At 34.4% G+C, this 144,179-nt stretch overlaps 8 protein-coding genes across 14 annotated transcripts in view; 5 read left to right on the forward strand and 3 right to left on the reverse strand.

Moving 5' to 3' along the window:
* The first annotated feature begins 3,130 nt into the window (after window positions 1-3,130).
* Window positions 3,131-29,977, forward strand: LOC128218536 (putative aminopeptidase-2). Of its 2 annotated transcripts, none has more exons than XM_052926221.1 (42): window positions 3,131-3,370; window positions 4,475-4,606; window positions 7,071-7,429; window positions 7,773-7,987; window positions 8,532-8,687; window positions 9,024-9,262; window positions 9,855-10,009; window positions 11,892-12,005; window positions 12,451-12,585; window positions 12,792-12,857; window positions 13,242-13,307; window positions 13,614-13,792; window positions 14,067-14,161; window positions 14,769-14,899; window positions 15,146-15,201; window positions 15,506-15,653; window positions 16,300-16,376; window positions 16,627-16,737; window positions 17,382-17,549; window positions 17,839-17,979; window positions 18,117-18,198; window positions 18,544-18,937; window positions 19,245-19,407; window positions 19,767-19,922; window positions 20,295-20,412; window positions 20,754-20,874; window positions 20,998-21,152; window positions 21,367-21,480; window positions 21,627-21,761; window positions 22,262-22,327; window positions 23,154-23,219; window positions 23,414-23,595; window positions 23,762-23,859; window positions 24,108-24,235; window positions 24,558-24,613; window positions 25,165-25,312; window positions 25,619-25,695; window positions 25,882-25,992; window positions 26,226-26,393; window positions 27,205-27,345; window positions 28,380-28,461; window positions 29,103-29,977. In XM_052926221.1, the coding sequence occupies exons 1-42, from the start codon at window positions 3,271-3,273 to the stop codon at window positions 29,247-29,249; spliced, it is 5,751 nt and encodes a 1,916-aa protein (XP_052782181.1). In that variant the 5' UTR covers window positions 3,131-3,270; the 3' UTR covers window positions 29,250-29,977. The 2 variants fall into 2 exon arrangements, with proteins under 2 accessions (XP_052782181.1, XP_052782182.1); XM_052926222.1 differs by lacking the exon at window positions 9,855-10,009 and adding an exon at window positions 10,735-10,889.
* A 1,482-nt stretch (window positions 29,978-31,459) lies between these two features.
* LOC128218039 (uncharacterized) lies at window positions 31,460-33,888 on the forward strand. Its single transcript, XM_052925553.1, has 3 exons — window positions 31,460-31,575; window positions 32,510-32,614; window positions 33,204-33,888. The coding sequence occupies exons 1-3, from the start codon at window positions 31,516-31,518 to the stop codon at window positions 33,372-33,374; spliced, it is 336 nt and encodes a 111-aa protein (XP_052781513.1). The 5' UTR covers window positions 31,460-31,515; the 3' UTR covers window positions 33,375-33,888.
* A 2,954-nt stretch (window positions 33,889-36,842) lies between these two features.
* LOC128216449 (glutathione S-transferase 3-like) lies at window positions 36,843-41,664 on the forward strand. The gene is made up of 5 exons (XM_052923018.1): window positions 36,843-37,089; window positions 38,431-38,535; window positions 39,240-39,358; window positions 40,294-40,398; window positions 40,988-41,664. Exons 1-5 carry the CDS (start codon window positions 36,954-36,956, stop codon window positions 41,156-41,158), a joined length of 636 nt encoding a protein of 211 aa, XP_052778978.1. The 5' UTR covers window positions 36,843-36,953; the 3' UTR covers window positions 41,159-41,664.
* Window positions 41,665-48,505: 6,841 nt separating this feature from the next.
* On the reverse strand, window positions 48,506-51,464 carry LOC128216808 (spore cortex-lytic enzyme-like). The gene is made up of 3 exons (XM_052923474.1): window positions 51,323-51,464; window positions 50,057-50,192; window positions 48,506-48,847 (listed from the first exon to the last, which is right to left on the reverse strand). Exons 1-3 carry the CDS (start codon window positions 51,430-51,432, stop codon window positions 48,512-48,514), a joined length of 582 nt encoding a protein of 193 aa, XP_052779434.1. The 5' UTR covers window positions 51,433-51,464; the 3' UTR covers window positions 48,506-48,511.
* A 10,156-nt stretch (window positions 51,465-61,620) lies between these two features.
* On the reverse strand, window positions 61,621-72,729 carry LOC128218454 (chymotrypsin-like protease CTRL-1). The gene is made up of 7 exons (XM_052926129.1): window positions 72,554-72,729; window positions 68,003-68,134; window positions 67,502-67,760; window positions 66,293-66,395; window positions 65,895-66,108; window positions 64,893-65,032; window positions 61,621-63,098 (listed from the first exon to the last, which is right to left on the reverse strand). Exons 1-7 carry the CDS (start codon window positions 72,612-72,614, stop codon window positions 62,934-62,936), a joined length of 1,074 nt encoding a protein of 357 aa, XP_052782089.1. The 5' UTR covers window positions 72,615-72,729; the 3' UTR covers window positions 61,621-62,933.
* Window positions 72,730-78,046: 5,317 nt separating this feature from the next.
* On the forward strand, window positions 78,047-89,078 carry LOC128218170 (nuclear transcription factor Y subunit beta-like). 4 transcript variants are annotated; one of them, XM_052925743.1, is made up of 9 exons: window positions 78,047-78,098; window positions 79,265-79,354; window positions 80,296-80,372; window positions 80,755-80,832; window positions 82,314-82,381; window positions 83,190-83,319; window positions 85,791-85,869; window positions 86,285-86,358; window positions 86,864-89,078. In XM_052925743.1, the coding sequence occupies exons 1-9, from the start codon at window positions 78,083-78,085 to the stop codon at window positions 86,900-86,902; spliced, it is 651 nt and encodes a 216-aa protein (XP_052781703.1). In that variant the 5' UTR covers window positions 78,047-78,082; the 3' UTR covers window positions 86,903-89,078. The 4 variants fall into 4 exon arrangements, with proteins under 4 accessions (XP_052781703.1, XP_052781704.1, XP_052781705.1 ...); XM_052925744.1 differs by having other exon boundaries at window positions 80,755-80,820; XM_052925745.1 differs by having other exon boundaries at window positions 78,062-78,165.
* A 905-nt stretch (window positions 89,079-89,983) lies between these two features.
* Window positions 89,984-105,986, forward strand: LOC128218400 (growth hormone-regulated TBC protein 1-A-like). Its single transcript, XM_052926067.1, has 10 exons — window positions 89,984-90,085; window positions 92,042-92,196; window positions 92,799-92,845; window positions 93,264-93,375; window positions 94,078-94,205; window positions 95,421-95,529; window positions 97,308-97,371; window positions 98,195-98,303; window positions 99,437-99,622; window positions 101,280-105,986. The coding sequence occupies exons 1-10, from the start codon at window positions 90,063-90,065 to the stop codon at window positions 101,355-101,357; spliced, it is 1,011 nt and encodes a 336-aa protein (XP_052782027.1). The 5' UTR covers window positions 89,984-90,062; the 3' UTR covers window positions 101,358-105,986.
* A 25,973-nt stretch (window positions 105,987-131,959) lies between these two features.
* The window catches only part of LOC128218004 (uncharacterized), a 21,012-nt gene continuing 8,792 nt past the window's right edge, over window positions 131,960-144,179 (reverse strand). Inside the window, exons 5-12 of one of the 3 annotated variants that reach the window (XR_008258300.1) lie at window positions 143,899-144,040; window positions 143,009-143,121; window positions 142,076-142,178; window positions 139,813-139,917; window positions 138,394-138,539; window positions 136,110-136,250; window positions 134,844-135,030; window positions 131,960-133,127 (exon numbers count right to left, since the gene is read on the reverse strand). Coding sequence is in view for 2 of the 3 variants with exons in the window: in XM_052925495.1 (XP_052781455.1) it covers window positions 134,911-135,030; window positions 136,110-136,250; window positions 138,394-138,539; window positions 139,813-139,917; window positions 142,076-142,178; window positions 143,009-143,121; window positions 143,899-144,040 (870 nt within the window). In the remaining variant the exon portion in view is untranslated. Of the gene's footprint in view, window positions 133,128-133,521; window positions 135,031-136,109; window positions 136,251-138,393; window positions 138,540-139,812; window positions 139,918-142,075; window positions 142,179-143,008; window positions 143,122-143,898; window positions 144,041-144,179 lie in introns of those variants that run through there. The other 2 variants (XM_052925495.1, XM_052925496.1) reach the window with 2 other exon arrangements.

The raw sequence follows: 144,179 nt of genomic DNA on the forward strand, positions 1-144,179 counted from the left end.
GCGCATACACTGCAAGCGGGGAACCAAACAGCAAGCGTTCGCCGCAAACACCATTACCGAACGTAAGGCTGCAACACCTAAGATATTGTGTAAGTAGCCTCAGCTAGACGTCCTCTACCAGGCTCGGCCAAATCACATCCTTGTTATAAGGATTGAGTCCGCTACGGTGTTATTTGTTTATATTTAAATGATATTAAGGCAGAACAGTTTTTTGTTTAAAAACCTGATAACACTATCTGAGCTTTTACATTAATGTGGACCTGTGCGCACATGGATGTGTGCAACTACTGAAAAGTAAAGAATAAAAAATTGATACTGTAGTTTGCAAATGAACTTAGCAAAGCGAACGCGTCATTAATTAAATAAAATCACGTTCATAATGTCAGCAGTCAACGAAAAACAGTAAATTTCTACAACCGCAAAAACGGTTTCGAACAATAGTTTTTGGGCACTTCAAAGAGTGTCGTTTTTGCATTACCTTGTTTTCTTTGTGAGCATTATTTAAAGCTACGAGTGAATTCACCGATTGGAATGAAACCAAGTCAAACTGGGAGGGCCATTTACATAAGTTTGCCAAAATTGCTTTCCTATCCTTTATAAATTTGTGTACCTCTTGTTCATATGTGAATTTACCAAAATAATTATGTTTAAACTAAGTCAAACTGTGCATGAATGGATTCATTGCGCGGGTATGTGTCCGCCTCTTTAGTAGTTGATATAACTGAACAAAAGTAGTTAGTCCAGGGGAAACGTCAAAGTATTTGCCAAATCGCTGATGACCGCATGTCGGATTCTTCTGATGAGGGATGTCAATTGAAAGGCTAATAAAAGCATTCTATTTGAAATTCACTTGTCGAATTTGTCCGGACTCCGAGCCACGATCATTCAATGCATCAAAGACTGAAATGATCATTTGCAAATAGTAGTAATAGTACTAGTTCGCTAGGCTAACTCCGCCCATTTTTAATCATTACGGTTTTAATTCATGTCATCTTATTATAACATGAGGTTATAAGATAATCGTACGTCTAAAAATTGAAATAACAAGTGGTGCTTTTCAATTCAATTCAATACAACTGCGATGTTTGTCTTGACCTTTTAATTAAGCTCTATTAGATAGGTCCTATGTATGTGTTTTATACTGGGCTGTTTCGATTTTGATTGCATAACTGGAAAGCAGTAAAGTCCAGACTTCAGTTTAAACATATATAATTCAATATGCATATGAAATAGTGTATGTCATACTTCTATACATATGATATATTGACAGAAGCACAGTCATTAATTTTCTACCCTGAGGGCTACAATCGGGCAGGTTGTGAAATAACGCGTACGTGTATGTGAGAATCACCGCTGAGTTTAAGGATCGTTTAATACATCAATCGTAAGACGTGTACATGTAGGTTCGCTTATTTTACATGTATCACATTCATGTAAGTATCGTACATGTTATTTTCATCGTATACAGTGTACACCAATCGAAACACGTCGGCCATTTTTCAACGAAAACAACCACGGGTGTATATAGACTGTTTTCAATTCAGACTTCCTTACATTTAACTACGCTGATTTTGATTTGTCCGAAATATAATGACATTAGGAAAAAATACATAACTAAATTTTACTATGCAAGACCAAGCATGTTTAAATTCATTCAATTATTAAACTCGGAAAATGCTGCATGTCTACGAAAACTAGCTTTGTATTGCAAACATGCTTTTAAGCTACGACATACTGCGTTGAATAATAATGCTTAACTTTTAACATGTTGAAATCATTGTTAGTTCATATATGTATATATGTATAATGCACTCTCGCATTTATCAACTATTGCCATGCCATGTGTTATGTTATTGTAACAACGATGAACTGTATATGTTCAAGTTAACAATAAATATTCTGTTCTGTTCTGTTCTGTTCTGTTCTGCTGAAAGTAGATCGCGTAGTAATTTCAATTTACCAGTTTAACCTAAAAACTTTATTCTAAGGAACCTTAATTATTTATGCAATTATACACTAAACTGTGAATCAATTCAAACTTGGTAAAACAATACAATTAATCATTATTAATATTATTATTATTATTACTATCATTATAATAATTATTATTAATTCTTATTATTACAAACTACTTTTACTTATGCACTAGTCAATTGTAACCACGTCCCCCCAGGTCCGGGGGTATACCGGGGATAGCCGGGGGAAAGGGCCGTGTTTTTACTTTCCAGGTGGCCCCGCAGGGCCGGGTGACCGCGGTGGTTTTGTCTTAGCGCCAAATTAAGCGGAAGAAAGAAAAAGAAGTCCATGTGTTCACGTTTCATAACAAGTAGAGGCCTAAGACCATAGCTATATTTACTATATGTTTCATTTACCTACGTAAAATTATAAATGCAATCTTGATGAAAACATATACTTTCTGATTTGAACCCCCACCCCTAATCCACCATGTTTACCGGCCATTAAACAACCACTTGCACTAGTTCAAACTTCACGGTAAACTGTTAACGTAATTTGATTTTATTCTTCCACATTTCACGAAATTTATATTGGAATTCATTAAAACTTCATTATTTTCTATTTTTCTAGACCCTCTCAACTAGTTAATATTACTTGCAGCATTAATATCAGTCAGAAATGTCCAGAAAATATGTACAAAACATGTGCAGTACTTTGTGTGTAGTAACATCCGGATCTTGAGCAGACTTTGATAGCTAGTGTTTTACAACCTGTATAACCCTCTACGTGATGCACACTGTCTGATTGTCCTTCATTATCAGTATTGTCTGTACATATATCAAGTGTATATTTTAATATGTTTAAGTTTTGAGAAGGTTTAAATATTTGCAAATATACCTTTGCTTTGCGTATATTTAATCTAATATACTCTTTGATTTAAATATTTAAAATCTAAATATTCTGTTGGCATTGTAATAAAGAGTGCAATTTAATGTTTACATACTTATTTAAACGTACATTATTAAATTTGAGCACTACCATACGAAATCTGTTATTCTAGCACTTTCCTTAAATTAATAAACAGATATACTATGGATAAGCCAATGTACTTCATACAATAAGTTGATAAGGTGTTGGCTGGCTATTTCATTACACTGTAACCTACCTTGAAGACTCCATTTCATTAATGTCGGCACTGATAGCGGCGCTTTTGGAGTATCTTTAATAAGCGGATATCTATTCATTCCTATCGGCAGTAGCAACTCAAGCATAACTTCTCAGTCACCAGTAGCAGCAGGTGGTGACTTTCGTGACATGTCAAAGTACAAGTTCTCTGACGCTGTCAACGGAGAAGGAACATCTGGTGCGATGGGTAGCGGTAAAGGTGACGGATGCTACGTTAAAACGGCAACGGGTACGTTGAATTATATGAAGTTTCACATATGTTTATCCGTTCTTATAAAAATGTCGTATTATCAAAGTTAAACAATTATTTATTATGGGAAGCGGTAAAGGTGACGGATGCTACATTAAAACGGCAACGGGTACGTTGAATTATATGATTAGTTTATGTTTGTTCCGTTCTTATGGAAGATGTCTACGTATTATCAAAGTTAAACAATCATTAAAATCTTGCAAATCACATCAAAATTGTTTTAAAGGCGCACCATTTATTTTGATACAAAAAATCATTACCATTTTGTTAAAACATTTTGGAGTGTTTTTTGTAAATTTTCTGAGGAATGTAGCCACGTAGATATTGTAAAAAATAATATGTGCTTATATTGTCTATCTGTACACGAATGATGTGATTTTGGCTTTGTTTTTATCATTAAAACAAAATGGATTAAACATGATAATGCATTAAAATCATATATATTGCACCAACCTATATTGTGCGCCTTTAACGTATCGTGTTAAATGCAAAAACGTAGCAAAAACAGAGAAGCAAAGTCAAACTTTTATCTCTCATGATTTCAGTCGAAAGATTGAGATCATGTTTGCCATGCATTTTGAGAGCACTTTGAACTTTAATAATAAAAAAGATAACAAGACCTCTAATGTATTGATATATATGTATATGTAGTATCAATGATGGTTATAGAGGCACTCTTACTAGTATATGATTTACCATAATTAAAACAATTGTTAAATATACCAAAAAGGATGAATAAATGTCAAAAACAATGGTTCTTATGAAGGATGCCGAGTTTAATTTGAATGAAAGGTGCAAAAAACGCAGTATTTCTACCTGATGAGACTATAGTAGATCACAGTAAATCTTTTAACATTCAGCAATCATTTGATATCTTTTGCGTTTTCAGCCATTAAATTCATGGTTTCAATCTTGTTTTCATGTTTGTTATATATCTGTATGTATTGATTTTGAAAAATAGTGTCACTTTATACAACACAAAACCTTTTTGATATTCGTCAAAAGAAAAGATAAAATAGGACAGGAAACTGCAGTGTTACCTTTTGGTTGCAACATCGTATACCTTTTTTATTACTATTGCAGGTTTCCTAATCGGGTTTTTTGCAATTACGATAGCCGTTGGAGTCGGGTTAATCGTGCACTTTGCTGAAAATCGCAAAATCGAGTGCGTCTTTCCAGATCAAACTTCTGTCAATGGTGGATCGAATGCTCAAGGTAATGGTTTTGAAATACTTCTCAAAAACACTGAATGCATATGCGTATTCATGAAGCAACTAAAGTTATTTTTTAATTAAGTGGAAAATTGCATTCTTTAGGTTGAGAAAAACGCACAATGTTTTGTACACAAATGATATATGCAAATAAGCAAGAAAATAGTATACGTTATAAATGCAGTATAAAAACATTTCATGAAAAACATAGCTTTTCTTGTAAACATAGGTGAAACAATCTTCACTGAGTTGAAATTTCTCACTAAGATGCTTTGTGAATACAGCTCAGTGTTATTGTGCACATTGTCACTAGTAATATCTATGATCATTAATAGCTCATATTGTTTACAAATTGCCTTCAATAAGCTATCAGCATACTCTTAAAAAACGGAAAATGAATAAATAATACAATACTGTGTGTACATGTTTTTTTTTAAGTTTAAGTAACAGACGTACGTTACGATTCGAAAACAAATGCTAGTTTTTCTAATTATAACTAAAACGTTTGTAAAGGACTCAATTCCCGTATTTCATTTCAAAATTTAGTTCATTTACATGTTAAAGTAAACAGACATAAACCATCAATATTAAAATCTGCTGTCAGCCGGTGGCACAAGGCTTGCTATGTACAGCCCTAGATTTCGTGAGGCGCATGAAGTAAATGCCTTTACAACCAAGGCCCTCTTCAACTTATCACAGCAAAAACTCTTCCTCGTTCTAAAATTACTTAACTTCAATGGAACCCATCTTTCAAATCGGCCCCTTAAGCAAATACTATCTACAGCCGTCATTTGAGGACATTTCTGCACTTTAATGGGGTATCTTGCTTATAAGAGACACAACTCTAAGTAAGCGAACATGGACTAGCGCCGCCTTTATTCAATATCACTTAAAACCTTTTCAAATCATCGCACGAGATAAGATATCAAGCGGGTCATTGTCTTCGTCCTAAATACGTTCTTTCATCGTTTATCACTAGATTTAGTTGTCTTAAAGCTTCCATTCGAATTGTGAAGTATTATTATAATATACTAAAGCTTTGATTAGCAGGTTCATACACCACTGTATTCTCACCAGATAGGACAAGCGATAGGAAGCATTTCACCAATTTTGGCCGAATATACCACTTTCTGTAAACAGACTACATGTAAACCTTTTTTTTTCAAATATTGTCTGACTAAACAATTTTGTAAATTTGATCAAAATGTTTAATTGATCTATGTTGGTTTTGTAATTGCGTTTGAACCTCATAATCTTTTATTCAAATATACACTACGAAGTTTGTTTGCCCCCAAAAAGCACAGACGAGTATCTAGGCAGGAAAACGTGCACAGAACCTTGTTATTATGCATTTATACGATCTAGGATCTGTCAAGGTTCATTCATTAATTGATAACAAAAATGACAAACTCACCAAGAAATAATGGAATTGTACACGCATATTGCGTTACACAAATTATTAAATGTGTAAGGATTTGAGATGCTCTAAAGAATGATATCCAATCAGATGATTGGACTTTAATAAATGCAAGTGTCTATTGCAGTTAAACATAGAAGATGAAATACAATTTTTCATTAAATCCGCATGCCTTTGCTAAAATATTTAAGTTGGGTCAACATATTAGTCGGTTAGAATAAAGATATATTTTTACTGAATACAATCAGATGAAGAACACTTCTATTTAAGTTCTGATTTAATTAAATAACAACTAATTGCATTCAAACAAGAATCACAGTGCAAACTATAACTATAATACTTTACCATACACACTATTTGACACAAACATTGAAAAAGAAAACATGCAAAGGGGTTGGGCCACGAGTTTTACCAACATTAGTTACGGCCTCTCCCTAGATAAAAGATTCGATGTCTAATCGATGTGTATTCCTGGTGATCCTATCTTATTCTGGTATAATTTAAAAGTGTTTTATATAAAGATGATGACTATGTAAATAGTTAACGGCTTAAACAAATCGAAAACATGTTGTTATGACCTTGACTCATTAAAACATCGGTCATTCCACTTTGAATTTCAGTGGAAATAAAGAACAAAAAATACAAACTGCAAAATCTTTGTCTGTAATATACTCGTATTTAAGGTTGATTGTTTTACATCGTGGTAGGGATCAGTCAACGAAGGCTTGCCTTTATCTTTTAGCAAACGGCTGTCTAAAACATTGAGCTTAAACAATTTTATAATCTAAAAAGGAAAATATTAGTTCACAACTTCGCTTTGACATATTTCACCGCTAGTTGAAGTCTTTGAGATATCTAAAAGCACAGCTTAATAGGTTCTAGATGACATTGACTTTGTTGTACATACCAATTCTGCCAATGAAAGCAAGACTATTAATTTCTTACTCTGAAAATATGATGCGTTTCCAAAGCATCTCTCACAGAATGTATTTCTGTTTACTGCTGACGTGGACCGATAATAATGTAGGTTTGAAATATTTTATTGTTAAAGCTGTCCAATGCCCGGAGCCTCCAACACCAACGCCATGCCCGGTTTGTGCTGACAAGATATGTCCGACCTGCCCTGCACAGAATCCTCTGACCAGCAGAGCGTGTCCACCATGTCCAACACAACCAACATCAGGTCCTCTGCCCACGGCAACGACCCGGACACCTCCACCCGTTACTGCAAAGCCAACAAGAAGCGTTAGACTGCCAACAGATCTTATTCCATTGCATTACGACCTTGCTCTCAAGCCGAATATGTATGATCCCGATCCAACTAAATTTACATTTGATGGGACCGTGTCCATTAACCTGCATTGTAACCAACAAACAAATAAAGTTATACTTCATAGCAACATGATAAATGTAAGTTTTGCTATATTTGTATTTATTTGTGGCGTTGTTCTTTACATTGTGTGTTCGCTCGTCTAGTGTCTTAGCCTTGTGCCTTAAAGTCGGGTGTTTATTTTTTGGGTTCTGATCTGGTCACATGGTTTCTACTGTATTATTAATGTGCTATATAACATCACCACAGACCCAATAATAATAAACGCACAAACACAACGGTGTATATTCCATATTCATGTAAAATATGTATATACTGTATTTACTATGTAAGCAAATCAGGTGATTCTATATAAACTTCTTAACAAAAGTTTGACCTTTGTCACGTGATGCAACTATATCGCAACAAACACTTCTATTTCAGATCACAAGTATACCCCAATTCACTGGACCACAAGGCTCCACTCTTCGATATTCAATATGGGAAGAAGACAAAGACCTCCAACAACTGGTCATCCACCTAAATGGCTATACAGTCAAGGGCCAAAACTACACATTAAGACTTCAGTTTACTGGTCCTTTAACAGATGACCTCATGGGATTCTATCTGAGTAGCTACAAGGATGGCAACGAAACAGTGTAAGTTGGGACACATTATATGCATCTTGTATAACTCTTGTTTCGATGGCAATATAGATCAATCATAACTAATAGCATTTCTTGGACTCGGGGCGGGGGAGGGGTCTGTAGTTTTATTTTTATACCTAAGGCTAATACGATTGCTAGAATCATCAATAGTCAATCAAGTCTTGCATAACCAAGCGTTTTTTTAATAATACTATGAAAAATACAAGGACGAACGTAGTAGTCAAAACATCCTCTATAAAATTTATGTGAAAAACACCCTTAGGGGGCATTCAGGGGCGAAAGGGCTGAAACGACACTTAACGAGATACACAAACGTACCGACTTCACAAACAGACAAGTCCTATTGCTCCAATACGTCGGATATTTTGCTTGTAATTAAAACTCTTTTCAGTCGAATCTTCATTTCAATTGATGTGTTGTTTTAATTAGCTAGAATGTTTCAAAGCACATATTATGATTAATTATTGAGGTAAGTTAACTATCCTATTGTGGTTTGAATAACCATGAACATTGTTGATTCTTTGTATTGTTGTAGGTACGTAGCCACTACCCAGATGGAGCCTACTGACGCCCGCAAAGCGTTTCCGTGTTTTGACGAGCCTGCTATGAAAGCAACTTTTAAAGTTACATTGACAAGAAAGAATACAATGATGTCGTTGTCAAATATGCCACTCGAAAGGAGCGTTCATAAGTAAGCTTTCCACGAATTACTCTATACAATGAAAACTACAGTGACAAACCCAGTAGTCAATCATGTAATCAAGAATGTCAATATTGTTCTTCCAAATATAAAGCAAATGCTTTATTATTACGAATGATCTAAATGGTTTAAATCATTGGTACTGTATGGTTTTCGGTCACATGGGTCTCCGACTTCTTGTAAATTAATGTTTTGTCTGTATTCCGGGTGTCTGTCTGTGAATAATTGACGTCTTCAAATCAAATTAGATTAACTGAAAATAGTACAAGACAATTGGGTAAAAAATACTATTATGATTGTGTTATAACATTGTCTCTCTTTTTTCAGAGCAGATAATATGGTAGACGATATATATCAAACCTCTTTGCAAATGTCAACATACCTGCTTGCATTTGTTGTTGGTCAGTTCAAGAACACACAAGGAACGACATCTAATGGTCTTATATATGGAGCCTGGGCTCGACCACAATCTGTGGAGCAAACTAAAGTTGCACTGGATGTAGGCACTCAGACTATTGTCAACTATGAGAACTATTTTGATATTGCATTTCCGCTTCCAAAGCAAGGTACGGTTTACAACTTCAACTTATCACTGTTTAAATGTATGCACATGTAATGTAGACCATAAGGATTACAAATAATCGCCCAAATTATTAATTGATAGAGTTTACTAATGCATGTAGTTATATATATCACGCCTCCAAAACGAATAGAACAACGCCATCTGCCCAGGACTGGTCAAACGGTGATCCTAAATCTTCCCATCTTGAGTCACTATTCTTTATATCATACCAAACTTTCCGATTCCGATGAATAAATGAAACATTTCAAAGATAGTGTTGGCGTCTTGATCAATCAAAACGGATTTTCGACGTGATATATATAACAGGGCTTGTAGGTGCACGATATGGAGTATACAGGTCGCAGGAAATCATATCGGGTCGGAGCTTCACTCTCATCCGTTATGGTTTCATTACCCCCGTATATCCAAAATTAGGTCACCTTTTAACCACGTTAGTTATAAAATTGGTATGTTCATGTGTTATGAAATATTATAATATAAAATTATATACATCTTCTAAAAACCCGTTGAGTTTACCTAAAGAAGTTGATGGAATTGAATATGTGTTATATGTAGGATAATTGATTTTCGTTCAGATATGATTGCTATTCCTGATTTTGGCCTTGGAGCCATGGAAAACTGGGGATTAATAACATACCGAGAGACCGCCATGTTGTACAATTCTGTCGTATCGTCCGAAGCCAACAAGCAAAGGGTCACCACCGTTATCACCCATGAGCTTGCACATCAGGTTGATACATATATTAGGTGTCGGTACTGCTAGATATAGGCGGAATTACCTATTGTTTTCATGTATTTCCTTCAAAAGTTTACCTTTCTTTATTTACAACTGCGACCAATGCTAAAGCTTGCCCTTTGTGTGCACTAACTATCTTTCACATAAATTTGACGGATACATATGGTGCTACTAGTGCAAGTAGGAAACTAGTTTAAATGACACCGAATGCTTTCTTTAAAACTGGCACATCAGGTGGACTCATATTGCAGATGTTAACTGTGCTTATACAAGCATCTATGAGGATATTTTATATATAAAAATAAGTATATATGTATACTTACCTTTAAAAATATATTCAGGTAACCTGATATAAATGTATTGGAACCCGCTGGTATATCACCTCTCGTATGCAAGACCATAGCCAAGACGTGTTTTATCTATTGAATAGATGTTTAGCTGAGTGAAACCAAGAATACATTTATATACATGCTTGCTAAATGTGCTATAGCATAGATCATGAGCTAGGTTGTTATGTACTTGCTTTTATGTTAGAGCACTTGTCCAACGCTTCAGGATGATTAAAACTAGATTTTGAATGTACAATAGGCTAGTCTCACAACATGGCGATCTCTCATTTCAACTTTTGTCATATGTTTAATGGCTTTGACAGCAATTGTTTGAACGAAAATAACATAAGTGTCTATATGAATTTAAGATTATATTTGTAATTTAATTAGACATGATAGCGATTCCGGACTTTGCTGCTGGAGCGATGGAAAACTGGGGTCTGATAACGTACAGAGAAACCGCCATGTTATTTAACCCTGACATCTCTTCTGAAGCCAACAGACAGTGGGTTACAACTGTTATCACACACGAACTTGGTCACCAGGTTTACTATCTGTTATCACAATTCACACTTGAATGAAAAACAATATTAGGTATAAATGTATATTTACCCAGATATATGGGGTATTATCATTTTTCGAGTGACATTCTCATGAAGAACATTATTGCAAAGAATCATGTTTGTTGTTGTTGTTGCTGTTGTTTAAATCGTTGAGCATATTACGCATTATATTACATTAATCGCTTGTAAAAAGTTTCTTGCAAAATATTGCTCAAAAATGTAAGTATATGCCATAAATGCTTTAAATGTCTCAGGTGTTTAATGCACAGGCAATATGGCGGTCTCCTAAACGTTTTTCGATACGGTTAACTACACTCTAAAACCTTTGGCATTATAATTTATGACTTAAGAGATGATCTGCTCATTTGAATAAAGACCGGAACCAAATGTTCAATAATCATTGTTTTATTGAATCATATAGACATGATTGCTTTGACCGATTTCTGCCCGGGGGCTATGGAAAACTGGGGACTGATCACGTACAGGGAGGCCGTCATGTTGTACCACGATTATGTGGCGTCTGAGTTTGACCTTCAAGAAATTGTTACTGTTATAACACATGAGCTAGCGCACCAGGTTACACTTCCAAATAAACAGTAAAAATCGTTTTCAAACAAATGCACGATAATAAAAGATTCTGCCAACATGAACGGCGATATATATCTTCTCAATTGTCCCAACCAAGCAGAAGAGGCGAGAAACAACGAATTGTCTTTTTTGACAGCATTGCCTATTTTTCTACATACAAATAGTTAATAAACGATTTAAATTTGTATAAAATTCAAATAATATCAATTAGTTGATAATAACGCATATATGTGTCCCGCTTTGTTTTGTGTAAATACTGTTTATACATGTACATAAGAATGATTTGGATCCAGAAAAAAAAAGAAATATTACAAGATCCTCTGATAAAAAAGTTATATTAACAAATGTGAACCTATTTCATGTACGTATGTACATGTACTTCTTATATTTATTCAGTGGTTTGGGGACCTGGTTACCATGGATTGGTGGGACGATATTTGGTTGAACGAGGGATTTGCAACGTTTGTCGAGTACATGGGAGCTGACATGATACACCCAGACTGGCAAATGGTAAGGTTTGATCTTATTGAGCTCTGTGTTTCATTAAGTGTTCTTTAGACCTCGATCCCTGATCCTTGTGCCTTTATAAAAGGTCTTCTGACAAATGTTGGACTGCATGACTCGTCCATATAGTTGTCTCATATGTACCCGTTCAGCAAATTGTTTCTGACATTGTGATTATTAGGCTCTAATGATGCAAAAATTAACTTCTAAAAGCGTTGAATACTCCTTTTGTCTAATTTTCCACACAAAAGCCATGTTGTATGGCAAAGAAGTCAACTGTTTGGCACGGACAACTTATTACTTGATTTGGAAATTATAATATAAATAAAATATTTCAATATAATTATTTTACATAACTGTAGGCATGAGACCTATTTGCAGTAGAATACATATTGTTTAAAAGTTAGACTTACAGTTTAGATATTTGTTGTTGTTGTTTCTACATATTTAGTGGGAGCAGTTCATCTATGATGAATTACATTTGGCTCTGGAGCTAGATTCGCTCGTTTCCTCTCATCCTATATACGTGCCTGTAAACGATCCTGTGGAGATACATGAGATATTTGACACCATCTCCTATTCAAAGGTGCGTTCTTTTGAATAGCGAATAGCTTTCCTCAAGTTAATATTTCTTTCACATTTATAACTAACCTGCTCTTTTTTTGGTTAAGTTATTGCTGTCTTTCCCCTTTGCTTTGTAACTAGAAGAAAATAAAAACGTATAACGCTTTGAAGTCGGATTTTATATTATCTTGCATAGTTTTACCATCATGTTGGCATTACTTTTTCCAGGGAGGATCAGTCATTAGGATGATGCGATACATCCTTGGTGAGGAGACATTCAGACAAGGACTTACGGTACCGAAAATTCTTTATTTTGTAGCTTCAGTTCAGTATATGATTCATAACGTCACCTTTAATTGATCATTTTAATTATACAGTCGACCAGTTGGCTCGATGTCCTTGGGAAACTTCGAGCCTCGCGAATATCGAGCCAAGCGGAAATGCTTACATAGAGTAAAATTAATCGGTCCAATACATCGAGTTCGAGCCAATCAGAAATCGAGCGCAGCGATATCGAGCCAACGGGATTCGATTGTATGAAGTATGCCAATGGCCACCCTAAAGCTTGTACGACTCATCTTTTGTCTTATTCCGATTGTTACCTTGTCCTCAACTCTATAGATACTGTTGATATTAACATTTGCATTGAGCTAATAAGTATACCTTATTTGTTTACAGAAGTACCTGAATAGTCACAAATACGCAAACGCAAATCACGATGACCTATGGGAAGCCTTGCATGAAGTAAGCTCAAAGTTTGTCTTTAATTTACCCTACTAAAATATTCAGGGTCGTTTGAACATTACCGAGCAGTTTCAGCTTGATTTTGATTGTTTATTGACAGCAATTAAATAACAATGAACAAGCAGGGTTTGATTTTTGATATTTTAGTTGTGCTTCAACGCATTCCTCTTCTTGAAAATAATGGAGGATTACACATGCCATCGTTTTACATTCATTTATACTCGAAAACACAATTTGGTGAAACACGTCATATATAAACTAAACTCATCTCAAATTAAAGTTTGTTTTTAATTATTTACTTCACAGCAATCCAGGATAGATGGTAAAGTCACAGATGTTAAAGGTATAATGGACACATGGACACTCCAAATGAACTACCCAGTAGTAATGGTGACGACCAATGGCAGTCAGCTTAGATTCCAGCAGTCGAGATTTCTAAAGAATTCGGCGGCAAATGACACTGGAAAATATCCATCACCGTTTAAGTAAGTGGTATAAATGTGTCAGGTACACAAACCTAATTATAACATTAGCCTGCTTTCAAGTGCATTTAAAACAACTATTTACGAGCTATTCAATAGATCAACAATGAATGTGATACACGGAATGTGTTTTAGCTGTTGGCATCATTTTGAGGTATTACATGGAGGAGAATAGAAATGCAACGCGAACTAGTGTACCAGATTGATTTGTTGTGACGTTAAGATTTGTTGACACGCTATGACCCTGACAAACATACATCTGTTTTCTGTATCATAGCTACCGATGGAGGATTCCTATAACTTACACGACAAGCAAAGCACCAACCTTTGCCGAAAACATTTCCTACACATGGCTTGATCAAGAATTCGCTGGTGAGATATACTACATTTCACGATCATTTCAGATAGAGTACTTCATTTTAACTTATATCACATTGATACATCCGTCCATTGAACAGAACGTAATAAAGTTCCACCTGCTGCATTTGGCGTCAAAAATGCCGTCCGATCAATAACTCATATTTGGACTAAATGTGTTTAGGCTTTGTATCTCGGACAAGTTTAATAACTTGTCATATCGCCCGCGTCACTTGAGAGTTTTCATCTTTGAATAATAGAAATTACCTTAATAGGTCTTATAGGATAAATAGCTTTAGAAACCTTTGTCCAATCATTACCAAATTCAAACAGAATAAGTATGGTTAAAGCATCTTGGTCATGATCGATAATCTGCCATGTCTTCTGTTGAATTGGCAAAATATATATTACACTTTCCGCGCTCTAATATTTGCTAACGTAGAAATAGTTATTACCTAACTTGGTATCCTAAAAATAGGACGGGCTTATTTTGCGACAGTTTGCGTCTTATTCTTTTTGGTGCACCTGTACATTTCGTGATGTTTCACTAGATTATTATTGCCTCTACAAAGTGCTTGAAGGTTTGTTTTAAGTTCATATTTTTCTTCTGTTTTTGTTTCAGATGTAACGATAACTCCTATGAACGATGGTGACTGGGTTTTGGTAAATGTAAATCAGTATGGTGTCTACCGCGTGAACTACGCTGCCTCTAACTGGAATGCGTTGGTGAAGCAACTCAAAGCAAAACACGAGGTAGTTTAGTACTTTGTATCCCAGTATGTGGCTGCTGGAGCTCACAATGGCGCGCCTCCAAACCGTCGCATAAAATATGTATGCAAACTAATTAAAACACTATATAAAAAGACAGTGAATATATGAAAAGGATGCAATCTTTGCTTTTGAAAAACAGAAAGTGGCAATATTCAATAGGACATTTGTATTTCAAATAAAGTTTTTTTTATTTAACCTCATTTATAACTTTTCTATCTTTTATTACAGGTTATATCTACAATTAATAGAGCACAGATTATTAACGACGCCTGGAGTCTTTCGAAGTAAGCGATACACTATTAGTGAGATATTTATACCGATGTTTGATGCCAATTTCTTGTTTAGTTCTTAGCAATTAATGTAGGAAATAGTATAAAACAATACGTCTATGATATAAAATTTACTGGTCTTCACATTATTCTGATATATTGCACGTCCTCTGTGTACCTCGCTCTCAACCAATCAGATTCTCAAAAGCAAATCCGGTTAACGATAGTTTTTTGTGTACACATCCTAAAGAGAAATTATTTTTACCAACAATGATTTCTTCATAAAGGCATTTGTTCACTTTAACATGTGATATTGCAGAGCTGGTCAGTTAAGCACAGAAATTGCGTTGAGTACCTTGGAGTATTTGGACCAAGAGATGGACTATGTTGTTTGGGCGGCTGCAGAAGACCAAATTACATATTTGGATGATATGTTGAAGAATACTGATCTATATGGAAGTTTTAAGGTAGAGTATAAAAAATCCACTGTAAGATAAGATAATTTTATTTCCATTTATTGGTCATGTAAAATGTGGCATGTAAATACCAATATATATGAAAAGTAGAAAACAAATACCATTAGTAACGAAGGTTGTGAGGCAAATATAGCTTAATTCTGATTGTTCAAACACAAATATCAAAAGCATAGTTGATCAGTATAACTTAATATTATTCCCATTTTTTTATTTGTTTCTATCAAAATATGTCTTATAAATTTGTTAGGTAAAATAAGTTTTATTTTCACATTGTTTAACTGAGCAAAGTTATTAAATACATATCATATTACTGACGGTATTACATAGCTTCATGCATGTTTTCAAATTTGATGGTAATATATATATATATATATATTATGATTTTGTAAACAAGTCAGTAAAAGTATAACTTCTTATTATATTAACTTGAATCTCTTAGTCATGTCTGTTTATCATACCTGAATTAAGAATACCGTTCGGTGCTAGACCGTGTTGACCTTCTTGGGATCCCACTTCTGTTAACAATGGGTCTAAATTATACAAAGAGTGTTATTGGTACGTTTTATTATTGTGTCTTCTGAAGGATCACGCTTCTGTTATGCTCGTCTTAAAACACAATATTTACAATACTTTTCAGTCCTTCATGCTGTCAAAATTGAGCGGTCCTTTCCAACACTATGGACTTGATGACACAAATGCAACTCATATTGAATCGTAAGACTTCTTGTAGTTATCATGTTACCTCTTAATATGATACACACCTAATAAATGATCTATACATGTCTAAATATAAGTATTATGACAGTTAATTGATTTAAATATAATACAGTAAATTTATATTTTATTTCCATTTAAAACTTGTTCCAGTGGTTGGATAGTGACATCAAATACCACCGCAGCTGTCCCATATCTCAAGATTTCTGTACAAATGTTAGTGCTTATCATTAAATGATGTCCATTTCAGTCTAACACGTAGCAAGATTGCTGGACTTGCCTGCTCATACGGACTGCAAGAATGTGTGAATGAAGCTGTCAGACTGTTTGAACAATGGATGGATAATCCAGATAGGAATCCGTATGTACTGTACAGTTGCTCCTCATTTTAAAGTGAATGCTTGCAAAGAAACACATAACATTATTAGAAATAATGTTCCAGGACAAACTTACTTTAATGTTTTCATGAATCCCCTATTATACATCATTCAATTTTGCTTACCGAAGTATGGATTGTGGTGAAATTAACGTGTGGACGTATGTAAATCGTATAAAACGTATGTTCGAAGATGTTGAAAACATATACTAGTAGTGCACATTTAAGATCACTTCTACAGTACAATTTGAACAAATACTATTTTGTTTTGTGAATTTGGTAAAAATGTATAAATAAACAACTGTATTACCTTATGTCCACATACCTCCGAAATGGAATGCACTCCTGCTTTGTTTACATATGCCCTGTGACATTTAACCGAAACAATATTATTTTGTTTATCAGTTTTATCAAGAGGTCACTCTTACCAACGACAATATAGCATAAAATTACTATAAATTATTATAGCTTAACAATGTCAGAAAATCTCGAAAGGCCTAAATAGCTTTTAAGATTTTTAAGATTGATCCCTTTCATCAATTTAAGAAATAAAACTTGATAAAAATTGTCGCTAAAAGGTTTACAAATCCTATGACACCAAAGCAGGCGGCGTTCATTCTTATTTACAGGATAGATCCTGACCTACGGCTTCCCGTCTATTGCACGGCTATTGCCGAAGGTGGAAGTCAAGAATGGGACTTTGCCTTTGAGATGTTCAAATCTGCAACTGTAGCAACAGAGAAAGTTACGCTTTCACATGCGTTAGCTTGCACAAGCGAACCATGGCTTCTTAGCAGGTGTGTAATACGATTAATGATAGCTTGTTTGATAATGCACATTTACTGTCGAAAGTGTATCACAAATATCTATAAATATATTGCATATTGTTTGTTTTTAACCTATTGTAATAAATCAAATTTTATATAGAGTTTTGTCTTTTTGGCTAATCCCCTGTAGATTAAAAAAATACAATTCGCGCTATTGTTTTACTGTAATAACATATCTTTTTCATAGTTTCGAAACACTCAAGATTGTCTTCGTTATCTAAATAACCTTTTATTCTATATTATTGTCCTTCGTATAAAGATATTTAGAGCTGAGCATCACCCCGGAAGTTGTGAGGAAACAAGATGCAACTAAGGTCTTGGTCTACATTGGTCAAAACCCCATTGGACAACTGCTAACATGGGACTTTGTTAGAGGAGAATGGGATTACCTCCAAAATACGTAAGTTGTAGTGGTACGCATCCCTTGTTCGATTTTGTAAAGTTGATTCATTATTATTATTATTAATATTGTTGTAGCTATTAAGATCATATGCATGTGGTACAGTATATTAACGTAGTATTTGTTCTTTTTCACAGATATGGTAAAGGCGTGTTTTCTTTTACGAGTCTTATCAGAGGACTGACTTCCTCCTTTAACACAGAATTCCAGCTTTCTCAGGTATTACAGATTTAGCAGATTTAATAGTTTAAAGTATTCAGTATTTTCTTTTAACCATGGTGCCGTTGTCGACGGCGTCGTCGTCATGCAAACTATTTTACCAAAATTATAACAACATTTAAGATATTCATATGAAACTTGGTACACATATTGCAGATGTGAATCAAGGCTTACAATACGCATTCAACCTAAACTTATTCACAGTTATTCTATTCTCAGCAAAACGTTTGTAATTATTACGGGTTAATCATTTGCAATGTTTTATACAAATGCATCAGTAAAACAGGTGAAATTGAACTTAACAGTCTTAACAGTGTATCTAATGTGGTTAATTCTATTTAACAGCTGCAGCAGTTCCAAATGCAACATCCAGATATGGGAACAGGGAATAGAGCTTTCCAGCAAGCTATGGAAAACACTGAAACAAATATTAAATGGATGGCACTGAACAAAAATGCAATTTCAAGTTGGCTTGACAATGTCGGTGTTACCCTTGAAACCCGGGTCAAGGACGTTCGCCTTCCTACACATTTGGTTCCCGATCTTTATGATATTGTATTGCAACCGAACATGTATAGCGGCGATCCGGAAAGTTTCACATTTGATGGATATGTTAAAATACACATGACCGCAAATTCTACTGGGCGTAATGTTACTGTACATGCGAACAAGCTTAATATACAAGAAGGATCTATTAAATTTGGCAAGAAAGACGGATCGAGTGGGCCGAGCTACAGAAGTAAGTAAAGTTGGAATGATTATGAGCGCCGCTATTTCAAATGCTGTTACAGTAAAATAATTTCTGGAACGCTTGTCCGATTTTGTTGTTAGGGCTTGAAGAATTGCTGTCGTTCTCCATTGAAGGAAAATGATTTGCAATTACACATAATATTGACGAACAATGTTTGCATAGTTGCACTCACGTAATAGATAATGTACTTTTTAAAATCAAAATAAGATAAAGGGTAGAAATCACGTCTTTGATATTATGTTTTTAATGTGTTTGTTTTTGCTTACTCTTGTGACTAGATTATATATCTTTATAGATCTCAGAGAAACGGACAAGCAGCGACAGTTTGAGATATTCTTCCTTGATCAAGACGTTATTGCCGGACAGGAATATTTTATTGAGATGAACTTCACGGGTCCACTGATAGGGGATCTTGCAGGCCTTTATCTCAGTCAATACAAACGAGGAAACGAGACTGTGTAAAGTTTGATGACTTTTAGATGTTTTGTAATAAATATTTGGTGATGAAAGCCTAAACCTGAACTTTTGCTGTTGGTGTAACAAAGTTGATGCATATGTGGTCTGTTTGTGGTGTCTGTGTGTCACTCGTTCAGTTCGTTCGGCACCTCACCTTGTGCCTCTGAACAGGATTAATATTGGATTAGTTGACATCTGGGAATGTCCTTATAGTTCTAGCTGCATCGTTGTGTAGTTTGTTTAGAAAAACGTTTTTTTTTCCATTTAACATCGATTTTCTATGATTTTAGGAATCAAAGGCTTGTTTCAATTTTATGTTACTTTATATATAGCACTGAAAGTATGCCTTTTGTGTCTCCAGATACATTGCGACATCACAGATGGAGCCGACGGATGCTCGAAAGTCGTTTCCGTGTTTCGACGAACCTAATATCAAGGCTAAATTTAATGTAAAGTTAGTCAGACATAGCAGCATGAAATCGATATCAAACATGCCTATCATCAGTAACTTCACACTGTAAGTTTATTTTCTCATTCAATGCAGAAATATAATGTAGCTTTTATGAAATAATCTGCATTTTCTTTCATAAACATCGCCTCTTGATAGAAAACAGATATTGTACTCTTCTCATTTACTTACACTAATAGTTAAGTTCATTCCAAAACATTTTGGAATTAGTTCGGGCACTCGTATTCGTGTTTATCGCCAAAATAGGACATGTAAGGAGAACATTCCCTTTCGTTTAAAACAATGTTACTTTAACATGTTATTAACATTTTATAAAAGTTATCAAAACTGATTATATTTCTGTTATTAAACATTATCTGAGAAATATGTTTTCATTAACCACTCGCATCAAAAATCTCATTTTTAATGTTAATATAACAGAGGAGACGGAATGGTGGTAGATGTCTTCGATACCTCGGCCAAGATGTCTACATACTTGCTAGCTTTTATTGTCTGTGATTTTGAGTATATAGAGGGCAAAACAGCAAAGGGAACAAGGGTATATATTCCTATGACATAACTAATAAATATTCTAAAAATAATACGAACTCCCTGTTTAAGTTTGTATAATGTGATAAGTGCATGATCTAAAAGATATGATGTCACTGCAAAGGAATGTACACTAGGTACAATGCATAATTGTTTTATATAAGTTACAGCAACAACTGTATTATTGTCAAACTTAGGTTTATTAGTACATAAAACACAGATAAAATACATTCGTACAATTGTAATATGAAATATTTGAAAGGAACTTGACTATCATTATGTTTTGTTTTATATTAATGACTTTTAAGTGTGTCTAATCAATGTGCGTAAGTGGATAGTTTGTCTGTACAGTATCGGGCGTGGGCAAGACCAGAATCCATTGAGCAAGCAAAAGTTGCGCTTGAAGTCGGCGTTAAGATCCTTTCTCACTATGAAGATTACTTCGGAGAAGACTTCCCGCTACCAAAACAAGGTGAAACCAACTATTGTCTGTATCCATATTACAAGTGGTTTATTTGTTTCCATAATTAGTTCATACTTGTGTTTTTGTAGCTCGATTGTGTTGGCATTCAAACGTAACACCATTTATATCCAGATATGATAGCCGTGCCTGATTTTTCTGCTGGTGCCATGGAAAACTGGGGACTTATTACCTACCGGGAGACGGCCATGTTGTACGAACCAGGAGTATCGTCAGAAGGCAACCTACAGAGAGTTAATGTCGTCATAGCTCACGAGTTGGCGCACCAGGTAATAACAACGCTGCTACTATTACTACTACCACTACCACAACTACTACTTCTACTTATACAGCAACAACAAAACACTTATACAGCAATAGTAAAAACAACAATAATAATGATTAATGAACACCAAACTGTGCTTTTTGTTTTGCGTATTTACTTTTGTGTGTAAACATATTGAGGTTGGTTGTTTATATAAAGAGGATGGCATTTCTTTGCAGTGGTTTGGAGACCTGGTGACAATGGATTGGTGGGATGACTTGTGGCTGAACGAGGGATTTGCTAGCTTTGTGGAATACATGGGCACCGACTTCGTTCATCCTGACTGGAAAATGGTAAGTTTTAAAATAGAGGGGGGGGGAGGGGGGAGAGGAAGAGAGAGTTGTTAATATAGGTATCTCTTATACGGGGTAGAAGAGGTTGACAGTTACGCCAGTGATACTTATAAATAGAACATATCTCACGAGTTCTCTTTTTTCAGTTTGAGCAATTCATCAACGAAGATCTACACAGGGTGTTTGATATTGATTCGCTTGTGACGTCACATCCTATATATGTACCTGTTTCACATCCAGATGAAATTAATGAGATTTTCGACGGAATTTCGTATTCAAAAGTTAGTATCGACCGAATCCAACCGTAAGGTTTACAAACATTCTTATGATTCATCAAGCTTAGTATTAAACCCTATTTAAGATCTGACAAACCATGAAAAAACGTAATTATATTCCCTCGTAGGGAATTAAAATATGATATTACATTTTTTACACAAATTTAAAAACATTTCGCGCATAGTGTTCAACAGTTGTCCATGTATAAAGGGTTCTTTGTTCATACACATTCAAAATGGCTGCGCCCACATTGTAAATAATATCTGTAAATCGTTGGGTATTGATGAAGGGCTATTCCCGAATTATTTCACATTTCCGCTTGAATATAACAGAATTTAAAACCAAATGAAAATTTATTGTACGCAATAAACTCACAAAACGGTGAATGTTTGCTTGTATCTAACCAATGTATCCGCACATAACATGCATTTATAAGTGGGATTTTATGTGATCTCTATTTCTTGCTTTACCTTATAATATAGCACTTTGTTTAAATCTAAACTAGGGTGGATCGGTGATACGAATGATGAGATTTTTCTTGGGAGAAGAGACATTCAAAAAGGGACTACAGGTACAGTGCTTGTAATAATTCATTTCAAACTATATTGCATCCCATTGATAATGTTGCATTGTATTTCAGGTAGAACAGCAGTTTGGCAGAATTTATCAAATTCTATGACAAGCCAATTTGTGAATCATTTATTATATAGTACAGGCAGCCAGGCAGACTAGAAGCATAGCATTACTTATGGAAAAGCAAGTCTCACAACATTAAATATGTAAAATGGCAAACAAAGCAGCGCAGCATTTATAATGGCAAAGCAACTCTCACAATATTTAAGATTTAAAATGGCAAACAAAGCAGCGCAGCATTTATAATGGCAAAGCAACTCTCACAATATTTAAGATGTACATTGGCAACCCAAGCAGCGCAACATTTATAATGGCAAAGCAAGTCTCAAAATATTTGAAATGTAAAATGGCAAACCAAGCAGCGCAGCATTTATAATGGCAAAGCAAATCTCACAATATTTAAACTGTAAAATGGCAAAAAACATCCCAGAATTTATAATGTTACACTACATTCTTAGTATCACATTTTTGTAACATGGCAGACAGCACTTAAAATGTCACGTGAGAATAATATATTGAAAACTGCAGGGACTTACCCAGTTGCTTAAACTTTAAAGCAAGCTGATCGGAAAAAGGACATCATTTCAATGTTACATAGAAAGGCAAGCAGCGCAGCATGGAAGGCCAAATACCACAATATTTATCCTTGTTATCAATCAAAGTACACAACTGTTATAAGTATAATAGTATGATATTTTGTTAGCTTAAAAGAAATAAATATTTTACAAACGTTTTGCATACTCAATCGGGTATTTGTATTTCAGTTGTACATAGACAATCGGAAATATCAGAATGCTTTCCATGATGATCTATGGTTGGCTCTTGAGAGGGTATGTTGGTTTTTATATTTACTTTATTATTTCATGAATATATGTTGTATTTCCCCCGCTTTAAATGCATACATATAGTAAACACTCTACGGTGAGAAATTGTTTGTTTTTTTTTGTTTAAAAAATGATATCCTTCACACTAAGTTACTAGCTGTTTTCTTCCAAAATCATCTCTGTATAATTCTTTTTTTCAGCAAGCAAACAACGAAGGCAAACACTTGAAAGTAGTTGATATTATGAATACATGGATATTGCAAATGAATTATCCAGTTGTTACTATATCCAAAGCTGATAGTGGTAACATAATAATCACACAAGAGCGCTTTTTGAAAAACAAGGATGCGAGAGACCCGAAAAAATACACATCTCCGTACGGGTATGCAAGTTTTGTTGTTCTAGTCATTTGAATTTTCAAAAAGCTACAATAAGTTATATACATAGACATGTATTTTTCATATTTGGAATATAATATGGCAACCAGCACAAGAATAAAACGCAAATAAGGTGAGCAGTATGAGGAGAGCATTGTTGTTCTTTTGCAGGTACCAGTGGATGATTCCATTTACATTTACAACGAGTGCCTCTGCTGATTTTAACGTGACTGACGCCGATGTTCATTGGCTCAACAACAAAACAATGCGTAAGGAAGCTAAATTAAAAAAAGAATATAAAAACAACAGCAAAAGCATCATATTCCAAATGCAAATTATAGTTTATATATTCTTTCTGAAAATGCAGTTTGTGTTAGTCTTAATTTTTGATAAATCACATGGTTAGTTCACTTATATCTTACCATATACAAAGCCATTAGTGGTTATTACATTTTAGACCACTACGTTATGTAGAGTCCTTTTAGGTTAAGAAATTCTCTTTTATTTTTTAAAACAGAATTGAACAGCGAATACCCAACAACCGGTTGGATTCTTGGCAACATCCAGCAGTATGGTGTGTACCGTGTGAATTACGACGAGAATAATTGGAATGAGTTGATAAAGCAACTGAAAGACAACCACACGGTAACGCATACTATATATTCTGTAGTTGAAATAAATTGTGATGTGGTTCAAGTCTTTACATGATCAATGTATAATAATGTTTTACAATTGATGCAGATATATGTTTCATTACAGACCCCTTTTCATGGTATTTCTCGATTTTGCCATTTTACTTTACACTATATATTTTGATTAACGCTTTTCCAAAACAGTTGTTAGTCAAATATAAAAAGTACTTCTGTCCAAAGAGATTTACACGAATAATACTTATTGCATTGTCGTGTTAAATAAGAACATCTTTGATTTCATTGTGATGTTCATAAAACTCTTCGTCCTGTTACAGGCTATAAGCACAATAAACAGAGCTCAAATTATCAACGACGCTTTCGGATTTGCGGCGTAAGTATGCTGTACTTTGACAAGTTGTATTTTTTTTAATTTGTCATATCGTAGCATAAAATAAGAGCTGTGTACAGCCATTCTTGGAATTAAATCATGATAAATATGATTAATTCTTGATAAGTCAACAGGTCAATGTTTGTTTTTCTGTGTTATCTTACTAACTAGCCGACTCAATCACTCACTCAGATTCACCAACTAGCATACTAACGACATACATGACTAACTTACTAACTAACTAACTAACTAACTAACTAACTAACTAACTAACTAACTAACTAACTAACTAACTAACTAACTAACTAACTAACTAACTAACTAACTAACTAACTAACTAACTAACTAACTAACTAACTAACTTACTAACTAACTAACTTACTAACTAACTAACTAACTAACTAACTAACTAACATTTACTTATTTTAACTTACTAACTAACTAGCTAGCTAGATATCTTAACTAATTAATGAAATGACTGACCGACTGACAGACCAAACAACTAAAAAAACTAATTAGTTTAATCACTTGCTTACTCACTAACTAACCCACAGAGCAAAACAGTTGCCAATGAGTATAGCCTTGAAGACATTGGAGTACCTTAACACAGAAGAGGAGTATGTGCCCTGGGTTGCTGCAGGAGATGAGCTCGGTTTCATTGACTCAATGTTGAAGGATACTGAGCTGTACGGGCCATTTAAGGTTTGTGATTGCATAAATGTCTGAAAACTGAAGCATTCATAAGTCATGTATTGGTTTTGCAAAAAAATGCGATCATTGGGAAGAGTATGAACGCCAACTTTCATTGTGAGAAATTAATGATTATTTTGTAATGAAGTTGAAGCTTTAGATGATACAATACAAAGTAACTTCATTATAAAGAACCTCAGATAAAGGCATTGATACTTAAACATAACACTGTTTCTGATGGCTCATTTGTTTTAGATATATGGTTCCATTACTACCATTTATACCATTTACCGTTATACTTTAACATTGTGCTTGCAGAGATTTATGCGTGAAAAGGTTGATACCCAGTTCAAAAGAATCGGAATGAACAATACTGGCGCATCACATCTAGAGTCGTACGTATAAACACAGTATTGTATACAAACGTTATGTGTATTTGTCGACAAATAATTAACCATGAAATAAATGTCAGCATAGCTTATGAACAGATATTAAATGCAAATACAATACAAATATAGATAGATGATAAAATATTATAAGAATATGTAAATTTTATAAAAATATTTTGGAATATATTTCAGATATCTTCGGTCTGAAATTTCTGCGCATGCGTGCACCTATGGCAACCAGAAATGCATTGTCGAAGCTTTGGAGCTGTTTAGACAGTACATGGCCAATGAAGGTGTCAACCCGTAAGTAATTACACAAATATTCGTAGTCAGTACTATGTTATATGAATTCATAAATTATGATAGAAGTGATTCTCATTTTAGAAATTTTAGGAATTGTGATATATTGTAATAAATAAATAAAATGAAGGGTGAATGGTTGTTTTAAGCAGGAGAAATATTCTGTCAGTTTTTCCTGCACTTGGTTAACACTTCTTATTAAGAATTCGTGTAGCCATTGTTTCTTCTTTGCCAAGGATCGATCCGGGCCTCAAGTCCACAGTATACTGTACGGCCCTGAGAGAGGGTGGAGAGGAGGAGTGGAATTTTGCTTTCAAACTGTACATGACAGCTACGGTGCAAGCCGAGAAATCCCGCCTTCTGACGTCACTCTCCTGCACAAGAGAACCGTGGATTCTTAACAAGTAAGTCACGTAACAGGCAACACACGTCTGTAATGCGAAAATAGCTTAATATATGGAATCTTTACTTGATCTTGGTTCAGTCAATAGTTTACGATGGGTCGAAATATATCGGCATGGACTATAAAGTGTGAAGGCAATTCATTTTATTGTTAAATAAGATGAGACGAATCCAGTTAACCCTACTTATTTTAATAAATACAAATACTCGGATTTTATAAACAAATATAAGATTGGCTTGGTTTTACATATTTATGTAGTAGACATTGTTTACCTGAAATAGTTTCTTGTTTGTACTTTATGTATTAGAGGCTGTTTTATTTTTTTTAATTTTTTTTTTGCTTTTCGATGAAATAAAGCTGTTTTCACTGCTGTTATTTCCAATGCAGTTAAATACAGTTACTAGTTCAGTGTTGTTATAAATGTCGGTGCTGTATGGATAAATAAAGTAACATAGCGTTCACTATGTTGGCTTAATGTGTTTTTAGATGACGTCACGACAGGTTTTCCTTAAACACAAATTTTAAATGATATTTATTTTGGTAAAGTTTAAAGGTGCACTCTTTCTCCCAAATAAGATTTAACACAATTAATAATAGTGTTGTTATACATATGTATGTATTGATTTTGAATAAGAGTGTCACTTTAACATGAACAAAACATTTTTTTTTAATTTTGGTGTAAGATCGAGTGATCACAGAAAAATGTGTTAACAATAATGCAGCCACAAGTGGAAATTTAATGCTGTTTGATCAGAAGTGAACCTCACTTTTTTTAAAGGTATTAAATAAAACAACTTTCATATTTTTTGTAGAATGTTGACCCTGGCACTTGATGAAAGTGTTGTCAGAAAACAAGATGCCTACAAGGTGTTCATCTACGTTGGTAGAAACACTGTAGGTCGTGGACTGGCTTGGGATTTTTTTAGAGGAAGGTGGAATGACATTTACGAAACGTAAGTCACAAATCTATCTCACAGAAACTTCACTACTGTGATCATATGGTTGCATAACTTGCTATATTCGTTCACGTGCTTAAATAAACTCGTTTACGTTGTGTACGTCGGTAGCAATTTTTCTTCCAAGATATGTTTTAAAGTTCGTGCTGATCACTATTACAAACGTACACCAAACAGCAACTGACATGATATTTTTAATGTGTAAATCTAAGCCTAACATCATACCAAATTCGATATTGTCACCCTCTCCGGCAAAAATAGACTTTCCTGTTGTATTTACTTTATATGAAATATTCTTCTGATGATGTTACATAACTGAAACAAACATTTTGTTCACATTTCACACGCAACATTTTTTTATATTGTTTTACCCTATTAAACTTGAACGACTCCCTTAAAGCTTTTATATGTAATCTGTATTGTACCTTGACTTATATTTTTACTGCTTATAGTGTCCTTATTATATGTATACTCATGGGTACTTTGAACACAAATACAGATCTTTACTATTGGGTAAAAAAACCTCTTCGATAGATTTTTCCTTGTGCTGCTTTGTAAGACACATACTTTCAATTTATCCTCACAACGGTTTTGGCTTCATGATAAAAAACGAAAAGTACAATATTTTCTTATCGTACACAGGAAGACAATCGCAATGTCCATGCACAGTGTAAAGTTGCATCCAATCGTTTTTTGGACAGTCTTACAAAGATTAGAGTGGTCTGGCGAATAAAGTATCCGCCGATTACACCAGGGCCTCTCAAAATGGACATTAGTACTGGTTTTAACACATGAAACAAACTCGAGAGTAATTCATGTCAGTTTCAAACTGTGTTCACGATCGTGCTAAAATAATTGAGTATACACCGATCGGTCTTTTTGTAAATAGACTCATGATCCAATCGTGTTGTTTACATGTTCATATTAAATCAAATGTGAAACATGATTCAATATGAGGAAATGCAGCACGCATGTTTTCTTTTGCAAAATCACAATTATTATATACTCTACCTGTAATTATCCTTTTGTAGGTACGGCACAGGTTCATTCTCTTTAAGTGATATCATATCCGGTGTGACGGCATCATTCAACACAGAGTTCCACCTTCAACAGGTAACGTCATTAAGCTTGATCATCTGACATTTAGTTGTAAAATAAAACATATGTACTCACATAATCAAAAGACAACTATTTTATTGAGTTATGAACATTGTATAATGTTTTACGCAATAAACTTATCGTATCGAGTTTATCTAAAACTGCGACGTGATAAATTGGCTTCATTATAAACGATCTACATAATTAATGGATTAACCGACTACATGATTAATGCATGATTAATGGCCTACATAATTAAAGATCTTCATAATTAACGGACTACATTATTAACGGACTTCATTTCTTATTGCATCAACTCTACCCTTCAAGAAAACCTACGTTGGACGAAAATGCCATCAAATTGAAACATATTAACAAGCTTTATCGCGAAACATGCATTTCCGAAAGTACGAGAGAACTTAAGAAACAAATTATCGGAAAAATCCGCAATCTCTGTCTACATTTGCATTCGCGGTGTTAAGCAAATGTCACCACACGAGTGTCTTTATCTTAAACAGGTTGCGTTTCATACCCTATATTCTGCTAACATATAAACACACATTATGGATGAATAACTTGAAGCGTCTGTACGTATTTTAATGGAAGAAAATTAGATTAAACTTGTAATTGATGGTATCGTGACTTTTTTATTGCAGCTGAGAGATTTCGAAAAAGCTCATTCGAATATGGGTTCTGGGACCAGAGCCTTTTCGCAGACCATCGAGAATACATTGACAAATATCAGATGGATGAACGAAAATTACAACATTGTTGATACATGGCTGGGAAAATATAAAAACTGACTTTTGACATAATATTTTGTTATGTATAATTGTGTATATATTATCATGATGTGTGTTGGATGCATGTTTTTATATGTTATAAAAATATATTTGCCTTTAATCGCCGAAAGTATCAATTCGAAGAGTGACACATGCACGGTATATACGACTAAACTAACATTTGTTGAACAACTGCTGTATTCAAATAGCTTTAAATTCTATTCACTTTAATATAACATTTTATACGGATCTTAAATATTCTGTTATTGATATTGTATTATCAGAAGCTATTGCTCAATCATTGTTCGATGGAAAAATCATCTTGTCAAAACGTTCATTCCAAGAAAAAATACGTCAAAAACGACGTCGAGAATGTCACATAGTAACATGCATTATTAAACAAACATGAACATGACTACAAAGTAGGTAACTATTAACGTTTTGTAACTTTTACGCTGTCTTGGAACGGGTTTCTGGTTAAGCTCCTGTAACTATGTAACAGTGTGTTTGAAATTAACTAAATACCCTTGTATTAGTATCGCTCTACGACATTTCTGCAAAACGGATTGTCCGTATGAGAACATGCTAGCAGCAAGCTTGTTTAATTACAGTAGTTTATGAATTCGACTCAACAAGGTTGAATAATAATCATATATGTGTGAATATAAGCCAATCATTTGACACCTGTACAAATCGTTTGTAGAATTTATTTTACAGGTATTTTAAAGTTTGCGTTACGCGTTTTGTACTCGGATTTTATAAAAATAATAAATAAAAAAAACAATTAAATATGAAGTGGTTTTGTCCTTTCATAGCCCAATGAACCGATTGTTCAGGACTTCGTTAAAGTAAACGGCGTTGTAAATGTCACGATCTTGAAGATTAATGGATACACTTGCCATCTGCAATGTCCTAAACAATATTTATGTGAAAAACATTTGAGACAACCTTTCAGCTGTAGTTGTTTCATTTAACTATATAACACATAATCAAATTATTTACGGTCAATAGTTAAGAACGAAGGCGGTAATCACGTTGCTAACTTGAACCATGTTCTGAACAATTGACCCAATTTGTACTAGAACGTCATTGCGACAAGTGTGCAGTAATGCGCATAAATTCTAGTTTAAACAACTATTTAACTCGATTTTCCCTGACCGTTCCTATGGGGTAATTCCATCACTTTTTAAAAAAGTTACTTTGAATCATTTATGGTCTGTTTGTCCGTATGTGTTTCTGGTTCGGTGTCCATTTGTCCCTCGCCTTGTGCCTCTAAACAGGCTAAATATTTGATATCCGGACTTTTCCCTGTAGTTTTCATTGTATTATTTATCAGCATCTTAACGCGGATCTAAAACCCCCATCTTTCTTATTTTTTTATAAAATAGAACATTCGTTTACAATACGGAACACGTTTGATAAAGTATGCGCTTCCATTTTACAGCCATTATTGGTCTAAGCGATCTCTAATTTCCTCTTAATGAGTTATTCCAAATTTTGTTATTGTATTATCCTATAAGACAAGCCGTTTTGACAAGTAAATTGCATTAAATGGAAGATTTTGTTTATTAATAATCCTGATGGGAAATGATTGACAACACAAGTGTTATATAAAATGGTTAGTTCCTACCAATGAAGATATTTAACTTTGATAGCTGTTTAATGTATGTTGTTTTGAAGTTTAGCCAGGAAGTTCAGTAAGTATTTCACCCCATGAAGTGACAAAGTTCAGCATTAATATTCCTTTGATTGAATTTACTACTATAAATGATACATTCTTTATATACTATAAACGATACATTTTTTACACAAGCTGGTTTAAACTTGTATTGAGTCCGTTCACCGAGATTGCTGATGACGATATTTTGAAAGTTGTGTAATTTATGTAGTCTTGTAAAGCGATGTTACGTATGTAGCGCCTGTCCTTAAACTTAAGCCAATTGTACAAAACTGGATTATTCATTTATTTGGTAAAAGTTAGCCGAATGTTTATTGGTCGATAAGAATTATTGGATAAATATTGACCAATCAAATCATTCAAATGCACAAACTGCCCGAAAGATAACAATTGCTGCTGCAGCCAATTGCACTAAACTTGGATAAGATGTACACAGTTTATATTTAGGCTTGTTTGCATTTTTAAATGATATGATTGGTCAATAGTAAATTTTGGTTGGTGTTGACCAGTAAGTTAACATTTTGGCTAACTTTGACCAAACCACATATTTGACTTGCTGGTGCCAATGAAGAAGAGCAGCTTCTGGTTGAGGAAGTGTTCGAATGCGTCATGGACACTCAAAAAGCAATTATTGGGTTATTCTCTGACAAAAACGACGATGCGGCAAAGGTTTGTGAATCTATGAATAGAAACAATTCCAAATTTTAAATTGATGTTTGAAATGCTACAACATCTAAAGTTCTAATGCGATTCCAGAGATGCACGCATAACCTTCCAATTGCATTTAAATTCCAAAGAACACAACACCTTCGTAATACCAGATTCTGCAAAACAACGCTTCTTATTTTTAAAGCGGGTTTAGTTTTATTATCCTAGAGAACAACACGGAGCACTTTGCACAGCAAAAATAACGCGACGTCACGTTTAACGTTACGCCTTTTTTACTTATTTTACATATGAATAATCTTGCTAAGCAATATTCTTTAGAATAACAACACAAGCAGATAGAGCCAACTGACATTAACAAAAAGCGTTTTTACCAATAAAAGATTAGCCACCACATTGGATATTGTACATCGGATATCTTAATTCGAAGCTGTCGTCAGTGTATGTACATGGAAACATATTACAACTAATAACTTACGGTGTAACAAGTGATTCAACGTTTTTTTTTATCATCAGTCACGCTATTTTGCACACTTATAATAAAGCCCTTACCCAGAAAAAAATAATCCGGCGTGTGTTCTTTACACCCGATACAGCCTCGACTGAGACCAGCGGGATGGGTTTTACGGGGTTTTGCAAATTATCTGGTTTGTAGGACCATCTAGAAATAAATAGTGGCTTCCACAGCATCTTGGCTTCGAAAACATACTTTTGGCGTATACCCCACCAACCGATGGGGGAAAATTTCCTCTTTTGGTATCATAATTCAACTTTAATAATACAATGGAAACAACAATTCTCTGAGGAGCTGTAAGCCTTAATGTATCAATGTAGGCGCGGACAGTCTATAAGCACCAATAAAGATATGACTTTTTTTCTTACACATAAATATCATCAAATGTAATATTTAAACACATTTTGACAAATGCTTTTTCAGGCAGCCATAAAAGATGAATTTGTGAAGGAGTCGATACCAAAGTTGGCCAAATACGTTGAGTTGAGATCTGGGAAGGGAAAGAACGGATACATTGTCGGATCAGCGGTACGAATGTTAAATTATTCCATGAGTTTAACCACGTATTTTCCTTTGTCACCGTTTGTCAGTTTCGGCACCTTAAATGAATAATCCGTATTAGAGTGATTTGTTCACGCTGTATAGAGATAGAAAGCTATATTTCTCTGTCCAAATATGCTTCCATCTGTTGCTTTGTGGTGTATTTTCAAACAAATGTACTATGTGGTTCAAACAGTACTGACGATATTAACCAAACTGTGATCAGTTCTGTTTTTGGTCTAACTACATATTCTGACATTCTTGAAATGCTCTAATGTATAGTTATTTCATGTAAGATTGTTATAAGTGGTGACATTCTAAACAGCCATGACGACAAAAATGCATACTTCAAGTGTGATGTCATTCAAGTTAACAGGTCATATGCAACTTGAGTTCATTACTTTCACTCCACTATGATCCGAAACTTTATTATAATCACTATGACATCGTTAAATAGTATGAACACCCTTCTGTTCACGTATTCCCATATGAAATACACATACACAAATTTGATAAATTGTTTGTATTCTTATAATCATATTCTAGTATAACTAAAGGGTTTATGTCTGTATTTTAGTTATCTCTGGCAGACCTTGCAGTTTTTAACTTTGTTGACCAGACCGGAGGACTCGGGTTGGTGGACGCATGGAACAAATACCCTGTTATCAAGAATCACCAGGAAAAGGTCAAATCCGAAAAGAAAGTTGCAGAATGGCTCAAGAAAAGACAAGAGTATGAGCAAAAATAAACTATAGTTGTGGGCGCCGTTTGTGTTGTTATTCGGCATTGCAATACGTTGTCTTTAAATAGAGGTGGTTAACTCTTAGTATAATTGACCGTCAATGATGTTACTTAAACTAGGATTTGATCCATTCGAATGGAATGATGACGAACACATTTGTATTGCGTTAATCATCACTAACCAATTGTGTAAAACTGGTATGGTCAATGTAGCCCAAATGCTTATTGATTGGTCAATGACTAGATTAATACTATTAACCAATCAAATCACTTTAAATGATAACTAGCCTAAAATAACCAATGGACAACTTATCCAAGTATACAGTTTGTGTGTCTTGCTCAAGTTCAATTGATTGCCATCTCTGCAAATGAACAATTATCACCATAAAAATGTTTTAAAATTCTCATTATGTCCTAGTTATATAGTATGTGATTTGTCTTCATCGTTTATTCTTTCCCTGCAATGTGTTTGTTTTAAGTGTTCACTATATATGTCCTGAATAAACAATTAAAAATATTAATATCAGTTTTCTTTGTTTCCAAAATATACCGATCAGACAGGTATATGATACCAGTTGGATATTTGGCATTGCAATTTGAAGATAACCTTATGAATAGATCATAGTTGCACTTTGTTTAAGCATGTTTGAACTGTTGTGTCAGTCGTGAAAACAGAATAATAGCTTTAATAACTCCCTTTATTTTAACGAGTATTTAAAAGGAGTAGAGGTTTGGGGTGCTGTTTGGACTATTCAAAGCATTTCCTTTGCAAATATGATCGGCATCAATATCAGTATTTTTTTATGTTTTAATATTTTTTTTTTTAAAACACGCTCTTCAAGTGATCAATGTCGATATTTAAGTGGGCAATTTCAGTTCAATCTTGGTCATTCTACAGCAAGACAAGTAATGTTTCCTAATAGTTAAGTACGGTAACCCTCTTCACTCTCTTTCATTTATCGTGATTGATTTTCATTTCTTTGATCAATTAAACGAAATCAAGAAAATAATATTTCGATTGGAAACAGATGATTATCGATTGACCTCAAATTTGGCTTAAATTGGTGGCATTCTACCATAGGTTAACCGATATGCCATGCACAAATTGCTATCAATATAAAAACAACAACACGTCACATCAATGCATTATGAAATATTTTTGTAAAGAATACAATATTAGTATTTTTATTATATTCAAGCTAAACCCTATCCTATGAGACAAGCCAGTGCAACTCTGAATAACGTTGTCACAGCAGACATTACAGTGCAATAACGCTGTTATAGAAGGCAAATCAGTGCAGCAACAGATGTAACAGATGGCATATTCGTGCAACAAACATATTATAGAGCGCAATTCAGTACAACAACGCTTTTAAAAGAGGCAAATCTTTGCAAGATCGCTTTAATAGAGTACATTTCAGTGAAACAACGCTCTAATAGAAGGCAAATCAGTGCAACAACGCTATTATGGAAAGCAAATCAGTGCAATAACGCTATCATGAAATTTAAGTCAGTGCAATAACGCTCTAACAGAAGGCAAATCAGTGCAACAACGCTATCATGGAAATCAAGTCAGTGCAATAACGCTCTTACCGAAGGCAAATTAGTGCAACAATGCTATCATGGAAATCAAGTCAGTGCAACAACGCTATAATGAAAGGCAAATCAGTGCAATAACGCTATCACGGAGGGCAAATCAGTGCAATAACGCTATCACGGAGGGAAAATCAGTGCAATAACGCTATCATGGAAGGCAAACTAGTGCAACAACGCTATCACGGAGGGAAAATCAGTGCAATAACGCTATCACTGAAGGCAAACTATTGCAACAACGCTATCACGGAGGGCAAATCAGTGCAATAACGCCATAATGGAAATCAAGTCAGTGCAATAACGATATCATGGAAGGCAAATTAGAGCAACAACGCTATCACGGAGGGCCAATCAGTGGAACAAGGCTATAATGGAAGGCAAATCAGTGCAACAATGCTGTCATTGAAGGCAAATTAGAGCTACAACGCTATCACGGAGGGCAAATCAGTGCAATAACGCTATAATGGAAGGCAAATAAGTGCAGCAATGCTATAATGGAAATCAAGTCAGTGCAATAACGCTCTTACCGAAGGCAAATCAGTGCAACAATGCTATCATGGAAATCAAGTCAGTGCAACAACGCTATAATGAAAGGCAAATCAGTGCAACGACGCTATCACGGAGGGCAAATCAGTGCAATAACGCTATCATGGAAGGCAAATTAGTGCAACAACGCTATCACGAAGGGAAAATCAGTGCAATAACGCTATCATGGAAGGCAAACTAGTGCAACAACGCTATCATGGAGGGCAAATCAGTGCAATAACGCCATAATGGAAATCAAGTCAGTGCAATAACGCTATCATGGGAGGCAAATTACAGCAACAACGCCATCACGGGGGGCAAATCAGTGCAATAACGCTATCGTGGAAGGCAAACTAGTGCAACAACGCTATCACGGAGGGCAAATCAGTGCAATAACGCCATAATGGAAATCAAGTCAGTGCAATAACGCTATCATGGAAGGCAAATTAGAGCAACAACGCTATCACGGAGGGCAAAGCAGTGGAACAACGCTATAATGGAAAGCAAATCAGTGCAACAATGCTATCATAGAAGGCAAATCAGTGCAACAACGCTATCACGGAGGGCAAATCAGTGCAATAACGCTATAATGGAAGGCAAATCAGTGCAACAACTCTATAATGGAAATCAAGTCAGTGCAACAATGCTAAAATGGAAATCAAGTCAGTGCAACAACGCTATCACGGAATCGGAACGGAATCATTTGTTTATAAATAATCCTGATGGGAAATGTTTGACAACACAAGTATTATATACAATTCTGTGTTTTTACCAATGCAGATAGTTTGATAGTTGATTGATGTTTGTTGTCTTGTAGTGATGTGTCTCTCGTTTAGTACTCAATTGACCTTTAAGCAAGATTTTGGTTACATGCAAGGTTGCTGTACCTGTAGTTGATTTTAGGACATTTCAATAGTGTTGATTGTTTTTAAATTTGAAGAAATATCACATATGTAAACAATAGTAGCGATCAATTATGAGTCGGTGTAAGTGTCTTTAAATCTGTCGTATACTTAAAACAAAACTATATGCTAAGTAAGAAACCAATTTTATTTTATTTGTATTTATGTACATGGAACAATGCACATGCGCAGTTGGCCTTTTGTCGCAAAAGATATCCTATATAGAAATGAACTCTTCTTGAGCGCAGCGAATATGTCCTGAATTATAATACCAGAATATTGGAATCGATGAATATCAGCAGAAATCTAGGACGGAGTCGTCCCAGAAATTGGATATTTCTAAAACTGTGACGTCCTAGAAAAAAATGTATTTTTATTTAAAATATCGAGTCATAAACCAGGACATTATGATATGGTGAATATATATATAAACCATCGTATCGAGCCAATACCACACACAGTGAGAGGAGGTTACGAGCGTTTAAACTACTACCTATTACTACTACCCTAGCACATTCGTACTCGACTCAACGTTAAATATAACGAATACAATCTAAAGAATAAGCATGGGTGAAATTTACAAATTGAAATACTTTAAGAGTAAGGGAAATGCAGAGATCATTAGGATGGTGTTTTCTGCAGCAGGTCAGAAGTTTGAAGATGAAAGAATGGATCGCGAGCAGTGGCTGAAGATCAAACCAGGTATTTGAACAGTACATGTATTTAATGTACGTGTATAGCATAGTTATTATATACAATGTAACTTTTATTTGAGCATGCTTCTTTTATCTCTGAAATGTATTTCATTTGATGACCTGCACAAATATTTATCAGTTGGTTAAGATTCACAGGTCATTTCGCATCGATCGTTGTTTAAACCGCATTTTGTATGCACATAATGCTCCACTATGAAATGCCAGATCAAAATAAGAGATTAGGTGCTTCATCGTTTCAATTCCATTATGATGATTACGAATTATTATTATAAGTCAAGACTCCGTTTCAATATGATCTCTTAGTCGTAAACCCCGCTGCTTAAGCGTGCTAAGGTACACCCGTTAAAGCTGCACTCTTACAGATTGAACGTTTTGACAACTTTGTTATTTTTTGTCTTGGAGCGAGCAAATTTTTGCGAAGATCCATTGAAACCAGTTATATAAGACTGCTGACAAAAAAATTAGATCGAGATTTTTATATTAAAGTTCAAAAGTTGATGTTTTATGCATTTTTTATTAAACCGTTAGTAACGGCTTGAGCCATAAAACATTAATTTTCGAACGGAAATATGAAAATCTACGATCTGTTTTTTTTGTCAGCAATCATATATCATTGGTTTGCAGATATGTAACCAAAAATTTGCTCTTTCCAAGACAAAAAATAAAATAGTTGTAAAAATGGTATATCTTTGAGACTGCAGCTTTAAGTACCGGATAGATCTATGTGATAAATGTTATAACGAGATATTCTTTTATTGAAATGAAACGGCAAAAACGCTTCCAAATCTTTTATAAAAACGTGTCCCAGAAAGATATTGTTGAAACACGCCGTCTTGTAGACTTGCATTACTTCATAATGATACTGAAGCTTAACCGTCGCTTACACAAACTTGATAAACACTACTTCTTCTTTGTTTGTTTGACTACATATACTTTAAATTAGAGGTGTCCGTTCGAAAACCATACACATTAAACAAGCAGTTTACATGCAGGGTACACGCATATATCTTCATGATATTTTTGAACATTGCATATCATTTCTTAATTCAAAAATTAACTGTTTAAAACCACGTTGACCTTTTGGAGCTATTTTCCTATTGTTCAATTAGTTCTGTTTTTAACAGAAAGTGCATTTGCATAGGTAAGTATGTCTCTCCAGCGGTCTATCTGAATACAGCTCTGCCAATACAACTATCCCATGCAGTGTCAATTTTGCTATTCATAGAAATTGCACAAAAATGGACCATAAAAATGGAAATGAAACCTATTTTCACCAAATTTCAATATCGACCCTTTTAGCACACAATTTTAATTGTTTGTTTGTCAGATTCGCCATTCGGTGGTATGCCGATCCTGTCTATTACCAAAGGCAAGACCGAAACCTCGTATTGTCAGACGGGAGCTATTGCAAGAACATTAGCCAGGAAGTTCAGTAAGTATTTCACCCAATGAAGTGACAAAATTCAATATTAATATTCCTTTGATTGAATTAACTACTATAAATGATGCATTCTTTATATACTATAAACGATACATTTTTTACACAAGCTGGTTTAAACTTGTATTGAGTCCGTTCACCGAGATTGCTGATGACGATATTTTGAAAGTTGTGTAATTTATGTAGTCTTGTAAAGCGATGTTACGTATGTAGCGCCTGTCCTTAAACTTAAGCCAATTGTATAAAACTGGATTATTCATTTATTTGGTAAAAGTTAGCCGAATGTTTATTGATTGGTCAATATTTATCCAATAATTTTTATTGACCAATCAAATCATTTAAATGCACAAACTGCCCGAAAGATAACAATTGCTGCTGCAGCAAATTGCACTAAACTTCGATAAGATGTACACAGATAATATTTAGGCTTGTTTGCATATTTAAATGATATGATTGGTCAATAGTAAATTTTGGTTGGTGTTGACCAATAAGTTAACATTTTAGCTGACCTTGACCAAACCACATATTTGACCAGATTTATACAATTCGCTGCCTGTGGCCAACTTATCCAAGTGGTAGAATATAGCTACTGAGCTTGTATCTTTAGTTTTAGTTGCCATTGTTTTATTAGGATGGGGGAGGGGCAATATTAGAGGGCAGGTTTACATTGATTATCTCCAAATATTACTTATTTGCAGAACTTGCTGGTGCCAATGAAGAAGAGCAGCTTCTGGTTGAGGAAGTGTTCGAATGCGTCATGGACACTCAAAAAGCAATTATTGGGTTATTCTCTGACAAAAACGACGACGCGGCAAAGGTTTGTGAATCTATGAATAGAAACAATTCCAAATTTTAAATTGATGTTTGAAATGCTACAACATTTAAAGTTCTAATGCGATTCCAGAGATGAACGCATAACCTTCCAATTGCATTTAAATTCCGAATAACACAACACCTTCGTAATACCAGATTCTGCAAAACAACGCTTCTTATTTTTAAAGCGGGTTTAGTTTTATTATCCTAGAGAACAACACGGAGCACTTTGCACAGCAAAAATAACGCGACGTCACGTTAAACGTTACGCCTTTTTTACTTATTTTACATATGAATAATCTTGCTAAGCAATATTCTTTAGAATAACAACACAAGCAGATAGAGCCAACCGGCATTAACAAAAAGCGTTTTTACCAATAAAAGATTAGCCACCACATTGGATATTGTACATCGGATATCTTAATTCGAAGCTGTCGTCAGTGTATGTACATGGAAAAATATTACAACTAATAACTTACGGTGTAACAAGTGATTCAACGTTTTTTTCTTATCATCAGTCACGCTATTTTGCACACTTATAATAAAGCCCTTACCCAGAAAAAAATAACCCGGCGTGTGTTCTTTACACCCGATACAGCCTCGACTGAGACCAGCGGGGTGGGTTTTACGGGGTTTTGCAAATTATCTGGTTTGTAGGACCATCTAGATATAAATAGTGGCTTCCACAGCATCTTGGCTTCGAAAACATACTTTTGGCGTATACCCCACCAACCGATGGGGGTAAATTTCCTCTTTTGGTATCATAATTCAACTTTAATAATACAATGGAAACAACAATTCTCTGAGGAGCTGTAAGCCTTAATGTATCAATGTAGGCGCGGACAGTCAATAAGCACCAATAAAGATATGTCTTTTTTTCTTACACATAAATATCATCAAATGTAAGATTTAAACACATTTTGACAAATGCTTTTTCAGGCGGCCATAAAAGATGAATTTGTGAAGGAGTCGATACCAAAGTTGGCCAAATACGTTGAGTTGAGATCTGGGAAGGGAAAGAACGGATACATTGTCGGATCAGCGGTACGAATGTTAAATTATTCCTTGAGTTTAACCACGTATTTTCCTTTGTCACCGTTTGTCAGTTTCGGCACCTTAAATGAATGATCCGTATTAGTGTGATTTGCTCACGCTGTATAGAGATAAAAAGCTATATTTCTCTGTCCAAATATGCTTCCATCTGTTGCTTTGTGGTGTATTTTCAAACAAATGTACTATGTGGTTCAAACAGTACTGACGATATTAACCAAACTGTGATCAGTTCTGTTTTTGGTCTAACTACATATTCTGACATTCTTGAAATGCTCTAATGCATAGTTATTTCATGTAAGATTGTTATAAGTGGTGACATTCTAAACAGCCAAGACGACAAAAATGCTTACTTCAAGTGTGATGTCATTCAAGTTAACAGGTCATATGCAACTTGAGTTCATTACTTTCACTCCACTATAATCCGAAACTTTATTATAGTCACTATGACATCGTTAAATAGTATGAACACCCTTCTGTTCACGTATTCCCATATGAAATACACATACACAAATTTGATAAATTGTTTGTATTCTTATAATCATATTCTAGTATAACTAAAGGGTTTATGTTTGTATTTTAGTTATCTCTGGCAGACCTTGCAGTTTTTAACTTTGTTGACCAGACCGGAGGACTCGGGTTGGTGGACGCATGGAACAAATACCCTGTTATCAAGAAACACCAGGAAAAGGTCAAATCCGAAAAGAAAGTTGCAGAATGGCTCAAGAAAAGACAAGAGTATGAGCAAAAATAAACTATAGTTGTGGGCGCCGTTTGTGTTGTTATTCGGCATTGCAATACGTTGTCTTTAAATGGAGGTGGTTAACTCTTAGTATACTTGACCGTCAATGATGTTACTTAAACTCGGATTTGATCCATTCGAATGGAATGGTGACGAACAAATTTGTATTGCGTTAATCATCACTAACCAATTGTGTAAAACTGGTATGGTCAATGTAGCCCAAATGCTTATTGATTGGTCAATGACTAGATCAATACTATTAACCAACCAAATCACTTTAAATGAAAACTAGCCTAAAATAACCAATGGACAACTTATCCAAGTATACAGTTTGTGTGTCTTGCTCAAGTTCAATTGATTGCCATCTCTGCAAATGAACAATTATCACGATAAAAATGTTTTAAAATTCTCATTATGTCCTAGTTATATAGTATGTGATTTGTCTTCATCGTTTATACTTTCCCATGTGTTTGTTTTAAGTGTTCACTATTTATGTCCTGAATAAACAATTAAAAATATTAATAGCAGTTTTCTTTGTTCCCAAAATATACCGAACAGACAGGTATATGATACCAGTTGGATATTTGGCATAGCAATTTGAAGTTAATTGATCTTATGAATAGATCATAGTTGCACTTTGTCAAAGCATGTTTGAACTGTTGTGTCAGTCGTGAAAACAGAATAATAGCTTTAATTACTCCCTTTAATTAACGAGTATTTAAAAGTAGTAGTTTGGGGTGCTGTTTTGACTATTCAAAGCATTTCCTTTGCGAATATGATCGTCATCAATAACAGCATTTTTTATGTTTTAATACTTTGTTTTTTACATACGCTCTTCAAGTGTTAAATGGCGAAATTTAAGAGGGCAATTTCAGTTCAATCTTTGTCATTCTACAGCAAGACAAGTAATGTTTCCTAATAGTTAAGTACGGTAACCCTCTTCACTCTCTTTCATTTATCGTGATTGATTTTCATTTCTTTGATCAATTAAACGAAACCAAAAAAACATATTTCGATTGGAAACGGATGATTATCGATTGATCTCAAATTTGGCTTTAATTGGTGGCATTCTACCATATGTTAACCGAGATGCCATGCACAAATTGTTATCAATATAAAAACAACAACACGTCACATCAATGCATTATGAAATATTTTTGTAAAGAATACAATATTAGTATTTTTTATTATATCCAAGCTAAACCCTATCCTATGAGACAAGCCAGTGCAACTCTGTATAACGCTGTTACAGCAGACATTACAGAGCAATAACGCTGTTATAGAAGGCAAATCAGTGCAGAAACAGATGTAACAGATGGCATATTCGTGCAACAAACATATTATATACCGCAATTCAGTACAACAACGCTTTTAAAAGAGGCAAATCTTTGCAAGATCGCTTTAATAGAGTACATATCAGTGAAACAACGCTCTAATAGAAGGCAAATCAGTGCAACAACGCTATTATGGAAAGCAAATCAGTGCAATAACGCTATCATGAAATTTAAGTCAGTGCAATAACGCTCTAACAGAAGGCAAATCAGTGCAACAACGCTATCATGGAAATCAAGTCAGTGCAATTACGCTCTTACCGAAGGCAAATCAGTGCAACAATGCTATCATGGAAATCAAGTCAGTGCAACAACGCTATAATGAAAGGCAAATAAATGCAACGACGCTATCATGGAGGGCAAATCAGTGCAATATCGCTATCACGGAGGGAAAGTCAGTGCAATAACGCTATCATGGAAGGCAAACTAGTGCAACAACGCTATCACGGAGGGCAAATCACTGCAATAACGCTATCATGGAAGGCAAACTAATGCAACAACGCTTTCACGGAGGGTAAATCAATGCAATAACGCCATAATGGAAATCAAGTCAGTGCAATAACGCTATCATGGAAGGCAAATTAGAGCAGCAACGCTATCACGAAGGGCAAAGCAGTAGAACAACGCTATAATGGAAGGCAAATCAGTGCAACAATGCTATCATAGAAGGCAAATCAGTGCAGCAACGCTATAATGGAAGGCAAATCAGTGCAATAACGCTATAATGGAAGGAAAATCAGTGCAACAATGATATCATAGAAGGCAAATCAGTGCAACAACGCTATCACGGAGGGCAAATCAGTGCAATAACGCTATAATGGAAGGCAAATCAGTGCAACAATGCTATCATAGAAGGCAAATCAGTGCAACAACGCTATCACGGAGGGCAAATCAGTGCAATAACGCTATAATGGAAGGCAAATCAGTGCAGCAATGCTATCATGGAAGGCAAGTCAGTGCAATAACGCTATAATAGAAGGAAAATCAGTGCAATAACGCTATTATGGAAGGCATATCAGTGCAACAATGCTATATATGAAATGAAATCAGTGCAACAACGCTATAATGGAAGGCAAATTAGTGCAACAACGCTATAATGGAAGGCAAATTATTGCAACAACGCTTACACGGAGGGCAAATCAGTGCAATAACGCTACAATGGAAGGCAAATCAGTGCAACAATGCTATACTAGTAATTGAAATCAAGTCAGTGCAACAACGCTATTATGGAAGGCACATCAGTGCAACAACGCTATCATGGAAGGCAAATTAGTGCAACAACGCTATCATGGAAGGCAAATTAGTGCAACAACGCTATCACAAAGGCAAATCAGTGCAATAACGTTATAATGGAAGGCAAATTAGTGCAACAATGCTATAATGGAATTCAAGTCGGTGCAACAACGCTATCACGGAGGGCAAATCAGTGCAATAACGCTATCATGAAAGGCAAATTAGTGCAACAACGCTATCACAAAGGCAAATCAGTGCAATAACGTTATAATGGAAGGCAAATTAGTGCAACAATGCTATAATGGAATTCAAGTCGGTGCAACAACGCTATCACGGAGGGCAAATCAGTGCAATAACGCTATCATGAAAGGCAAATTAGTGCAACATCGCTATCAAGGAGGGCAAATCAGTGCAATAACGCTATTATGGAAGGCAAATCAGTGCAAAAACGCTATCACGGAGGGCAAATCAGTGCAAAAACGCTATCATGGAAGGCAAATCAGTGCAACAACGCTATCATGGAGGGAAATTCAGTGCAATAACGCTATTATGGAAGGCAAATTAGTGCAACAACGCTATCATGGACGGCAAATCAGTGCAATAACGCTATTATGGAAGGCAAATCAGTGCAACAACGCTATCAAGGACGGCAATTCAGTACAATAACGCTATTCGGTGCAATAACGCTATCATTGAAGGCAAATCAGTGCAACAACGCTATCAAGGACGGCAATTCAGTACAATAACGCTATTCGGTGCAATAACGCTATCATTGAAGTCAAATCAGTGCAACAACGCTATCAAGGAGGGCAACTCAGTGCAATTACGCTATCATGGAAGGCAAATTAGTGCAACAACGCTATCACGGAGGGCAAATCAGTGCAATAACGCTATCAGGGAAGGCAAATTAGTGCAACAACGCTATCACGGAGGGCAAATCAGTGCAATAACGCTATCAGGGAAGGCAAATTAGTGCAACAACGCTATCACGAAGGGCAAATCAGTGCAATAACGCTATAATGGAAGGCAAATTAGTGCAATAACGCTATCACGGAAGGCAAATCAGTGCAATAACGCTATCACGGAAGGCAAATTAGTGCAACAACGCTATCACGAAGGGCAAATCAGTGCAATAACGCTATCATGGAATGCAGATTATTGTAACAACGCTATCACGGAAGGCAAATCAGTGCAATAACACTCTTATAGAAGGCAAATCAGTGCAACAACGCTATTTAAGAAAGCAAATCAAACAACTCTTTTATAGAAGGCAACAGAATGCAACAACGTTTAGTGGAAGGCAGAGCACTGCAGCAAGGCTATTTTAGAAGGGTATCTAGAACGCTTACCAATGCATGAATGCTATTGTCAAGCCAGTGAAAAAATAAATAGAACATGTTCCATATACAGTAGTCGTACATGGCCTTAAGCTAGTTCGTAGAGCTAACTTGTCATTGATCTTCGATGCAACGACACCTTTATCTAAGGTGTTAAGGTTATATAGATCAAACGCACATCAGATATAAACGTTTCTGCTGCAATTAAGTGCATTGAAATGTCAGGTTCTGGGGGGTTTATTCAGTCATATTTTGATTGTTACAGATTTTTGAAATATTGCTGACTCATCTAAATATGAAAACATTTAAACTTCCTAATTGAATGTTATACTTTAAGCACAAGTACTTTTCCGAATTCAATAGTATTTGTTTTTAATACGTTATAGAAGGGATAATACATACATGTGCCATTTGAAAAATTTAAGCGATGGAAAAAGAAATTTAAGACCTGAAAGTCACACACAATACTAAATGAAATGTCCGAAATTTTAAATGATGGTCACAAACATAAACATGAAAATACTATCGAGTACTAATATCACTTTAGTGCAAGCATTCAACTGGCTCCAGAAAGTCACTGGCTTTCATCGTTTTTTAATGATCAAAACAAAGCATATGGTAGGCTTCACTTGCAGTGCCCTGTGGGTTAGCAGGACGTCATGTTATAAAACTCGCCCACACATCATATATATATATATATATATTTCGAATTAAATGTATCTTCTTTCACAAGTGATCACATATTAATTCTTTCGACTACATTTCGGTTACAAAACCTGTTACACGCATCTTATTCAACATAGCCAAATAAATCAATGTTACATGCGATCACGGCAGGCGGACCAGTTGTAATTATTTTTTTGCACTTTCAGTTGCATATTAGCAGCGCCGTTCTCTTGACAACGATCAGCCTACAACATTTATAGTGTAAATACATTGCATTTTTTTAAATAGAAGTCGGGAAAGATACCTTTTTGATACATAGGCTTTGCCTAACATTTGAAAAGTGTTAATACCCTAGTAGAGTCTACTTGAACGTGTAGCTACATGTATATGTAAAGTATGTAGTTGAGTTTTAAAGCTTTATTGAACTTGTACGTTTCAGTTCGCTGACACCCACATGAATTATTTCGGTCGTGCTATAGAGAGTACATTTATAAACGTGTCCAATGCAATTATACCTGGATGACAGGGTGAACGAAAAGTAATCCACACACGTACCCGTTCAATACGCGTTTTCCATCCTCTCGATTATGTCCTTAGCCATATCCGTATAACTTCCCATGTAAAGGTATCTTTAGACTTGCATCCTCCCCGAAGAGCTGGATGTACGGATTGCCACAGTGGCGAGAGTCGTTTAGTTTGCATTATGTAATACTTTCGAAATGAAATTTAAGTGTGTCCATTGAATTATTTTCTTGACTTGACGATAGTTCATTATCGTTTCGGACCTTGCCTTGTTCCTTTACATAAGGTTTATTTTTTAATGTTCACAACTGGTCATAATCCAGGAGTTTTCATTGTATTATTAAATATATTTACATTCGTTCAGAAAGAACGATAAAATTCGAGTTCGTTTTGAATGAACCGGTCGACCTTTCGTGACATTTGGAGTTTGGCAAAAAACAACGCTCTGATTAGGCGCTGTTGAAACACCGTGTGTAGAATTCTTACTACGATCTGCTTAATTGCTATATATAGCACATGTACATAAACAACTGATAAAATGAGATAAAAGTGTCCAGTTTTCAAAAATGTGAAATTTCAAATAATGTCGAAATGCCATTTCTCATCATGAGAATGATGTAATGGTATCTCTTTTATTATAGAGGCACATTCTGAAAATGCGCAATGTATTATAAAATAACATTTAAATACATACAATGATTGGAGACTATGAAAGTGTCATTTGTTTGTCGATTAAGATGAATTCATCTAAAAATTGTAACTTCGAGAAAACTAGCACATAATATAACTTCAATTTGTTTAAAAAAGTTAAAAGAAAAAAATATGAATGCCCGCTCGCTTGAGTCATGCTTATACATGTAAACCAGGAGTTAAAATATATCGATAATTTTCTTGATTAAAACAACACTAGTACAACCCAAATTATTATTATTACCACATATTTTATACTAACTACCAAATGATTAAAAAGAATCTTGGATTGTTTATATTTTTCTGCAAATTATTTCTGCACTATTCATTATGCGGAGGATAAAAAGAACGCCTTAATATGCACCAAGGGCGACAAGTGCTCTTACCATTTACATTTGCTCTACATGTTTTGTTCCCTTTATTGTTACTAAAAGCTTCTTTTCTTGAACTCTTCAGTCGAAAAAAAAAAATGAAAAAATAAAAAGGGAAAATGAATATATATGGATTGATTACGCGCTTTTTGGAAAAATTGCATAATCATGGCCGAGGTTCATACTGCATGAAGGGAAGAAAAATAAGAATCAATCCTTAAATAATTGCGACTTTACAATATTAAGACCGAAAAACAATATCAATATATATATATATAAAAGAAAATATCGGATTTGGTATTCCTCAAGGTTTCTACACTTCATTTATTATATATATGGGGATATGTGAATACGGTGTTAAACCTGGCGAACTATGTAAGATGGAACAAAGATAGCAGCATATCTTTTAAGAGTTGACAGGCTGGCTTTACTCATTTGTTTTCAGTTGATGTCTGTTTCGGTTGTTGAGTATTTCATCAGTTTATATGTTAGCTTTATCTTTATCCTTTATTGTTTTCACGTCGATGCTGGCTCTGATCAAGCTTGTATGTTTCATTTTGTAATTGTCGAGAAATATAGGGACAATTGTCAGGCTATGCGCATATATCATAGTTCAAATATATCGTTATTTCGTGTTCCAGTAAACTCGTGTTTCAACGATGTGCGTGTGGTCTATTTGCGGTGTGTGCCCTTTTTGTCTCTCGTTCAGTTTCGTTTTAGGACCTTACCATGTACATCTAAACAGGGTTTGTATTAGAATGCTTGCCGTTGTAGTTTTCATTGTGTTATTGTAAATTTATACTACAAATATATCTAAAAATTAGCATAAATATGCCACATTGAGGGAAAAGTGTCCAATTCTTCAGTATCAATACATTGCGCCAATATCACCCTATCATGATAAGAGTCTAAATTTATATATGAGAGAAATGATGAGTTCAACGTGTTCTAGCACTGGATATCTTTGGCCATGTCTTTATCTCTGTGGTTATATAAAGGACTACTGGGCCTGTTCGTGTAGTTTCAATTATTTTAATGAACGTTATTCTATTTCTAATAAATGGTTGAAAAAAAAGAGTAATATTCTCAAAAACTTTAACCTTAGATTCAAAACCTTGGTATACATGTTATCTTTGTTATCATTTTCCTTATAGTAAGGATCAAAGAAGTGACAGCTGTTTTCTCACTTTATTCAATAGATGGGTGATTCTAATATTATTTTCCAATTAGTTGCACAGAATCTACTTGAGCGCGGCTGGCGAACATATGCTGTCCAATTCTAATGTTGTTGACAGAGTGATAATATTTATTGTCTTCAGTGGCTGAGCATGAACCTTTACTAGGGTCTGGGACACAGAAGTCTGTGGCGCCATTTGTAGGATCAGGCTTACATTGGCATATTGCAGCAACTGAAACGCCAATTGTAAGATTATATGCAGCCGTGTGTTGCATTCTTGCCTCTTCAAAAGACGAGTTATGATTGTGGTTGTCAAGAGTGTTGTATTCATGCACCCTTCCTTTTTTGTACATTTTCCCGATAACGCCCTCGATCTGCAAGATAATTTTATTATTAATTTAAAACAATAATAATGTGACAACATATTTCTGCATCATCATAAATTAGCTTACTGTATTGGGATAGTAATATAATATACCCTGTTTACATTCATTGCGCCATTGCTTTTCGGGATAACGTATATGGTTTACCCCGTTTACAATAGAATACGCCAGACTTTATTTAATTATCTTACCGTATCAGCAAAACCTATATGGTTTTCCGTGTTTACAATGGAATACGCCATGCTTTATTGTGTTGTCTTACCGTATCGGTAAAACCTATATGGTTTTCCCTGTTTACAATGGAATACACCATGCTTTATTGTGTTGTCTCACCGCATCGGGATAACCGGTATAGTTTTCCGTTTACAATGGAATATGCCATACTTTATTGTGTTATCTCACCGTATCGGGATAACCGGTATGGTTTTCCGTGTTTACAATGGAATATGCCATGCTTTATTGTGTTGTCTTACCGTATCGGTAAAACCTATATTGTTTTCCCTGTTTACGATGGAATACGCCATGTTTTATTGTGTTATCTCACCGTATCGGGATGACCGGTATGGTTTTCCGTTTACAATGGAATATGCCATACTTGATTGTGTTTTCTCACCGTATAGGGATAACCGGTATGGTTTTCCGTTTACAATGGAATATGCCATGCTTTATTGTGTTGTTTTACCGTATTGGTAAAACCTATATGGTTTTCCCTACTTACAATGGAATATGCCATACTTTATTGTGTTATCTCACCGTATCGGGATGACCGGTATGGTTTTCCGTTTACAATGGCATATGCCATGCTTTATTGTGTTGTTTTACCGTATCGGTAAAACCTATATGGTTTTCCCTGTTTACAATGGAATATGCCATACTTTATTGTGTTATCTCACCGCATCGGGATAACCGGTATGGTTTTCCGTTTACAATGGAATATGCCATACTTTATTGTGTTATCCCACCGCATCGGGATAACCGGTATGGTTTTCCCTGTTTACAATGGAATACGCCATACTTTATTGTGTTATCTCACCGCATCGGGATAACCGGTATGGTTTTCCCTGTTTACAATGGAATACGCCATATTGTATTATGTTATCCGCTCTGTATCAGGAAAACGGTATAATTAACCCTGTTATTATATTATCTCACCGTATCAGGATACCCGGTATGGTTTACCCTTTTATTATATTATCTCACCGTATCAGGATACCCGGTATGGTTTACCCTGTTTGCAATAGAATACGCCAGAGCCAGCTGCTCTTCAATGCATTCTCCCCTTGCCTCACCGAAAACAATCCGTGCTGTAAGGTCTATTTCTTCTGGGCCATTAATGCTGCAAATATATAACACATTTCTTTTAACAAATATCACTTACTAATGTTTAACATGTAATTATTTATAGTAATGACAATATATGTAAAGATCTCTGAAGTAGGAACAAGTGCTAAATCACTCGGTTTATTGATATATAAGGCAAACATCATTGATTTGAAGATAACAATCAAAGACTGTTTTCGTTGAATAAACTTGATTCGAAACAACGAAATACGTCGACCATATTAACAGAGCAATCTCGGTTTATTTTAGGATGCTTTTTCTTTTAGGCACCGATGGCCCCTTTTATTTGCCCCGTAATATAGACCACGGGGTCGGGGGCATCCCCATTGAACTTCACGTCATTCATAATCAGTAATATTTTATACAGTGATCATGGAATAATTAAGTTAAAAATTAACAATTTAAGCATATAAATTATGTTAGGCATTTATTGTAGCACTATATGTTGAAAAGTTTAAGAATAAAATGTTGCTTAAATATCAACAATAGTACACGTTGGTATAATATTGTTTATATCGTTCATGCGTTTTATATCCTTCGAAAGCGAAAAGGCTAAAACCAGAGTAACAGAAGGAATATTCTTAATAGTGTCTTTTTAATGAATGAGGTCAGTGTAAAAATGATTAAGGCTGTCAATTGGCATCAGGTAAAGTTCAAAATGGACCAAATAGTTGATAACGTTGTAAAATGCAGTTTCATTTAGAACGTTTGAAACTGGTTAAACCGTAAAGACACTCAATAAAATAGCATAACTTAATATTTTCCCAAATAGTTTATACAAAGTGATCTTCTTAAATATGAATTTCTTAAAAATGTGATTTTAATTGAGTTAAAAAATGATTCTGCAGGTTCTAACCATTGCTGACTCCAAGTTACTTCGCGCTTGACGTCATTAAAAAACTTAACAGTATTTGAAAAAAATGTATAAAACTAGTAGATTATTTAAAACGTTAAACCAACTAGTCGATAAACTTAAACATATTAACGAAAAGGTATCATAGACGCTTATGTGGGGCGAGTTGAATGTCACTATCCTCGGGCGAGAACCGGTGCCCTCGGGTCGAATAATTCTTTCTTACCCACATACATGTGGAAAACACTTATGGTTATCTACATATTTCGTACCATTCAGCGAAACATTTAACTTCCTCATTGTTCAAACAGAAGATATTCGTTGAATTGCAATATGCTGTACTACCGCCTGTAAGATCTGTCTGGCATTGACATAATGCCATTTTTGCCGCTGTTTCGGTGTCATAGTACTCCATTGTTTGGTTTTCTTTGGCTTCTTCAAACGTCATGTTATGAATATCGTGTTCAGAGATATTCAATGTCTGTAGTACTTCGTGTAACTAGAAAGGAAGGCTATATGACATGTATTTCCATTTCCATGCTATAACTGAACACACGCGCAAAAACAACATATACAGAGCACAAATACATCAGACTATCTTTATAAATAAATTGGGGATACAATCTGAAACATGCCATATACCACACAATGATATTTCAAAGTAGTAATTCCTGGCATCTAGAAAATCATGTGACGATAGAAAATCATTTGTGACTAAAGAGAATTGAATTTCTGATACATGTATATGTTTCTTATGGTGCTAAAGATAAATAAGTAACAGAGCGTAGCAACATGGGAGACTACTGCATTGATCTTTTGGATGGGGCAATTTACGTTTACAGGAGTTTACCAGTTTTTTTACCGTATCTGGATAGCCACTGTTGTTCATTCGGTTGAGGACAATCATTCCAACAGTAGCCAAAGCTGTAAGGCATTCTGCTCCTGACTCCTCAAACAAAAAAGCAGCCAGTTCATCGATGCGGGGATCAGAGCTAAAACAGCAAGCGGTTGTCTTGTTATGAAAAACTTATCTTTCTTATATGCAGCTTAGTTTGTCTCGTCGTAAAGTGAACTGTCACAGTAAGTAACCTTAATTTTATATATAGAGCTAAAGAAACGGTGTTGACTATATGGACGATCCAAGAGGCTGCACTTTTCACTAAGATGATATCATGTTTAAGGCACCAGGATAAAGCTTTGCAGTTTGAAACGAGTATAGATTAAGTTATCAGTTGACCATCGAAGTTTGAAGTAAATTTATTTTTGCACAAGCACAGTTATGAAGCATTTTATTTCAAATCAAGATTTCAGGTTTTAATTCCAATGTGTATTAAGGTACCTGCTAAACAAATATGTGAATGGTGGATGCCTGTTCACCCCGTATTATTTTTGCGTCATTAGAAAAGGTTTAACGAGTGGTGAAATACCGTGTTCAAATATACTGAAAATTATACCACATACAAGGTTTTTTGGATTTGCAAAATAGGTCATTTCGCGTCTGATTACAGTAAAAGAAAGAAGAAAAATACAAAAGGAAACTATTTCTATAATGTTGTCTTGGTCATTTATTTTACATATTGGTAATCAGAAAGGAATTCCATTTTAAATTCACAAGTATATGGGGTCACCAGGCATCGCCATTAAACATAACGACCAACGGTACGATACATCAAAACCTAATCTGTACATCTGATACCTTTATTAAGATATTTTATGCAGTTATTGTCTTTCTGTGGTGTTCAGTGCCGGTTTTCAGTGCATTTGCTATGTGCCTTTAAATATCAGTGTGTGTGTGTATCACGTATCATTAATGCTACGTCGGAAGGCAATATTTTGCTTCGGAAGAAGACTTTAAACAAAGATCACTTTCTATTTCTTCACCATTTTAAATGAAACATAGTGCAGTCTATGTCGCTTACGGAGCCCCACCTACGGTCTTTTACGAGAGTTTGATTGAGAGTTTAGTTTCTTCGACACACTTCGACAAACCTATTCACAATACGGTCGTCTGACGGAGCACTGTCAAAACATTATTTGGGAAACAGGTTTGTCGAAGTGTTTGATGAAATAATCACCTTATCAAACTTCTCTTAAGCGGCATAGACTGCCCTTTGTTTTATTTAAAATGGTGTAGTAAAAGAAAAGTTATTTTGATTTAAGTCTTTATTATAAGCAAAATTTTGCCTTCCGACGTAGCATTAATGACGTACATGTAATTTATCACGTGGTTTACACACACTGAGTATAATATGTCGTTAAATGTTTGGTTTATACTAATGAATCCTAGCTCGATTTTGAAGAAAGCATCCTTTTTTGAGAGACTAGTATGTGATAGTACCTCTGGTGGGCATCGCACCCATAACCTCCTTAGTGAGAGGTGGACATCTATACCACTAGACCATTTCATCCTACCGACAAATGTTTGGCAACTGAGCATATCCCTATAGTTTCCAAATGTATGTTCAAGCATCATTGTTATATATTCATGAATTAATGTCATCTTAAATTGAAATACAATTTTATAAATACGCTCTAAATCAAAACGCTGTAGCGTAATAAGTGTTGTAACATGAACATAATTAATCTTACCAATTGGAAATACAATGATCAAAATCATCGAACTGTCCATATGAAAATGCAGCGAATATTTGAAATATGATCCAGCATATTGCAACGATGTTCGCACATCTTGTCGCCATTTCGACCAGTTTGCGAATCCTGTTTTGAATAAAATTCGACTCTAGCCGCAAAGTTTACCTTATCTTATCCGAGGGCCGTTCGAAACTTGTAAATCATTAAATACTAATATTTTGACATAGAAAAACTAGTTTAATTGATATATTATTAACCTTACGTGTACATTAACAAGGTGCTACAGCTAACAATCACAATTCACATCACATCTAATTCATTTCAGTATTTTGTGTTTGCTTCTTTGTATGGGCCAATTCATCTGGGGTGATATTCAATATACAACTTAAGTAAACCTTATGGTTAAACATCATTGACTCCATTTACACTACTGGTCAGTTCTTTATAAGAAATAATCGATTAGCTACATCTTACATCCAATGAGGACCAATATTAAAAACCAGCCATGTTCATTAATTTTACGTAGATCGATTCTTACGAATGCACCAAAAACATTTTAAAGAGTTTATTTCAGTCAGTCTATTTTCCAACAAGGCTTACTTGTTAAACAAGTGTCGGAAGTAAAAAGGAGCATACACTGGGTGCTTGCATTTCAGAAGGAACCAATGGCAAACGAGGATTTTTCAATTTTTCTATTCATTTATTTTACGTAGATGGAATACAGCAAAAGACACCGAAAACGTCAGGAGTCCAATTTTAACGATCTTCAGAAAATTAAGGGGGCTACCTCGGCATGCGGCCGATTGATGTGTGTAGTCTACGGAAATTGAATTTCAAAGCCGTTTCAAGGAAATACCGGTCGGAAAACAGGTAAAGCTTTTTTGGTTTGGTAGGGAGCCAGGGCTTGAGCCGTATTTATGACGTATGTTATAGGCTCTCAACCAATGGGAGCCGTATTTATGACGTATGTTATAGGCTCTCAACCAATGGGAGCCGTATTTATGACGTATGTTATAGGCTCTCAACCAATGGGAGTCGTATTTATGACGTATGTTATAGGCTCTCAACCAATGGGAGCCGTATTTATGACGTATGTTATAGGCTCTCAACCAATGGGAGCCGTATTTATGACGCATGTTATAGGCTCTCAACCAATGGGAGCCGTATTTATGACGCATGTTATAGGCTTTCAACCAATGGAGTGCTTGTTAATCACCCTTGAGGTGAATTCAAATTTTGGAGCAGCCACCATTTTTTTCATCTGATAGTCATATTATTGATAAGCTGAGAAGGAAGTTAATAGACTTATCTACCATAGAACAATTATGATACATTTAAGAAAAGTCTCCTCTGTAAATTTTTAATCGTGCTTCACCTCTGATGTCAATATTTAAGCACTGCATGATAATAAACCCATTATATTTTCTACTGAAAACATGATCAAGTCACTGCAAAAACCGTACATAAAAAGAGCCTAAATCCAGAATCGAAAGCAGATTTTTAAATGGTCTGCTGCAGTTCTCTAGGCTTTATATGTTTGTGGAAAATGATTATCTTTCAAAAACACAAACCTCAAAAAACATATCTCAAACTTAACGTTGTGTAAACAAAGCATGTTATTTGAACAAACATGTTCCATGATGCACTTAACACCAATTAAATTTGCAACCATTTTATACTCAAAGTTCTTCTTATTAGCTAAAATTTAGTTTAATAACTTATTTTGTAATGAAATTTAAATAAATTAAAATAAATTGATTTTCTTGTAACGAGTTAATCAGTTTTGTAAAGTCTTAATGTGATTCAACTCATGCATTTACGGACCAAATCAAATGATGTTTGACATGGAAACTCTCTGAAACTCTTTCTTTAAAATTTGTTATCTTCTTGTCAACTTAGGATTGAATTATTTATGTTGGAAACAAGACGCTTAACAGACCTGAGCTGTGTAAAACCTTTTTGAGATTGAATAACCTTCTTCAAGAGTGTTTTAAAAAAATCACGTCTTAGACATTTTCAGAGTTCACAGTCTGTACATCTTTGTTTTAATGAAATTCAGATTAATTTCATTGAATGATGAACAAGTTTATAGCAGTTTATTTATACCACGTTCATTTTGAACATTTCAATTATTTTCTAAATGTATTTTTCTAAATAATATGTCGATACAAAAGGCTATAATTTCCCTTTTATTATGATAACAAACTTATATTCATAAAAAATAGATATACATGTCAAAATGAGTCACCCTCTTCACTATTTTCTATATCCATAGTATCCAAGGATAAACGCAGAATAAAGAAGCAAAAAGAAATGAAGGGTCTCCAAGCGGATAAACGATATGTAGGACAACCCTTAATGAATGATACAAGATAATGTCAACTTTGTCCCTATTTTCGTATAAGTTGAGGGTTGCGTAATTTTCAAGCGTTATCAGAATGAAGAACTGTGCAACTACAAGTATTAGTCGGATTTTGTTAAACGTGAAATAAGAAAATAGCTGTTTTTCAAAATCTTACCAAATAAACCTTGCATTCAGTTTGCGTTAAAAACACTTGCATTTTCGACGCAATCGTCACATAAATTTACGTAACATCAGGTTTGGAGAAGTTCAGAATCAGTAAAGGAAGAAATATTAGCCCTTTACTGTACGGAACAAAGGGATCATATATATTACTTATGATGTTAATGATAATTACAATTAAATATAGTAACAGAATGATAGAAGCTTTTGCACTGCATGACCTATAAACTTGTGAAGTGCATACGCTTATTTCCAATGCGGTTCATGCCTAGTTACCACAACTTATGTTATAAACAACGTGGTGTATATAATTACTAATAACTTTTATTATGTACTAAGATAAGTTTAATTATCATATGACATTAATCAATAATTGAATAGTTTATTGTATGATATTTACGACAGGTAATTATGATAAAATAAATGTGTGTTTTTAAGTAGGTACTTTTTAAAATACATTGCAAACTAGATGACAAGCATTTTTTATGTGCAAGTACATTGAATTAATTTATTTCAGAAATAATTCAGAATAAACAAAGGTAGTTTATTTTCTTCTACCCCCCCCCACCCCTTATTTATTTTCTGATGCAATATTACTGAACTTAATACATATACATGCTGCAATATATACAAAAAGAAACATGAACGGGTGTAAGAAAATGCCAATAAGTGCTCTTATTTATTCAAACATTTTAATGAATTGCAATTAAAAGACAAGGTATCTAAATATTTAAGTAGAAAGAAGTCTCTAAGACCACATTACTAAGCATAACCCAGTCAAAATTGTCAATACTTTCCGTTAATATAATCATTATTTTGTATCATATACTACTTCCATGTGTTTTTAAAAGGTATTGAGTGATTTCTGATGCAAAAATGTATTAAAAGATGTCCCGTTCATCTACCTATGAATGTTAGTACAATTTTCTTGACTTCAAAGAAGAAAAAAGTCATTTATAGTGAAACAAATATTGGAAGAAGTAAAATTCTTAAAATGTAAACATGTAAAAATAGAGGTTTAAATTTTATTTAACTGTTTAAGAGATGCCATTTGTTAATGAAAGTTTGTCCTATCACCGTATATGTATGTACTTGTTCCACTTTTGTGTTAGCCGTTCTGAAGAAGGGTTTGTTGGTGTCTAGTTGTATTTCATCTTCAATTGTCTTTGGAATGAGGGCTATTGTCCTTTCCAATAACTCATTCATCTGTCCCTGAACTAAACTTTGAACAAACGGGGGATTTAGTCTACGAATTGAGAAAAGTTATATTTCAAATGCTATGCTTTAATTTCGGGACAAGATAAATGAGTTATCACAAAAAGACAATTAATCGATGTTATTTTAATGAGTCATTATTTATTTACGCTGTACAAATATCAAATTTTCTTGGCTCATTTTCTTGCTGTCAAATGTTGTCTGCTTCATAATTTGAATCTATTTTTGCGACGCTTCCGACGGCCCCCTAATGGATGATATAGAGGTATCTTGTTAAATATGTCCTCTGCTGGATGCCATTTGAATGAGATCTCCGAAATGAATCGTTTTCATCCACAGGACCGTTAAATAAAATTTCGAAAAATGAGGGTATATATTCAAAATCATATGAACTAAAATATTTCAGATATGTTTTGAAAAGTACCAGATCTTGTCGACATTGGGGTGCAAGGACAATTGTAAAACTGTACGCTAAACGCTCAATGGAGGATTATAACTTGTCTCAATGAAAGCCAGTAGTAAATTTCAACGAATGGCACCAGAACCTGAATAGCAAGAGTGATGTAGCCACGAATGAAATATTTAGTGTTTGTGTCTATGAGGTGTAATTTAATGCGGTCTTTCACTGAAATAATCATTTATTTTATTGTTTTTGCCTTAAATGAATAGTTAATGACAGATAGTTTTTGTTGTTGCCCTTTCTTCAGGACGGAGCGCCAAAATGAATGCGAAAACACGATAAATAGGATTAGACATGGAAGTATTTCATTTCACATCTAATGCAAACCAACTGCATGTTACAACAGTAAAATGTCATTAGAAGTTTGTCTTCGAAATGTAAGAGAGTTGAGTTAGCTACGCTATTGATTTATGGTTAATTTTACAAATTTCGGTACAGATAAGTATCTGGCGGTTGTTGCGGGTTTGTTTGTTCACAGAAATGACATAACTCATTTTAAACTAAGTCATAATTGACGCCAACTTGGAATTTGTGAGAGCTCCAATTTCAGCAATTAAACCAACACGTCGTCTGAAGGTTTAAATTGAAACCAAATCATATAATACTTGTATGTTCTTTTTAAGATATTGAGTGATTTCTTATGCAAAAAATTATTTAAAGATGTCCCGTTCATCACCCGATGAATGTAAGTACAATTATCTTGACTTCAAAGAAGAAATAGTCATTTATAGTGAAACAAATATTGGAAGAAGTACAATTAAATAAATTAAACGTGTAAAAAAGAGGTTTCCATGCATTTATGTAACTGTTTAAGAGACGCCAGTTTTCTCATGAAAGTTTGTCCTATCACTGTAAAAGTATGTACTTGTTCCACTTTTGTGTTAGCCGTTCTGAAGAAGCGTTTTTTTTGTTGTCTAGTTGTATTTCATCTTCAATTGTCTTTGGAATGCGGGCTATTGTCCTTTCCAATAACTCATTCATCTGTCCCTGAACTAAACTTTGAACAACCGGGAGACTTAGTCTTCGGATTTAGAATAATTATATTTCAAAAGCCATGCTCCAATTTCGGGACAAGATAAATGAGTTATCGGAAAGGGACAATGAATCGATGTAATTTTAATGAGTCATTATTTATTTACGCTGTACAAATATAAATTTTCTTGGCTCATTTTCTTGCTGTCAAATGTTGTCTGCTTCATAATTTGAATATATTTTTGTGACGCATCCGTCGGCCCCCTACTGGGTAATATAGAGGTATCTTGTTAAATATGTCCTCTGCTGGATGCCATTTGAATGAGATCTCCGAAATGAATCGTTTTCATCCACAGGACCGTTAAATAAAATTTCGAATAAATGAGGGTATATATTCAAAATCATATGAACTTAAATATTTAAGACATGTTTTGAAAAGTACTATATCTAGTCGACATTGGGGTGCAAGGACAAATGTAAAACTGTTAGTTAAAACGCTCAATGGAGGATTATTACTTGTCTCAATGTAAGCCAGTAGTAAATTCAACGAGTTGGCACCAAAAGCTGAATTTCAAGAGTGATGTAGCCACGAATGAAATATTTAGTGTTTGTGTCTATGAGGTGAAATTTACTGCGATCTTTCACTGAAATAATCATTTATTTTATTGTTTTTGCCTTAAATGGAAATTTAATAACAGTTAGTTTTTGTTGTTGTTTTTTCTTCACAACGGAGCGCCAAAATGAATGTGAAAACATCAGATTACTTGAACGATGAATAGGATTAGACATGGAAGTTTTTTATTTAACATCTAATGCAAACCAACTGCATGTTACCATGGTTAAATGTCATTACAAATTTGTTTTAGAAATGTAAGAGAGATTAATTAGTTACTGTAATGAGTAATGGTAAAGTTTACAAATTTCGTTACAGAGGAGTATCTGGCGGTTGTTGCTGGTTTGTTTGTTCACGGAAATGACATTACTCAATATAAACGAAGTACTAATTGACGCCAACTCTGAATTAGTGAGAGCTACAATTTCAGCAATTATACCAACACGTGGTCTGAAGGTTTAAAACGTAACGCTAATAGATGGCATGACTTATTTAAAAAAAGGTAACAACGAGGATAGGCCACATGTCTAGGCCGTTGTGGTCGATTATTTGGTGATTAATTCTGTATAGTAAATCATTATTTCAAATCTGATAAAACTAGTTCCAGTCAAGAAGTTTTTAAACTAAACATATTATTACTTCTCGATATTTTTTAAAAGAGTATCAACAATCCGTTCATTCACCTTCCTTTGTCAACCGTCGCTGGAAGACGGGTGTGGTCACATACATGTGTTCGCCTCTCACTCATAAGGGGGAGCATTTTCTTGGCATTTAACCAAAGAAAATTACAGACGTTTGCCCAGAACGGTGCGATATAATATATTGCTGATCTAATTTGGTTTAACAATTATGTGTTCGCCAATTTCAGCAAAGCTGTTATTTCTAAACTATGTAATTTTAGATTTAAGAGAAATTTAATGCGTAAATTTGAACAAATGTCCTACTGCATCTTACATTTTAGGTACACGAAGATACACAAACATAGGTGCGCTGCCGTAGCAATGGCATGCTGGGTGTTTCCCATAAACGGAACTGTCAACGTTTTGCATTACAAAAACGAATAAACAAATACTTAATGATTTAAGATACAGTAATGTTACACTGCAAAATTAATAGGGATCTGTTTTGAGATAGCTGTTTGCTGGCGTGTGCTGTTTGTGTATATATATGGTTACAACTTTTACAATGAAATGCTCAAATATATATGATCTTTGCACTTACTAATAAGATAACATTTTATCAAAGTTATAAAAAAGAAGATACTTTATGATAGACAAACAAAGACATAAAATAGTTATACTTTCGCAAGATGATGATAACGCAAAACAATACATGTTTGGTTATTACAGTATGCGCGGTAAACTCCAAAATATGATCACAGTTTTAGTGTCTTGCCGGTCAATATGTTCATGTGTAACAACCGTTTTAGTGTTATTATTACACTTTTTTGGCGCTTCTCCAGAATACGTTTTTATAAAATGTCATTAATTGTATGATCGCACATATTCTAGTGCCATTTTTACATCAGTTTGTTTATGTTTTCTATCTAATTTTCTTAGATCGATACATATTGGTCATGTTATTGACCTCTGTCACATGCGCAATGCTGTTGCTTCCATTGCAAAATGCTTATTATCACACAGTGACATTGGTGTTGAGTTGGTCTTTTGTAGTTGTATATTTTATGTTTTAGTACAATTAATATTCTGGAGTCAATCATGCTAATTATTATATGATGGTTACGACCTTCTCGTCATCGTTCAGATGATCTAAAATCTGTCAAAGCATAACCGATGCCGCCCCTTTTCATTGAACACAACTCTAAATGAAGTAAACCAATGAACTATACACTAATAATACTCAAAGGATACATAGCTAAGTGTTATCAAGCAAGGCGTGCCTTAAAACAGGCCTTAAAAAACTAACCTATGGAATGTCTGACACGTTAAGCTCTATCTGACCAACCCTTGTGTTATGGCACTGATGCCGAGGCAGAGTGCTTTCCATAACTGACGCATGTACTACATATCAGTTCATGCCTTCCACAAGACTCTTAATTATCTGTTATTCAGATGTTTTCTTAATTTTATTTTCATGTCTTGAGTGTCTCAATATAGAAGGGCATGTACGTATAAATACATTTACGATAAGGGTGTCTTGGTACACTAATATTATAAACAAAACAAAGACTCAATAAAATGTGATTTATTTTATTTGGGACATGTTTTGACACTGATGTTTCTTCAACGCATGTATTCATATTGTACATATATTGACATTTTTATTCATTCGGATTCATCAACCGTTTTAGACAATTATTGAACAACCAGGTCCGGTATTTGTAAAACGTCTTTATTAATTTATTAACTTAAGTCAATTTCCTTACCTTTTCACAGACATATTAAAATAAAAAAAGTGGTTTTAACATAAAGGTGTGTCTTTTTGATAACAAAATATTGTATTTCAGATTTCATAAAGTGATTAAATGATATAATAAAAGAAAAGAATATCGGCCCAGAAAGTTACTTTTTGTCATTTTACCAACCGTGGCATATACCGCATGTTCGGAATAAAAACATAATTTATAAAAGTAGCAGCATCGTATCACAAAATGCATGTTTTTTAACAATAAGACAAGGTCCGTTCTTAATTATATGTTCAATGTATAAAACAAATACTAACATCTTTAAGACGGCATCTATATATTTTTAACCAATTTGGAGAATCTGGCATTGGCCGGTTTAGTGCTCAAAAGTATGTTTGTTTTTAAGCCCACATATCTACCTGAATATATGCCATGACGACTGAGTGCTGATTCACCAAAACCTATGAACGTCGTTTGGAAATGCTGCAATCCCATTAAATTTAACAACTTTCAAACATTGTAGTAAACCTGATAATATTTTTTCAAAATGCAAAATGGTACTTGAACTATTTATACATATGTATTATATGAACTATAAATAACAGAGAAAACTATCGTACATACACATGATGTGTATTTAGTCATAGTAACCTTGAAAGAAACATATACAGCGTTGAACATACTTTACTATAACACAGTATTACATAACCAAAAGTCGGAATTGTTTCCAGTGTATGCCAACTTAATAGATCTTTGCAATGGCTTAGAAGTAGATAATAAACTTTGTTGTTAAACTTCGTTTTTGGGGGGGGGGGAAGAAACCGAAATCATGTCAATATCTAAAGAATTACCAATATCGTACATGTACCAATTCGATCGGAGGTGAAAATAGACATCTTTGTTAAAGTCTTTGAACAAGCTACAGGTTGTGCTTTTCATTGTTTCTGGTTCTTAATATCGTGGCAAAGGTTTGATAATTCGTACTAAGTACTCACAAGTTCTAAACCCATTATTTTTTCAAAGCCTTTCGCCTTTGACACGCCTTCGACAATCGAATCGAGTTCAGATAAAGCAGTAACAACAATAAAACGTCGGCGGCCCTCCGCTGTCAGACATCCTTGATATAGGAGGAACGGAGGCGATCAGAGGTCAATGTGGTTGTGGATCCACGGAAGGTAGGCGCCCACACGCGTCAGGACGCTGGGGTGCTCATCGTGTACACAGTCGTCCCGCCCCCAAGAGATTATTCCTGTCAGAACGGACCTATCGTCACCTTGTGTACACGTCATACCACCGCCAGAGTCACCCTGTTAGGTAACATAAGTATTACATTTCTATATTTTGTTTAAACAGCTAACTATTTGATAGGCAATTTTGAATGGTCAGTCTTTGGTAAGCGGCAGACATCAATTCTATCAAACCATTTTCAAATATACTAGGAATATTTTGAATGTTCAGTCTTTTGAATGTTCAGTCTTTGGAAAGCGTCAGACATCAATTCTATCAAACAATTCTCAAATATACTAGGAATATTTTGAATGTTCAGTCTTTGGTAAGCGCCAGATATCTATTCTATCAAACCATTCTCAAATATACTGTGACACTTTTGAATGTTCAGTCTTTGGAAAGCGGCAGACATCAATTCTATTAAACCATTCTCAAATATACTAGGAATATTTTGAATGTTCAGTCTTTGGAAAGCGACAGATATCTATTCTATCAAACCATTCTCAAATATACTATGACTCTTTTGAATGTTCAGTCTTTGGAAAGCGGCAAACATCTATTCTATCAAACCATTATCACAGATACTAGAAAACTTGAAACGGACAGTCTTTGGTAAGCCGCAGACATCTATTTTATCAGACTATTCTTTAATATATTAGACAACTTCGGAACGGTCAGATTTTGGAAAGCGGCAGTCATCTTTTTTTATCGGACAATCTCAAATATACTAGGCAACTTAAGAAAAGTCATTATCTGGTTAGTGAAGACATATATAATATTAAACCATTCATCTTCACTAGAAAACTTTGGAACCGACAGTCTTAGGAAAGCGGCAGACAAATATTCTATCAGACATTCTCAAATATACTAGAAAACTTGGAATGGTCAGTCTTTTGAAAGCGGCAGACATCTTTTCTATTAGACCATTCTCAAATATACTAGAACTTTGGAACGGTCAGTCTTTGGTTAGCGACAGACATCTCTTCAATCTAATCATTCTCACATATACTAGAAAACTTGAAACGGCCAGTCTTTGGCAAGCGGAAGATATATTTTATATCAGATAATTTTCACATATACAAGAAAACTTGAAATGGTCAGCCTTTAGAAAGCGGCAGACATCTATTTAATTTGACCTTTCTCAAATATACTAGAGAACTTCGGAACGGTCAGTCTTTGGAGAGCGGCAGATATCTTTTCTATTTGACCATTCTCAAATATACTAGAAAACTTTGGAACGGTCAGTCTTTGGTTAGCGACAGGCATCTCTTCAATCTGACCATTTTCACATATACTAGAAAACTTTGGAACAGTCAAGTTTCGGTTAGCGCAGACGTGTTTTCTAATTTATCATTCTCAAATATGCTAGAAATTTTTCAACCGGTCAGTTTTTGGTAAACGGTACATTTTTTTTTTTTTTTTTACTTATCTTTTCTATCAGATCAGTCTCAGATATAATAGGGAACTTTGTAAAAGGTCAGTCTTTTGTTAGCGCAGACATCTACTTTATCAAACCATTCTTAAATATAATAAAACAATTCTATCAGATCATTCTCACATATACTAGAAAACTTTGGAACGGTCAGTTTTTGGTCAGCGGCAGGCATTTTTTGTATGCGATCACTCTCAAATATACTAGAAAACTTTGGAGCGGTTAGTCTTTGGTAATGCGCAGACATTTATCTATGCGATCATTATCAAATATGATAGATATATTTGGAATGGTCAGTCTTTGGTAAGCGGCATACATCTTTTCTATCAGATCATTCTTATATATACCTGAAAACTTTGGAAGGGTCAGTCTTTGGTAAGCGGCAGACATCTGTTCTATCAGATCAATCTCACCTATTCTAAAAAGCGTTCGGTATGCCTACCTTGCATGGTCCGCTGCCTCCACTACTGAAGCAGACAATACCATCTGTGAAATTTGCACCCCATCGCTGTGAGCAGGTCCTTGCGCTTTCCATGACACCACTGACTTCCTGCAGATGCTCGTTCACATCGTCCGATTGAACTGTAAAGGAAATACTCCCTTCCATTGCTTTTATTTGTACTGCATTCATTTTCTGTGCAACCATACATTCACTTATTTTAAATGATGTTTTGACTGGGCAAAATAGTGTTTTATTCATATTATAATTATGTTAGATCATTATTTTTATCGAGAAGTTTTATGATTATCTTTTTTTTAAATTGTTGACAACAGTTTGAAAAATAAAACGCATTTCAAGCTTAGCAAAACTTGGTTTAGATCTTAATCCAACATGTAGTTAACTGAACCATCTGCGATGCAACGATTATTTCTGATAATTGACAATATACCAGTCGATATCAGCTGTTTTAGAAAAACACGTTTTAATAATGACTGCATAAATTATTTGCCAGTCTTCAAATTTGTGTCTAAATCATTATGGCATATGACATAAAAGGTTTGTACAAACGAACAGACTACACCCCATTCCCTATCACCTAAGTGTAGTGAGTGCAGAGCTCCTTGTGAATTCGAAAACTTCTGTTCAACATTTTGATAGCCCCATATAGGGCATATATCTACTAAAAATTGCACCAATTGTTCAGAACTTTGTAAAAGTTGACAGCGTTGTAAACAGTATCGTTGCTAACCTTTAATTTTTGTGTGAGGTGCTCATATATTCAAATGAAAAAAAACTACAGCTGAAACTTTTCTTTCAAACGTTGTTAAAATAATGCAGTTCACAAGTATATCCTTAAAGCTTCCACATCAGTAAAGAGTTTAATGTAAACAACAAGATGTGAACTACAATTTTTACAAAATTCAGACCGATCGGCCGAATGTTTGGATATAAAAAGTGACATATTAGAAAACTTCGCTGGGTGTATTTCCTTCTTCGACTTACTGGAAGTTTCTCCCCAGCCAGACACCCAACAATCGTTTGTCTCCAAGTTGTCTTCTTGCTCCGGTAGACAGACAGGCCTCAGAGAGTTCGTGAAGACAAGTGCGTCCACAAGTTCTATGAGGGCGAGGTCGTGGTGGTGGCGTTGGATTGTGGACGTACGGCCCGTCTGAGGGTCAGTGACATTTTCCGGAACGTTGGGTTGGAAGTCCTCGTGCTTGAATGAAAGCCAACCAATCGTTTTACTTTTACTTTTGAGGAATTAGAGTTTAAAAGCTATTTCTCAGATTCATTTATGCATGTGTATATATTATATTATCTTGAAAAGTAATTAAGAGATAAAACGACAAGAGTTAATATGATTTCAACAAATCACAGAAACTACTAGAACGACAGGATACCTGAATTATGCGATTGATGTTACGACTGCGTCCCAGGACGTTGGAGCCGTATGGCAATGATTGATGACCAACATATACGCGTAGATGCTGGACATCCGTGGTGCTAAAATATCGTAAAGATTGTCTGTATTTTCACTGTCTCTAGTATTACAAAATTGTCCTTTCGTTGCATTACTATACAAAAGGGACGTAAATAATGTTAACACAGTGTCTGGTATCTGGTGACCTACATTCGTTGGCGCTGAATGTCATAAAATGGTGTCAGAATTGTTAAAGTCAAATGATAAAACAAATGCACTGGCGGTTCATGGTCCTACTAGAGTGTACTTTGACCTGCATATCCTCATAGGCACTGGGCGTCAGAGAGGATGTTTTAAATGGCGTACGGGTTGTATAGGTCAGCATACCAAAAGCAACTGCTATGCCAATATGCTCGTAGGCACGCTGCTAAATTGTGAATGGCATTTTTTTCAAAATTTTAGATGCTCGGACAATGTTTCAAAACATGTCAGGTAGGATGAGGAAATAAATAGGAAAAGGATAACAAATACAGAAAACTAACCGGAGTAGCGTATACCCAATCAAGTTTCTGGATTCAAACCCCGTGTGACCTATTATACAGATTCCAGATATGGGTTTTCAAATAAAAAAAACCCACATCATTTCCATTTAATTGTGGGTTTTTTTGTCTGCGTGCTTTTGGGGTTTTATAAAAATAATGTCTGCGAAACTAAAAACCAAAGAGCAGTCACGAATGGCCAAGGTTATAAAATTATCCTAGCTTTTAAAGTCATATTAGAGGGACCTCCCACGTCGAAACTTCCGTAGGGAGTGATCTCGTGAGGAGTAAAAATAGTATGAAGATGGCCAGTGTTCTTATACTAAAGGTTCAAAGCAATCAATGTCGAAACTAACTCGTGGCCTTAAACTTTAAGGTTGACTGTGACTGCGACATCCATGGGAGTGCTTTCATTTAAAATATTTCCTGATGCAGCATTATATGCAAACTATAAATACGTTATACAACGCAGCATTTAACAAAGTGTATGTCGTCACGAGGAAACCGTGTGTGTGAGTTTGTGCGTTCGTGAGCCGATGCAAAAACAAGACTGGTTCGCAAATAGTTCAACTGCAACATTTGCTGATATCGTGTAAGGTACAGGTGCAGTAACATTTTCTCAACATCTACTACATTATATATAAGCTTACTCTTGGAAACAATGGGCCGCAGTTAGTATCCATCGGTGGGCAATAATAACTCCTCCACACAGGTAGCGGCCTGTGAAGTGACGGATGGCCACCTGCCAAGGCCATGAACGCTCAGGCGCACGCCGGCCACCAATAACACGACGCACGCGCGAATGGGGACGACCTCTCCCACATATGTTAGAGTTGGTTGGCATCGACATCGTCGTCGTTGATGTCGTTGTCGTATTTGGAGTTGGTGGTCGTCGGCGGATCATAAGAGCTATAATGAGATCGAACTCAATATAATGTATTCGTTCGTTAGGGTTTCAACGATAAGTTTTCAAACATAAACGTTTAAACGTGTTCAAAAATGTGTCGTTTTTTTAACTATGAGTTATAATTATGATTAGCTACTGTGCGACTTTGACAACACATATGAATTTGTCGGGTTTGATTAAACCGACGTGGGTAACAGCGGTGATGCTGAGGTGGTGGAGGAGGAGGACGAGGAGGCTTACTCACCAGGCGGGATACAGCAACTGTTGATGCCATGTACGCATAGTGGGATGCCCCAGCGATGACTAGCCACGAACTGACACGTCGGCTCACATGTGCCCCCGTTGATCAGGTACGGGCACAAGTCAAATGTGAAGCCTGAAAGGTGCCGAAATATTAAAACAAATACGAAGTTGCCTTTCCACGCAGATTCCTTATATAGAAAGTTTATTTTTGATTATTTCTAAAAGGAATCATAGAAACCATCATCTTGTGCAATACCTCCAACGTAACCCAGCTGAAGTGCTGAATGAAATTTGATGTTAGACGGTTACAGTATGGCATTATATAAATCTTAAGGATCGGATGTTAAATAAGTATATGTTTTTCGGATAAGTAGTCCGATCTTCAATTCTACGCATTAGAAATTGGCATGGCGTAGAATACAAAAACACGCTCGATCGTCGGTTCGCTTTCGCACATATATTTTGATTTGTATTCCTTCCTTTATTGTTTTTGTTTTCTTCTAATAATAATCTATTGTTCAGCTATATTTCAGTTAAACTATTCTGTTATGGCTAGATTATGATTATTATTATTTTATTTTTTTACATCACTCTTTCAGGCCTCGGCCATTTATAGTGGTTATGATTATAACTTTACTAATTAATATGCATAAAATGAATGTATATGTGTTATCTTTATCAACATATTTATCTTACCAATTATGTTCATGTAGAAAAAGCTTTTGCAAGAAAACTAGTATGTTATTCGAGTTAAAATGTTATCCGCCAATTATATTTTTAATATTATTTTTTTAACTCATATATTATACTAATCTTGTTTGCAGGCTACAGCTGAGTGCATGAAATGTTTCATAATGTGAAGAAAGAAATATAGGATGTTTTTTTTATTCTTTCAATCTGAGATCGTAATATATTTTACTGAGTGAGCACCACACGCTATAGTTCACGAGTGGCGTAGTGAAATATTTAGTTTTGGTAAAATATATTGCGATCTAACACTGGAAAACACTGTTTTGTTTATTGAAAATGTCTTAAAAAGATATAAATTGACAAATAAATGTAGTCTTTTTAGAAACGCACCCAAAAGTGTACGCGAACATAACTTCATTTCGGAACTGTGTCTCTGTCTTGTGCGCGCTGACGTTTGCCCAGAAAGTGAAAGCGCAGTGAAAAATATTAAATCAGTTCCTTAACAGTGAAATAACAATTTTATTAACTGATTAATCTTCATAAAGCACCGATACAAATACATGTAGTACGAATATTAGTGTTGATATACTAACTAAGAAAGAAACATTTAATGTATAATTATATGTATTTTAAAATAGATTTCAAAAAATAAAATCACTAATGAATTTAGTTTGTGAATAATTTGATTTTATAAAACACTTAAAACTTACGTTGCAATTTATTCTTTTAATAATTAAATATGTGTTATCCGTGTCTTGATTTCAAAAATATCTTTGAATTGTCAATCCTATAGTATAATTAAAGAAGAAGTCATAACTTCGAAAAAATAAAGTGTATTATCCTGCCAACGAAACATGCTTCCATAACAAACAACAGAGTTGTTTGAACTGTCAAGGCGTTCATATTAATAGTAATAATCTTGCCGTATCTTAATAATTATAGAGGAATTTTATTTCAATTTATTTTTGTCTTGTTTACAACTTCGTCAGATTAAGCCAAAGGTGAAGGTGCTTGACATTTATAGTTGTTTCATCACTGTGGTATGAACGATTATTACTAAAAAATACCACATAATGTTACATATTACTTTTCATACCAGATAATGTATCTATGTTTAGTAGCAACGCACTATTTATAGGTCAAAATTATTAATAATAGAAGTGGTAATGATTATACCGGGTTGATTAACTGATAAGCCCTGAACTGGCATCGATTTCCGTTCATTCATAGATTATATGATTAATGGCACCATAGAGCGATGGAATGTTTATATAGAGGATGATTGGAATTTCCGAAGGTCATTTAGGCATCTGAGCAACAACCAGACAAAACTAGTTATAGTTGACCTGGTAGCAACTTTTCTTTGAAGAATATATCCGGTGGCTAATATAGACTTTTGATCTTTGCACTGAATACTGTTTCTGCACTTACTGACTGGAATGATGTCCGATGCCATCGGTGATGGTACATTTTACGGACAAACAGCCAAATAATTTTAATAGACATTCATTCCCAAAGCGACGAAAAAGAACAAAAAATACAACACAACAAAACGAAAGCAAATAATGCATAATTCTACAAAAAACTGTCTTTGCGTAGATTTGTCAAACTTTTTTTTATATTTTTATTAATTATCTAAAATTTAAATGCTGAATCCAATTTTTTTTAACTTTAATATTTTTCTTGAAAAGTATATACTATTTGGTTATATTTATCAATGCATTTTATTTTAAAATAGCATAATAAAGATTTACTCTTAATGGGTGAAGAAAAGAAACGTATTTATTTTAAAGCATTACTATGTTTAACTCATTTGATGTTGATGACCTTAAAAACAACGACAGCATATGACTAGTGAACAGATAAAAAATAACATTTTATCGGTACCTTTTTCATTTGCTGTTAATGGCGTCATTGGGTCCGTAAAAGCGAAAAAGAGTGTCTTGATATTAACAATTTAAAGGAGTACAATTAACCAATTGACAGTTAAGAAACCTTTTCGATTTTCAGGACGTAATGATACAATTAACAGAAACCAAAAATATACCAATTTAAAACTTTTAACAGTGCGCATTCAATGCAAAGCATTTTTTAGAGATAATAAGAGGATTTAATTTTTGATTTCTTCTCAATTTGGACGCACCTGATCCATCATATTCGTCAATAGAACAGCGGTTCCGACGGGCAGTCCAAGTTAAGGCAGACAAAATAGTACTATGTCAATATCAAACGTAATTGACTATAATTCCTACACGTCTTCGTAGACTACCGCCCTTGTACCTACACAAAAATATCTCTTTTACAACTTGTAACATACGGGTCCGCTAAACTGGAATCAACCCGAAATATTATTTTATCAGATAAAAGCGCGTTATATATCACATTAATAATGTTTTGCAAAGTAAAGTATAAATATATATAGAAATTGAAAGTGAACAACAAAAACAATTATTGTAAACTACTGCTACAGTATTTTGTTTTGTGGTACACATTTAGAACAATAATTTCAGAGCGTTTAGGAATTATGTTGGTAAAGGCAAATTGTCCAGGAATGTAAAATAAATGAGAAGTAGATAAGATATGAAATTATTAAAAATACATGTTGTGATTAAGACTCCAAACAATCTGAAATTCTACACTAGAATATGTTTTAAAAAAATATTCAAAATCATTATAATGGCGATTAATAACATTTTTCTAATATACATTTTTTCCATAATGGATACTAGCAGTGGCTCTATGCTAGTCGCAATACATAATACGAATGTTCACCATCAATTCTCGGCTTTATGAGATAAACAACTAAATCTGAACTTTGGTAACTGTGAACATGATCGTTGCTCATATTGATGGTCTTGCCCTTTATTGTACCACAGAGAAATAAGTCCTGTGTACGCATGCATAATTAATGTTCCTGTGCTACCATTTATTGCAACAAAATCCATAAGCTTCACGAACATCATCCTGATATCGAATTTGGTAGAACATCCAAAGATTTTTCTTACAATGCAATGATAATCGTTTAAAGTGCCACTCTTATTCAAAATCAATACATACACATGTATCACAAACATAAATGTTGAGTGATCAACTTCTTACTAAATAATGCATTTATGGAAAACACTAATAACTGATCACAAGATTGTAAAGTGTTGCTGAAAACGCCAAAATATTAAATGATTGGTGAGTGCTAAAAGATTTACTGTGATCAACGGTCGTATCATAAGGTAGAAAGAGATTTCTGCACCTTTCTTTCAAATTAGACTCGGTATCCTTCATAAGAACGAACCATTGTTTTTGGCATTTATTCATCCTTTTTTGGTATATTCTAACAATTGTATTAATTGCGGTAAATCGTATTTTGGAGTAAAAGTGTATTTGTATTACAGATGTGTACCATAATCATTTACATTATCTTATCCTTGTCCGGTGCTAGTAATCGCTGTAAGTGTTTTGAGATGGTAAGTATTGAATTATATCGGTTTGAAAGGGTCCATTTGCTTTGGTATGTATTTTTTAAACTCTCGATTGTACACTGTATACACTTTTTGTTTGTATTATCATAGTTTACAATTACACTTATTTAAAAAAATGTATAAAACACTGTGTAAATTAATATTTTTTTATCAAAAAGTATTACACCAATAATAGATTGCCTCTAGTTTGAATCAATAAGAACCGTAGTCAGTATGTGAGTTTGGTTTGTGGTCACCATTAGCCGGACAAGTGGGTTCTCCGGGTGCTCAAGCTTTCACCATAACATAAGAGCGAATAAAGTTTAAACTAATTGTTGTCAAGAAAAAACATACATTTTTAAAAGATTAATAACAGAATAAACTGTGAATAAAAACGAAAATATTACCTTTGCACAAATTCAAATTCATCCACACACAAACAACCGCGGCGACGAAGTATGTATTCATTTTTTTTCTTTTCTGAATTTCAAAAATTAAAAAGGTTTTTCGTCCACAATTAAGATGTTTTCTACGAATTATTTTTTAAGTTAATGTTCCTAAAAGCAATCCGAAAAGTTTACGATATCAGAATTTGTTTGGTTCCTGGGTCTTGATGAGGCTGAATCGTCAATGAGCAGAGTTTATATTGTAGATGGATTTCCAATGGCAGTCTATCCACTTGGTAATATCCTCCAATCGGCGGTTATCTTGGAGGAATGGATGGAATTGGTGAGTTATAAGAGCATCACAAAGTTATCATTTATACAGTGACCTCTAAATTACCACAGAAAATGCGTAACCTTAACTGATGATGCAAGCCACATTTCTATGTAAATAATTCGGTATCGTAGTGGACTTAGCATAAATACCCACTCCTTGTCCTCAATGATAGGTATTAGATAAAAGAGAGAATAAAAAGAAAGTTTTTTATTAAATGATTGACAGCGAGCGAATACAGGGTGGAGGGAGGGTACTAAAATACTCTAAACTCTTGTATCTGGTTTACTTTAATAACTCCCTTTAAAGTCATAGTATAACACTACGGCGTCCAGCAACAAAATGGTTACTTCAAGCTAGGCTCCGCGCGCTTTATCTACATCTTGTATTTTGGCCTATGAGGGGTCACTTGTGATAGTTAATATTCGACCACCAGATGAAATATAACTTGTTCTAACTCAAAATGTGCAACATGTTTAACAATGTTGTTTCTTGCTTTATTTAACTTATCACAACATAAAGAGCCATACAAAGTCCAGTAATATTTGTAGGGGTTGATATTTGTGCTGATGTTGGGAAGTACAAGCTTGGTTACGTGAAGTCGGTGTTAACCAATACATGCGAGATTACTTGATACTTAACTGACACTTACAGAACGTTAACCTTAAAGCTGCACTCTCACTGATTGAACGTTTTGACAACTTTTTTTATTTTTTGTCTTGGAGCGAGCCAATTTTGCGAGAATCCATGGAAACCAGTTATATAAGACTTCTGACAAATATTTTGCAGATTTTTGTATATAGTTAAAAAAATGATGTTTTATGCATTTTTCTTAAACCGTTAGTAACGATTTCAGCCATAAAACATTCATTTTCGATTGGAAATATTACAAACTACGATCTGATTTTTGTCAGCAAACTTATGTCATTGGTTTGCAGATATTTATGCATAAATTTGCTCTTTCCAAGACAAAAAAATAAAAAAAGTTGTGAAAATGGTGTATCTGTTAGAGTGCAGCTTTAATATACCACCAATAGTTGAATCATTGTGGATAAGTAATAAATGTTTTAGTATGTTGTTTTGAGTATAACGGTGTGCTCGCGTCCACGTGCTGTCTTTTCGGTTGGTTATCCACTATAACTTGTATTTTGTTCGAAGTACAGTCGAGCTTCGTTGGCTTGATACTTCGAGCCTCGGGAAATTCGAGCCAAGCGGAGGTGCTTCCATTTAGTAGAACATAAAATCAGTCCTTTGCATCCATTTCGAGCTAATGAGGAAATCGAGCTAAGCGAGTTCGAGTCAACGGGGTTTCCTCTCTTGTACAAACCTAATATGCTTATGTTTTACTTTTTACGTTGTTTCTAAAGTACATTGTAGATAACTGAAATGACTTTGGCAATCAGTGTTATATTTCGAAAGTACAAGTGATTAGTCATTATACGAATTCATTTTTAATCTTTAACATAATTATATTGACTTTTGAGTTTAAAACATCATGATGTTTCTCCTGAATTTCTATTTAGAGAAGTCCCGTATAACTATAATCAACACAACGTTGCCTCTAATTCAGTTTAGTCTACCATATATTCCCAATTTTGCTCTCTAATTCAAATGAAATGATTTACAATATATAGTTATGGAGAGCCTCGTTATAATTAGTTCAAATTATAAGTTATAGCTAATGAATTTCCTTTTGCGTACTTTCTAATATAACTTTATTTTTATGCCATGGAATTTTATTGAACACGATGATTTATTTTCGTTTAAAGTATTACCTAAAATAACTAGAAAGACGTAACAATCACGTCATGAAATTTTTGTCCCACCGTTGGAAGGCAGTGCCACTAGATGACACAAATTATTAATGAGTATACCTATGCTGACGTGCGTGGTTCTTCTTTTTATTTAAGTCATTTGACTTTAATGATCAAAACAAAAAGGCATATGATTTGTGTAAAAATAATAAATATTAGAGATATTTTGGTGCACTTCTAAACAAGGGAATTTGTGATCACGTATTTTTTAATTCAAAGACTGTAATAGTTGTACCTGTAAATAAATCATATGCAGTTGTTTTTTGGTGATTAAAGTCAAAATAAGGTGTGTATCTATCAAGTGTAAAACTATTATGTGCCCCCTATGAAGGGCATCGCTTGTGTTTTTGTTTTTTTTGTAAAATGCACTTTTTTGTATGGCGAAACAAAGTGTGGCAAATCAAGCTAAAAACTAAGATACGACAGGAACCCTTCAACAAATGTTTATACATGCTCAACAATTGTCTTTGAAATCCACGATTTTGAAAAGCGTTAGTAACGCGGTATCAAAGAGTAAAACTGTTATAATAATATAAGTGTTTTCGGGTGCATTACCGGGGGAAAAATGGTGCCATAACATGAGCGAATCCCAATAGCTTTAGACCGTCTGACGAGTTGAATTATTGGACAAGTCTTGTAAACCGGTGCAGCTCCCCACCCCCCCCCCCCCCCTCCCAACCCCCCGCCCCCAACCCCCAAACACCACTTATTTCTGCACTGACATTCCAAACCTGTTACCACAACGTTTATTGGTTTAACCAATATATATTGAATAATTACTGAATATACTAATAAATTATGTGTTGTTACTGTTTTGTTTAAGTTAACTTTCTGGGATTACTTTGATGGGAATAAATGACCACATACTTAAATTGAAATGGAACAGCAATTCCAAGCCAAGAATAACAACGGAAATTAGTTGACTTGCAAAAATAGTTTAAAGATATGCTGTTTTTTGCTTTTATGTGTTAAATCAGTATGCGTCCGGCCTTGAGCTTTGTAGTCAATTATTTTTTTCGTCGACCAAACCCCCAAATTAACAGATAATGTAATTCGATATACTAGAGTCGGATGTTTGTTTTTACTGATATCATTTATGATACAGGAACAATTATGCAATGTCCTTTCGTTCTAATATTAGCAGCTATCTTTGACACAGTGTCAGAGAAAAAACAGAGAGTCTCGTAGATTCGATCAGCGTTTCTCACCACCTATAGCTCACAGTTTATTTAAAGGCGAATTCTAGCAGGGAGGAGTACAATTTTGGTGTTCTTGATTTGAATCAATGAACGGGGTACAGAAATACATTCATTAAGAACTTCAGAAACACCCCATCATTTTGACAATTGTAAACATTCGCCTATTTTTAAAGTGTCCCGCCAATATATTACATCTTAATGAAAAACTGAAAAGTTGAGAAAATAAAGAGATTAGACATAAGCATTATGTTGCTCTTTATATTTGTTATTTCTTTGTATATATACTAGGTGTGGCCATGGTGTTCCTGGACACCTGTACTTTTGAAATATATAATGTAACCATAGTGCCTATTTTAGCTTAATATCTTTATTAATTGAAGGCACGTGCATTGGTAAGATTTGAATACAGTCTCTAGATAAATAAATACAGATAATATTGTGTATGTTTATTTATCTATATAAATATGTGAGAGTTCGCGGCACAGTTGAAACATTAGAGTAAATATTGTTTTAGATATTGCATTATCTTTTTAATAACACGACAATGAGCGCGAGTTTAACTACTGCATCGTGTGCACACCTTAAAACACGATATTAGGTTACAATGACTAACGGTAATTACAGCCAATGTTGTGCTTTGTTGAAGGAACTAACAAAGGGCGATTGTTTCGACACGGTGTCCAAAGGGATGGTATTCTGTGTGCACCCAGGCCGCGTCCGCTATCCGCGTTCGTTAAAATCGAGCCAGTTAAATAGTGATGGGTTTATTCAATGAGTCGGTGTCCGCTTTCGAGTCAGATACTTGTGCGCTAAAATTTCTCGATTTAAAGGCGGACGCGGATGTATATGTAGACAGGTATTGGTTTAGAAATATATATAAAGAGTGGTGAAATCCATTTTTATATGTACAAGTGATAAACCAATGTGCAGAAAAAACACATTATCATAAAGCAAAACATGTTTTTGTATCATTATTTGCGACTATTGAAATAAAGTACCGGTATAATTAGCAGGTGGTATGTGTACTCAGATATACGACTTTTCTTTATTCTATTTGCGGACACATGGAATCACTCCTACGCACAGGGTACAGAAGGTAGAAATTCAGCTCTCTATATGATTATCAAATGTTGCTGTACCTGAGCTACTAACCTGGCCAACTGTGCGCAAGAGTGGAATACGGTTTCCGTTTGAATGCGGATGTCGGATGCGGAGACCGGATAAAGAAATCGTGGTCGTGGACTATCGGCTAAACATCGGACATGAATGTGAAATATATATATAAAAAACTGCTAAGAATTCTATTCATAAAAACGTGAGTGTTCAGTAGTATATGCCCATAGCTTCTGGAAGGAGGCGTGAAGTAGCTTCAACAGTCAACATACGGTAGGACGATTGTTATATTATATATTGATAGTAGTGGTTGTGGTTGAAGTAGTTGTAGTAGTAGTAGCAGCAGCAGCAGCAGCAGTAGCAGTAGCATTGCAGCAGTAGCAGAAGCAGCAGCAGTAGATGGGGCAGTTGCAACAGAGACCAGTAGTAGCAGTAAACATGGGCCAAATCTTTTAGTTTTGTACGGATGGTGGTCGGACAAAGTCGGTTAAATTCCGTTGGTCAGATATCAAATGAGCTATATTTGTCATTATTGAGACCATTTGTCATTTCCTTTATACAGTGTACTAGATATACATGTATATATATATGTGTGTGTGTGTGTGTGTCTGTGTTTCGCCTCACGTTTTTTCTGGCTCAAAGTCAGAAAATCTCGATTGGAAAAAAATATAACTGAACCTTGCATTAAGATAGAATTATTTTATATCAAAATATCTTTCTAGGCACATATTAAAACGTGCAATAGTAAGATAAAAATAATACTAATGATAATAATAAGTATGCAGACAAAAATAGGTACAGACAAAACTTTTTTAATTAGACGTTATGTCTAATTTATGTACTTGCGGCGAAGTTTTAACCGATTGGCACATTCTTTTAGTTACTTCACAATATCTTAATTATTGTTGAAACATATTTTTCCATAAAGCTTTGTCATGAAAACTTTTAATTAACTACTCATTTTTGCTTTATATATGATTGAGTTTTAAACCAGATGGAACGTTAAAAGCAAAAAATGCTGGAAAATTAATTCAGATCTGCAGAATAGAAACTTCATCTTAACAATCGAGCACGTCACTTAGCCGGACGTCGAATGGCTGATCGTTCATGTTCGTGAGATTTTACTGGCTAGAGGTTTCGATTGTTGACCAACCAATTTTAGAAGTTTGATTTCTGGTTTGTTTATGTTTACAACATCCACGTGATTCTTTTGTTTGATGCCGCAGTCTTAAGGTATCATCAATATCGCGAAGTTTTCATAAAATGGGAGTAAGAAAGTACGACTTGCAACAAACAAAAGACTAATTTCAAATTTATCACTTTAATTTCCTTTACGTGTTCGTACTTACCGGGGATTCCCGCAAAATGGTAACCGACCAACCGGTGAAGATAATTTGTTCACCAAAATAAATAACGGAAAAGGACTATTTAGTATTATATAATTCAGTGGACACACAAAAACAGAAATATTGTTTTGACATTTTTAACTTTTTAAAACTAGGTCATTCACATTATTATTACAGTATAAAAACAACAACTGTTTATTGAAATAATGTTGATTCCTGTTACATGATATTTTTGGCTCAGTGCAGGCTTTATCCCCACTTCCGCTTCTGAATAAGTGTACATCAAAAGGACAAGTTTGTTATACATTCCTTTAGTGGATAAGTAGAAATTTTGAATTAAGCTTGTCACATTATTTATTCAAAGACAAAGTAGCGACCAGTACCGGTTAAAGCCTTGGTGCCATTGGCATGAAAATTGTTCAACCTTACCCAGCAACACTACCCGGGTTGAGTCCATATAAACAGCTGCTTCAGAGTCTTTGACAACTTTTGTTTTGGCAACTCTTTTAGAGAACACAATAAATATCCAAATGTTAACAAAAAAATTCTCTAAACATTATTTTGGCTACCCCCAGTTTCTTAATAACTTTGGGAAAAACCATTCCAAAAAGAAACATAACCAAACAGTTTTCTTATGTTTGATTATATTTTAAGAAAAAGTGTAAAATTGTAACAGGCAAAACACTGATTTGAACCGTCATTTTTGGCTGCAAGCCGGTTCTAATCGAGATCCCTGTACCCACATGTGTTATAAAGCTCATAACTCTGAATCTTACTTCGGAATAAATGATTGCTGAGTAATGCACCTTTTCTACAAAGAAACAACCAAAACATACATATACTGTCACGAATTTGCTCTGCTATTGTTTATACTACCCATTCAAATAAAACAAACTTGAATTATTAATGGTGTCTGCCCCTAATTTCAGCAAGTATGGACGGGGGAGGGGACGCACAAGGTGAGAACAGCCTCACAGACTCGTTCTTCCCATCTGGGGGTGAACACATAAACATTGAAGGTGAGTGTATTTACTAATTTTCAATGAAGCTAAAGTCATGAACTCAGAAGCTATGAGACATGTTCATTAATATTAATATAATAATATGATGTCTGTAAATGTTCCTCTGATATGAATGTGTTTGGCACATTGTGACTGTTAAATATTACTTATGGTAATTATTGAGAGTTACAGATAAGTTTTCCAATATATTTGAGTATTACTCCACACTTTTGAAAAGATAGGGTATCTCACATTTTAAATGAGTATTTTAAGTTTTTATTACCCCATCGCTTTGATTTAAATTGAGTAACAACAATTAACAATTTTCGTTCATTAGTTTTAACAATGACTAGGAAAACTATGTATGACATTAACAATCTAATCAATTGATGACCCTGCAATGCCTTTAACATGGCACAACAGCACTGACTCTGTAAATAATGTAGCCAATATGTCACCAACTATTTTTGACGATGATGGTCCCACCGTGGGTTTAAATAATGTGTAAATTACTTTTGACTGATTTGGTAGTATCTTTTTCGACCAATCTTTCTTGACATAATTGCGGTAAAGCTTGCATATGAACACACAAGTTTCTGACTATAATCTTATTTACTCCTTAATCAATGGAAAGCATCTTTAATCAAACCCTGAGGTCTTCAATTATTTCTGGCTTGCTTCCGGAAAATAATGGAAACCATTAACTATTTGTAACTGTGTTTCATGTTCAGCAAGGCCAATAACTCTGACTTTAATAAGTGTAATATATGTCCCTTATTTGACTGAGAAAAAAAGCATTGGTGTGCTCTGGTTAATTATAGTTTTTCTACATGTGACTAAAAGAAATTAAATATACTGATCAATTAATAAACAAGGATTTTTTCTTTTGAATGAAGTATGGATTATCATAATTATAGATGTAATCATGTATAAGACTTTAAAATGTTTGTGTTATCCAGGTGATGGAGATGAGGGTGAGGAAGGCGGTGACCATGATGACATGCCCAAAGAACTTGAAGTGCCACTCAGAGAACAGGTATACTATAACCACTTGTCCATTAGTAGAGGTTAACCTTCTTGTCTGACTGAAATCCATGAAATAATAAAATATGTGATGTAGGTGTAGATCTATCATTGAAGAGGTTGTGGGTTAGATTCCACAGACAATTTTTTATGGCTTCACAAAATGGCCACCAGTACAGACAAACCTGGTTTTTACACAGGAAATGTAGGTGTCTCACAATTAAGCAGTGTAAACTAGGTACTTAAAATCACAAGATATTCTACTGGATATTGCTCATATAGCATGAACATTCTCTCACTAAGTATGCAGAAATGTTCTTTACCAAATGTTTTGGCCAATACTTTATTGACTTGACTAAATCACTTGATGTATGATGCCTTTTCTTTGTTTTTAGGACAGATTTCTACCCATTGCAAATGTTGCAAGAATAATGAAGAATTCTGTACCGAAAACTGGCAAGGTATGTACAATGGTAAGCCTGTTTTCAGTGACTTAAGTTTTAAATAATTTAGTAGTTCTTGAATAAATGATAAGTTGTATTATATAAAGTAATAAACATATGAAAAAAGTCACTTAAGAAAGTTGGCATTAATAGGAAAAAATCTAAGGTGAGAGTGATTTAGTGGTATAGGTGTCTGCTTCTAAAGCCAGGGACTGTGGGTTCCCTCCCCATCAGGGTGAGGTTTGTCTAGTGGTATAGGTGTCTGCTTCTAAAGCCAGGGACTGTGGGTTCCCTCCCCACCAGGGTGAGGTTTGTCTAGTGGTATAGGTGTCCGCTTCTAAAGCCAGGGACTGTGGGTTCCCTCCCCACCAGGGTGAGGTTTGTCTAGTGGTATAGGTGTCTGCTTCTAAAGCCAGGGACTGTGGGCTCCCTCCCCACCAGGGTGAGGTTTGCCTAGTGGTATAGGTGTCTGCTTCTAAAGCCAGGGACTGTGGGTTCCCTCCCCACCAGGGTGAGGTTTGTCTAGTGGTATAGGTGTCTGCTTCTAAAGCCAGGGACTGTGGGCTCCCTCCCCACCAGGGTGAGGTTTGCCTAGTGGTATAGGTGTCTGCTTCTAAAGCCAGGGACTGTGGGTTCCCTCCCCACCAGGGTGAGGTTTGTCTAGTGGTATAGGTGTCTGCTTCTAAAGCCAGGGACTGTGGGTTCCCTCCCCACCAGGGTGAGGTTTGTCTAGTGGTATAGGTGTCTGCTTCTAAAGCCAGGGACTGTGGGTTCCCTCCCCACCAGGGTGAGGTTTGTCTAGTGGTATAAGTGTGCACCACATACACCAGAGGTTATGAGTTCCATCCCCACCAGGGTGAGATTGGTCTAGTGGTATAGGTGACTGCCTTTCATTGCAAAGGTTATAGGGTCGGGCCCGACAGGGTGAGAGTGGTGTAGTGGTATAGGTGACTTCCTTTTAACCCAGAGGTTGTGGGCTTCAGGTCCGACACAGAGTGGTCTAGTGGTGTAGGTGTCTGTCTCTGATCCAAGAGGTTGTTGGTTCAAGCCTCCCTAAGGGCACATTATGTTGTCCTCTCACAAAGTACACAAGTTCTGGTTTCTCAGAAGGAAACTGATCGTGTCTTTTTATGATCAAGCTAAAATTTTGCATAAACTGGTACAAACTAAAACAAATCAAAAAAATAAGATGTGTCTGATTTGATCAAATTTAATACCAAATGACCCCAACATCTTAAGCATGACAGGTTCAAGAATCCTTTTTCATTTATTGAAATAAGTTGCTTTTACTAAAGTCTTGATTTTGCATAACAAGCAGTAGAATGGAGAATATTACATAATTTATACAAGAACAAAAGCAGTGAGCTCAATCCTGTTAAGTTTGTTCAAGAAATCAGGGCCATGTGTTGTTTACCGATAATAATTTTCCTGACAAAGTAACTCATTGTAAATTTAAAGAATACATCTAAATGCACTGAATAGTTTGCTTGTAAAGTTTGAATGTGTTCCAGATTGCTAAAGACGCCAAGGAGTGTGTTCAGGAGTGTGTGTCTGAGTTTATCAGCTTCATCACCAGCGAGTACCCTTTTTACCTTTAATACCTGAAAAAGTGTGTAATGCTTTATTGTAGAGCAAGTCATTTTCAGATCTTTCAGTGTCAAACCTGTTTGCTTCAGAGTTTCAAATTACCGGCTAGTTGACAATTCATTAACCTAAAAAATTCTCCAAATATGCTTAAATCATAATGTTTAGTTTCTTAAACCCATATTTCCATTTCAATTGCCAGAGAAGCTTTCCAAGAGATCCATGTACATATCGGTTTATAAAGGCTTGTAATTAGACGATAATTGTAAGGCTCAATAATAATTTTAAAGGTAATAAATTTAAAAGTTAGAATGAAAAAATGAGATCAAGCAAAATATAAAAAAAATATCTAATGACACAATTGACTTTCAGTAATCATTTGTCTGTCAAGAACTTCACTGATGAGCATTACTCTGAAGATTTTTAACTCTTAGGCAAGTCATTCTTGAGTTATGGCCCTTGAAATAATCCAGTAATAAACACATGTATTAATGTGTATTTCGGTGGACAAATCTGTTAAATTTCTTACAATTTGTTTTTAAATGGATTGATTTTCCCTATATCAGAATCGTCAGTCCATTCTATCTACAACATTGGCTGCCGATGTGAAGGCATGTTGGTACTAGCTGTTGCTGAATCACCAAAATTCGGTTTTCATAAACTTTTCCCTTTTATTCTTGCCGTTTTGAAGGAGTAACTAAAATCTATTGCTTTTCTAAGTACACATATTAGGCAAGAGAATCTTTTCAATAATCATACAAAGATATTGCATAAAGTTTCATTTTCCTTAACTGGTTACACAGAGCAAGTGAAAGATGTTTTCAGGAGAAGCGAAAAACTATCAATGGGGAGGATATTCTATTTGCCATGTCCACCCTCGGCTTTGACAGCTACGTGGAGCCACTCAAGATGTACCTGCAGAAATATAGAGAGGTAAGCAGGCTTTATGTTTCCATTAATATGTGAGTTGTTTGCAGATTTCTGTGGGTCTAATGGCCATGTAAAAATTCAGTTTTATTTAGTATTGACACTCCAGTTTTGTTAAAAAGTAAAGCCAAAGGTGCTTTTAGAATGGCAGTGCTACTGCCTAGAGGGGCCCCTAAACATCTTGCTGAGATTTTGTTTTTGTCTTTTTTGTTTAAACTATTTATTTTACAATGATTTAGAGGAAAGTTATGTTAATTTATACTAAGTCACTCTTTTTGGCACGATGTTGCCAGAGAATAAAGTCTTGTAAGGTGGGGGAACTGGAGAACCTAGAAGAAAAACAACACTTGTCCAGTAGGATGACTACCTTCCAAACTGCGCATAAATGACAACCAAAATGGTTTCAGCCCTTCAGACACCTGGTCAATTATATCCCTGATTATAACTTATGTTGAAAAAATATTTCTTGTCTGGATGTACATGTGCACTACTTTTCTTCCGTTATGTCATGAAGGTATATGTACATTGCACCAATTTAAAATGATGTATATATGAGTATGTTAGCAAACAAAAAGTGATTAATGTGAATATTAATTAGTTAAGTACAAATTTACAGTAAGATTTTGCAAACAACTTTTAAACTCAACTGCTTTCTTGTATGTGTTGGTACATGCACATACTATTACATACACTATGGTTCAGGCGGTGTTTCACAACATGTATTAATTGTAATGGCATGTGCTAAAATGAGTCCTCTGGAAAAAGTCTCATGGAGAGAAAATGATAGGGATGTAACCATGAGACCAATATATTGGCAATAATTGAGAAAAAAAATACTGACATGACGAAAAGAATTTTCATTAGAATGTTCAAGAATTTTCTGGTTGTCTCCTTAGGAAGAACAGTTCTTTGAAGATCAAAACTGTCACTTTTTGTCCTTGTGCAAAAGTACAGACCTATGCTTTATTTTTCTGGAAAAAGTATAATTTTGTAAAGAATGTATTGATCAATATTAAAAAGGAAAAAAGAACGGTATTGTAAATTTAATGTGTAATGTTTTACAATATTTTCTCTTTTATCGCATTGTTATAGGCAACCTTATAGGCAACCTGTATAAGTCCGACCTTCTTTGTTACATCATTTATGACAACATACGAATTATAGAATACATTATCATGTTTGATTGCCAGATGAGCAATTTAAATGGAAATAGTGCCCTTATCCTCGACACTCTTGGCAACCGGCCCTCTCTCATAGCGGGGCTAGTAAGTACTGTAGGGGCTGAGTTCAGGCTCAGGGGTCGTTTCAATGAAGGAGATTAGTCATTACTTCAAAAACTGTTTAAACATCACTAATGGCAAAATTTTTATTTTATTTCTTCAAGTTTGTGTTTATATTCAATGTTTGCTCCAGTTGAATTCATATAAATATGTAGCAAACGAACAAAACTATGGCATTTAGATAAGTTGAATTTACAACCAAAATAGACTAAGAACTTTATTGAAACTGCCCCTGCCTCCCTGTGGGGGACCTGCGGATTGAGGTTGACACCTCTGAGGTAAATGGACTACAAGTATTATTAGAGCCAATTTGAGCCAATCATTTTGTGCACTCCATTTTGATGGGGGTGACTTGAGGTGATTTATTTGGCTGTGAAATCATACATGTACTTAATTATCCAGACCTGAGTTTCAAACATAAACTACAATGTACAAGCTGGTTGTAGTTAAGGTATTAATAGATTTTTTTTTAAAGATTTTGAATCCAAACCTTAGTAACAATACTTGTAGTTTATTTAGCTAAGAGTCTCAGCTCAGCCTGGAATTTGCCTTTCAACTGTTGAGGAGACGGTTAGTTTGTAATCCTGTTTCATCCAATAATACTACTGTTAAAATGTACTAGTTCCTTTCTCAGGTCGTTATCTAACAAACTGTTTTGCTATGTGAATAAAAGTTTGGTGATATGGCATTTTCAGGCACATGTTCTACTACTCTGTTGCTATTGTTTTGCTAATATGTTTCGTTACTTTTGAAACCATTTTCAAAAATCTGTACGTAGGATATTTAAAAATATTTTATATATATATATATATATATATATATATATATATATATATATATATATATATATATATATATATATATATATATATATGCATTTGTGTATGTTGAACATAATCAGAAATTTTGAGAAAAAAAACATCTTCTGTTGACTTAAAGATGTATTAAAAAGGAGGAGAAATTGCTTTTCAGATTGTGGAGAGAGATTATTATTATTTTTTTGGTAAAAGAAGAGGGATCATTAGTTTTAATTTGGTAACTGGATGGAGATTATTACAGTTTCATTCAAATTAATGGAAGGCAATAGGACAAGGGTGATTATTTCAAATTTAAATCATGACATCAAGAAAGAGGAATAATTTTAATTCCAATCAATGAATATAGATGGTTTTCTTCAGTTTAAACTCTGTTTTTCAGTCAATGAAGGGGGACAAGCCATTGCTGCCTAGTGAAGGAGAAATGTCAGAATTAGAAGTAGCCTCCTTTGAAATGCAGAGTAAGTATTTGTTAGAGTATTAAATAATTTTACTATGTAATAACTTACCATTACAGGCGTGGTGGCCTTAAACACGAAAACCTTGACCAATTCAATGATTTTTTGTATGTTTGGTACTATGCTGCTCAAATTTGGCCGGGAGGTTGGCCATGACCTGCAGATGACCCTTGATTTTGAGGTCATACTGCGATATATTATGCTTTCTTCAGATACATAATCATAGCTGTTTACTAAATAAAACAGAATTGAGATTTGTCTGGCAGTCAAAAGCACTTAGAAACAAATTTAATCTTATATTCTTCTTTTCATCTATATTAAATTCAAAGTCATCATTCCTCCTCAGAGTGGCAGACAACTAGTCCAAGTACGGTGGCAGACAAGTTGTAACTTAATGAATTTTATTTACATTACTTAGCTGCGACCCCCATGATAGACCCAAACAATCAGCAGAACGTGATCTACACCACATTTGCTGCCAACCAACCAGGGGTAAGTGTTAAGAGTATTCATAAAACATTTTTAAGTCATTTCTTAAAATTTTCATAGTCAAAAGTACAAGATAAAAGAGATATAAGAATCTTTATTTAAAGTCGGTATGTGTTAACAAGAAACATTAGCTCCGAATGAGCTATTTTCCGGCATAAACATGTGAAAATGTTTTTAAAATAAAAGTATGTTATTAAAAAAATCAATGAAAATAAAGTATTTCAGATATTATCTCTTATTATATCAAATGAGCTGTGAGATTGTTCACTTGACTGAAATCCAAAGATAAGGAAAATGATTTATTGTAAGAAATGACTTGAAAATTGAGATCATAATAAAGTATTTAATTCTACAAAAAAAAAATCTTATAAAATTTTATGATTTATAAATGAACTTGATAATTAAAATTATTGTTTTATCAAATTTAGAAAATTCATGTTAAATTTCTATAATGAGTCCGTAATGTAATGCCCTCTATTTAATATATAATTTTTGTTACATATTTCAGATCCAGCAGATAAATTTCGGCAATGTGACGGGGATGTAGAAGCTGACAGGATTGTAGATTAGAGCACTCTCATTGACTCTTAAATGGACTTGTTCACATTTTATAGGGTCAGACATCGATAAAATGAATTTCTTGTAAAATGTGAACAAAATGCCTGCTTTAATGGTAAAACATAATCAAAAGTTCATGATAGTGTTAAATTGTTAATGATTATTTAAAAATATGACAGAATATTCTGTATTTTTCTGAAAATAGTTAGTCATGCTATTGGAAATGTGAACATTTAAGGCTTGTATTTACAAGTCCTGTTTATTTCCCAAAATTGCAGTAATCTTGCTATTTGGTGTTTTTTCATGAAAGAGAGTGAAATAATCTTATTTCAACAATGGGGAAAAATGTTGCCACCATAAAATCTGTAAATGAGTCCCTTGAAAGACATAATGCAACACCGTGGTGATTCTGTTGAAGATGGAAGAATGAAAAGATGTGAAACTGAACCACTGTGATATAAATATTCATTACTGTTAAACCATTATGGTCATTACCCTGGACAAACAATGGCATGTTTATGATCAATATTTTTTTTAAACAAAGTTGGTAATTATCGAGGGCAATCGTTTATTGATTAATGAGTTGTATAAACTGAACATGAGAGATGGAAATAACTTATTTAAATGAGCATAAGCCTGTTAGCCTGAAAGAAGTTTTTTCCTGACATTTGCATAAAAAATGATAGGAAGTACCTTGAAAAGAACATAGTTGAAACATTTTTTAAAGGGGTCTACTCCTCTTTACCATGCTTTGGCTATATATCCCTCATACTCAAACAAATGACCAGCTCTTCTTTCAGTATTGACAAATATTAGCTTTAGAACTACTGTCTTTACTTGTAGAGATTTTTAGTATCTTGCAAAACAAATGAGTGTGCAAATCTATGTTAATATTGGTGCATGTGGCTGATATATGAATGCCAGGGCAGCTGAATCATCCTTTTTTTTTTTTTTCATGTCATTAACTAATGTGTGCCTTTACGGTACTTTTAACTTATTGTAACTTTCGTAATAACTATTATGAAACAATGAAACGCTTGTTCAGAACTTTGTTATGGTTAACAATGCTGTTAATGGCATTGTTGTTAGCTTTAAAAGGTGAACTATTTTATGATGTGCTCTCAAATCTTGTTTGAAGGACTGCAGATCACAAGTGTATCCATTAAACTGTCATAGCATTAAAAATTATAAAGTTAAAAACTAGGACGTTAACAGTGTTGTTTACTTTAACAAAGTTCTGACCAACAATCCCATCGATAAACTTTATGAGTTATTTATTATGATTCTATTGTCAAAAAATAAATGTTGCTGTAAAACGGCAAATTATTGTGACTGATAGTGTCAAATTCAAATGTTAGGTTAATCACATGTTTACATAACACTTACTTTAATGGCCTCTGTAACATATATGTTGGTAATTTTAATTATTAGAGAGTTTATACTGTACAAAAAAATGAAATATAGTTTCGTTGTAAAAGAAAACATTTTTACATCTGATTATGTTTGTAGACTTTTTTCCTCATGCATTTAAGTATCAACTTTGTATTTATTTTGAAAACATCAAAGGAGTAAGAATGCAGCTGTAAATGTTTGCAAAATATGAACTGTTAGCCATTTTCATTTTGTCTTATGCACATTTTATTTTAATCTATTAAATATGCTTAAAGTACTTTCTCAGGAAAATGATTTTGGCGTTTTTTTTTTGGTTTTGATTTAGAGTGTTCACATTCATAAATATATGATAGTATACATTTACGAACAAGTGAATTTATGTTGATGTTCTCAGAACCTCCATTAGTAAGATTGATCTTTCTACACAGCCCTAGTCAAATAAGATCTTTAGAGCAGATGGCAATTTTATGAAAAATCAGCATTTTGTTTCCCGATCAGACAATGAATTGACAAAAGTTACCAAAAAGGTTGATAGCTCATACATTTCAATGAGAGAAAATAGAACTATGTATGGTGTTAAAACATTTAGTTTGTTGATGCGTTACTTACATGAAAATTGAACCCATTTGATTCTTCTCTGATGTTAAAGATGGTATTTTTCTGTTGAAAATCATGACCTTGTTTTAACTACATCGACCTTCATGTGTCAATTGTTTCACTCACATTGTATATATTTCATAGACTTTTGAACACCAATAAATCATCAAAAGTAATTGCATTGTAATACACTTTTTGGTAGAGTCCTAGTGACTTATCTTACCTGATATGAACTTTGTGTGAATCCAGGTTTTGAAAATAATAAGAGTTATTAGTACTGAGTTTTGATCCCCGAGATTTGAATATGATTTCTGGATAAAAGCTAATAACCCTTTTATGATCTTCATTACTGGTTAAATCACTTAAAAGTCCCATGTTTTCATAATAAATGTAATTTTAATGAAGCACTATTTGGTTTTATGACATCATTTTAATATCGCACAGTGATACTTGTAATGACATCAGCAGAGTGAAATATGACAGTACAGCAATTGAGTGAAATACAGACTACTGTATTTTGCAATATGTACTGCGTGTGGATTAATGATGGGTATTATACCATATGATAAAACACAGTACTGGTACTAAATAGTTTTAATGAAAGTGGCCACTAAAAAGGATTAAGTGTCTAGTGGTATTATTCATAGAAAAAGTAATGGGTGTCCAAGGTAATTTGGTTGACAAATGGCCCAAAGAGGAAATCAATGCTTGAGGACTTACAGTATATATGCTCTCTCATAGCAGAGATCTTGGCCCCTGATGGTGTTTTGCACCGTATAAGGGACAAAGCAACTAAATTTGGTATTTTAGAACATTATGTGAAGGCCTGGCTCATTCAGAAATACTTTGTTTGTGTATAACGACAAGTTTTTTAAAAATGAATAAGATAATGTTGATTCTGCTAAAATACAACATATCTTCGTCGTTATAAAATTGTCACTGCATCAATCAAGCATATTTCCATCGTCTTAAACTAAAACACATACATTCCCTACATTTCCTTTAAGACAGTGAGGGGAGGTCACTGCGTATGAGTACTCTTCATCTGATTTGTTGACAGGCTCATTCGTACAACAAAAGTATTGTCTGCTTCGTATATAGTGTCAACTGGGAGTAAATTGTTTCCAATTTGTAGATTTTTACTTAAAAGAAATGTTAATATGACTGACAAGCTAACGAAAAAGTAAATAGTTATTGTATTCATATCAAGAGCATTGCAGATTAATTCCTATGCTTGGAGATGCACGTTATTCATGTTTATCATTATCCAGCTGATTTTTCGGATAAACTGTTTCGGATAAATGTTTTCTAATGTAGATCAGATCATTTCAAGTTTTTTATAAATCACCTAAGAAAATACTATTGGTTTGAACTATTTTTGGCTTGGAAACATTTTTAGGAGTTTGAAATGACTATTAAAGGTACAAGAATCCGCCCAGCCTCGGGGTAGTCCATATAAATTCAGTTTTACACAGTTTGGAATAGGCAGACTCTCACATCCATGGCTACTTTCATTTTTTCATTGGGAAGTGCAGTGCAGCAATTTTAAGCGTGGCCAATCTTCTTCATTTTTACAATATCCACATATGCCATTTCCCCCGAGGGGATTGGGGGGAATCCCCTGAAATTCCAACCCATCCGCAGGTTTCCCCTCGGGAATCCATATCCCCTGGAATTTTAAAAAAAGAAGAGAAAAAACTAGCTCAAGGTTGGCAGTGGAAAGCATCAATAATATTATGAGTGTGAAATTCCATGAAGGACCATGATGACTAAGTCCAAAAAATATTGTAGTTAGAGTGTGTTTCTGTATTTATTCTGATATCATAAATGTAGATATTGTGCTAAATTTCGCTGCATAAAAATCCCCTGGTGAAATATCAAAATCCCATGGAATTCAGACTAAATTTCCGGGGAAGACTCTTGACAAATATGGCATGAAATATCAGAAATATTGAAAAAAAAAATCAAATCAAATATTTTACCTTAGGCTGAATGTTTCTTTAGGAAGAAACCAGAAATTACCTTGATATTAAAATCAAAATCTGATGTTATGCTTAAATGGACAGTTAATAGTCAGTGTCTTATGGGGTTTACCTAAATGGTGTAAACAATGAATACATTTTTTTATACCTACTGTATACTGTAACTGACAGTATTATTTTATGTTTATGTATAATTTAAAATACTTTATTACTGTTTGCAGCCATCAAATTAGACTTTGGAATGAACAAGCCCAAATTCTTGTACTATGGCTTGGCATCAAATTTTTGAACAAGCCCTGCTATATAAAATTCAGAATTTGAGCAAGCTGGGAAGACATTTTACCGGTGCAGGGCTTGCGGGCTTGTGCTAATTTCGACCACTGCGTTTGTGAAATTTAAATGGAAGTTAAGCTAATATAAAAATTGATATTTAATTTTTTTGGCATCATGGGGATAAAATAAAATGAAACAAAAATTACACTATGATAAAAAAGTTTCCCTGAATGCCCATTATTGTGGCTAAGACTGGTTTTTTAGCCTGAGATATGTTACCATGGGCAAGTGAAGTTTTACTGCAGATGTTATTGAAATACTCTTCACACTATTCAATTGACATTCTAAGAGAGACAGATTACCATGGGATTTAACCCGTGACCTCTTGATCTGCAGACATACCGGTACACCACAACTGTGCCGCTAAGAGCTAGCCAAACCCCAAGGCTGAAATTGTATTTTATTTCTCCACTTACTAAGGCAGTCAACAGTACCATGATATTTGATCAAATGTCCCTTACTACGGGTAAAACAAATGCGCTTATTTGTTTTTCAAACAAAAATTGTTAAACTATTGCCATAACTTTACAGGTATTTGCAGAAAGCTAGTGTAATCAATAAAACATGTTATGTGTACCTTTCACAAGGAATAGGGTAAAGGGGTGCATTTTTACAGGACATAAGATAAACAAATAAAACCTGTCAGACTGAATATAAAATGAAGTGGAGACAGGAGAAATAAACTTGACTTTTACATCTACAGAGTTTGTGAACAACTAATTTAGGCCAGCACAGAGTAAGACAAGAATTTTGCAGCTTATTAAAATCCCGTGGTGTTGGCCTCAGTCAAGATATACATTCAATTCAACATGTTCTTTCCACAGCGATGTAGATGGATATGGGTTCCAGAGGGAAGCCAACTTTGACCACCATCAATATGATGAGTTTATGTCGGAGTACCTGCCCGTTATGACCAGACGAGCTCAAAGATGGGACAGTCTTGTCGGAGAGGGATCCAAGATAAACAAATCCAGAACTGGTTTGTCTAAAAACTATTTTGACTTTAAAAATCAATGAAGAAATACAGGATAAGTTGGACTGACTAAGTCCTCTCTTATATATATATATATATACAAGGATTGTTCAGGATGCTCTGGAAAGTTTTATTAAAAAAGAACAAATGGTGTTGGAAATGTTTGTATTAAAATTGGTACAACTGATGTTTCGTGCAATTTATATTAATGATAGAAAAGTGGTATGTCTGGAATTATAGTATCCATATACAACACACATATGTGTACTTGACCAAAATATAAATTATCACCATAATTTGACAGGATAATTCGGTGCTAAAGTGTGTAACATACATGTTAGTACTTACATCTTCACATCATGCCATGATCATTTAAAGACCATTTTGATTTGTACACTGTCAAAAGGTCAGAAAATGTCTTGCCGGGACTTGTCACTTCAGATAAATATTTCCCTGTACAGATTGTTAATATAATTGCGCTCTTTTGATCGCTATTACGATATTAACTCCCTGGTTATTAAGAATACTGTTTCTTCACTAATTATTAGGTTATATAAAACACATGGAATTGTAGTTTTTAAAGAATGCATTTAAATTTCTGTTTTCAGTTAAGAGGTTTTGCAGGAAAGGCATTCCATCTTCCTTGAGACCAAAAGTGAGTTGTAAATTAATATGAATATGCTGTTCATAAAAGTAAATAAACTAACTTGATGTCAGCAACATTTTTACAAGATTGTTGCCGACATAAAATCTATGAAATGGTTCTTTGAAAGAACATTTTATTAGTACTGTCACACTTTAAATAGAAGATGTCTTTATTTTGAGCACTATTCACTGAACACAGTGTTTGTGACTATTTACCAGAAATAAAAGTCGAGCTTGAGTTGTACAATGTTTTTCAAAGATTTAAAATATTAAATCATACAGATAGACATGTTATTTGAGGCATGGTTAAATGAATGTAAAAATTGAGCTGCTGACATGATTGAAAGAAAACAAGATCCCTATCTTTAATAAATGTAGCAAATAATTGGTCTACATGTACATTGCATGAAAATTACTCTTAATTTTAGGCATGGCTCTGTCTGAGTGGAGCTGCTGAACGGATGGATGGGAATCCCTACCTCTATCAGCAAATGTTGGCTGCTGAACACAGTTCGGAACTCAAAGAAACTATAACAATGGGTGAGACTGGCAGACTGTGTCAAACTGAACGGTCAATTGCATGTATTTCCATAGTGTTTAGGGGATCAAACCCACAACCTTGAGTGAGAGGCGAATACATTTACCACAAGAACACTTATACTCTTGTGATGATTGAGAATACTGTTGATTGAAATACTAATTTGACTGCGTCTGTTTCATAGTTTCAAGTTTTATTTATAATAAACCACAAGGTCGTAGACCCATGAGGCATAAAGTGCGCAATGGTGACAAATACAAATAGTATGTACTTGTGCGGTAGCTTTTTACTAATAAATTTTATGACAATGCCTATTATACTAGACTGTTACAAAATGTCTATTTGACATAATGTGAAAAGCTTTGTAAACAAATACACTAAAACGCTTCAATTTTCCTTCATTATTAGTGTTAGTTAACTCTATAAGTTTGTGCATACTAGGATGTCGTAAATAATAGAATGGCAATAAAGATTTTCGAATATCATTATACAATAAACATTCAATAACAAAATGGTATTCGTATTCTAAAAGATTACATTCGATACATTTTCTCTCATGTACTGGTATTGGAATGTTTCAGCTCAAGAGAGACAACTCAAAATGAACATTTAGTTAACTTTTGTCATCTCCCTTTAAGGTGCCCTACACAAACATTAAAAAAACAGAGGGAAAAAACCACTTTGATTTATTGTTTATTCCTCAGATATACATCGAACATTCCCAGATAACATGTACTTTATGTCGGAGACAGACAGTCGGAGTCTTCGCAAGCCTCTGTACAATATTCTCGTAGCTATTGGCCACAGGAACGGAACAGTGGGGTACTGTCAGGTATTGTGACTTCTTGTATTATTCACTTTAGCTATGCAATTATGCACATACCTGTCAACTATGTTTGACATTGGAATTAATAATCCTGGCATTAGAGATTTCAACATGCCCTGATTCATAAAATCCAGAATTTAAGCAAACCAGGAAAGCTTTTACGAGTGCAGGACTTATCGTCTTGTGCTAATTACAAACTCAGTGGAACTTTGATTCATTTCAAAATCGGTTTAAATTAGACCATTGGACATGTACTCTATGTTAATTTTAAGGTAACTTCAAATAGAAAAATGAGTTTTGCCCAATTACTTTAATGAGGATTGATGAATAGTGATGAAACTTGGTGTGTTGGTAACTTATGTGAACAAGAAAATCCTAAACTTGGAATGAAAAATGAAAGATGAAAGATGAAAAAAGGAAGACAAAAGTCACATAAATAATGCAAGGAACCCATCTGTAGGTGTTCAATAGTGTTAATCATTCCCATCACACGAAGTATATTTGAAAAGTGCTTTCCTGGTAAATGATATGTATATACGTTCCACCATTGGAAAGTCAACTGTTTCACCTTTGTGTTGGAATACAAATGTTATTTATTGGGACCCTCATCATTTGCACTAATGGCTGTAGTTTGGATTGACATATGTTTTGTAAACCAAGCACAAATTTACCCATTATAAATACAACAACCAAAGATATGACAATAAACATTATTGTGCAGTTTTCCAAACTTGGTTAAGTATGGCATAGAGGTGACATGCATTATTTTTTTTTATTTTTTTGGCCAGGACTTACTGAAATCCAATGATTTAAAGTTATATTAAAAATTGTCAAATGTGTCACTAGGAATGCTTATCTGGTTCTATCCCTCTTGTACGAATTGATAAAAAAATGTACATTATTAGCACTGAGGTGTAACCCGACCGGCCCTATTTTTTTTTCCTGACCCTCTCTTTTTTTTTGCCGAGTGTGGATTTTTTTTCGTGGTTTCCTAAATAATGTTCATTTATGAGTGAACCTGATAAAATTTTACCATTTTATTTTTCAATCTCTCAACAATAGCTATATACCCTGATATAGGTCAGTTTGGCACAGAAATCAGGGTTTTCCAAACAAAAACAAAAGTTATGCCTACTTACTGACCCTAATTTTTTGAAGTGGAAACAAAGAACTTTTTGTTTTTGCCTTATACACCTTCCTTATCTTATCACTCCTGTACAGGGGATGAACTTCATAGCGGGTCTGCTGCTGTTAATTATGAGGGATGAGGACAAGAGGGAAGAGAAGGTGTTCTGGCTAATGGACACGCTATTGAACAACATTCTCCCTGGTAGGTTAAATTCTGATGGTATCAGGTGGGTCTTGTTACCATTTACGCAAACTTGGCAATTTGTAGTCTGTTAGTTTATGTACTGTTTAGTGTAAGGCTATGTGGAGTTAACAGTTTTTCAGAATTAAAATTCATTTTGGCTGAGATATTTTAACATTTGATGCATGTAATTATATTATAACATAATTAATTTGGTCAAGTTTGATTGTAGGTTAATTGCCTTAGTTTTTCCAGAGTTGGGGTGGGGGTATGTTGCTTGGCACATGTTGGTCTGTCTGTCAATCATTTAGTAAACCAAACCTTTTTGATTAAACAATAGAGAACCCTTAGGCTTAAGGTTCTAAAATTTGGTATGGAGTTTAGTCATGATCTTCAGATAACCTGAATTGATTCGAGGTCAGTAGATTGAAAGTCACGGTTGAAGTGACATTGAACACAAAAATCTTGTCCAATTGATAACTAGGGTATGCTTGAGCCTTAAGTCCTAAAACTTGGCAGGGAGGTAGGTCATCACCGAGAGGTAGCCCATACTGATTTTGAGGTCATTAGATCAAAGGTAGAGGTCACAGTGACGATGAACACAAAAAACCATGTTTAATCAATATAAAGAGAATGCTTGGATGTATAGTCCTCAAACTTTATGAAGAGCTTGTAAATTCCTTTAAATGTCACTTGACTTCTTAAGTTTGCTCTATCTAAAAGATTTTAAAATATTACTACATCTAACAAAAGCACATTCTTACAGTAAATAAATTTTGGACTTAAAGACAGAAAGTGAATTGCACAGGAACCATACACTTCTGTGGTCGATTCTGACCCTCTGTCAATGATACAGAGTAGTATCTTCCATGGTCGAGAGTGTAAGATAGGTTATTTCTGACCCGAGCGTATGGTGTTTTGCGGAAACAAGGTTTACCGAGTTTCCGCAAAACACCCTGCGCGAGGGTCGGGGTGAACCTATCTTATACGAGCGGCTATGGTAGATGCTTTTTCTCCCACCTCAGTTAAACAAAATTAAGTAAAAATGTATTTTTTGCTGGAACTCTTTTTTGCTGAGTGAAAATAATGGCGTATGGATATGCGATAGCACGTGGTTGTCATGGATATAGGCGCAGTGATCAAGTTAATGTTAATGGTCAAATCGGTCTTTTTAAATAGTTCTAAGGAGAATGAAGCATTATTTCTTGAATGGTGCCTGAAGACTGTTTTATGGTGACATTTGAAGTGAGAAATAATTAATTAGCGTTCTAAATATTACCATTAGACAAGATTTCCTTGATGCTACTGACGACAGTCTTCAACAAGGGAGGTAATTACAATGTGGTAAAAGGAGTTCCATACGGGCATTTTATTTTCGCCCGTGGGCAAGATAAGAATATCTAGCATGGTTAAATTATTGGATCTACTTATCCGAGGTGGGAGAAAGTGTACTTCATTTGGGATATGGTAGTCTGTGACTGTTTTTGTTAAACATGAAAACAACTGTATTTTGCTGTCATTAGGTTGCTCCATTTCACTGATTTTAGAACATGACTAACAAAAGCAGGGTACCTATACAGTTTGGTACCATATTGTGAACAACAACTTTCAATAAATAGCGTTCAGTATAAGTGAATAACATTGTAATTTATCCGCAAGGACAACTGTTATGCCCATTTTACTTGAAACTATTTCAATCTTGAAGTTCAGCTAACAACTCATCATTGCATGAACATTATTTTAGTCAAATCAGTCTCAAAATAAAACAGTGAAATGGTGAATGTGAACATTATTTTCAGATTACTACCATCCTAACATGGAGGCTGTAAAACTGGACCAGGAGGTGCTCGGAGACCTAGTGAAGTAAGGCTTTTTTTGGTTTAACCTTGTCAGGTTATTGAAGAAAAATATGAGAAATTGACATAGCCTATGCGTCGTCTTTGTCCACATTTCTGTCATCGTGAGGCAAAAGGTTTTTTTTTACATTTGTTAAATTGAAATTCCTTTACTATAGAAATATGTATATTTTTCAATCCAATCAGCTTGGAAAGCAAATAGTAATTGCCCATTGACTATATGTATACAACGGACGAGTGTTGGCATTTTCTTGCCAAGCTAGTTTTGAAATAGTTTAATATGATAATTATAAAAGTAATAACATTGACATTGTATTTATATTTTTTTTTATTGTATTGCCTACAAACTGTGATATGAATGGTTATCAAATATAAATGATGCTCTAAAATTTTGAAATGCAAATTTCACAAGCATGAAAGATTTCACAAGCATGAAAGATAGAAATATGGGTAAAATAATTCCACATACAAAATAAAAAAAGAAATATGAAGAAGTTTAGATTTGCAGTAGGATTCGAGACCACTGAGACATAGAAATGTAACAGGTGGTTTGTTACACTCTTAACACAGTTAATGATTATATCGGAATTTGTCAACCAAAGTTAGCAGTGAAAGTTTTCAAGGCCTGATTGCACCAAGTACCATAATTTTATTTTTTATTGTAAATTTAAACAAATATACTTACTGAATCCCAAGACTGTAGTTTTAATATAAACTGATAAATTAATTAATGGCATTGCTGTTATAATTGGGTTTTATAAATTCAAGCAATGAACAAATTTAGTGTTAAAGGATAACATGCATGAACGGCATCCACATTTCTCTTGCAGATGGAAGTGTCCAGAACTGTGGCAGCATTTAGAAGACCAAGGTGTTCACTGGTGTTTGGTCGGCATGAAGTGGTTCATCTGTCTGTTTGCTGACGTACTTCCAACTGATGTAAGTATCCCTGTAGGTTACATAACACTATAATATGATGTAAACCTCAGATTCCTGGAAGTATACTATGTAGCTTACTTGGGTATGCATTTGTGTCTTGTCATCATGATGCTGTTCATCTGCATGTTTGCTGCCATACTTAAACTGATGTAAACTTATTCATGTTTATTTTGCTGTTAATTACATTATCCATTTATATGATGCTATTGAAACACTGGTCTATGGACATATCTGGAAGAAAAAGGTGTTAATTGGTGTCTTCATGGCATAATGTGGGTCAACTGTTTGTGCATCAAGGTACTTTCAACTGATGCAAGAATTGCTTTAGGTTATGTTAGACTATTATTTAATGTCATTGTTAAGTCTGATCCCTTGAAGTATCTAGAAGATATGGAAGACCAAGCTGTTCACTGATGTATTGTGGTGCCCAGTATGTTGTCTGCTCATTGTCTGTTGAAGCCTTTGTCCAATCACCACCAACTTTAGTCAGAATGAATATTGGCATAATTTCTTGGACAATTTTAATAACCTGACATTTCACTCAAGAGTCATTGCCCTTTGATTATAGAAATTACCTCAAGTAAAAACATTTTCTAATCATCACCAAATTTGGTTAGAATGAGAATTGGAATAATATCTTGAACAAGTGCTTAAAAATCGCCTGAATCACCCAAGATTGATTGCCCTTTATTTATTTAAATTAACTAAAATCGTTATGAAAAGAAAATTATGTCCGATCAATTATTTGATAAAAGCCATTTTTCAATCATAACCAAATTTTGTCAGAATGTGTATGGGCAGAATATCTAAGAATGTGTAAGGTGGCCCCAGTCACTTCAGAGTTATGACCCTAGAATTTGCAAAATCTGTCTTTACAGTGTCCGCTCTCTAAATTTGGCTTAACGTACAACCACTTATCACCAAACTTAGTGTCCTAATATTAGGACAGGAGTATTTCTTCTGGTAAATTGCATAATATCAATAGGTATTGTAACAACGTTGTCGGTATTTCATATTTTTTACTCTTAACATCACTGTTCATCAAATTTGGCATGTTGAAAAGTTCACTTAATTGCGAAACATAGCTGTTACTTAGCAAGCACTTTTTCATAATCTCTCATTTAATGTTTCAGACTGTTTTGCGAATCTGGGATTGCTTGTTTTGTGAGGGTACCAAGGTTCTTCTGCGTGCTGCGCTCGTTCTGGTCCTCACAAACAAGGAGAAACTCCTCAAATGCACAAACTTCGGAGAAATCACCGATCTCTTTAAACACCTTGAGGAAAGCAAGCAGAGTTTACATTGCCATACATTCCTCAAAGTAAGTAAGATCATACCAGTATGTGCCAATTTTTGTAGATTACCTGGAACTTGTGGGGTCGATTTTTAGTGCATTTTTATGTGTTTGGCCAACTAAATAGAGGCCAGGTTTAACATTTGTGATGCCTTAATGAGATTAATAGTTTGTGTATATACACGTTAGTGTTTATTAGGGATGCAAACGAATATTCGATCCAACATTTGATATTCGAATGTCAAAATCGGTATTCGAATATTCGATGTGTTTTTAAAAAAAAACACTTAAATCTAAATTTTGCCAACATCTGTTTTGTTGTTTATATTCGGCTGTCTTGTTTTACAAGAGGCATGAACGCTATGACACTATACACGTGTCACATGTTAATTAGGGACATATCGTCGGCGACTATAAACAATCCCGGTAATTTTACGAAATCTGGCTATTAGACAAGTGACATCAAACAAGTTTCAATTTTCGGTAAAATTTTAATGACCTTGCCAATAAAGTATATACGGTGTCCGCTACCAAAGTGGTGTCATGGCTGCCAATTAACCTGTGCAATATAGCTCAAATCGCCTTTATGATATGAATGACATGTGCTACCGGTAGTTATTAGCTCTAAACTGTTTTCCATGTTTCAATATAATGTTCGTGCGTTGAAATGTAACTGTATAAAATAGCGTGTTAGGATATTGTTGTACAATAGATGAGTCAAAACTTAGGTTTATTTTCGTTTTATTATTGAACTTATTCCCGAGTAGGTTTGGATTTTCCATAGTTATATTTAGTAGAGATCAATCCCAGAACGAGGCTGCTCGTCCTACGGAAAGACCCTCCGCTGGTAATCACGACATTCGACCGGGAATTTACGATCAAGGCCTTGTTTACAAATATGAATGCTGTGGAATTGAAATTCAAAATTTGGGTTTTTGTTTGTTCAGAATATTTTGCTTTTTGTTGGATTTATTTTCTGTAAATGGGGAATTTTAGAGGCTAATTTTGGGAAAAATCAGGGTCCGTCGCGTGTACCGGCTATAACAAAGGCCCCAGCTATAAATGTAACGATTAATATCATAGTTTACTTAAATATTCATTTTGGTAATCGAATATTTGATCGAAAGAATTACCGAATTTTCGAATATCAGTTTTGCCATTGGTTTGCATCCCTAGTATATGTTATATATGTTATTGAGCAAGTTTTGAATTTGCTACTTGATTAAACTGATGATATAAATTATAACAGTCTACTTAATAATAACTATTGTAATAGTCGGGATTATTCTTGCAGCTATAAGCCCATATGCTTTTTGGAGATCAAAAGTCTAGTTATTCAATATTGGCATAGACTTGGTGTGGTTGTTGTTGTAGAGAGAACACTTTTAACCTTAGCCATATCTCAAAAGTAGTTTCAAGATAAAAATATGAAACTTGGTACCCATGTTGCAGGACATATGCGTACATGTTTTTTCTATATCTCTGGCTTTTTATTGATAGGTAATCCCCTTGGGTTGCCTGAAAAATAAACAGACAAGTGTTGATGTTAGGTTTGTAGAGCTCTTGCTTGCAAGTACCACACTTGTGAGTGATTACCTTCCAAATTGTTTAATTTGCTCAAGATTTATTCACTGAATTAATAAGTCGTTAGCAAAGTAACTCTTTCTTTGTTTCCTTATTTCAGAGTATGTTTGAAGATATTGGGTCGCTTCCAATGTCAAGGATTGCCAAACTGAGACAAGAATGCCTCGCCAAAGTGTGAACATATCAAATTGGAATCAGGCTCCAATATCACAAAAACACTTAAGTCAAATCTCAATCTCAAATTATTTTTTAACATAAAATCTAAATTTATTCAAAATCGTATATGTTTTTATACATTTTAAGATAGTGTATGATGGTTAAAAACTCAAGATTCCAAAATTATTCTACAACCAAAAAAATATTTTGAAATATTGAAAAAGGTTTTTATCACACATTCTATTAGATAATACCATTTTAAAAAAGACTAAAAGCATTCAAGATTTTGAATCACTTAATGGTTTTATGTGGTAAAATGAGTCATGATTGAGACTTGACTAAAGTACTTCAGTGGTAATGGGGCCTGGATGCTGACATTTTTATCGAGGACTAATTTCTTAAACATTCTGAAGCCTGTCATAGCGGGTTATCTTTTGTTTTGACATATTTTGCCTTATGCTTTCCATAAGACCATTTGAAGAGATTTACACATGTTCAGCAAAATAACAATTTTTTTTTATTGCCATCGACTAAATTTAGTATCTTTTCAGTAAAATGAAATTAAAATAAGGATTTAAACTAAATTGTTCCAAGGGCTTATCTATAGCTGTTATATTGTGATGTTTTGAAACTTATTTTAAAACTTACTGTAATGCCAAAGATCCTGAAATCCATCATTATTGTTGTCCTCAGGCTCCAATTTCTCAAAACATCTTAAGTCCGTAATAACAGGATCAAGCTAGGCTCATTATTTTTGTTTCAGTATAATTTGTATTATATTACTAAGAATTTTTGGCTTTGAAAGGAAATTGTCTTTATTATAATCATTAATCATGATATACTATATTTTATTTTAATAGTAAAATCAAGATTAAGTAAGAAATTAAACTTAATGAAATAACATGCTTTAGCAAATGGCACTTAAAAACTTTCCAGAAATTTGGGCCTTCGAGGGGCTGTATTCAATAACCATCTTAGATTGAACTGAAATCTAAAATTAGAAAGTTTTTGGATCGGCCTGTATATTTAGCTGTCCAATAGGCTGAATTGAATCACTGAGGCCTGTCTAAGGATAAAGATAAGACCAATATTGAATACTGGTTCTGGTTGCTAATGACAATTTCTCTATAATACTAAAGGCATACTTCTTGAATAATTGAATATGGTTTAGCTTAGTGGTAAATTGATGATAAACATGGGTGACTGGTAGTTTTGTCTTTCTCTCAAATGTTATATAAATTACATAGTTAATTGAGACTTTTATAGATTTGATATGTGAAGTTTGACTCAATTTGTATCATCTGCTAGAACAATTATGTGTAATAAACAACAACCTGGTTTAGTTGTTGTATAAGTATTTATGCAATATTGAAGGAATATACAAAGCGGTATTGACAGAACTTCTAAAGAAATTAATACATGTCTTTTATTAATGACTATAATCGGCTTGTTTCTTGTCGATCAATTTTGTTTGCAATTTTAACTTTGCCATGTGATTTATTTTTAATTACCTTATATGAATTCCACATTACCCCAGGTTGGATATATTCCAGATGTTTTATTAGATGCTTGTAAGTTTTCATGCTAACATATGGTGTTTATCATATACACAAGCCTATACATGTCACATAGTATTATTTTAAAAAGTCTAATATGTTATAATAGCGACTGAGAAAAGATGCTTAGTTGTTTAAATGAGGTACAAAGGCATTTACATGGTTTACTTACTGATTAAAACAAGATACCAAGTCATTTTAATGAGATACTAAGTCATTTTAATGAGATACTAAGTTGCTATATAACTAGAAGTATTAAAAATGTTTTAAATAATACTAAGTAACAAGTATAGGCTTCCACACTAATTCATTTCTTACCATGTACCTCACAATGTTGTAGAAGTTAACTGATGGGTAAAAATAGTTTTTGCAAAATATTATTTTTGTATTCAAAATCTTTGTTGATTGGTAGATGGTAAATGCACATAGTGATATGTATTAGCTTATACCCTCCCTCCCCCATTCCATCTGCCTGTTAATCTTTTGTGCTTACTCTGTATCTCTCTTCATGAAATTTGTGTAAAATGTTCACCACATTGAGATGACACGCAAAACCCACGTTGGCTCAACATTTCAGTCACTCTGCTCCTGGTCAACGGTTTGAGCCATAGATTTCATGTCTGCCTTTTATCTCCTAATGCCCTTGAATGATTTTCATGTAACCACATTCATATGACATGCAGAACCAAAACTGCAGGTGCACCAGCTCAATGTTAAGGTCTGCTCAATATCCCCTTAACCCCTTAAAGGAATTTCAAGAAACTTTGATAAAATGTTCACCTCATCGAGACAGTGTGCAGACCTTTATTCTAAGCATACTGGCTAAATGTGAAGGTCAAAGGTTCTAGCCATAGACATACATGCCATATCCCCCGGCGAGGGGAAAAATCCCCCGGAAGTCTAGGTTTATAAAAGTTCGAGATTATTTGCTTATTTTATAAATGTACATGATACTCGCTATTTACTTAAATGTACATGCTTTGTACATCCTCTTTATTTAAAGATTAATGATTCGTACATCCTCATAATTCAAATATTCATGGGTTGTACATCCTATACTCAAATTAAAATAGTTCGTACATCCCCTTAACTAAATGTTAGTGGTTCTTACATCCCCTAATCAGATGTTCATGGTTCATACATCCCCTTAACTAAATGTTCATGGATCGTACTTCCCCTACTCAGATGTTCATGGTTCGTACATCCCCTTAACTAAATGTTCATGGATCGTACTTCCCCTACTCAGATGTTCATGGTTCGTACATCCCCTTAACAAAATGTTCATGGATCGTACTTCCCTTACTCAGATGTGCATGGTTTCTACATCACCTTAACTAAATGTTCATGGTTCGTACTTCCCCTACTCAGATGTTCATGGTTCGTACATCACTTTAACTAAATGTTCATGGTTCGTGCTTCCCCTACTCAGATGTTCATGGTTTGTACATCACTTTAACTAAATATTCATGGTTCATTCATCCCCTTAACTATAGATATTCGTGGTTCGTATATCCCCTTAACTAAATATTCATGGTTCATACATCCTCTACTCTAATGTTCATAGTATTTATTTGATCTTTGCACAATTATTCATGGTATTTACTAACTCTTCACTAAAATGTTCATGGTATTTATTTTCTCCACTAAAATGTCCATGATTTGGACATTCCCTTTTCTCAAATGATCTATGGTTCATAAATCCTTTGCTCAAATGCTCATGGTACTAACTTACTCTCTATTTAAATGTTCATGGTTGTCACTTACTCTTTACTCAAATTTTCATGGTACTCACTTACTCTTTACTCAAATGTTCATGGTACTCACTTACTCTTTACTCAGATGCTCATGGTACTCACTTACTCTTTACTCAAATGCTCATGGTACTCACTTACTCTTTACTCAAATGCTCATGGTACTCACTTGATCTTTACTCAGTGTTTATGGTACTCACTTACTCTTTACTCAAATGTTCATGAAACTCACTTACTCTTTACTCAGTGTTCATGGTACTCACTTACTCTCTACTCAAATGTACATGGTACTCACTTACTCTCTTCTCAAATGTTCATGGTACTCACTTACTCTCTTCTCAAATGTTCATGGTACTTACTTACTCTTTACTCAAATGCTCATGGTACTCTCTTACTTTTTACTCAAATGCTCATGGTACTCACTTGATCTTTACTCAGTGTTTATGGTACTCACTTACTCTTTACTCAGTGTTCATGGTACTCACTTACTCTTTACTCAGTGTTCATGGTACTCACTTACTCTTTACTCGAATCTTCATGGGTCTCACTTACTCTTGACCCAAATGTACATGGTACTCACTTACTCTTTACTCAGTTTTCATGGTACTCACTTACTCTTTACCCGAATCTTCATGGTGCTCACTTACTCTTGAACCAAATGTACATGGTACTCACTTACTCTCTTCTCAAATGTTCATGATATTTACTTACTCTTTACTCAAATGTTCGTGGTACCTTCTGCTTCTACGTTCATGGTACTTGCTTACTCATACATACATTAACATGCATGTAACTTATTTACCCCTCACTTGCATGAACGAGAACTTTGAACAAGTTTACTTATATTTATAACATCGAACAATCATTTGAACTAGTCATACAAAGTCATGCTTATATTAGTAATAAAAATTGTTGCCAGTTTATTTTCATAGTCAAGGGCAAAACAAAAGAGTTTTTCCTCATCTTTGTTTTAATACGTGCAATATGTGTTTTTATTCAACTTTTTGTTTAGAAATGCTTACTCTGTGTTTTTAGGTTTGCTTTATGCAAAGGTTGTATTTCGATATTTGCCTTCTATTAAAAAAGAACAAAAATATTTCATCTGATAAAGGTGTTACTCTGAAACAGTTTGTTATATATATCATATTTAATATATTCCCGTCTAGTATTAATAGAAATGTATTAAAACGGTTTTACACCAAGTGATAACATCTTGTAAAATTCCATGTTTTGTCTGACCAAGAAAGTTATATCAACTTCTTGTAGTTGGCATTTTTATGTGTTTTAAAGTGCTGTTTTAAAATGAAAGCTCAAGTATGGTACCAAATAAAATAGAAAATCAGATATATGTTTTGTTTTTCACAGATCTTTCTTGAATACGGAATTAATTGCTTATCTGCTGCCAGTGTTTCGCTTAGTATGGTTCTGCGTTTGTTTTTGTTTTATATCCATTTATTTTAGATTGATTGTGTGGAGAGCTTACAGCTTAACTTAAAAAAACACACTCTCGGGTCCACTTCCTTGGTCAAACTCACTAGTACTTGGTTTCAATGTGAGAGGCTACTTGAAAGTTCCCTGACTGGGGATGTCAACTCAAGACTTCTTGGTCGGGAGGCAGACAGTCTATATTTGAGCCACTGATCTTAGAATATATTAAACAGGACTATGAAGCATTATAATGTCATTGTCAATTTGTCTGGTTGACTTTCCTTTTGTTTAAACGTTTGTTGATGCATGTGTTATAGCCTTGGTGTTGTCAGCAGTGTACAAAAGAACTCGCAAATCTCAAAATTCTGTTCAAGATATTCTTATGGAGTTTGGTATAAATGTTGCAAGAGACGATGCGCTGATGCGCTGATGCGCTGATTAAGTCAATAACACTTTACTAATTGTCGAGTTGTCCTTTTTTATGTCACGTTGTCCTCGTTGGTGTCACACTTTTGTTTCTAATCAATAACTTTTTAATGACTTGGCTCTTAGAGTAGGCAATGAAGGGCATTCCTTGTATTTGTCAGAGATAATTGTAAACAATGCACTAAAAATGGTGTGTCAAAATGATATTCATCCAAGTCCAGAGTCCAAGGATGGCACGTGACACTTGTGGCCTATTATATCATGATCTTGTTGTTTGGCACCACTCTCAGGACTCGTCGGCACTCATATCCCTTGTACTTCATAAACACAACGAAGCGTAGCAGCAGTGTGTCGGGGGTATCCGACGATGCGGACACCCACCAAGAGATGTCACCTGCTTTGACAATTTATACAAATCCTTTTGAAAAGGAAACAATTTTCTCCCACCTCCGATGAGTAAATCCAAAAATATGGCCATGCTGGAAACTCTTAGCGTGTCCATGGGCAATGATAAAATAAGTTGCCGTCCGAATGGAATTCCTTTTTATATTGTCATCACAGACTTACCTCCCATGTTAAAGACCGTCGTCTGTACCATCATGGAATCCTTTTTGTGGCATTATTTAAAATCCAAATTAAATATTTCTCGCTTCAAATGGCACCATAAAAAAGTTTTCACGATGTATCCCAGAAATTATGCTGCACTCTCCTCAGAACTATTTAGAGAACGATTTGACTTTTTACATAATCGGAATCACTGCGCGCATATCCATGACAAACACGAATTATTACATATTTATACGCAAATTATTTTCACTAGTAAATTCCACCACATTGGAAAGGGTACACAAATCCACATGTGGTCCATATTGTATTCTCAGTCTGTCATTATCAAAGTCGCTCCTTCACTGAAGGGCTTATAACAAGCCTTGGAATGAAGCCAACCTGCTGTGCATTTTTGGAAGTTTTATTATAGAAATGGACCCTAAATGGCCCTGAGCCAATAAACGAATACACAGGAAATTGGCCCCTACTGTGACACTAGTGCAATTAACAGGAGATGCACAGCAGGGGATTATCATGCCAAACATTCCTTAAACTAGGCCTTTAACTTGCCAGGGTAGTTACCATGGATACATGATCTTAAGCAATTATATAGCTTAATAAACTTTATCGTATGTTATTGGATTATCCAGGTCTCCGAAAACAGTACTATATAAAACATTGAAATCATGGTTAGTATTCAAATTTTCAGCCTCCTCATTTATATCATGGGTTATATCCGCAAACATCTGCTTGAAATGATTTTTGAAATCTTCCAAGGGTACATTTACATTCGTATTATTTGACTTTTGTGAATGGAAATATCTCTAAAAATCTTTAGGTTTATTACGTTTCAAATTTTCAAACTTTTTACAGCGTTTAAATCTAAAAGCTCTACGTTTCTTTGACACAGTAGTTTATACACTCGTTCCGCATCTACACAGTTCCACTCTATCTATATCTCTATGTGTATTATTATAAATATGTAAGGCATTTTTGTACAAATTATAAGTATTTCTTCATTCTTGATCGAACCATTTAGTCGAATCAGTTACTATACCTTTTTCGAAACATGGAAAATTTATGATATGCTTAACAAATAAAGGGTCTGCTACCTCACGTACAATGTCAGTGAACGTATTTACAATATGGTCAACATTTTGTACATCACTATTTTGGACTAAATTGTTAAAATCAATAACTCTAGTAATCAAATTATTTCTAAAGGCATCCTTCTCCTCATCATTCCATTTCAAAAATTCACCCAAATATGGTTCTTCTTTAAATACATGTGTGTTACAAACGATATCAAAAGATAATGGGGCATGGTCACTGAAACCATTAAAATGACATACAGTGAAGTTTTGAACAAAATTAAAGTTATTTTTATTAATTAACAAATAGTCAATTACACTGAAACCTTTGGTATTAAAACATGTATATTTACCTACGCCACAGTCCGAACCAAGGCGGCCTTTTACTATTCTTAATGCAGTGGCTTTACATAAGTCCATCTTTGATTTATGTAAAGTCCATGACAAACCCTTTTTTATGGTATAACCTTTATGATTGTACTCCAAATAATTCACGTTAAAATCCCAAAATTTAGCCCTGTCCCTAAAACACGTCTGATCACTACAAAGCATAATCCGAAGAAAAACATTATCAATATTAAGCTAAGCACACTATGTTTGCTTTGATATAAATTGTGTAATATTCTCGGTTTGAACACTGTGACATTCGGTAAACTATTCTAGTATTTTGTAAAAGCTAGGTAAGGTTGAGTAATTTGGTTAAATGAAATACATAAGCTTGTTACCCTTAAAAATTTAAGATAAAGTAGGGCCAAGGGAATCATGTATATCACTAAACAAAAATCGACAAATTATCTGCAAATATTCTTATAAATAAGTTAATTTCTTTTTTTGATTTTTATGACTCAACGTTCAGACTAACGAATAACCTAAACGCATTAATTTTGTATATAAGCACGGTCAGCCATTACTGTTTTAATGGATTTATGTTTAATACAAATCGGTTTCTTTGCAAGGCGTTGAAGGTCAGTTTTTGTTTCAATGCCCTTCCATAATATACACTCTCATCCTTGCAGACTGACAAAGATGCTGCACTTAACTTCTTCCTCTTGGCCAAATGATTTGCGAGATGTCGAGTATAAACTAATTCAGTATTCAAATAAGCGTTTTTGTTACAACATCACATTTTGTTCATATCAATACCTTAAACGTAAACATTTCATTTAGGTATGGACGAAGGAAAGAGCTCGAAGTGATTAATGCGACTATTTTATCTCGGAAGTGTTCGTAGCTACGGAGACACACTATAATGTTACTGCAGTATGGACTTTGTATTTCAAATTAGTGTGACATTATACTTTCATTTTCAAAACTAGATAAAAGGGATAATTTAAAAAAAATACAAAGAGTTAAACAATATGCTTCAGAAGAGAGGCCACGTTTAACATTGATATTGAAAATTACAATTGTTGTACATTTTTAGTCACTGTGGCTAACTGATAATGTTTTTTATGTAGGACACATATTATATATGCCACGAATTCAACTATGAGTAAAGTATTGCGAGCAAATCTATAACATAAGCGGCTTCAGTAAAATCAATAGGGAAACAAAGTATAAACCTTTATAGTGAAAACAAAAATAAATTGATTGTGTGTTAGGCTTTAGCGCTAGCTCAAGACTTTTGTAATATACCACAAAATTTCAACTGAGTCCATGAGGAGTTGAAATTCATACTAGAATGTACCAGATTTCAATGAAAATCAATTCATATAACATACCAGGAATAATGTTTAATTTACAAAATAAGTCAATGTGTAGTTTGAAGTACGAATGCACGACAATGAACACACTTATAAAACACGGATATGAAAGGAAAACTCCTATAAACACCTGGCAGTTCTGGGTTTGACCTCATTGCAATAAGATTGCATACTAATTCTAAACATAAGGTTCTACAGAGGAGGGAAGTTAGCGATGAGAAGGAATCGTCGCTCAAGCTGTTCAGCATTATCAGTGCTTTCATTGTTCTAGTGATTGATTATCCATGGCAAAATTTATCATTATATAGAAGTAGCACGGCTACCTACGGCCGTTTATAATATGTTCGTTCATGCACAATGTCGGTGGCTTGGTCAAGGTCATCATCTTGTGCACGTTTCAGCCGTATGTGCACAATTGCTAAATAGATAAGTACAGCATTACCAAAAAATAGAACGCCGATATACAAATGTTCATAATATGTTCGTACATGGACAATGTCGTTGACTTTGTCAATGTTATCATCGTGTACACATGTACAGCCACATGTGCGCATTTGCTACATAGGTTTTTCAAACCATTGAAGTTATTTAACAATAATATTAAGAAAGGTCTTCTAATGTTTTCAATTTAACTGCAGTGTTTAAGACAAACTTGTGTGTCATGTAACATGCAAAAGGAAGTTTCATTGTAAAATAAATAATCGGTTAGACATAAATCGACGTGCTTTTTATACTTTCAAATTCAGATTTATGCCTATGCTATGCTTGCTGTTTGTTTCTATGCGAAGTTCAGTTCTTTTTCAAAATTTTGAGTTTTAAGTCAGGGTAAGGATGATATTGTGGAAAGATTGTGCACATTTGGTTAACATTTTGAAACTTGGTACCCTTGCAGAAAATATAAATATAATTGAAAAAAGCTCAGGACCCACACAGGATTCATCCAATATGGTCGCCATCACCATCATTATGTTAATATATAGTTGTGGTATTTACTGTGACCTTAATAAATGCCTTGTTTAATGATGTTTATTGATATTAAGATGTTGAAAAAGACCTTTTTCAAAATTCAGACAAATATTCCTCAAAAACACGATTTAGGCCAAATGACACTGTTCTGGACTGGAAATAAGTTGATTAAAGAAATTTTATGCTCTTTTTGAACATTTAAATATGTGTCTACATTTTTATTTTTTCATTAATGACAAAGATATTGTACAAGTCTATTGTTTTAATATCATGTGTTCTGTTTTACACGACCTCTTTGTAATACACTATAACGATAATGAATGCCGCAAACAGTTTGCGCGTGAAAGATCTATGTTTTAAATGTTTACTATATCTATTCTAATTGTTTCCAACTAAAACATTCTAGTTCAAACTCACCACACTCAAAAAATAATAATTACGGTATTTGTGCTTGTGTCAAATATTAAAGCTATATATTATAATATTACACATAAGAATCCAGAGTGTCAAGCACAAATACTACTACAAGAACAAAACAAATTTATTACATATAGATGATCATCATTATCCTGCTTTCCATTCACAAGTAAATAATGTCTCTATTAGAAGTAGAAAATATTACAGCTTTCAAAACATGCCATTAAAACTAGAACACATTAAGACATTTTAACTATGACTAAATAATGTCTCCATTAAAACTAGAACACATTAAGAACATTTAAAACACGACTAGATATTGTCTCCATTAAAACTAGAACACATTAAGGACATTTAAAACACGACTAGATAATGTCTCCATTAAAACTAGAACACATTAAGAACATTTAAAACACGACTAGATAATGTCTCCATTAAAACTAGAACACATTAAGGACATTTAAAACACGACTAGATAATGTATTTATTAAAACTAGAACACATTAAGGACATTTAAAACACGACTAGATAATGTCTCCATTAAAACTAGAACACATTAAGAACATTTAAAACACGACTAGATAATGTCTCCATTAAAACTAGAACACATTAAGAACATTTTAACTATGACTAAATAATGTCTCCATTAAAACTAGAACTCATTAAGACATTTTAACTATGACTAAATAATGTCTCCATTAAAACTAGAACACATTAAGAACATTTAAAACACGACTAGATAATGTATTTATTAAAACTAGAACACATTAAGGTATTTAACTATGACTAAATAATGTCTCCATTAAAACTAGAACACATTAAGGTATTTAAAAGACGACTAGATAATGTCTCCATTAAAACTAGAACACATTAAGACATTTTAACTATGACTAAATAATGTCTCCATTAAAACTAGAACACATTAAGAACATTTAAAACACGACTAGATAATGTCTCCATTAAAACTAGAACACATTAAGAACATTTAAAACACGACTAGATAATGTATTTATTAAAACTAGAACACATTAAGACATTTTAACTATGACTAAATAATGTCTCCATTAAAACTAGAACACATTAAGGTATTTAAAACACGACTAGATAATGTCTCCATTAAAACTAGAACACATTAAGACATTTTAAACACGACTAGATAATGTATTTATTAAAACTAGAACACATTAAGACATTTTAACTATGACTAAATAATGTCTCCATTAAAACTAGAACACATTAAGAACATTTAAAACACGACTAAATAATGTCTCCATTAAAACTAGAACACATTAAGAACATTTAAAACACGACTAGATAATGTCTCCATTAAAACTAGAACACATTAAGGACATTTAAAACACGACTAGATAATGTATTTATTAAAACTAGAACACATTAAGACATTTTAACTATGACTAGATAATGTCTCCATTAAAACTAGAACTCATTAAGAACATTTAAAACACGACTAGATAATGTATTTATTAAAACTAGAACACATTAAGGTATTTAAAACATGACTAGATAATGTATTTTCAAGAACATCTTCCAAACAAAACAACAAAATGTCACTTTTAGAACTAAAAATACATAAGGCATTCGATACAACAATTTTAACAATGTCACTGCTATGACTAAAATTAAGAGTTACACTTATGAATACATCGGTTTTCATTGTCTCTATATAAGACTTTAAAACGACTCTTTGTGGTGATATGAACTGTCATATTTTACACCCTTTTATTGTTTTCTTAGCACATCTGGTCTCGATAGGTTTTGTTTCCCTGCATGTTGTGCATATCGGACAAACAATGCCCAACACTGCCAAAGTGTCCTTTTAAATCTCGCCCTTCATCATCTGTCCCCACAGAAGAAGCCGATATCGTCAAAAAAACTTTGTTTGACCTGCAAAAGCAATCATATCCATTTGTAAACTTCATTAACTGGGTCTGTTATACCAGCTCGAACATAGCATGTATGGAGTCTATGTTGTCAGTCATATTAAATTACCAGGCCGCCACTAAAACGATGCTTTGCCAACAATATTTTTTTTATAATTCATGAGACAAAATGGGTACTGAGCGATGCTTGTATTCAAGTAGATGATTTAAGGCTAGAAAAAAAATATCCAGCCTGCATTATAAGATATCTGAATTAAAGTACTGCATGACACGTCTTCCTTAACAATGATGTGGTACCTGTAAGTCCTTGAGTGGGAGAGCGGATCCCCGTATATTTAAAGAAGCTCTTCCTCTGGTCTGGTGACCGATTAAGCCTCAGATGATCTCAATTTTGCTGGGGTGTACACAATCCTATGTTTACCACACTCCCGGCACATATTGAACGCCCTGACCTAAGCTGAAACATCATTTAAAGATGTCATTAAATATAAATGAAAAATAAAACTGGATTTGGACATGATTTAAAATTTAACTGTATGTGCTGGAGTATTGTTCACAATCATGTAAGTTATGTATAACTTCTTGCAATGAGTACCTAATTGAAATATATGTATAAATAAAGGACCAAGAATAAAATATCTGCAAAATGCTGATACTCAATTGTTGTTGATTTTACAGTTGAACTCTATAAATATACATGCAAACAAAGCCATGTCAAGGCCACTTTAAACATTATTGTGCCTCAAGCTTGTGTTGAACGTCTTGTCCCTCTCAGATGAGAAAAAATCTTTCCAAACTCCAAACGATTTCGTTTGCAAATGATCTATAAGTGTTTCCGTCAATTATAATCAATTAAAAATATTTAATATCATATGTATTGAAGTAATCATTAAAAGCCAAAATATTGTTTGGATGGCCTAGGATGGCGTAAGTACAAAAAATATGATTTTGATTGGCTTACATCATATTTAACCGCAGTGAACACCCAATTAAATAGCCGTTATGGAATACACAAGGAATAGTATAAAATTTGACAATTCGTCTCCGAATCGTCATCAGTTTTTTTTTCGAACACACATAAAAATGACAGTCGACGGCCAGAGTAAAAATAAAAGATAACGATAGAACTTTTTTTACTTGGTTTTGGCAAAAATAGGGTCGGCGCTCCCGTAAACCACATTATAATAATGCTGGCCTTTTGTCGCCCTGGCAACCATAATTTCCCTGAACAAAAGATTAATTTATCGATTTCAAGGGCAAGTACCCTATAGTTTCATAAGTTGGTGCTTATTACAAAGCATTTATTGTATTATAATATTGCAGAAGTTTTGGCCTTACTTTTGTGTAACCGTTGTTTAATGAGGACCAAACAAATCCAAAATGGCATTGAAGATGGCCGCCATAAATATCTAATTGAGTATTTCTTTCGCTAGATATGTCCCGCATTTAAATAGAGACATATATTTCAATGTATCTTACTCATGTTCCCAATTTACCTTAATTAACATAATGCATTTACCACCTCAAGGTAAAGGCCATTTCAAGGTTAAAGTACAGAAATGCCAAAAAATGTGATTTCCAGTATATTGATTGTGTATAACGCTAATACAAAATGTTTGTATTCAATTTGGGATAACAAAATTTCGTGTAACCGTTGTTTAATGAGGACCAAAAAATCCAAAATGGCATTCAAGATGGCCGCCATAAATATCTAATTGAGTATTTCTTTCTCTATATATGTCACACTTTTAAATAATAGGTACATATATTTCAATGTATATTGCTGATGTTCCCATTGTACCTTAAATTAATATAATGCATTTACTACCTCAAGGTCAAGGTAAAAGTACAAAAATGCCAAAAAAGTGATATCCAGTATATTGTTTTTGTATAAGGCTTATACAAATTGCTTGTATTCAATTTGGGATGACATAAATTAAATATTCCATTACATAAGCTTACTTTTATTGAGTAAACTAACCCGTTATGGTTAGAGTAATGACCGTCTCCGGGTATCTCCATGGCATTGAGTACTAGTCTTCTTGAATGGGCTTTATGGTTGCCAAAATGTGTAGTATTTGGCACTGAAAAGGCCTCATGTGATAAGCACGTGAGTTTATTTGGCTGTGAATGAGCTTAATCATGAGTTGCCAACATGTGGTGTATTAGGCACTGATAATGCATAATGACAGCTGCACATGAGCTTGTTTGGTTTAAAACGGGCGTTATGGTTGCCAAAATGAGTGGCCTTAATGAGAGATAACATGTGTGTTTAGCTCTGAATGTGCTTTATTGTAGTCATAATTAAAATGACAGAAAACAAGACTGGCTTCAGCTTAGACCCTGAAGTTTGTTTATCTATGAATATGTTTGAATGTGCAGCCACAAAATAAATGGTTCAATTCTGGAAGGAGTTTGTGTAGAACCTTCTGTGGTTAAGAAAGGCGATTGTTATGCTGCTTTTGTCTTTGTTTGACACACGATGGACTTAACTGTGGCTGCATTTGTGATTATTTGGACTGAATTGAATGTAGAAGAGACCTACTGTGGTATGTTTGACACTAGATAAACCTCATTACAGCAGAATTTGTTTACAGGGCGCTGAATTTACTTTATTTTACATTAAATGGTCTTAAGTGTTACAAAATTATGGTCAATTTGGCACTTAATAGAGCTTCATAGAGCCCCTTTATTGTTTGTTTTGCACAAAATGTTTTAACACACAGTTGAATTGAGAACAGATATGGGTTTATGGTAGCCATAATACGGTTCAATTAGCTCTGGTTTGGCTTGTGTAGAGCCCGTCTGGGGTTTGTTTAATAATGAGTCGGCTTGACTGTAACCACAAATCGGTTACAGAGCGCTGATGGATCCTATTGTGCCTGCAAGGGACAATTTGAAATTGCGCCTTTAAGGGGTTTAAGTAATTCCGTGGACTTAAAGAAACACGTGTTCACTTTCAAAATACTGTTTTGACCTGGAAAGAAATGTTTATTGGGTTGTTTGGTACTAGATTATTAACACATTATAGTGGAAACGCAGTTGGAGTTTAAAGGTGATACTTCCGGCTAAATGGGCTTACATGAACCTCACAAAGTTGAAAACTTCAGAAGTATCAGCTGAAATAGGAGTGTGGTAGCTTTTATAATTTAAGGTATTTGATATTTTAGCATTCCATTTTGATAGCAAATGAGTCTCAAAGAAAGTCCAAATAGATAAAAAACTTATTGTTTTTTTTGTCTTTTGATAATATTCCTAAAAAGTATATAATATGACATTTAATTGTAGTTATTCAGAAAAGTGCCCCAAATTGCATGCAGACGTAACTTCATTTCGGAAATGACGCAGTTGAAATTGTGTCCCAACGCTGATTTGGCGGGCTGAAATTTCAAAACAGTGAAAAATATCAAAATGTTATTTCACTGTTTGAAACAGTGACATATCATTTTTCACTGATAAATCTCTATAAATCACCAGAAAGCATATAATAAAACAGATAATTATTTTTTACAGTTCCTATTTATAATATTAAGGGTGGTGGCGGACATCTTGGACGACAGTTAGGTGGGTCCTGAGCTTTTTTCACCTTAACATACATATGTGTTAATATTTCAAATGATAAAATTATGTATCAAAAAAACTTTCTTCAGGTGCATTTGCATATTGCAATGCGTACTGTAAACTAACTTTGGTAAGAAGTACTGAAAAACTCGAACGCATTATGTATATATGATACCGTTAATTGCTGCTATTGTGGGCCGATTTTTATTTCGCTTCATATGTTATCTCTAAATGCATTGATCTTGTTGATAATACAGTTTTAGATGTATTGGAATAAAAATAAAAATGTTATGAGAAATTTACACGAACCTCGCGATCACCCCTCGTTTATGTGTGTGTGTGTGTGTGTGTGTGTGTGTGTGTGTGTGTGCGTGCGTGCGCGTGTGTGGTAAAACAAAATAAAATAATACAAAAATAACGTTTTACATTATATCCGTGGAGGATTTAAACGAAATATTTATCTTGAAAAAAACAAAGATCTGCACATAACCAGGGTGGTAGAAACTATGGAAAACAATCACCTTATGGATGAAATACTGTTAACGACACCTCCCACGGTATCAGTATTACTCCCAGAGTGTGAAAAAATATACCCATTTGGAAGGCACGCGCGGTGATAAACCATCACTGGTGGGGTGAAATACTGTCAAAGACAACTGGCATCATCAGTTGATGTTTTTCACGCAATTGTGGAAGTTTACGTCAATACCTTCCTACACATTCTTAGACGCAGTTATTCCAACTGTAACAAACAATGGCCGTATTTAGAGAAGTCAGGCTCTCAGTGAAGGACGATGTCCGCAATGTATAACACATCTGTTAGTATTATTGCGCAATATTTAAAATTACCTTAGTCATTTAAAATTGCGGTCTTTCATTAATTTTCGTCTCTTTTTAATTTTTTAAGGTACATTTTAAGGGCGTTTCATCAATTATATTGGCACCATAAAGAGCAGACTAAAGTGTGTGTTTTATAACAGACGTTTATTTTTTACATGTATAGTATACAAGATAATGAATAAATTGTTGAAAAGTCTTTATACGATTGAGTTGAAACATATCTATTTAAAACATTTCATTATCGCCCATCGAAGGCAGATATCAGTCAAGGGTCATAACTTTCACCTTTCGCCTTTGCTAGATAAGTCACTGGCACTATATCGCCGCCATACGGGGAGACCACTAACACTTCACCAAAAAAGAATCGAAAGCTACTAATGCATCACTTTAATTACTGCAAAATCGGTCCACTGATCCTGGTAATTTTCAAATGTCCGCATATTTAATCCACACTAACTATTGATATATATCGCGGTATTGAGGAAATGACATGGTGAAGTAAATATTACAAATCAAGCCAAATTCCCGTAAGGTCTTCGTTCAGTCTTTTCGTTGTACAACTAGGCCCAAATTTGATCCCCAATAATACAATGAAAACTACAGAGGCAAGTCCAGTAGTCGAACATTAAAAAATTATCCCTGTTTACTGGAAAGAAAACAACATCATTGGCAGGAAAAAACATAGCACTGAAAATAACCTTTGTATAAAATACAACCTTGACATTCATTTATTTGAACATTATAAGATTTGGGACAAAATGGATGTATTTAAAAAAGCAGCAGCAAAACAACATTGAATATTATAAAAAAAAAAATCAAAAACACTTTGTTTTCAGTCATTCAAAAGCTACAAATGTATACTAGGCTTACAAATTATAAAGCTTCCAAGTTATTTGCTGTAATCAGGAAATCAAATGTATGGTGACAAGACATTTGGGGAACTAGAGAAAGAGGAGTTGGTTACAGACGGACAGAGCGATTACTTTATAACACTATTCGATTCTCCTTTGTTTTGGTCCATGACAGTACAGTGGGAGATTAACAAGATGCTCGTGCTATGAAGGATTAAACCCTTTGCCATTCCTCCTTATTTCGAAATAAGGTTTGCGAAATGGAACTTGTTACCATTTAAACCGGTGTATATATAACACGGTCGATGCTTAAACCCATCAATCCCCGACCTGCATGGCAAAGTTAAAGCCCCGACAATCTAAAGTATAATTTTGATCAAGGACTGACAGAGGTTTTCTAGGCGACACGCCGGCAACTCATGGTGAACAATTGTTACATGTTTTTTAAAAGAAAAAGAAATCGGAAACCCTGGTTAACAATTGAGACAAATAGCAAGAAACATAAATATAACTCGTCTGGAATGCAAACATTGATGAATATTTTTTTTGTGTTCTTGTGTACTTGTACCGCTGTATTTCATTGTATGTTATTTTTTGTATGGCTATGATGTTGCCACAACATTAATGCTAATAAAACTTATGTTAAGTTATGTTATGAATAATAGAAATGCATTGTGTAATCACGTCACTGTTTGACTGGACTCAAGCCTTAATATCCATTTGAAGTAATATCGTTTTATTACTTTCTAAACTGAGAACAAACAAACAAAAGAAACAAAAAAACACTATTGAAACAATAAGGTAGAAATAACAGCGTGACGTCGTATTTTACGCTTCCCTATTCTGCACAATGCTAATACCACTCCTCACTCCAATGGATATTACTCCTGCAAACATTTATACTTACTGCCGAAAATGGTACCAAAATAATCATGAATAAATAATCTATCAACTGTAGTACGGGTTTTATCTAATTATGTGAAACAAAATTAAACGAGCAAAATGTTTCACAAGCATTTTTTTGTAATATGTCATTTTTCTGCCGGTCTTGGGACGTTTTGACTGACATTTTATACTTCAGATTTCGGATATTTGAAGAATTGTTTTGATTGTCAATGACTTTACAAGGATACATTGACGTCTCCTGCATCGGTGAGTATAACTTTTATGAATTATTATGTAGTTTTTCTGCTTTTATTTTGTCAAAAACTAAAACAGGTGGTAAAACATTTACAGGTCCAAATCGAAAGAGAACAACAATGCATCATAAGGTCATATTTCAAATGTATTAATGGAAAACAAAGGTACAGTCGTTTATGTTAGTAATAAATTTATAAGTGAGATCTAAAATAATTAAAAAAAACTGTTTCAAGTTGTCGTATATATTTCAAACCGTCGTCGTGTTATTGCGCGGACAAAACTGTCAGAAGAAGGTTGAGCGTGAACAATAACCTACTGCCCGCAAAACAAAAAGTGTTATCTATTTGTCAAGGATACAGCCTGTCACTGAAGTTCCAACGTCCTAGGTCAATCCGTTCTAGAGTTATTGCTCGTATAAGACATGATCTGGGCTTCAACAGATATACAAAACGACCGACATCCCAACATTTGCAAACTATATACCCGTTTTTGAAAGTGGTCGTACAATTGACACCATAAATGTTAGTACTAAATATTGGTTTTGTGTTGTTAAAGCGAAACAACTGGACGGTTCGAAAACACAAGCTGGGACCCTTCAACAAATTTTGATATTTGCACAAATATCGTCTTTGGCGACCACAATGTTTATATTAACGTTGATGAGTTAAAAGGTCAAAATATCGACCACTGTTGTAAAAGTCCTCGTGGTCTAGTGATTTAGGAGATGATTCTATATTTTTTTTCTTGACATTATCGGCGTGGGAATCGCACCCCCATAATACCAACATACTTCTTTATACTTTATCTGTATTTTTTCTGCAAATTCGATATCATACAGTAAAAAAGATAAAATAAGTGTTTTCAGATGCAATACCGGAGAAACTATTGTTGGTCCAGAACATTAGCGGGTACCTTGTCAATACTAATTATCTTATGACCTCCATCAGTTGAATATAATTAAGCTTACAAATGAGATGTTTTATGAATATATTAGTGTAAGTATGATTACTTTGTTGAAAAAAAGTATTTTAAAAGTTGAAAGATGCAAATCACTAGTATATAAAACAAGATAGAAATCTAGGTATTCAGAAAGTCACGTGACATGCAAAATGACGTTGTGAGCGCGTTTTTTAGTTTTTAAGATAATACTTTCGGTTTTGATGCATTTTGTAATTGCGATAAATGCAATTATTATTATTCTGGGATTTAAAAAATGTCAAAAAGGTTAAGAAAAGTCATGTCAATATATAAAACACACACATATATATATATATAAATAAGTTTACATCTATAAAACATTAAGGGACTTTAAATATAATGCAAATAAATCTGTAGTGCACAGAGGCCAGGTCATATAAGTTTTGTTTGACCTGTATCGGTCAAAAGGGTAAGAGCCAATCAGCAAATATATTGTTTAGAATTTTGCTAATTTAATGTTCCTCCTTTACAAGCGCCATGCCTTGCCTAAACAATCCCTGCAGCATTTCTGTGTTTGTATGGAAATGTTGTTTTACTATATGTTATAACCCTAAATCGTCCAATATTTCAAACCTCGTTCGCACGTAAATATGTACGATTCAAAGGGTACTGCATCATGCTTGGCTGAAGGACATGCATCTTTTCTTTAAAAAAAGGCCGTGTTTTGGTCTTTTAACAGAACACACATTTATTCCACAAAATGTCTAAATTTTCGTGTAACCTTTATAGAGTATTTGTCATTAATGCATTATACTTGTTTTGCAAATGAATTGTCTGGTAGTGTCGTCTGACATTGAAAGACATTTCGTATAACGTAAGTGTCGATGTCAAACAAACATTGACTTGTATGTTGTTTGTCTCTCGTCAAGTGGATGTTTGACCTTAACCTTGTCCTTTAAACAGGTCATTTAGGGGGCAATATATCTAGTATGTCTGGTTTGAGTTCTTAATGGCATGTTGCACAAACATACCTTATCCTACTACTTGGTTTTGTAGCATTGTTCATTCAAATTGAGATAATGTGAATTGAAAAACACTTAAGTCCGGCTAAAATATATCCCACTCGGAACACCTTGGCCAATTTCCATCGGATACAACCTCGGATGTATATGGACAGTTTTCATTATCAGATATTCTTACATCTTACTATGCTGCAAGTATATCGAATAGTTAAATCAATTTAGAAGTTAAACTTAATGAGTTAACTCTTGGAATCCTTTATTAAATGAAATATCACACTTCACTGGCAATCAATTGTAACTCAATTGAACAAAATACACGTTTAAACAACCGGTTAATATCATTCTTTAAAAAGATCGAACTACTTCTACTGATGTAACGGCAAACGTCCGAGGTTTTTTCGATGGAAAATGGACGAGGAGTTCCGAATGAAAAATATCCATCAACAGATTGACATTATTTATATATGAAGTAAAACTATGTGATATGTACATCGTGACAATGGATGTATATAATACATAACTGAACCCATTAGATAATTGCTTAGTTAATATAAATTTCTTTTATAAAGAGGAGTTTGACACTCATTGCTGCTTCATAATTAAAATGATATCAATTTCCTTTATTCATTATACGTATTGCCCAAGAGAAATATAAAAAGCAATTATAGGTTAATTTGGGGTAGCTCATCTGCCAGTTCTTCACAAATATAATGCAACTTAGCCAGCGTAAATGAAAGTATGTGGAGAAGTAAACATATCTCGAAGCATGAACACAGCATGTTGCTTTATCGCCATAATGGCTCTAAAGTCTGTTCCTTTAAAGGAACGGAGTAATTGTTTTTAAAATATTATATCTGTAGGAACACTCACATATAGTAACAAGTTTATTAAACCGGTTTACAGCGATTTCTTTTACTTTGCTGCTAAGTGAAATTCTGTAACCTTAGACCAGCATTAACATTTCAATGTACTTATTGCTGATATGGTCTTTTCGTTCGCTCAAGTGACAGCAGAGTAGGAGACAGAGCTTAAAGTGACAATCTTATTCAAAATCAATACATACACACGTATAACAAATTTTGAGTGATAAACCTTTAACTACTTCCTAAATAATGCATTTATGGAAATAATAACTTACTGATAACAAGACTGAAACCGTTTTTTTAATAGCTGAAAACTCAAAAATATTAAATGTTTGGTGAATGCTAGATGATTTACTGAGATCTACTATCGTCTCATAAGGTAGAAATACCGTGTTTTGTGCATCCTTCTTGGAAAGTATCAATGTGTGCAAGGATTTTTCTTGGTGTTATTGTATTGCATTGCAAAAGCTGTTATCCAACACCAATCCTCCTAAAAAGGTGTCTGTCACCCCCCCCCCCCCCCCACACACACACACCCAGAGTGCATATTTGCCCTAAATGTTAGAAACCATATCCGTGAAGGATTGAAAACGAAATGTTTTCTTAAAAACAATCAAGATATTTACCAAGCCAGCTCTAACCCAGTGTTTGGTACATATAGAAATAGTCAAAACATCTATCGGTGCTATTGTATGACTTGTTGGATTTTGTATTTTCCCAAATTGATAATATTGTCCCAATTTGGAAGGCTAAAGCGGTGGAAAATGTAACAAAAACAACATTGTGTTGGTACAATACTGTCAACGACACCTTGAGTATGTCATATGTTTCACACACATGTGGCAGTTTTAAATCATTTACGTAAATACTCTTGTTTGCGTTCTTAGACATTGGGTGCATAAAGCAGAGTTATTCCATCTGTTATAAACACTGGCCGTATTATGAAATGTTAGGCTCTCTGGGAAGGACAATGTCCCAAATGTATAACAAATATTTTTCTCTGCTTCTTTAATAACATGTTGGAGCATTTCATTTTTTTATCGATACACGATGTAAGAGACTGCATAACAGGGTTATAACTTGATCTATAATATATGGAATATGTTCTGACCTACGTATGTGTTAATCAAGCAAAAACCTCTATTAACAGACAACAGTGCGTATATTCAGCTCTACACTGTAAGAATGGAAGCAGATGCACACTACGGAATCTTTGCATATGAGGCATATGCAGTTACATAATAAACGACATACTCTAATCTGTGCGGGGATCATTTGCAAACTCAAAAGATGCGATAACAGTCTAGGTTTGTTTGAAAATACTTTTAACACCGTTGGTTTGCCCAGTTGGAAATGAGCGACTCTCACACTATGGACATGTACACAAACTGCAAAGTTTGTATGATAATCAATGATCGGACAGAAAATAAAATTACATCATTCAAAGACTCTTCAAACACTTTATAATATCACATTACATTTCTGTATATTGCCCCTGCCTCTCTTGGTCGCCACTGTCGTCATACTGTGCATACATATCTAATAGTTTGTAACATTCCTGGTACAAGTTTCCAACTACATGTATGTCGCTAATGCGGTAATTTGGTATAATGTTTTGGCACACGTGCGAGATTTAGAGGAAGAAAATGTTCGTGATATTAATATACTCACTCTTTTGCCACATGCCGAAAAGAAGTTCATTACCATTTGTATCGGGGTTTTTTATTCGGAACTCCACGGCCATTTTATCGAATACAACCTCGGATGTATGCCGGTACATCAGTAGAAGTAGACCGTAAAAATTTGAATACATTAATAATCAAATGTTGTGTTTTTGCTTCTATGCGTAGATCTAAGTTTAAATCGATTGCCAGCGAAGTGTGTAACTGCAAACATGATTAAAATTTCCAAGAGTTAAGTCATAAAGTTTAACTGTAAATTATGTTACTACGTGATATACTTGTAGCGTAGTTTAAGTGTACAGATTTCTGACATTGTTAATCGTCCACATACAACAGAGGATGTTTTCGATAAAAATGGCCGAGGAGCTCCGAATGAGTTTTTGTATGGCACCATCGGTGAATAAACCCGTGAATCATCGACCGTTCGCGTCAGAAGACCTTTTGATGTCGCAGTAAATAAAACATGATTGTATGGATTGAATTTTCTTTGGTCCAATTTACTGAATTAAACTCCTTATCCGCAAAAAGAGCCTCACCCCCGAAAACCCCCTCAAACAACAACAATAACAAGCGAACATTTCTTCTACCATACCCGTGGAGGACTTAAACGTAACGTCTTTTCTTAAAAAATAATGAAGATCTGTACAAAACCATATCAGTAATTTGTCACTATATAATAGTCAAAACATGTTTATTTGCAATAATATTACTTATTCGGTATGTTTTTGTATTTCCCTAAAGTGTGAAAATTGTCACAGGTGAAGGAAACTGGTAAAAACATTTACTGCGGGGAGAAAAAAAAACTGTCAACAACATCATAAATTGTTTTCACGCTAACGTGGCAGTTTTAAATCATTTACGTAAATAACTTATTTTTGCATTTTAAGAAATCGGTTGCATAAAGCAAAGTTATTCCGGTTGTTACAAACACTGGCCGTATTAAGACATGCTAGTCTCTTAGCGAAGGACCATGTCTGCAATGTATAACACATCTGTATGTTACCCGGACTGAATTGACCGTTTGTACTAAAGCCAATTAGAATAGGTCAGATATGTTCTCGCGAGAGTCAGAACCGATAGAGGAATAGACAACCTTTTATGTGTATTTGAACCTAATAAATACGTTTTGAACTGGTATTGATGGTTTTCATGTTTGAGGACCCGGTTACAGGTCCTTGTGTGCTACGTTGTATATAGGCGTAATATTTAACATTAATTTGCTTAACTCACTTAAAGGGCTATTTTTTTACTCCTTCCAATTATTTAAATGTATAGCAGTATTTCGATACACGATACAATGGACAACATTAAAGAACTAGAAGATATTCTTTAAACATATGTTTATGGGTCTGCGGCTATCAAGCAAAGACCTCGTTTAAAAATAATTAGTATTCAGTTCTACAATTAACGACTCTATCGCATATACTGAATAAAGGTTGAAGACGCTCAATTCATAATGCGTTGATATATCAATCCAATTAATCAATTCTGGGGACGTAATATTTGGAAGCAAAATAGATGCAATAACAGTCTCGGTTTGGTTTAGTTTGTTTTTCACATTACTGAGAATTGACGGCTGTAACGCCAAGGACATTAACACGAATCTGCAAAGTTTGCATGAGAAGCACAATATGATAAAATCACTACATTCGGAAACACTTTGAAAAACTTTAAAAACTCACATCAGTTTTCTGTATATTTCCGCATCAACACTTGGACAGCCGTGGGCTAAAAGAAGGTATTCATACTGTGCATAAATACCACTTAGTTTGCAGCTAACATGCAGGCATTTCTGGTACAAGTGTTCATCTATATCGCAAATGCAATAATTGATACATACTCGCACGCACGCACGCACGCACGCACGCACGCGTGCACGCGCACACACACACAAACACACACACACACACACACCGGTATCAGGAAAATTGACACAATCTTTTTAGCCCATGTGCATCACGTGTTTCAAGATATACCTTCTAATCATATCATGCTAAAAAATCTTATTTCATTTCTTTAAATGATTAAATAAATTTGACATGCATGTAGTTTCATAAAATTTTACTGAACTGACAAAATTAAACAAATTTTGCATTTTTCACACTGTTTTAAATATATGTTTAGTGTGTTTCACAAATCAATATGGTACCATAAACAGCTGAATAAGGTGATTTCGATACAGGCGTTTGTTTGTTCATTTGAGATACAAAATATCTCTTTAAAACATTTCATTATCGACCACCGAAGGCAGATGGAATTGTTTTATGCGCTGTCCTTATGTCAATTAATGGTCACAACTCTCATTTATTCGCCACTCCGAAAGGAGTGACTGGCACTTTAAACACTTTTGTAAATGTACGTAGAATTAAATCATCATGGACTGTTGGAATATATCGTTTTGTGGCGGTAATAACTCGGTGCAGTTTCTTCTATCTATTCATCCAAATTTCCGAATGGTCATCTCTCAATCCGTGAATTTTTATTGTGAAAGTTGGCCCAACTGGGTTCCCAACAATACTTTGAAAACGAAATTGTTGTTTTACGACATCAAATATTGTGATATATTGTGCGTTACATATTTTCTATACATTCAAAGATACTTTGTTTTCAGTTACTCAAAAGCTACACATGTATATGTTTCCGAGTTATATGTTGTAAGCAGAAAGTAAAATAAATAGTAAAAGGAGATTTGTTGAACTAGCGAAATATATTAGTAGTAGTAGTAGTAGTCGTTTATTTGTAATATATAAGGCCTCCAGCCCATAATACAAGCATACAATATCATGCAGTATATAGAGTGATGTCGTGTATAAACATATTTACACAATTCGATTGATTTTTTACGCATTGGTTAACACATTCCAAAGTACAGATAATGAATAAACGAAATATTTATGTACAAGCATATCTACAAAATTAGATAGATATATAATCGATGCAATAATGTTTATGGTAAAAGTACACGTTCTCTACAGTATCAAGCTATTTATATGATCATTTATGTAATCACATAGATAATCGATTTGTAACATTGATTATATAACTTAAGATTTTGTTATGTAACAGTCATTTGGTAATTACACATGGGTTAAATAAAGCAGACAAATGTATAACTACAAGTTGCATTTCCTTGAAAGTATATATCAGTTTACAAGCTACAATATTGGTTGCGCTTTTTTAAGGCAGCTGTGATATATTTAGCTGTTAGCAATATATTATGCCTATTATTATCAGACATAATTTTCTTGAAACGCATCTCTGCTATTGAGATGAGAAATGTTTATAAAAGTTAAAAACTGGTCGCGAATATCGCTATATAACGGGCAGTCAATCATGAAGTGCACTTCATTTTCTACAGTTAATATGGATCGTGTTGCACAGTATTTACAAAACCGTTCGTCTCTTTCAATGTTCATATGTCTTCCTTTTTCAATCATGAGATCATGGCTCGAGCATCTAAAGTTAGCAAATAGGGTTCAACGTCAATGCTACGTTTGTAAATCTTGTAACACAAGGCTTTCGGAGATGCACTTATATTATGTAACAGGTCCTGTTTACTGCAGTCAATAAGTCTAGTTCTAAAAAGTGTTAAAAATGCATCTACATTTCCTACACCGTTATTTTCCCATGCATATCCAAATCCGTATCGGTATAAAAGCGCTTTGATGTGGGTTGCCCATGTGATTCTTCCAGCCGCGTCTAACTGTCGCAGCATGATGAAGCACTGTTTAGGGTAGCGGTTGTCACTCATCTGGGTCAGTAATGTCCAATATTTAACACATCGATGTGCAGTCGAAACGAACAAAGGATAGCGTCCACACTCCGAGAGGGCAAATAGGTCCGCTACGTTTCTATTTAATGAAGCTACGCGTTTACAAAACTGCACATGTATTTTCTCACAAAAACGGTTTATTTCATATCCCCACAGTTCAGACGAATACATAAGTATCGGCTTCACCATAGTGTCAAATAATTTGAAAATATCATTGTATTCAAAATATCCGAATGTTCGTTGATATTTATAAATCATATTCACGGCTTTGGTTGCTTGTAGGGATAATATTTCTTTCGTTTTTGTCCAACACAATTTAGGAGTAAAATAAGCACCGAGATATTTGTAACAGTTTACGATCTCTATAGGATTATCACGGTATGCCCATTTTTCATAATGTCTCAACGGACCACCATTTCTGAAGACCATTATCTTTGATTTGTCTAAGTTAATCTCCATACCGGTGGTCAAGCAGAATTCGCTGATTACGTTGATCTCACGCTGAAGCTTCAATGCTGTGTCGGCAAATGACGCAACGTCATCGGCGAAAAGTAATGAGTATAGTTCACCAGTATATTCCGAGATAAATATTCCACCTTGACACTTGGTATTTAATAATTTGATAAGATCGTTAATGAACAAGTTAAATATTATCGTGCTGCTTACACAGCCCTGTTTTGTACCTTTGCTTATGGTGAAGAATTCACTTAATACTCGCATGTCGGATGCATTGTCTGTAATTTTAACACAAGATGTAAGCTGTGAATACATACTTTGTAGTATTTTCATTACACTAGTTTCTTGTAACAGCCCCTTTCTTTCAAGACTTTTCCATAATTCCTGGTGTAAACAATTATCGAATGCCTTTAGAAAATCAACGTAAAATATGTACATGCGACCATTTGCTTTGCTTAAATATTTCTGGATGATAGCACTTATATTAAAAATATTGTCAATCGTTGAGTAACCGCGTCTAAAACCCGCCTGTGCTTCATCAATCAGTTTGTTTTCTTCAGCCCAAATGGTTAATCTACGCGATATGATTTTCATAAAAATCTTGCTTAGACAGCTACTTACACTTATAGCACGGTAGTTATTAGGGTCTTTATTATCTCCCTTCTTATGTATAGGCGTAATGATACTTTGTGCCCATTGTGACGGGAAATGTCCGCTGCGAAGAATACTATTCAAGAGTCTGTGTAAATATGGTAATGTAATGTGAATCGTGCTCTTGATCATTTCGATGCAAAGACCATCAACACCCGCCGCACATGAATTCTTTAATGAATTTATACTACTGGTTATTTCATCGGCACTTATTTCTATATCCAAGCCGTTACAGTCTACTGGGGTATATAGTTGCGAAAGTAATTGGCTGTTTTCGGTCTGATTTGTGGGATTTGCAAACAATTGTGAAAGATATTGCACCCATGTATCGCTGGATATTGAGCACTCTATCGGTTTATGCTTTGTACCGTTGCCGCATTTTACACAATCCCAAAACTGCTTTGGATTATTGCGTTTGTCGACAAGTGACTGGCGCATGTTCGATTCATATAATAAGCGTTTCGCTTTACACATATTTTTGAAAGAACGTTTTGCTCTCAGGTAATTATTAAGGTCCGTGTCTTGTTGAAAACGTCTGAAGTTACGAAGTGCCAAGTACTTTTGATTTTTCGCCTGGGTACACGAGCTATCCCACCATGTTGCCTGATTCATCGGATACAGGCTCTTTCGACGGTTGCAGGATCGCATGCATTTTCCTGCAGACTGTAAAATATCGGTGAATTGCGGCAGTGTTGTCTCGACGTTATCATTTAGGTCATCGCATGTGGATGAAAAGTCATTATATAACTCAGTGAAGTTTTGCAAAAACAGTTCTTCTTTTTCTTTGCACCATTTCGTTTGCTTGTGCGGGGTGACTGTGCCAGTTACATTTTCAGTGGTACCTGTGACGTTATGGCATCTAGTGTAGGAAGTTAGTTTGAAAGTCAACGGGCAATGATCAGACAAATCTTCCTCGTCTACAACGAAGTACTGCAAGTAATTAAACAGTTCGGTTGATGCTATAACGTAGTCTACTACACTAACCCCGCCATTCGCGAAACATGTATATTGACCACACGCGTCGCTCGGATAGCGTCCATTTAGTATATGAATACCTAGTGTCGAGCACATCTCAACTAGTGATAATCCAAATCTGTTTACCGTTTTATCACTGTTTTGTCTGGATGTGGTGAAGTTATCTGATGGATAGTCAACGATTGTTGGGAACACATAGTCTATATCGTCCTCCGGTATGAAATCTAAGAGTTCTCCTGTACGAGCGTTTAGGTCTCCAGCTACTATAATTGAAATTTCCTCAAGGTCAGACAAGACGCTCGTTATTTTATCCCGCAAAATCTCGATACCATTGTGTCCAATGTCATCGTTGTATATAGGAGAATGTTCGGGGGCTACGTAGCAAAATATACAAATTATATCTTTAACAGAGTTATAGACACTTTTGTTTATTTGTAGTATAACACATTCCGAGAATTCGGGATAAATGCGTTTCACGCCATGCTTTTCTATAAGTTCATTTTTAATTAATGCTGATACACCACCTGCACCACGTCCATTGCTTCCAGTCCTCGGGCAATCGAAATTGGTATATCCCTTTAATATATCTGTGAAGTCATCACTTTTCGTCTGCCACGTTTCACACAACCCAATAATGTCAAATTGCGAAAAATACGATTGGAAATGAATGTCATTTATAAACTTGCGTAAACATTGGATATTTACAAAACAAAAATTTAAAAACGATAATGAAAACGACTTTTCTGTGTATTTAGGGCTTTGGCCGGATTCCTATGTCTCGAGCGGAACTGCGGATTTGATTTCCGGATCGAACACGTACTTTTGCTCATCAACCACAACATAGTCATGTTTAAAGTAGGCTGTCTGGCCTGCATCGATACTTTCTTTGAAGAAGGGGTAAAGGTCCGCTCTGGCTTTTGCAATACGTGCCGGTAAATCTTCACCGATTCGTAATGTTTCCTGCAGATCCGCGCGTTTGGATCGAAATTCACTGATCACTCGTTTTCGATCTGAGAAGTTTGCGAATTGAACGAGAATTGGTCTAGGTTTCTGTTTGCTCTTCAATCTGTGTGCGTATATTAAAGGGACGTGTGTACAGTCTATATCAAGATGGTCTCTTATAGTTAATTTAATGATGGAGAAGAGCGTCTCTTGGTCCTCTTCGCCCTGCTCTTTGATGTTGAAGAATTTTAGATTATTTCGTTTCGTATACATTTCGAATTGTTCGTGTTTGGAATGTACATTCGAAATATCACATTCAAGAGATTTAACTTTCTGTGACAAGACTTTGACTTCACTTGTCAATTGTTCATTATCTGATTTAAGCTGTTTATTCTCTTCTTTTAACTCGAACACTGTCTTTTCTAGTAGGTCGAACTTTTTATTCAGTGACTTAACATTCCTGTGTATTTCTAAGAGAACCATGGATGGTGACATTTCTTGATCGTTATCTAATGATTCACACTCACTTTGATCTTGTGATAATGCGTTATCGCCGCTGGCATTGTATAACCAGGAACTGACAGATGGCTGCGACGCCGCTAGCTCTAAATTGCGTGCTCCGCGCCCTTGGCGTGTTGCTCTTTGCGAAGGCTGTTGATCAACATTGGGCTCATATACCGGTGTCTCTTGCGGTGTGGGGGTCGTGACGATTGTGTTGCGCCGCGCACCACCCCTTGTTTTCTGTGATGCTGTGCCGGGGCCGGGGTTAGATTCTACTCCTTGAGCAAGCAGCAAATAGAAGAGCACAATCTTGATAGATAATGATATGCATTTGTAGTTGGGGGATAGAGTCTTTGGTTTGGTGATGCTTTTGGAACATCCTTTATTAGGTTGCGTAAACGACCCTATTCGCGCTCTCCATTGTTGTATTGAATCGCCCATCGTTCGTGCACATACACACTACTACAACATAGGTCAAATTTTGATTAGTTAATGTCTCTTACTGTCACTTGGTATTTTATTCGATCGATTTTCTAGATTGTCAGTAACAGAAGAACAGTTCGATTACTATATAAAAAATATTTGGGGCATAAAAAGGGAAAACAGCCTGACGGATTTTAGACCGTATCACATATTTATTGTGAAATGCTAACAGTAACAGCAACATTATGTTATATTACCATGCATTTGAACAGCACCGCATATCGATGCAAATATTCGTAGTGTTGGGGTGTAATATAAGTCAGAGTAATTGGCCATTTTGGATGATTCATTATACCGCTATTAAATTTCAATATTGCATAATTATATTGAACATAGGTATTGTCAACATATGTTCCATGTTTCGATGATGTCAGTGGTAACAGTGTTAGAGTTTTCGAATCAACAAGGCCACCTGTTTATCTCGACCCTTTTCTTAAAACAAAACAAAACAATAAACAAACTAAAATGGCAGAATTAAAAACAAACAGTAAATGAACAAAAATTATATCACTGCGAACAGATTAAAAGAAAAATGTTCCTTGTAAAATAGTAAAATACGTAAAGTTGAAACAAGTAATGAAAGCAGACGCAAAACATGGTCTCTTATCAGAGCGTTACGTGACAAAAATGTTTCAAAGTCACAACAAATAAAACAGTTAAAAACCATACAACACGATTTTGATAACCTGTTGTAGAACATATACAATAAACTTATGAAATTTATGCTTCTAGGAATGATCAAAATGATCGAAATTAAAATCTAAGATTTTGGTAAGTGATGCTCTGAATGGCTTGCTAAATAGGTTCATTTTTCACGAATCGATGTCGTACGTTATTTCTACTAATCTAAAATCTAAAAAACACCTAAGATTTTTTTCTTTACATTCAGGTTATTTCGTATGGCTTCTAAATTACAATTCTGGCCTTTGTATTGTAACAGTTATGAACATGAACATATGAAAAACTATGAAAGAAATTCAGTTGTTTGAAGCCAAATATCTAGCCTACTCCTGACTTTACCATAAGAAAATAGTTTTCATGAATACTAAACATAAATATTCCTTTGAAAATATTGATATGAAAAAATACAGAAACAAGTACAGTAGGCGAAAGTTTACACATAAACCCCGTTTAATGGCACAGGGTCAAAGTCAAAGACATAAAACGCAAAAATAGACAACCACAAACCAGAAACATGAAACAACAACACAAAAGTCTAATCTCTCTTAAGAATGTAAATATAACACCAAATTATACCTAAAAATAGTGAGCTTAGCTTAGTCTTGTTATGAGGAAGTCAAAGGGACTAGCTGAAGTTTTGGCACCAAAAAAGGTTTCCCGGTTATGCATCTGAAAACATTAATATTACTATAAGTTTACTCTTTGATACTGAAATTGCTGAGAAAAAGCACACAGTAAAGTATAAAAAGAAATGAGGTTTTAGTCGGGAGCAAACCTACGCTGGTACAGTTAAGAAAAGATAAGAACACCGATAGCATAACCTATCGGCCAAATGGACTCATACATAGCTTACTCGATATTCAAACCTTTACCAAATACACTAAAACCATCACGTGATAATGTCAATCAACCAATAACGCTAGAGACTCTTTCTGAATCGCGTTAGCAACGGTTTTAGAAATCATTGACTTCAAAGACAATATTAAAGCATATATCATCATTTGTTCAAAGCTTCCGAAAGTATCATAGCTTTAACACTTCTGATAATTTGACACACTTTATTTCGTATTTAAAAAAAAAACGTACACAGTACATTCACAAACCATGGGCGAATCCCGTTAAAACGTTTTAAGAAATTGGAGCCAATGGTTTGAATATTCACTTACGTCTTTAGACTGAGACTCATTCATACTTTTTTATATTTTTGTTATAACAAGAGCTGTCACAGAGACAGCGCGCTTGACTATTCCGCCGTTTAAAAGATTAAGGATTGCAAGCTTTGGTGAAACGTGCATGGGTTACTGTAAAATTGATAGCATGCAACCACTAAACTAATAAAGGGGCAAAAGAGTTATCATACTTGATTGTATAAAGTTTCTTTATAATACATGAAGTAGTTATTGCCTTCTATGCACTTACGTCAAAAACCAGAAATTCTAAGTCGAAAAAGAAATGGGCAAAAGTTATATTATGTTCAAGAAAGAGATATCTTACTTTATTAATTAAGATAGTTCTGTGGTTGGAAGCCCTTGTATAAAGTTGCAGTGCAATACATGATGGATTTGCTGAGATAATGACTAAAATGTGGTTACATGCAAAACTTTACCAAGAAAGTCGAATAACCAAGCACCATTACTTGCATTATATGCAAAATAGAGATATCTTACTGGGTTATTTACGTACGTTGAATGATGGAGTATTACTGTATTCTGTCTCAATGCAATGCATCAAGTAGTTGCTATGTGTGCTTACATGAAAGAGCTAAACCAGGAATTTCTGAGTACAATACTAAAGGGCATTATATTGCATTAAATGGAAGTTAAAGTTGTTATCTATCTTGATTAATAAAGTAGGTTAGATAGTTGAGAAGACATGTCGCAAGCTTCAAAGCAATGCATGATGTACTTGCTGAGATAATGACTTAAATGTGGTTACATGCAAAACCTTAACTAGAATTTCTAAGTCGAATAACAAAGGGCCATTGATTGCATTTCATGCAAAGTAGAGTTATCCTACATGGATGATTGAGTACCCTTGTATAGAATATCAAGGCAATATACCAAGTTGTTGCTGAGATTTTACTATCTGTGTGGTAACATGCAAAATCTTAACCAGAAAGTCTAAGTTGAATACGAACGCGTATAGTTTGTATACCTTTCAAATTCAGTCTTACCTAACTTGATTGATTAAGTAGGTTGGATAGTTGGGAACACATATAAAAAGTTTAAATGCAAAATATGGAACATTTGCTAAGATAATGACTTTGATGTGCTGGCATGCAAAACCTTAACCAAGATTAATACTGTAGCTCTCCTTATTATTCGAAAAGTTCAGCAAAATGCTATTACAGAAGCAAATATGGTAAAACTATGTGAAACAAATAACCTGTCCTAAAATTAGAATTACAAAGACGATAGTGCATATATGCCCAGAACTCCTGCTGATTGTTCTGCTACTTCATCTCGTCGATTATTTTCTGAGTTTCGCGAGCATCCTCGAGGTTTCCGGAAACTTCATGTGCGTATCTTAAATGGTGCCAAAACGCAAGACTGTTAGGTTCAAGTTCGATGCCCTGCAATTCAAAAGGAAATAATATCCATATCTTCAAAACCACTCCTAAATCGCTATATTTTAATTGACAACGCCTTTAGTGTGCTATCTGTCTGTGTTGTTTGTACTTTTTCGATCAATAGTTCAGTGTCTCACAAAAAAACCCCTTCTAAATAACGCAATTATAATGTAATCGAAACAGTACAGAAGTGGTGTTTTCTTTCGAAAAATTGCATTTTGGAGGTAAAACATTTGTGGTCGGCGTAAAGCTTCGAAACAACTGAGGAAACAGTACTTCAGGTACCGAAAAACGGGAGGCCATAGACCTTGATGTACCGTGGAGGGGCTATAAGTTCTTACCAAAACGTATGTACGTGTCTCTTTTACAAAACATATTTCATAAATACATTGATCTCACATTAATTCTACATATCGACAATATCTACTTATATTTTGCAGTTTCAATTACAAACCAGTTATATAAAGCTTATATGGATGAGGGAACGTTTATTTCCTTTTTTGAAGACGATACATATACACAATAAATTAATAATCCATTCCGAAAGAGACTGTTGAAGGCACAAACCATTAATCAGTCAAAGAATGTGAATTTTATGTGCGAGAAAAGTTAGCAAACGCGGAAAAGCGCTCCATTAATCACAAACATAAAAATAAATGCATTGACACTTTCAGGATACGCAGACTGGAACTTCCACATATTATTCAAACAATCAAATATAGTACATGTTTGGTTGAGAGTGAGACTGTTTTATGACAACATTAAATACAATTATTAGTGGACAAAGAGTTTGGAACTCCCCACCCCTGCATCAGTGAGACACATTTATTAATACACATATTTGGATGCATGTGTTGAATGGCATTGTTCTTTTGTGACTTTGCGTCTCTCCCAATAAGTGTCTGTTAAGCCTTAATTTAGTTGCTCGATACGGGACCCCCCATAAGAAGTAATACTAAGCTTGTGTATTGTATTTAAAATATTTTTGAAAAACAACCATCTCAATCAATGACACAAAATTGCCCCACAATAAAACTACTTCGTCCAATGAAAACATTCTTATCTATATTAACACACGTTACCTTCCTGTATATTTCCGCTGCCTCTTTTGGTCGCCCCTGGGCTAAGAGAAAGTCGCCGTATTGTGCATACACATCCCATAGTTTGGAGGTAGCGTGCATGCATTCCCGGTACAAACTTTCAGCTGCGTGTGGGTCAACCATCTATATAACACATTGGGTGAATTGGTATCAAGGAAAACTGAAATTATACATCGCATGCGAGGCAAACAGACAGTCCGCATTGCAATCAAGGCAAACTGAAATTTTACATCGCATGTGAGGCAAACAGACAGTACGCATCGCAATCAAAGCAAACTGAAATTCTATATCGCATGTGAGGCAAACAGACAGACCGAAACGCAATCTAGGTAAACTGAAATTCTATATCGCATGTGAGGCAAACAGACAGACCGAAACGCAATCTAGGTAAACTGAAATTCTACATCGCATGTGAGGCAAACAGACAGACCGAAACGCAATCTAGGTAAACTGAAATTCTACATCGCATGTGAGGCAAACAGACAGACCGAAACGCAATCTAGGTAAACTGAAATTCTACATCGCATGTGAGGCAAACAGACAGACCGAAACGCAATCTAGGTAAACTGAAATTCTACATCGCATGTGAGGCAAACAGACAGACCGAAACGCAATCTAGGTAAACTGAAATTCTACATCGCATGTGAGGCAAACAGACAGACCGAAACGCAATCTAGGTAAACTGAAATTCTACATCGCATGTGAGGCAAACAGACAGACCGAAACGCAATCTAGGTAAACTGAAATCCTACATCGCATGTGAGGCAAACAGACAGACCGAAACGCAATCTAGGTAAACTGAAATTCTACATCGCATGTGAGGCAAACAGACAGACCGAAACGCAATCTAGGTAAACTGAAATCCTACATCGCATGTGAGGCAAACAGACAGACCGAAACGCAATCTAGGTAAACTGAAATTCTACATCGCATGTGAGGCAAACAGACAGACCGAAACGCAATCTAGGTAAACTGAAATCCTACATCGCATGTGAGGCAAACAGACAGACCGAAACGCAATCTAGGTAAACTGAAATTCTACATCGCATGTGAGGCAAACAGACAGACCGAAACGCAATCTAGGTAAACTGAAATTCTACATCGCATGTGAGGCTTACTGACCTTCTACATCGGGTTCTATAAGGTTGGGTCAGAAATATTTTCTTCATGAGAATATTGTTTTTCGGCCTAGGTACACCCGAGTTATTTCCCTTTTTTAAAATGAAAACAGCTTTATTCAAATCTTTAGATACACTGGTGCGAAACAGTGGCTCCAGCTCTTTTAGGAGCTGTATATCAAAAAAGAGCCAACGACTCTTCCGAGCTAGAGCAAAAGAACGGACATCATCATAAACGTAAGTATGACTCGTTATGTTACCTAATATCACAATTATGAGGGCTTATTTGAGAAATCGGGGAGTACAGTGCGATATAAGTATTTTAATCTTATTTCGGTTATTTTGTAATCAAATTGTTTATGGAGTTATAAAACCGATTCTCCCATTAAACACATGCATGTTAACAAACGAAAGTAGAACATTTTAACCAATTTTCAGCTGATTTTCACCCAAGAAGTTTACATTTAAGATAACACCAGTATTATCGAGTTTTTATTCATTTTGTCGGGAATAAAAATGACCGCCTGTTTACCGGAATAAGCATACTTATACTCTTTTTCTGGGTTGAGCTGGAGCCAAAAGCCAGGGAGCTTGAGCCAAAGCTTTGAGGCTGAGCCAATACGCTGTATAAAAATGCACTCGACTCGGCATATATGGAATAGTTGAAGTTCTGTATTTATTTCTAGTATTAAGATATTAATGTTTTTTCAAAATCTCTAATTATTTATGAATATTTAATGCAATTCATCTGATAATGGGCTTTGCAATCTCAGAAATGTCGATGGGGCTAAACAATTCCTGCACAGTATCTATATAATTATATGGTTACTGTTTCTTGACCAGTTTTTTACTCCAATCAGATTCCAAAATAAATTAATTGTAGTGGGTCAAAGAAAAGTGTGTCATTTAACAAATATTAAATAGTCAAAAAACTTGTTGTTTTTTTAATTAATAAGGTTTGTTTTATTTTATTCATTTATGTCATGATTTATTTCAGAACATACAATATGTAGATATATTTTTATTTTCAGTTATATTAATTTTATTTATATATATTCTTCTGGACTAAGAACATTTGTACCCTCGCAAAATTAAAGCAATTCTACAGCAATAACTACAGTAGCTATATTAGTTATAACAACACTGACCTTTTGTTTTACAGACGCTAAGTTGAGTGTTGCAATAAGGAAAAACTTGTCCAGCTGTCTGGCTTTGTTTAAGTGATTTTCTGCCTGTACAAAGTCATTGAGTTCACTGTATAACTCTCCTATTCGCATATGCACTTCTGCGTTTTCTATAAAAACCAAAGCTAAACAATTAGTGAACAGAGAATAATAGTTAACTTCGTAGTATATCACAAGGCGATTTTAGAAATCATTTTCAAACAATATAAACTACGACTAGAGCCCCGCTTGCGTTTTAAAGCTGCACTCTCACAGATTTACCATATTGACAACTTTTTTATTTTTTTGTCTTGGAACGAGCCAATTTATGCGAAAATTCATGTAAACCAGTCATACAACACTGCTGACAAATTACTAGATTGCAGATTGTTTTATATTCAAAAATTGATGTTTTGTGCATTTTTCTTAAACCGTAAGTAACGGTTTTAGGTATAAAACATTAATTTTGGAACGGAAACATGAAAATCTGCGATCTGATCTTTTGTCAGCAGTCTTTTATTACTAGTTTGCAGATATTTATGCAAATATTTCCTCATTCCAAGACAAAACTTGTCAATGCTTTGATTTGATCGACATTTACCAAAACATTTATTGATTTGTCTATATTTATCCATGAAGTTATATTAGCCAATCAAATCACTTAACTTTGCAAAATAACCAAATTAACCTGTGGACAACGTATCAGTGTTATACAAGTGGCTGCAGGCTGTGTTTGAGTTATGGCCAAGGTGGTTTGCATGACGACATAGACGCCGCATATGGCATTAAGACTATGCATTTCAATTCAATTTATTCAATTATTTAATTGGTCATACAAGACCAATGTCACAAAACAAATAGCGGCCAATATAAACACTTGAGAAGTTGTATCATCATTATGCATCAAAACAAGCATAATAATTATATACAATACATATTGTTTACGTTCATCACTATAATTTCCATATATGAAAAAGTATGACAATTACTGTCTAAAACAGAAATAGTCTCATTATCTTGACAAATCACACAGGTTTGTCTCTTGGGTGTTATTATGTATGCCAACCTGAACTCGTAACTTGTCATTTAAACATCCTAACATCATGTCTCTTCTAAGCTTCCAAAAACTAACAACTATATAACTATAAGCGAATTGATAAATTTCCTGCGTTGAAATACGTTTGAAACGATATCTCAATGGGCGTGCGTTAAATGGGGAACAGACTAAATGGAATATAAAGAGGCAATCAATCTAACAGAAAGTACCTTTAAAATGAATTATTTAAGTTATAAGAATGCTATTCACAAAGCATCTTTTACGACTGATGGTGTATACTCGTCCATCAACAATATATTTGTATATCCCATTGATATACCAACGAAACAGAAAAAACCCTTACATACCTGGGATAAAGTGAAGCAAAGACTTTAATAACTTAAGCTGATTTTCCTGTGCTTTTTTCTTTTCGTCTTCCTTCAAACCTCGCATGGACTCGACCAATTTTCTCTCTACAACATTGAAAAACTGTTTTATTTAAGGCCTTTACTTTATTGTAGATATATCTGTTTAAGTTAGAGACTGACGAAACCATTTGTGTTAGGTTTTGATAACTCAATGAACATAAAGGAGAAAATAACCCAAAGTAACAGAAGCAACCAGTCTCGCATCGAACACTTTCAGCCATAATACAAATAAACATTATATTATAATCGGTTCAATACATACGGTTCGGTTCGAAACATATTGGATGACATTGTTTTTCTAACACAAGTCTGCAAAAACGTCAACTGATCGGATTTTGACAATTTAAGAGTCATTACTCTTGACCTTGGGTAGATTTAAGGGATCTTGCTGGGTATCGAACTTGTCTAAAAGTATACCCATATATATTACAACTATGTTAATCATGTATGGAATTGAAGATTCTTTTGTCTAGTGAAATATTTTATAAATCTATAAAAAAAAGTTTCCATATTGGATTATCTATAATATAACTCGCTGCTTAAATAGGGCACAGTATGACAACAGGGAACCTGTCAATTACTCAAGAGGGAAGTTACATTTGTAAAACACAAACATATGAAGGGACCGCTTATTTATGCGTAAGGACACAATATTCTCTTCCTCCTGGGTTCAAACTATGCAACAGTAAAGGTAACACATGTTTTCATTGAAATATGAGGCATAAAACTAATATTGAAAATGAAGACCTTTTGAAAACAAAACTTTGAATGACCAGACATGCATAGAATTAATGGTGCCAAATAAATTACCAATAAACATGGGGAAATCAAAACCTATCAAATATCGTTGTCCATGCTAAGGCATCGCGACCTTGGTTTTCGACCTCAAATAATAGAGTAATCTGCTTGTTATTACCGCCCTGCCGACCAAATTTGAGGTTACTGGGCCCGTCATTCGGTTATTGATCGGAACCCGGTTTCCAGCACAAGGTCACCACGACCTAAGCCTTTGACCTACCGACTTCAAAATCAATATGGAACATTCGCTGACCATAACAAAACTGCTATCAAGTTTAAAGCTCCAATGTCCCAGCTTGCTTCATTTATTGGTCCGATCAACATAAGCCGCCCTTCAGGAGAAAAAAAAACAACAACATTTGTCCGCCGACAGCAGACCTAAATTTATGCGTATGTATTATTTGCTCTACAGAGGCTGGTAACTGTGTCGGGTTTGATATATTACAGCATTTATACGAAATTCATAATTATGGCGGGAGCTGTGGACATTTCAACGTAAATGTTAACATATAAATGCTCACATTTATTATACTTATACCAAGCGTGAATACGTTTATATAACAACTAAAAGTCTGAAAACAAAAATATTGTATTCCAATTTTTCATATACGTATATTAAAGGATTTAAGAATCCCTTAAAAGATATTTTTCTTGCTTATGTTTCTCATCTGTGAGAGCTCATCCTGATAATTTGAATCTCTGTTAACTTATATTAATTTACTCACGAAAACTAATTTATTTGTGTAAATATACAACCAACATGTGTTCTGTATTATGTGATCTGTGTCAAATCAATTATGCTGAAATGCTATGACTATACACTCTTTTGGTACAAATCATACACAAGTTCTATTCTATTCCGTCAATTCGCTTTGGGTTACAATACACTTATCTTTTTAAAATGTTTACAAACTCTTCAGCAAATTCTTTATTTTATTTCAACCTTATAAGTTATAAATGGTAGATACAGTCTTTTAACACGCAGTTGATTATATCCCATGAAAATTGAGAGCGTCATGGTTCAAATCATGTTGCCAGCAAGAAACGTTTTCTTTTAATTGTTATTTCCTTTTTTTCTATTTCGTACCTTTCTACCTTGATATGTTTTTCAACTATTCCCAATATAGAACATAATTGTATATGCCACAGAGACAACAATTCTGTGTTGATTTATGCTGTTTCAGGTGAACACCTGCCACTGGAATAAACAATTTAACAACCTAACCTTATCTTTCCGTAACTTACATCAACTCGCAAACGTACTAACTTACTTATCTACATATTCGTAGTGTTAAACATCCTTTTATAGCGTTGTTATAAAAGAATGTTCTTTATGTCCCAAACAACTGCATAAACTTTCTAGATTACGCACATCATATATAAGAGATCCCAACGAGTCACTTACCCGTATAAAATATTTTCTCCACTTCTGTAACCGCTTCTTTCTTCTGTATTCCAATAGCAATTGTATCTCCCAAATTTACTGTCCCGTGGTAAACACTCTCCGGCTGAAAAATGTGTTTGCGATAGTTATTTTACAGTTATTGTGAAACAAGTGATAAAATCAATAAAATCAATATACAAGCCGAATGCTTTGATGCAAATGAAGCCGAAATGTTTTGGCACACACGAACATTTCTGGCATTTCTAAACCGGGCAATCAAAATTAAGGCAGCTATAATAGGACATTTGCAGATCATAAAGGGGACAAAATAGTATGACTAAGTACCTTGGCTTTAACCACAGTACAACTGGACACAAATACCAAAGAGGCAAACATTCTGGCAATGTTGTAAGATTGCTAGGAATTAAATGTGGCATCATATAACTAAAAATAAAATTATTTGGCAAAATGACGCTATATTTTATATAATGACCAATGATCTAACGTAACCTTGATGTAATAGAGCAAAGTAGTTTGACCAGGTTTCAGGTATCTATGATAAACATATCACCTCTAGAAAATTAACAATGGAATTTAGCTTGACATGTACGATACGATACTGTGACTTCTAAAACAGTATGCGATGTCTTGTGACCCATAAACTTTTGGTATCAGTTTTCATTGCACTGCTTGCTGATAATAACTGTGTAAAATATATGACACAGATTAAGTTATGTTTTGTTATCTCTGTAAACTGATTTTGGACGTGAATGACCTGTTTTGCTATCTTCAAAGTCGAAATAGCTTGCTTATTTTACGTTTTTGTTTAACATAATTCATATTCTTTTTAAACCCTTTAATCCCTTTTAATTGCTACAAGAACATAAGAGCTCATTGGGCATTCAAAATTCCCATAATTGTATACAGGATACCTTAAGACAAATATGTTCGTACCAGGTATAAAATCTCGCCTGCTTCTTGGACACATTCAAGAGGTTTGTCCTTATCCTGCAGTTGTGGGTATAGTTTATCAAACCACTCTCGCTGGGTAAATCCTGGATACACACCTATAGAGATATGAGTTTATAGCCAATTTGGGAAGACTTCGATAAGTTGTCCACAGGCTATCTTTAGGTAAGTTTGCATACTGAAATGTTTTGACTGATTAAAGTATTTTGGGGTAGATATTAACCCGGCAATAAGCATTTTGGCTTACTTTGTCCAATACCAAAAGCTTAAACCAGTTTTATACAGTTGCCTACAGGAGTCAATATTAAAGTTGTCATTTTTATGTATCAGGGTTAAAAAAGGAATATAATAATCTTAAGTGTTAATACTTGTTACACCGGCCACATGTTACACATATTTGTTTTTTTTAAAAAAGACAAGTCAATCTTACATAAATTTGTGAGTTTTTGATATTTTTCGGAAAATGACCTTTACTTTTGGAAATGGGAATTTGCGCGTTGTCTTTTTTCATGAACTGTTTTTCTAAAGATAATCATGTTTAACCATTTATGTGTTTTTACTTGAACAACATAAACTGCAGTTCTTTTTAAACAAAACATCTTTTTTGTCAAAAAATGAGGAAAATAGGTTTTTTATTCAACATTGGGACATTTTTTTTATACATTTTGGCATTAGAAACATATCCGAAAATCAGCTATAAAACGGCCGAAAAATAAGTATGTTATTGTACAAGCATTTTCAAAGCAATATGCTTAAATAAATTAGTTTAATTTTAGAAAATATATGGAATAGAGAATTAGACAATAACACAATATACGGAATCAAAGCATGCCAAACAAATCATTACAAGAAAATATTTCAAAGGAAATGATTACCTCCTGGTGGTGTTTTATCTACTGTATATAAAAACCACTTCTTTCTTCCAAAGATGACCCCATTCCAGGCGTCTGCGTGTTTGTGAAAGCTTACACCTGATCCAGAACTTCCAAGGAAAAATATACTGTCATCAACGCCATCCTGTAAAATATGCAGGACGTATCGACACCATTATGGTTGTATGCATGATCTTTATTCGTTTCTTTGTTTGATTCAAAAGAAATAAACGCTTGCCCATCCTAGACCCTGAACTTCAGAAGAAATCCATGTTTTCGTTAAC

This window comes from Mya arenaria, chromosome 14, assembly GCF_026914265.1.
Source record: "Mya arenaria isolate MELC-2E11 chromosome 14, ASM2691426v1".
In the NCBI taxonomy this organism is placed as follows: Eukaryota; Metazoa; Mollusca; class Bivalvia; order Myida; family Myidae; genus Mya; species Mya arenaria.

Bases quoted from the DNA above. Each gene is read 5' to 3' on its own strand.
- LOC128216808 (XM_052923474.1), bottom strand. From the start codon at position 51,432: ATGGCATTATGTCAATGCCAGACAGATCTTACAGGCGGTAGTACAGCA. The intron at 50,193-51,322 runs GTACGAAATATG...ATATATTTGCAG, and splicing joins GTTAAATGTTTCGCTGAATG to CATTAATGGCCCAGAAGAAA. The intron at 48,848-50,056 runs GTGAGATAATAT...ATTATCTTGCAG, and splicing joins ATACCGGGTATCCTGATACG to ATCGAGGGCGTTATCGGGAA.
- LOC128216449 (XM_052923018.1), top strand. From the start codon at position 36,954: ATGGGTGAAATTTACAAATTGAAATACTTTAAGAGTAAGGGAAATGCA. The intron at 38,536-39,239 runs GTAAGTATTTCA...ACTTATTTGCAG, and splicing joins AACATTAGCCAGGAAGTTCA to AACTTGCTGGTGCCAATGAA. The intron at 39,359-40,293 runs GTTTGTGAATCT...ATGCTTTTTCAG, and splicing joins AAAACGACGACGCGGCAAAG to GCGGCCATAAAAGATGAATT.
- LOC128218039 (XM_052925553.1), top strand. From the start codon at position 31,516: ATGGACACTCAAAAAGCAATTATTGGGTTATTCTCTGACAAAAACGAC. The intron at 31,576-32,509 runs GTTTGTGAATCT...ATGCTTTTTCAG, and splicing joins AAAACGACGATGCGGCAAAG to GCAGCCATAAAAGATGAATT. The intron at 32,615-33,203 runs GTACGAATGTTA...TCTGTATTTTAG, and splicing joins GATACATTGTCGGATCAGCG to TTATCTCTGGCAGACCTTGC.
- LOC128218536 (XM_052926221.1), top strand. From the start codon at position 3,271: ATGTCAAAGTACAAGTTCTCTGACGCTGTCAACGGAGAAGGAACATCT. The intron at 12,858-13,241 runs GTACCGAAAATT...ATTTGTTTACAG, and splicing joins CATTCAGACAAGGACTTACG to AAGTACCTGAATAGTCACAA. The intron at 13,793-14,066 runs GTAAGTGGTATA...TCTGTATCATAG, and splicing joins AAATATCCATCACCGTTTAA to CTACCGATGGAGGATTCCTA.
- LOC128218400 (XM_052926067.1), top strand. From the start codon at position 90,063: ATGACTGACAAGCTAACGAAAAA. The intron at 92,197-92,798 runs GTTTGTCTAAAA...TTCTGTTTTCAG, and splicing joins GATAAACAAATCCAGAACTG to TTAAGAGGTTTTGCAGGAAA. The intron at 93,376-94,077 runs GTGAGACTGGCA...TTTATTCCTCAG, and splicing joins CAAAGAAACTATAACAATGG to ATATACATCGAACATTCCCA.
- LOC128218170 (XM_052925743.1), top strand. The intron at 80,373-80,754 runs GTATACTATAAC...CTTTGTTTTTAG, and splicing joins AAGTGCCACTCAGAGAACAG to GACAGATTTCTACCCATTGC. The intron at 85,870-86,284 runs GTAAGTATTTGT...TACATTACTTAG, and splicing joins AGCCTCCTTTGAAATGCAGA to CTGCGACCCCCATGATAGAC.
- LOC128218454 (XM_052926129.1), bottom strand. From the start codon at position 72,614: ATGAATACATACTTCGTCGCCGCGGTTGTTTGTGTGTGGATGAATTTG. The intron at 68,135-72,553 runs GTAATATTTTCG...GGCACCTTTCAG, and splicing joins GAATTTGAATTTGTGCAAAG to GCTTCACATTTGACTTGTGC. The intron at 66,396-67,501 runs GTAAGCTTATAT...ACGATATTTTAG, and splicing joins GCGGCCCATTGTTTCCAAGA to CACCACGGATGTCCAGCATC.